This window comes from Hyaena hyaena, unplaced genomic scaffold (genome assembly GCF_003009895.1).
Source record: "Hyaena hyaena isolate Hyena2069 unplaced genomic scaffold, ASM300989v1 scaffold_81, whole genome shotgun sequence".
NCBI classification, from domain to species: domain Eukaryota; kingdom Metazoa; phylum Chordata; class Mammalia; order Carnivora; family Hyaenidae; genus Hyaena; species Hyaena hyaena.
The window spans coordinates 3785838-3930016 of record NW_024080714.1 but is presented as its reverse complement, the minus strand read 5'-3'; the positions used below and the strand labels follow the sequence as shown (position 1 = coordinate 3930016).

The window sequence follows — 144179 nt, the reverse complement described above, 5'->3', positions numbered from 1 at the left end:
GCAGCGGCAGGAGCTGGAGGGGGGCCGTGGAGAGCAGCGGCAGGGGCGCTGGCTCATGCCAGTGAAAGTGGGGGTGGGGGGCTCTGCCTCAGGTGAGGGAACAGCTGCCACACTAGAAGATCCGGCCGTCCGCTTCACGGAGCTGTATCTCCTAAAAGGCGCCAGCTGGTACTTTTAAAATCTTTGAATTTGGTGCCCAAATCCGTACGGCCCAATGGGGTGCGTAGCTCGCACGCGCGCTCCAATAGGAAGGCAGTAGGAGGGGGCGTCCTCACCCACGCCCAATTAGAGGCGGTGGAGGCGGGGCCGAGCTGCGAGGCCCAACCTCCCTTCTTCTAGCCGGCTCCGCGCGTCCGGAAAGATGCTGCGGCAGGGGAAGGGCCTGGAGGCGGGGCCTCTGAGCGCGGGGAGGCCACGGCCCAGCCGCACGTGGAGGTAGCCCAGCACGCATGCGCGCACCCGCCAACCTTCCCTCCGACTTGCGAGCCCGTCTTCTCCAAGTCCTAACTTCATCCTGAAGGCAGCTCCGGCTTCTGTCTGAAGATTGCCAGTGGTTATAAAGCGTAGCCGACTTTCTTCGATCAGCACACAAGCGGGTGTTTGGTGAGCGGCGACTCCGGTCGTCCGGGAATCCAGCCTTTCCGGAAGACAAGCCCTGCCCCCAGCGCTCCGTAGCCACTTAGCCCGCCTCTCTCTGATTTGGGCGCGCTCCGCTCTCCCTCTCAGTTTCGCCCCTCCCTCTGCCCTCGGCGTGTGCGCAGGCGCCTTTGGCAGGCGGTGGCTGCGGACTTGGCGGGTCGGCGCGTGCGCGCTGGGGGTCCCAGCCTTTCTCTCAGGCGCTGGTGTGCGTCTGGCTGGGTGGTTGCGTGTGCTTCCGGGCGCCCGCCGCCGGTCTCGCAGCTGCCCTGGCTGAAGACCTGGGGCTGCGCGTCCCGGCGGCCTTCCCGCGGTGGGACAGTCACTTCTTGTAAGCGTATTTATTTGTATTTTCAACCACAGTTCTCCAGCCACCGCTGCTTTGTACGGAGGTTAAGTTTATTAGACTTGTATGTGTGCTTTCCCGGGTTTATTTCCCTCAGGGGCCAAACGCGAGAGACAGCAGTCCTGCCCCCAAATAAATACGTTTATAAAACGTCCTGCCGTGGGAGCTCCAGTTCCCACACTCTATAGGGCTGGGGTCCTCAGGCCAAGGGACTGATTTTCCAGTGATGTCAGGAATGGGTCGAAGTATTTATTAAGCCTTCGTTTACCACCGGCACCATAGTATTAGCCCTGCTGAACTTTTCAGCCCGAGTGTGAGCTTAACTGGTGACCGTGCACTCCTTGCAGTCAGCCTTCTGGCCACCGCGCAGGGAAGCTACCGGGTGTGAACTCCAAAAAGTCGGATCCCTTGTCTCCTGGTTCTTTTGGGTTCTCCCTGTCTCCCTTTTGCTGCCGCCTTGGGGGAGAGTTAACGCCTGACTTCCGGTAATTGCGCAATTATGTTGGTGGCGAGTCCTAGTGAGGGCGGGGATGGGGAGGAGTTGTGCACGTGCCGGGTGGGTCCCGTCGTTCTGCATGATTTTGATAGTTGATCGCGGTGTTTTGCATTACCTTTCCTCTTTGAGAATGTTACTTTCATTTCAGATTTTTCTGGATTACTGAAATTTGGGCGTCCCCTTAGCTTTTGCATCTGGGTGATGTGTCCCGCTTAGCCCGGTCTTCGAGCTAGGTCTTGGAGATACAGGGTTGAAAAGACAAAAACCCCGTCTTTCGAGGAGTTTTCATACCAGTGGGACAGAAACTGACAGTAAACGATTTTAGTTCAGGGAAGAGCAATATAAAACTAGGTTTTTGGGTAGAGAGTGGGCGGTAGGCGCATTGGTTACTGACTTTGGGTGGTCCAGAGGGTGTGGGAGGCTTTGGACCAAGATCTGCCTGTTGAGTGCAAAGGTACCTGGCTTAGTAAACGGAGGGCGGAGACCGGAAGTGCTTGGCTTGTTCCAGGGCTATAAAGACGTCTAGAGCGCTCTGAGCGAGTGCTACAGATTAGGTCGGAGAGGTGGCAGCCACATCCTGTTTGATTTTGTAGGTTTACATGTTGGGTTTGGAGTTTCTTTCTACTGCAGTGGTAGTTATTGGAGGGATTTCAGCGAGGGAGTGATTTGTTGAATGGATGTTAAAACTATAGTAGTTTTTTGTCTTATAGGCATTTTGTAACTATTAGCCTTTAATTCTCACAATAACCTTGGCATTAAATTTCTTCTTATTGTGTGTGAAAGTTAATTCTCACAGAACTACACATCTCATAAGCAAAAGTTCCCAATCCTGTTCTTTTTTTTTTTTTATCCTTATTTTTGAGAGAGCACAAGTGGAGTAGGGGTAAGGAGAGGAAGGCAGTGGATCAGAAGGGGGCTCTTGGCTGACAACAGCTAGCCCGATGTGGAGCTTGAACTCACAACCTGAGATCATGAATGGAGCCGAAGTTGGACCCTCAACCAACTGAGCCACCCAGATGCCCTTTCAAATCCCATTCGGCTGGATAAGTCCTTGTACTTTACTCCTTTGCTGTAGGCCTGATTGTTTGTAGTTCATTTTCACATTACTTCCCCATTTGACCGTCAAGATCTTTATTCCTCTTTTATTTTCAGATGTAGACAAATATATGAAATTTGAGGGTAGGAAGGGTTTCATTAAATTGAGCACCTGGACTGTATTGGATCTTAACCACTGTTTAAAAGGTGTTCTCCAGCGATTATTTCTTTTTTCAGGAAAAGGCTAAGATCTATTATTGGAAAAGTTAAAATTACTGCAGCAATATAAGGCAATATACATAGCTGAGCATATTTTATTGCACACTGGAATAGTTTATCAAAGTTTCAGTCTCTTATTTAATGTTGATTTTAAATGTTAGATTACTGAAATATTATTTTGAAATACTTTTCACTGACAAATAACTTGTTTAGCAGACTCATGAGCACCTGTTAATTTCACTTTGAGTCAGAAACTTAGGAAGGGCCATTTTGAATTTTACTAGATATCAACAGGTGTTATGTACCTCTTCCTGTTGAGTTTTTAGGTGCAAAACGAAGCAAGAGTTGCCCTCTTCTAGCAAATCCTTTTTAATTCATTAATTATTTAGAGAGAAAGAGAGAGTGAACAGGTACACACATGGGGGAGGGGCAGAGAGAATCCCAAGAGGCTACTACACACTGCCAGCACAGAGCCCAATGTGGGGCTGGAACTCAAGAACTATGAGATCATGACCTGAGCTGAAGTTGGATGCTTAACCAACTGGCCACCCAGCTGTCCCTCAGCAAATTCCGACTGCAAACCTACAGCATGCAAGACATAGGGAGTATGTGGAAATAACTGGGACATGGTACTTGCCCTGTGCTTCCTAACTGGGCCTGCCACCTAGTAGACATAACAGATGCTCAGTAAATGATCTTTGAATAAAAGCATCGTGAGTATAGATAGAGAGAAGGAGACAAAGTGTATAAGACGTAGCTATAATGCAACACTGGGTAAATCAAATACATCTGGTCACACTGGGAATTTTTAGAGAACAGAGGAGTTACTTTTATATGGCAGGATAAGGGAATAATTTGTTAGATAAGATTTCTCATCCTCAACACTTTACATTTTGGGCCAGATAATTAGTTGTTGTGGGGGGCTGTCCTGTGCACTGTACGGAGTTTAACAGCATCCTTAACCTCCAACTCTTGCTGTCACCAAACTGCCAAATGTCCCGTATGGGCAGGCAGGCTACCTCTAGATGAAAACTACTTGCTGCTGGGAATGTCTTGAAGGACTGGGGAGGACGGTGGCATGGCATAAAGAACATGGGGAGAAAGCTGAAGTGCAAGTGCAATTATCAGAAAAAAAAAATGAATTTTATGTGACATAAGGGTGGCAGTGAATAAAATGGGCCGTAAGGGTGGTAGTGAATAAAATGAAATGATGCTGGATATGGATATAGATGTACTATATGCTTCCTTGGTTTGAAGAATGAAATTCAATATTCAAGATCCTTCACAATCTCACTCCAACTTTTCTAATTATGACCTATTAGAACAGGTAAAGAGAAATTAAGTAACAATACGTTGTAATATTCAGTAACATAAATATATCCCTTTGATTCAAAAAGGAAACCTAAAAGACCTGAAAGAAACAAACGAGGAGACAAAAGCTTACGTGGGCCTTACGCATGAACTGCGTATAGTCTAATTAACAAGTCTTGGCATATTCTTGAATTGCATAGGTCACTGCAAGCTGTTTTCATCAAATGTTCTTGTGAAGATAGAGTGTCCTTCATGAACAGATCGTTACAAGAGAAACTGAAATTCTCTCATGATCGTATTTGATAACTTTTGGCCAGTTTTATTTATTTTAAATATTTTTATTTATTTCTAGGAGAGAGAGAGAGAGAGAGACAGCGTGAGCAGGGGAGGGTCAGAGAGAGAGGGAGATACAGACTCCGAAATAGGCTCCAGGCTCTGAGCAGGCAGTCAGCACAGAGCCTGACACGGGGCTCGAACCCATGAACCGCGAGATCATGACCTAAGCGAAAGTCGGACGCTTAACCGACTAAGCCACCCAGGCGCCCCACTTTTGGCCAGTTTTAAAATTCTAACCTCTTTACTGAGTTTTCTCAGTAAATAGTAAACCTGCTATTTCTTAAAATAATAAGGTGAGATAATAAATTACTCTGAGGTTACTGCAAGTTAGGGCTCCAAAGGAAGTCTGGCTAATTAATACAGGTTGACTTAAGAAGGAGGAGACACATTACCTCACAATAATATACTTTTAAATTTATGTAAATATAGGGAATTAATGGAATGTCTTCTAATTCTTTAACCGTTTAGTGATATAACCTTAATAAGTCATTTTATTTCTCTGGGAATCCTACCTTGTTGTAACTACTATAAATTTAACATTTATTATCTACTACATAGAGCTCTTCTCATAGTTGTAGTCCTTAGTTTATGTTTTCAAAAACTAGAGTCAGCATTTCCAGCTTTTTTCTCTTCTTTATGGGGTCACTGACCTTTCCTGTAGTTCTTTCCTCCCCCCTCCCCTCCCTTCCTCTCCTTGTAGTTAAACGTTTATTTACTACTCTTCCTTACAGTAAGGAGCACATGCACCATGGAAGAACCATGGGGATGTCTCCTGTTGTTTCTTTAAATGTTTATTTCCTTTTCATAGAGAGCACAAGAGGGGGAGGGGGAGAGAGAGAGGGAGACACACAATATGAAGCAGGCTCCAGGCTCTGCACTGTTAGCTCATAGTCCGACACAGGGCTTGAACCCACAAACTGCAAGATCATAACCTGAACTGAAGTTGGATGCTCAACTGACTGAGCCACTCAGGTACCCCTCTTGTTTGTTTGTTTTTTTTTAATTAACATTGATTTATATTTGAGAGACCAAGAGAGACAGAGCATGAACAGATAAAGATACAGAATCTGAAGCGGATTCCAGGCTCTGAGCTGTCAGCACAGAGCCTGATGTGGGGCTGGAACCCACAAATGGGAGAACATGACCTGAGCTGAAGTCAGACTGCCTCTCCTGTTTCTTTATCAAAAACAGTAAGCACTTTTTATTCGCTGTTGTCCTCAACACCAAGCTGTGTTTTACAGCTGTGTAGCCTCAAGCAGACATTCCCAAGTTTCCTTCCCTTTTAGGCCCCAATTCTCTGGAGTCCATCTTCTCAAAAAAGAGCTAATCATAACCAGGCATCCTGTGGAAAATAAGAGCCACTGAACTTCTTTTAAATCTTATGATGAAAAAAATACTGATAAAGATTCTACTGATTTAGGGGCACCTGGGTGGCTCACTTGGTTGAGCACTGGACTCTTGATTTCGGCTTAGGTCATGATCTTGTGGTTCTTGAGATTGAGCCCCGAGACTCAGGCTGACAGCGCACAGGCTACTTGGGATTGTTTCTCTTTCCCTATTTCTCTGCCGCTGCCCTGCTTATACACATGTGCTCATTAAAAAGAAACGATTATACTGAGTTAGCTTTAAGCTCACTTTCAACAATAAATTCTCTCACAAGAGTGAAGTCCTTTTTCTCATCTGTCAATGTATTTCAGAGAATCAAATACATCTCAGAACATCAGAGCATTCAAACTTGGCTTATTTAGTACACATTTTAATGACAAAAATGCTAAGTCAGAGGAAAGGGAGGGAGAATGCAAAACTAGCTGAGTCTTAAGCTCCAACTTCCAGTTTGTAGGAAAGTTGACTGATTTGAGGAACAAGTTAAATGACACTGTAGTAGCTTGATTTCTCAAATGAAAATTCATTGCAGTGTCATGGAAAAAAGGGGCAGCAGTTGGCAGGGCTATTCTAGACTTAAGCAGTGTAACCACCAGATTCCATATGGGATCCTTACTTGGATCCTGGTCTGAAGAAGCCAATTTAAGGCATTTGGGGGAGAAATGGGAGAATTTAAATTGGGTATCTGAAGATATTAGGAAGTTACTGTGAATTTTGTTACATGTGATAATAAATTATTAAGTAGAATAATGTCCTTATTTTTAACAGTGCAAGTGGAAATATGTAAGGGTGAAATGTAACAATATTTGTAACTTTTAACACCAAGAATATATGAAAACATAGCAGTTACTAGAACTAGGTAATGCATACCGGTGTTTGTGCCAGTTACCAAATAGTTGCGTCTCAGCAACAAATTTACCCTTCATCGCCCCCTCCGTGATACTGCAGCCAGAACTGTTTGGTACCATGTTATGCTTTATCAGGAGGGGACGGTGGAGGGACAGGCTTCTCTTTTTTCTCATCTAGGGCACAGCTGCCGGGGGTGCTCTTGGACCATGTGTCAACAGGGTGCCAAGATACTTAATCCATATTACCCTGCATGTTTCTGTAAAGTGTTTTTGGATGAAATTAACATTTAAATCAGTGAACTCTGAGGAAAGCAAAATGTCCTTCCATTACTTCCAACTGTTGTTAACTCATGTTTTTTAAGAAAACACCAATATTTACATATATGATTTGCTATGGTGGAATTTTCATAAGCTGTAAAAATCTTTAATAATAAATCAATTTAAGTTTTGGAAATAATTTCTATTAAAGATTCATAATCCGCATAGTCCTTCAATGACTGTACAAGTTCATCCAGTAGATACTCCCCTTGCATAAAAGTTTCCAGATCGTGAAGTGACGTGTTTATTCTGTGATCTGTGACCCGGTTCTGTGGAAAATTATATGTTCTTATTTTCTCTGACCTTCCTTTCGTTCCAACCTATACATAAAGACATGAGATAGTTAGATTCAAGGCAACTAAACATACAAATTTAAATTACCTGGAGATTAAGCTCTTGACTTATAACTTGAAACACAATATAAGAACCAAATTTTAAACACTTTGAATCCTCCAATAATATGGGAACATAATAGAAAAAAAATACAGGCTTTAATAAAGTCAGACAGATTTGTAGCATTTGATCTTCTTTGCCGTTTCAATGCTCTATGACTTCAGACATTTATTTCAACTTTAAACTTTAGTTTCCCCATCCGTAAAATACAGACAAATAATACCTACTACACAGTGATGATATATACACACAGACTAGCACAGAGTTAGTATTCAAATGGTAGATAAATTTTATATATATATATACACACACATATATATAATAATTTTTATATATATATATAAAATCTCTGTGAATTAATCTGGTCATTTTCAGTGATGACAGTGATGAATTCCCAGAAGGAGGAATTAATAAAGGGCAAGGTGGTTGTAAAATTAAATACCAAACAGGAAAAAAGGAAGTTCAATTTGCTTTCCAACTTCCATGATTTTCATAGGACTCAAAATGGGGACTCCTTTTTTTAGTAACTTTGGTTAAAAATCTGAGAAAAACAGGGGCATCTGAGTAGATGACTCAGTCTTTTAAGCATGTGAGTTCAGCTCAGTTCATAATCTTGAGGTTCATGAATTCAAGAGGCACGTCCAGCCCTGCCTGGATCCTGCTTCAGATTCTCTTTGCCCCTCCCCCATTCTCTCTCTCTCAAAATAAACAGTAAGACATTTTTTAAAATCTGAGAAAAACAAGCCCTTGAATATAGAAACCAGGGCAGAGGTTTAAGATTACTATAAAACAAATATAACTCTCTGTTGAACTACTTGAATTGTTTATTTTAACAAATACACTGAAACAATTTTAACATTTAAAAACTGGGATATCTAAGAATATTTTATCCTTCACGGCATTTTTTTAAGTATTCTTTTATTAATTTTTTTATTTTTTTTTTGAGAGAGAAGGAGAGGCAGAGCATTAGTGGGGGAGGAGCAGAGAGAGAGGGAGACACAGAATCCAAAGCAGGCTCCACGTTCTGAGCTACCAGCACAGAGCCTGATGCAGGGCCTGAACTCACGAACTGTGAGATCATGACTTGAGCTGAAGTCAGACACTTAACTGACTGAGCAACCCAGGTGCCTCTCTTCACAGCATTTTAAAAACTATTTTTATTTTAGAGAGAGAGCAAGTGAGAGCGCACAAGTGGGGAAGGGACAGAGGGAGAGAGAATCCCCGGCAGGCTCCATGCTCAGGGTGGAGCCCGACACGGGGCTCAATCCCAAAACCCTGGAATCATGACCCGAGCCTAAATCAAGAGTGAGACGTTCAACAGACTGAGCCACCCAGGCACCCCTCAGAGCATGTTTTAAATTCAGTTTTACCTGAATCTTTCTAGCACTGTATCTTTTATTTGTTTCTTCTTCTAGATGCATGCTGTACAGTTTTGCACGTAGCTTTTTCATAGCCATCTCTCTATTTTTCAGTTGAGATCTTTCTTGTTGGCATTCAGACACAACACCTGAATAGTGTTATGAGAATTAAAGAGTTTTAATAGAAAAATCTTCTTCATTTTATCAAGGAATACTTTTTCCTTCTTTTTCTTCTTCCTTTATGTGGAGAAAAAATAGAACTCTAATAAAAAAGAAGACTGAACAAAACATAACTCTTATAGAGTTCTCAGAAAACTGAAAATTGAAGCTTGAGCTACAGTGCAAATTCATATTGAAGGCATACATACTAAACAAAAAGCATTACTCATTTAATAAGGATTGTTTCCCCATACCCTTAGCAAGTCACCATAATTTTTTTAAAGTAATAATTTCTCATAACAGAAACAAAAATAAAAAAGTTGGTCCGACTACCTGAGATAGGCGCTATTAATACTTTTGTAAGGATTTTCATCCATTTTTTCCCTATTCCTGTTTACATAATATGTATTACATAAGACATCATCTTAAAGTTTAACTTAAGGCCTTCCTCAAATTTTAAAAAACAGAAACCTATCAATCCATCACCCTGTTAAACATTACTGATCCATACGAATTATGCCTATTTGAGATCAGTCACAGTTAAACGATTCTTGTATTCTTCCTAGATAACTGAAGCTTGCTATCCATCTGCTCTTTATCATAGGTAAATCAACTGCAGTAATAACTGTACAGCGCATTCAGTTCCACCTAATAGTATATCGAAAACTTAAGAAATATTTAGAGATAGCTCCGCTGCCTATCTACAGAACTGCTGGAGGTCTGAGGATGGACTCAATGGAGAAGCCGCCCTGGAAGTTATGGGCAGAACTCTGCATGTGAGCACGTTTCGGAGAAGGCAAGTCCAAGCTTTCATTTCTCAAAGTCCATGTCCTTCTCACTTCAAGAAAGCTAGGAACTAGTGATTTTGAGCATTATCTGGTAAAGAAGAACCCATGATAATGACTTCATTTTTCATTCTGAGGATTTTAGTTAAAATAGTTAAATTTTAAAAATAAAAATTTAAAAATAGGCTCCACACCTATTTAACATGGTGTGTTAAATACAAAAGTATTTAACAACATGGGGCTTGAACACACAACCCTGAAATCAAGAGTCGTGTGCGCTACTGATTGAGCCAGCCAGACACCTTGGATTTTCTTTTAATAGTGATGTTTACCAAGTATAAAGTTGAAGAAGCTACCTGCAAGACTGTCCACACCTTTTCATCATCACCAGTACGGAAATTCTCTGGGCTTTGATCCCTCTGTCTTCCTGGCTTTTGCAATTATCCTGCAGTTTCATCTAAGGATTCTAATCTAAAGAAAGTATTTCTATTATAGTGGAAAATTAGTCAGGTTATTCAGAATTTGATTTCTTTCTTCAAAGTTTTATGTTGAAGAAATAAGGGCATACCTGTTGGAAGATGAACTATCCGGACAGCACTGTCTGTGGTATTTACATGCTGTCCTCCAGCTCCACTGGCTCGTTTAGTATCGATTCTCAAATCTTTGGGGTTAATCACCAGATTGATCTATACAGAAGAGACAAAGTTGGGATTTAAAAATATCACATGTATGTGAACTGTCCAAAGGCAAGAACTATCCATTTATAAATATAATTACATGTCACAGAATTATAAGATTGAGAAGTTTTAATTTTAAGAATAGAAAAGTTGGAAGGATGCTTTTTTAAAAATGTTTTATTTATTTTTATTTATTTCTGAGAGAGAGAGAGAGAGAGAGAGAGACAGCGAGAACAGGGGAGGGGCAGAGAGAGAAGGAGACACAGAATCCGAAGACAGGCTCCAGGCTCTGAGCTGGCTGTCAGCACAGAGCCTGACGTGGGGCTTGAACCCACGAACCGTGAGATCATGACCTGAGCCGAAGTCAGACGCTCAACCGACTAAGCCACCCAGGTGCCCGGGAAGGATGCTTTTTTAAAAAGTTATCTTTTTTTGGAAAAGTAGCAGATCAAAATATAATACAAAACAAAAACCCTCCCTAATCCTCAAAAACTGGACTTCTCTGTTAATTACCCTTTTCCTTAATATATGAACAAAAGAACTTAGCTAACGCTAGAAATGTGAATATAGGAACTAAAGTGAGCTTTTGTGGGTTATTTCTGAATTTAAAAAGACTAACACAGGGAAAAAAAAACCAATGCTAGCTTAAGAATTATGAGAAAGCTTATTTTGTTTAATTTTAAATAAAGGGGGACTTCATCATATTTGGAGGTAGAGGACAGGCAGATGGAAACAGCACAAGGCAAAAAAGCCAGATAGTCCTACATAGCTGGGATCTGGCATCAGCATAATGCTCTGTCCTGGAAGTCACCATCAGAAGCACCAGACTGAAAGAATTCTGCTTCGTGAACTACTATGGACCTCTCTGCAGCGCGTCCACACCCTGATAGCAGGCTTCCTGCCATTCACAGGCCCTGTGTCTCCCCGTGTGCTCCCCTGTATGGCTGCTAGGAGCATCACATAGGGACTTCAGTCCATCTTTTCCTGAGCTACTATTTCTGTCTCCAAGATGCTTAAACCAAAGCAACTAGTATCAGACCCTTCCTTAACTGTTCTGTGCCTCATCTAGGCTTCACACAAATATTAGATCTAAAGAAAGGAACTCATTAGAGAGTCAACTAGCACCTTTCCCCAAAGTTAAAAGAAACCCTCAATTAAACTTTCTATCAAATCATACTTCATCCTAAAAAACAAGTCATAAATTTCCTATCACTTTCAGCAGAAGGGATATAAGCAAAACAACTAATTTATTTTACAAATATCATACAGACTGAGAATTTGCTTGTGAGAATAAAGTATACTCATTATGAGCACTGTAACAATATATTTCCATCTTTTTAAAGTTTGTGTATTTATTTTGAGAGAGAGCAGAGAGGAGGGGCAGAGAAAAAAGGAGAGAGAATCCCAAGCAAGCTCTGCACTGTTAGCGCAGAGCCCGACGCAGGGCTCGAACCCACGAACCATGAGATCATGATCTGAGCCGAAACCCAGAGTTGGATGCTTACTGCACCACTCAGGCACCCAATATATTTGCATTTTAATGTGACTGGGTTATGAAGTAGCAATTCTGTTAACCTTTGTTAAAATAGGATTCTTGCTATTAAATTCTGGGAAAGTCAGAGCAAAAATCATTGTGAAGGGTAATTAGTATTAAATCCTACTTAAAGTAGGGTAATATTGTTTCTCTTACTGAGATGGTCTTTTTTTCTAAAGTTTTAAGTTTTTTAACATTTATTTTTGAGAGACAGAGCATGAATGGGGGAGGAACAGAGAGAGAGGGAGACACAATCTGAAGTAGGCTCCAGGCTCTGAGGTAGCTGTCAGCATAGAGCCTGACGTGGGGTTCAAACCAACGAACCGTCAGATGATGACCTGAGCCGAAGTCGGACGCCCAAATGACTGAGCAAGCCAGGCAGCCCAAGACGGTCTTAAGATAACTAAACTTAGTTGGTGGACAAAAATAAATAGTGCAACATTAGATCATTTATACATCTTTAACTGCTACCATCTATTGTAAAATCACATTTTTTTGGACTAAGATAAGAGATTCTCAAAAAACCCTCAAAATACATGATAAAGGCCAAATGATAAAAGGAGATATTCAGTTCAGTGAAGTGAGTTGTGACTCTGGGGGCAAGGCACTGTGCTGGGCCCAGGAATCCAAGGAGAAGAGACTGATGCCTTACTTCAGTTGGTTGGGGTAAGATTGCCACAGTCATGGTGCTGGTATGGATGCGACCCTGTTTCTCTGTTTTTGGCACTCTTTGTACTCTGTGCACGCCTCCTTCAAATTTCATGTGCTTATAAGCTCCTGAACCCCCAATGCTGGCAGATGCATGTCTAAGGCCACCTTTAAAATATTGAGAAACCATTATTCTTGGCACTTATAAACAATTGATCATCATTTCCACCATCTTGAAATAAACTTAAAAGAGCTACAAAACAATGTAAGCATACAGAATGTAAAAACACTGAAATACTTTAGCAAGTCTATGATACGCAGTGTTTTAATACTTAACACCTTTATTGCTAATAACTACTAAACATAAAGCATTTATGATATTAGTGACTTGATTCAATAACATGTCTAAAAGACCACTTTTAAAAGACCATCAATCATTCAATGGTGAGTAATGAATGAATGACTAATATTTTATAGGCCTCCTCAAAACAGGTATATTTGCATTCAAAATTATTAGGTGAATGATGAACATAAAATCAGGTAAGCTTCCTTACCGATAAATTCTAAAGCTTAGTCATGGTCTCTCCGCATGTCATTCTAGGACACATGTGGATAAAGCAAACCTGTTCTTTCCCCAAAACAAATTAAACAGTGTACTTACCTATTTCACTTGGAAAATATTCCAGGGTTTCAAAATGCCATCTTTTAAATGCAGCATATTGCTGATACATATCGAACATCTCTGATGTAAACAACATTGCCTCCTGACCCCCAACTCCTGCAGTTACCTCCAGGATCAAATCATTTTCATCTGTTTCTTCTGAGGGAACCAAAAGTAAGATAATCTGTAAATACAAAAATATCACCCCTCCTGTAATTAGGAATTATTTAAAACTTAAAAAAAGCCCACTAAATGATTAGATGCAGGATTTTAAATAGTTAATTATTTAAAGTTTCTCTAAGCAAACAATATTGCTGATTACCCTTCAACCATCTTGCCAATTAGAACCATATACAGTAATGCATAACTTCTAAAAATATTAATGTTACAACTATATTATAAATGCAATAAGGTCCAGGTAAAATTTATGGGTCTATTTTGTTTCTTTTTGGTGTTCCTGTAAAACTTTATGTCAGTTCTCTATTTGGTTAATAACTCAGAGCTTGTTGTGAGTAGGACACTATATTGTGTGGAGAATGCAAAAGAAGATTCTAAGTCTTACCCCTTTGAATTCGATTTTCTAGTATGGCAGGAAAGAAAAAAAGCAAACTCAAATCGTGTGTTTATATTTTTTAAGCTTCTTTAATTTGGAAGAGAAATCTGTAATTTTGGAACTGAAAAGGCCCTTAGAGATGATGTATGATCTGGTCCTTTTACATGTAAAGGAAAATGAGGCTGCTAGAGACTAAATGACTTGCTAAAGGGAAAAAGGTTAGCTACTGGCAGAGCAGGCATGAGAACTCAGGAATCTCGGTGCCCAGATCAGTCCTCTTTCTGTTACAATATACCTTTCACACTTCAGTATGTACTAATTAAGAGGATACAGAATTAAAGCTTCTTTGGTTAGGTGAATTAAATAAGAAAAGCTACCAACATTTACTGGTCCCTTAGGATATGATAAGCACTCTGTTAAGCACTTTATATACTTTAATTCTTAAATCAATCTTGGGAAGATAGTATTACAGCTCTAATTAAAATGTAGAAACTAAGTTTAACTGAGCTTAGTTTAGTTGAACAATCTAATTGCCTAAGAACATACAACTAGAAAGGGGAAGAACTAGAGTTTGAACCCAGATCTGCCTGCACTTTGAAGTATCACACTTTATGCTGTTTGGGAGCGATAGTTACTACTTTTCCATCTCTCTAGCCTCTGCCAGTACAACATGATCTTTCAAATCTTGAGTAAATGATTGAATTTATGTGCTTGTTAACTACTAATCAATGAACAGAAACCTTTAATACCTATGTCTTTCTATTTCACAACAATATCAGAAAATGGGAAGAAGGCAAGTTACATGAGACTTCACTTCACAGTGGAACTTGCCCTCTGGAATGGGTGGTAAGGACATAACTTTTGACGTGTTCCACTTCTGACTAGAGAAGAGATGGAATCTTTAAGTTAAGCACTCCCTTTTCCTGGGCTCCTTCCTCACCACAGCATGTTCTTTTACTTACACCCTCAGAGATAACTACTATAAATCTTTAAGCTCTGCTTTACAGAATCTATAGCAGAGTGGGTCTAATTTAAAGTAATGATTAGTCTTCATCTAATGCCTATATATTCTCCAGATGTAAAACCAGAGCAGTACAATTCCGTTCTAAAAGCCCTAGGGCCCACGTTATGTCGGACACTCTCATAGCTCCAGAGACACAAAGATAAAATATTTCTGCTGCCAGGGAGCTCACAATCTACCACTGCCCTGTAACCATTTCTACTCACCGTCTATCCCTCACCTCTTTTAAAAAAACCAAAAGAGGGGAAATATAATAACATATTTATCTCACTGCTTTTCAGAAAATTCAGAAAGGCAGTTGCCTTTCCACAACTCTCTGATCCTTTTATCATGATAAAAATAGCACCACATGGAGTATGCTTTTTCCTGCTTTAGAAAAGTTTATTATTCTAAATACTAACAAGCTAGTTAGTTCTTGAGTTGTTTTCATCAACTTACAATAAAATTCACTAGAAGTAATAGCACAAATGCTTTATTCTTTGCAGATACCATACCTGATGCTTCAACTGAGTTATTTGTTTTTGACATGAAGTTATTTCATTCTCTGCAAGTTTTCTTAAGTCTTCATTTTCATCTATGGAAATAAGGCAGTAGGTTAAGTTTTCCTTAATTAATATTAAACAGAATTCAAGGTTTTCATTTTATTATTGTAGCCGAAGGGAAAAATGTCTTTCTTGTCCTTTTAATAACTGCCATTAATTAAAAGTAGCACTGTATGCATTTGTTTTCATTAGCATGTAGCTTAAAAGAAAAAACAACAAACTTTTTCCCTGATGACAGAAGCATAAGTAAGATTAAAAAGAATCTACAGAAAAATATAAAGAAGCTATAAACTATTCTATAATTCTGCCCCCATGAAATACTCATATTAGCAAATATGGTTTTAGTTTTCAACTTAGACTGCACAACAAGGGATTCACTGAGTAGTCAGACCAGAAGGGAATAGAAGTTTCCATCAGTTAAACCACAACAGAATTAAAAAATAGAGGGGCGCCTGGGTGGCTCAGTCACTTAAGCATCTGACTTTGGCTCGAGTCATGATCTCACAGTTCTTGGGTTCAAGCCCCACGTCAGGCTCTGTGCTGACAGCTCAGAGCCTAGAGCCTACTTCAGATTCTGTGTCTCCCTCTCTCTCTGACCCTCCCCCGCTCATGCTCTGTCTCTCTCTCTCTCTCTAAAATAAACAAACATTTAAAAATTGTATGAAAAATAGAATGTTACTTAGTATCTCTTTAGCAAATATTTCATTAATATAAAATATCCACCAAACATTTAGATCCTCCCTAATGTTTAAAGAAGGTTTATATGAAGTACTTCCCCATCTAACTCGCTTTATTACTCCTATTTCGTCTGAGTTTTCATTTTTACCTTACAAAATATAATTTCTCATTTCTCTGTCCTATGGACAACATACAACCTATAGAAAGGAGAGAAGGGAACTTGTTTTAGCTATTACAAATAGTTTTCTTTGTTAAAAGATCAAGGCTCTTCCACGGTATCAGTTTGTAGGTTTGTTTATTCAAGTACCAGGTATACTAGGAATTGGAGATAATATGGACGACCTACTCTCAAGGCAGGGTTTTAGATAATTTTAGTTTCTTTATATTTTCCTAGGGAAGAAAACTCACAAAATTACAACCTAAAATACGTTGTGATTAAATATTAAAATGGTAGCACACTAGGGGCGCCTGGGTGGCTTAGTCGGTTGGGCGTCCGACTTTCGCTTAGGTCATGATCTCGCGGTTCGTGGGTTCGAGCCCCGCGTCGGGCTCTGTGCTGACTGCCAGCTCAGAGCCTGGAGCCTGTTTCAGTCTGTGACTCCCTCTCTCTCTGACCCTCCCCTGCTCACGCTGTCTCTCTCTCTCTCTCTCTCTCTCTGTCTCTCTCTCTCCTAGAAATAAATAAAACATTTAAAAAAAAATAAAATGGTAGCACACTGAAAGATTGGTTTTGCACTTGTTTTTGAGATGGGCAGAAAAAGGAAAGAAGCATTAATTCAAGGAAAGAAAATGGCAACAGCAGCAGTAAGATAAGCAACTATGCAGAGTGTTGTAGGAAAGGCAGGAAATTATTCTGGCAGGAATTTTGCATGGAAAAAACTTGGTGAAATGACAGATGCGCTGAATTAGAAGAAGGAAAAATGAATTTTAGTCCAAGTTTAACCACTAAGATTCTCTCAGGACAACATATCCAACTTCTGAGTCTGCATTATCTCGAGAACAATGAAGGAGTGAGGCTAGATGACCTCTAAGGTGACTTTCGGTTCTGAAATGCAGTCTTCTTTAAGGCGAAGAGGATGAGAAATAAAGTCCTGAGGTAATACTACATTTGATTTAACCCAGTATGTGCAAAACATTATCATTTCAACATGTGCTTTAAAATATCAAAAATTATTTTTGATATTAGGTGTTTGAAATGTGTTATGTTACAGCACATCTCAGTTTGCACTAACTACATTACCAGGGCTCAATAGCCACGGGTGGCCACTGGCGACTGTTATCAGACAGCACAGCTCTGGAGGGTTAGAATGAGGAGTTGTTGCAGGGCACTGGAAAGACACACGTTCTTTCTCATTTACTATTATTAACCAACATGTTTACTGGGCACCTATCACATGCCTGTCTGCCTTCTCCTCTGCCTACCAATATGCTTGTGTTTTCCCCATTGTAAAGGTTCTTGTTCTCTTAACCCTTCAAGTGAACAAACATCTGTTGTCACCCCCTCTTTTCTGTCCCAAACTCCTGGAGATTAAATGCAAGGTTTATTATTTCTCTCGTTAATTCTCATTTACTTCTCTAGTTGTCACACTGGATTTCATGATGTTAATGACATCATTTTTATTAAAATCACCCATGATAAAATTGCCAGATCTAAAGTCTTATTTCAGTGTGAGCTGAAAAGGTGAGCCCTTTCTAAGACTGGTATTGACAATCCTTACTTGACATTTTAATTGGTGTTTCCAGCTTCATTTATCTTGTTCAAGGTTCCAAAGCTCTGCCTTTTGTTTCTTGATCTTTTATAGCTTCATCCTGCCTGCTCCCCCAATACTGTGTATTTCTGCCTTTGTGAATGTCTTGTTTCTGTCTCTACCAATTCTTCCTCAGTATTCTCATCGGCTTCCAAGCTTTACTTTGTCAAGTATATGCTAAGAGTTCTCATACGATTATTCAGGCTCAGTTTTTCTCCTATGCCAGTAGTATTTTCTCTAGACCATTGTCTTTATCTGAATTTTAACAGAATGTCCTTACAGGTACTCCCGACTTAAAATGGCTGCCTATTCAGCACAAAACATCTTTTTTCCTAAAATTTTCCAACGTTTATATTCTCATGTTAGTTAGCAGAACCATTCATGTTCTCAAGCCAGAAGCCTAAGACTTTTGTTAGAATTCTTTCTCATCTTCACCCTTCTCAGGACATAAGCCGCCAAATCCTGACTACTGTTAGAACGTCTTGTGAGTGCGGCCCACAGTTTCATCAACCTTTTCACTGGCCTTTTAGCCATCAGGGTCCCTGGGGAATACTCCATCTCATCCTCAAACACTGACACAGCAACATTAATCTTTAAGAAGATGTCAATTCTCGGGGTGCCTGAGTAGCTCAGTTGGATAAGTGTCTAACTTCAGCTCGGGTCATAATCTCATAGTTCGTGGGCTCGAGTCCCACATCAGGCTCTGTGCTGACAGCTCAGAGCCTGGAGCCTGCTCAGATCCTGTGTCTCCCTTTCTCTTTACCCCTCTCCCACTCATGCTCTCTCTCAAAAATAAAACATGAAAAAATATTTTAAATGTCACTTCTTTGCTTAAAAACATGTGCTAACCTCTCACAGTCTGTAGGCGCTAATACAGTTTCTTTGTCATGCAGGTACTGAACTGTGTTTCTGGTTGCATGTTTCTGTTACATTGTCACCTCCCATACCTACTCTATGCTCCTGCTACATTTTATCTTCGCATTTGGTACTTTGTTCTCCTTGCTGGTCCCCTCTGCCTTCAGTCCCCTTCTCGTGTACAGTCTGGCAACCTCCTGCATTCTCTTCAGAATCCACTTAAATGCCACTTTTCACTTTATAACAATGCTCTTTATTGCAGAAATTAAAACAAGCACTTGTCCACATATATTTTTACTTCTTCACTAGGCTACAAGCTCCTAAAAACTAGTTCCATACTTTCTGGGTAATTTGTAGTACCTGACGTAAAAGAAAAACTCAGATATTGTATATCTTTAAGCTGAGTTGTGTTCTGCCAGTAACAATTTTCTAACATTTTTCTCCCAAAGTATTTTTCCCAGGATAAGGAAAAGTTAACTAATCATTCCCCTCCACCCCCACTCCGGGCATCTACCTTTTCTCTTAAATCACTTAATTCATACTGTCCTTAAGCCTCACGTAGACTGTTACATCAGTCTTCTGTTTTCCATGGCATCTTCGATCTCATTTCAGGCTGACTTCCAAACTACCAGACAGCAAGCTTTCTAAGCAAGAAAGCCATTCTGTCATTCACTCCCCAATCTAAAAGGTTCAGCTGGCTCCCTTCTGCTAACAGGATAAAAATCAACCTTTTTAGTGTTTCAGACCCTTACCAAATGTTTCAACTTGCCACTCCCATAACTTCTCTTCTTCCTTGGTTAACAGAGTACAGGGATTAAAAGCATGAGATTTGGAGTGTCCAGTCCAACCTCCATTCCTTAAAAGCTGTTTAGCCAGAGCCGTTATTTTACCTCTATGTCTCGTGTTCCTCTTGTGTGGCATGGGGCTCACAGTACCTCCTTTACAGTTTCATATGTGAATTGGGTGAGTTAATACATAATAGTTAAGCAAAGCCTAAGTATGGTCAAGAAACAATAAAGGTTAAACTATTATTAATATCCTCTAAGCGTGGACCTTTATCATTGCAAGGCCTTCCCAACAAGTTCTCCTTGCTTTCCCTAGGTGTTCATTCAGTTATCTGTTCTCACTTCAGCTGTAGAATTTTCTCTCCTTGAATACATCCTCTCCAGAGTCAAGCTTACCAAAGTGTGGTCCATGGGGGGGGGGGGGGGGGGGGGGGGGGGGGGGGGGGGGTGTCCGCAGAAATGCAGAAACTTAGGACTCATCGAGATTCGAATGCACACTATTCACTTGGGAAACCTGTTAAAAACACGTATTTCTAGGTCTCAGGTTCTGAGTCCAAAGTCTAGTTTTAGAACGCAACTCTCGACACTATCGCAGGTGGTCCTTCTGAAAAACCCTACTGTCAAGCACGTAACAGGGATAGTCCCTTATTTGTCCCTGGTGAGCTAAAGATCTTCTGCAAGTAGGCAATCTATAAACTCAAATTTGGTAAAAAGAGGGCGGGGCATTCTGTCAAGGAAGCACAGGGGCTCAAAGAGAATGAGGTCAGAACGCACACAATGATGCCTTGACCTCCGACCCAAGCCCAAAAGGGTTGCAACCCAGTAAACAACTTCTAACTCGGGGACATGTGGACACCCGACCAGCGGCGTAGGGGACGAGACAAACGAAGAGTCAAGAATCGACTTTGAATCCCGTTCCCCTGGGCCCGGCCCTCACCGTGTAGCAAAGGCTCGGTCTCCTGCAGCTCCTGCTCCTTCTCGCTCAGCCGTTTGGCCACCGCCAGCAGCTCAGAACCCCCGACCTGCGACTGGGCTCCAGACCCTGCCCGGCGCTCCAGGAAGGTCCGCAGGGGCCCGCCGCGGGCGAACAGCTCCTCCAGCGGCAGGCTGCCGCAGTTTAGGTGCCGGCGGGCCGGGCCAAGAGCCGGGCGCGTCCACAGGCAGCGAGCAGCCCTGAACAGAAGCTGGGACCGCATAGCTGAGCGGCAACCCCAGAGGCGGAGCAGCAGCACCGGAAGTTTCGGACTGCGAATCTCGCGACACCTCACGGAGTTTGGAAGCCCGGCGAGAACTGACCGTACCCGCCCGGCGCACGCGCCGGTTTTAAAGGGCCTTCCGAAGGCGTCGGCGGGAACTTCCCGGCAGGCATTTGAACGCCGCCTCGCGCGCAGAGGCCGGAAGGGGGCGTGGCGTGATCGGAGGGAGTCCCGGAGACCTCCCTTAGAAGCGCCGTCGGAAGTGACTCGGATGCACCAGGGCGGTGTGTTGGGCAGAAAGGGGATGACGCAGGTTGCCACCCGGTTTTCTGACGTCGAGGATTTCGAGTACCGCAGCGGAGGGCAGTGTAGTCCGCTATCGGGGTTGAGGGCACAGCCACGAAGTCCTCTCCGGTACCAGCCTGGCCTTTCGTCTCCAAGAGTGAACTGTAGGATGCGTGTGGGGGTGTGTGTGTGTGTGTAGGATGCGTATGGGGGGGGGGGGTGTGCTTCTCTTGTTTTTTTTAAATTTCTGCTCATGTTTCTCTTTTCGGCAGTGGGTAAGGGCTCGTAGTAATGAGAACAGGACTAGTGTGCTCACAGGCAACCAGTGAGAGTGATTTCTCCAAACGTGCTTTCCTGTCCCCTGCCATGTAACTGACTTGCTTTCGAACGACTTCCTTCCTCACCCGAGCCGAGCCTCCTGCGGGTCCATTCTCACTCCTAGTTATCTCTAGCTACTTTTAAAAGAGATTGAGCGATTCTATGAACCTATAAACGACAGCGCAGCAAAGCCTTCTTGGTCCCACCTCTCTTCAAAAACCTTAAGATAGCGGATTGGATTGGTGCCAGGGATACTGAGGTTTATTGATGTATAATGCTTTGCGTTTCTCCTAAGACCTTTTCACAACCCACCAGAGGGATGCATATGAGGGAATAAATATAATCAAGGCAGCCCTAAGGAATACTAGGGCTGACTCACTCTGGGAACTCCCATACCTAACTTGCTTTGTGCAGGATCTACTAAACTTTTTCACTGTTGAGAGAGCTGAAATACTGGAAAAGCTTGCAATTGATTAAAAAAAAATTAAATGGTAAATACAGGAGCCCTTGACAAGGTTAAGCCATTCTTAAGTCGTCTACTGAACACTACTGAGGTTAAATCTGAAATTCTTGCAGAATGAGGCCGCATTGCCTCTGTTCATTCCGGAGAGAAGTGGAGGGATGAGAGGTCTTTGCAAAGAATACAGACCAGAAATAGGTTTTGCTACTTAAAAACTCCGACTAATTATCTCAATTATACGTTTCACTTGGTGTATTCAAGCCACACTACTTTATAAAAGTGTTCTTTAAGATAGTGGTTGGAACCCATTTTATTTTAATTCTGATCTGAGTATGGAACAGGACTGATCAGGTCGTTTTTTAGATCTTTATTAGAAATAGTTATTTCCCAAATCTAAACTCAACTTTTAATTTTTTAAAAAAAACACAAATCATGATAGTCATTTGGACTCAATGTGTTAAATCCCTCCGCCAAATTCTCGAAACAAGTCACTTCAAGAATATACTTTATTATTTATAAAAGGTGAAAAAAATGTAAGCGATAATCTTAGGGAACACTATAAAGAATCCAGCCAGAAATAATTATATTCCCTCACAAGCATAAGCAATTTAGGTAATATAAATAAATGTACCTTTTACTCCTATAGTGTTACACCAATGAGCAAACAGTAACTTGTCTAAGGATACATTGGTGAATTCTTTATTAATTCAAAACATTTTTAAAAAGTGTAATGCATATGTATTTTACAATAATATCCATAGGTTTCCACAATAAAAGTCAAATGAAAACAGCTGTAGTTTGATTTACTTTGAAAACTCAAAAAGAAAAGGTTGAAACTTTTGAATTTTCTTACATATTTGTCATGCTCAAATTCTATTATTACATGTTGAAGAGTCTAGCATTTTCAGGAACTCTATTATTTGTACATAGGTAAAATGATAAAATAGATTCAAAGACGGGGAAATAAAAACCCAAAACAACTTAAATTGGAGGAAAATAATCTGGATCACCTATTCAATTTATGAGTTCCTACAGTTATTCTGACATTGCAGAATAACCAAGCATGGCATCTCAAGTGGCATTCACGCAGTCAAAACTTTTTCATGGTCCACAAATATTAGTGGAGTACAAAATGTGGATATAAATTATTAAGTACAATGAACATGGTAGTAAAAAATTGCACATAATTGATATGATAAATTTTACAGAGCCAAACACATTGAAATTTTTTTTATATTTACCAAGCATCCTAAAATTGTATATGAGAAACTGTATGCCAAATCAGTTAAAGCAAAGGAGGAAAAAAATCAAGTCTTTCAATAATCAGTGTTCATTATTCAATTGAGGGCAATACAGGAAAACACTCAGCAAAATGATTATTAATTTAAATTACCTCTTATGAAGATTCAACTAAAATCTTTACTACCCAAAGATGTAGAGGATAAGGTAAAGGTAGTTCAAGGGAAAAAAGTCACGTTCACCTCCATTAAGTGAATGTTCAAGCTAACAGTTTTGGAGTTTCATTTTCCCATTTCACTCTCCAGTTTATTATATTTTGTTCATAGTATTTGTTAGCAGTCATTTTATGGAACCTAATAGCAGTGCTGAGGAATCTGCTCAGAACTTTTTTTGAGCTCAGTGTTAATGTCCAGTGAATTTACCTCTAATATAACCTATTAAATATTGTTTCATGGCAGTGAAACCTAATGCACATTACCTCAACTGGATGATCAAGGTCAATATTAACAGTGATAAATCATAATGATGGTAATATGGCATTTTACTTTTGTGGTCTTGCAAAAACTAACACCTATCTAATCATGGGAAAAACATCAGACAGATTCCAGTTAAGGGACATTTTACAAACTACTAGACCAGTACTCTTCAGTACTGTCAAGGTCAACAACGAAAAATGTTTGAGCTTAGAGGAACTTAAGGAGACATGATAAGTAAATGGGTATCTTGAATGAGAACCTGGACAGAAAATGTTAGGTAAAAGCTAAGGAAATCTGAATAAGCATGACTTAATGCATCAATATTTCATGAGTTGTGACAAATGTCTCAATGAATGTGCAGTATATGGAACTTCTCTGTACTATCTTTGCAATTTTTTGGTGAATCTAAAACTATTCTAAAATAAAGGTTTAATGAAAAATTTTATAAACATACAACCATTTTTTAATTTTCATATTTTCATGGTAAAAGTAGTTTAAAAATCATACTAGAATGCTTTCTATTCCATGACAGTACCCATGTTTTCTAATGGCCCATCTATCATAATTTAGTTTTAGCTTTACTTCCACATACTTACTTGGCAAGTTATATGATGTTTATATTCTTCCTGTCCTTGGGAGTACTGTTTTTCCCTTTAGAAATAAAATTTTCAAATGATTTATCTTATTTAAAATTTATTTTTAACCTACAATATTACACACATACACACTTCTATATACATACATCTATGTTTGTGTGTGTCATTGAAAGAAATGACTTTTTGATGGTAGATTCAGTGTGATGTTCATGAACTGAAAACAGTGAATGTGAATCATGTTATTGAACAGAGCAGTAACAGATTCATATAGTCCTCCATCTTAAGATAAGCTTGGTTGTATTTTTTCTTCTTTTTTTAACAATTTTTTTAATGTCTATTTATTTTTGAGAGAGAGAGAGCGCGCAAGCAGAGAAGGGACAGAGAGAGGAGACACAGAATCTGAAGCAGGCTCCAGGCTCTAGCCGTCAGCATAGAGCCCAACGCGGGGTTCAAACTCCTGAACCGTGAGATCATGACCTGAGCCATAGTTGGACACAACCGCCTGAGCCACTCAGGCTCCCAGTTTGTATTTTTAATTTTTTGGATGAATAATGAAGTCAGATTTTAAAGAATACAGGAGGCATCTAATTCATACATTCTTGAAGTGGGAATAGTTATTGAGCTGGAGAACACTGATAAGATAATAATGTTACATGTAACACTTAATTCTTTCCATGTTTATTTCATTTAATTCTCATGCCCATCCTGTAAATAAAGTCTTTTATTCCTTATTTGAAGATGAGGGAACAGGCTCAGAGAGGTTCCATATAATATTTGCCCAAAGTCACATGACACAGACATGTAACTTGAAATCAAATTTATGATTAAAGCTTGGCATTTGGGAACAATAATATCAATCTATAGACACCTCATGTGTTGCAAGGATACTATTAAAGATGTTACAGGGCAGATGGGAAGCCAAGTTTTTGGTTATAAGTTTTATTGATAAATATTTGCAGTTGTAGCAAGGGAGGAATAACTAAAGTTTGTACAGATTAAATACTGTTTTCTTAGAAGAATGATCATTTTATATTGGTCAGAAATTTAAAAAGAATTGAAAAGAGCATGCAAATATAAATGCTCACTATTATTTTGAAATTTAGGGTCCTAAGCTGTCAGTACAAATATACAGGCAAGAAAATATCTTTACCACATTTCAAAATATTGGCCAATGTATCCAGTGCAAAACTTTTAAAATTAATATTTATGGGGTTCTATCTATAGGCATTTTAAGATCTAAGAAATTGTAGGTGGCTTTTGAAAGAGTTCTTATTTTCCTATTTTCTGATTGTATTTAAAATGTCTTTCTTGTATGTGTATTCCTGGAAGCATCTGATATGTTGTATTTTTTGCAAATGTAATTTGTCAGTTAAGATACTACATTTTTTTTCCAGTATGTTAAAAGTGTATAGATACAAAGTGGGTTAAGTTCAAAGTCAAGAATCAGGTTTTATTTTAAATCAGCGTAATGGGGTGGAAATGCACTTTTGCCCCTAATCTGTAAATATTATTTACCTATTTCTATAGTCCTTTTGCAAAACTGAACTATCAGGTAAATACAGGATATACATTTCATTCTGTAAGTAAGAGCCTAGGCAGCATTAAAGGATACTAATAAACACCCCATGCACCATGACCAAATATCAGAACTGGTCATCCTATGTACATATTTTAAGATTTAAAAAAAAAGACGACCATACTATGGTCTTGATTTTTGCACTCCGTAACATTGATATCAAAATTGTGTTTTGCTATTGTTCATATGCCAGTTGCACCCGTTGTGCTTAGAGCTGCCCTACTGACAGTGTCGGGACATCTATATTACCTTTGGGTGAAATAGTAACAATTATCCGGAGTTAAGAAGAAGCAGCGTCATCCAGCCATTATTAGTGTGATCTATGTTACAAGGTCCATCTCTGAAGTCTGGCCCTCCAATTTAGTTATATGTATTTATACATAATCTATATCCTCTACTTTTCTTTCCATTATAGACACATCTCAATTTAGGCACTATAGAAAGAGCATGAAGCTCTTTCTGTGTGCATTAGCAGATTTTAACAGTGCACAAAGATATCCTGACAATCTAATACACAGAGTGTACCTTCTAAAGTGCTAATTTTCCCCCTGGGAGGAATATATTCACTAGGAAAAATCAAATTCTACCATAACAAATATTGTGCTTTTGGAATGGTAGCATAGACACCAGTTGAGGGCTTTTTGCTTATTATAGCTCTGTAATTAAAACAGAAGGAGTTATACCATATTTTAAAAATTGGTAGAGTTGCAAATATACATACTCTTAGATAGAAACTTTGAACATTTGGAAATTAAATGAGAAACCCTCCCTCTCCATAGGAATTTAGCCCAGAAATGCTCACATAACATGGTTACCAACATCTGATATGTACATCTGCTCTAGGATCATTCGCAATGCAACTTCCTAATCAGGTTTCAAAAGCATACACTAACTTCAAAGTCCGTATTCTACAAATGCCCAGGTTAGAGATTAGGACTCTTTATAAGGGCCCTTATCTTTTACATTTGGTAAAATATTAAAGGTATTGTCAAACAGACAATTCATCTAGTAGTCCAAAGTATCTTATAAAGATAACTTATGACTAGCAGGTCACCATCATATATAGTAACAACAAGAATATAAAGTCTACATTTAAAAAGATTGACGCATGCTGTGTATCATAGTATATTACATATTTTCTAGTCATGTGCACCAATTTATTGTGCCTCAAACATAGCAACAAGTATGATATTACAACATATATGTGTATACATCTTAGAAGCATAATAAACTCAATTCTAATCAAGAAAAAATTAAATAATTTAGGAACAATAGAACTTCACAAAAGAAGTGATGATTCTTCTAGGTTTTTCTTCACTCTTTCGGAAAAAATAGGACTTTTTGTAAACATCTTCATAGCTATCTTTCTTTGACGTATTACTGAAAACTATTCAAATAGTAAATATCTACTGACATTGATAAAGTATGTCTTAACACACTAACACTTTCAGATAAAAACAGGCATTTGTTAAAAGAAATGATTATTATAAATATTTTCTATCTTGTATTTTAACTACATTTTCATAAATAATGTATTTAAAAGTGCTGAATATGATAGGATAGTCAGCAACGCCAGTGTAAACAGAACATTTTGTTTTCTACTCTGCAAACTTTTTTTAAATCCCATTTTGTCAAACACTGCAACAGTTAAAATATTTGCATAGGGAATAGATAATAGCCCTTTTAACCATATCTCCTGATTTCTATATAAATTAGAAAATCAAATTCACTTAAAAAAACAATTCTTGAAATGTTTTAAGCTTATGGAAAAAGAAACTTACGGTGCCAACTTTTCAAGTAAAATAAAATTTAAAAAGAAAACCCCAAACTTGTTTATTTTAAAAATGTTTAATAAATTAAAAAATGAGAGGTAGTTAAAAAATGACAAAGAAAACCTATAATTTTAATATCATCCTTAATATAAGGCCCAGTATTCTCAGTGGATATAAATATTTTTAAAACTTTCATGTTAGGTTACTCAATATTATATTTATTAAGTTTAAGATTAAAAAAATAGCTTCCAGGGGATATTAATATTCAAATGTAATACCTTGATATAAATATGACACTGACTTCTCTGTGTGTGTGCGTGATAGGATACTGTTTTCTTGAATGTCAAAAGTATATGCCAATGTCAGGCAAGTATTTTGTCTTAAAGATTTAGTGGTACTTATAAAAAATAATATGGCAGCTGGAAGATTTGAGCACTGCACTGCCTTTCAGTTATGGATGAGTATTAATAGTTTGGTTTTAACATTTTTAAAATAAGTCATTCTGAAGATACTATGAAAACAGTTAAGGTCTGAAGTAGAGAATTATCTTCTTCGTAACCCTTATAAAACTTTTCTCAGTTAAAAACTTAGCTTTTCATTGGACTTTGCTTTCAAGGAAAATATGCCATAGGACAGATGCTACTCATCAAAATGTTTTATGATGCTACATGTAGGCATTCCTTTATTAAATCTTTTTTTCTTTAATATTCCAAAACTAAGTTATCAAGCTTAGTATTTTTTTTCTTGCTGAAGTACATACTTTACACAACCATTTTAGAACTGGAGAGCCAGTCTTTAATAAATTAATTACAGTATTGGACAGCTGATATATACATAGATTAACTGTCTTCTATTACAATTAAAAACAATGATCACTCTGATTTGTCATTAAGAGAGAATATCTTCAAATTGTTTTGTGCTTTTTTCTCTTTTCTTCTTCTTATTTGTTGTTTGTTGGGTTTTTACATTTTTTTTTGTTTTGTTTGTGTGTGTGTGTGTGTATGTGTTTTTTACATTGCAAACTATTCTGTAAAGAAAATGCCACAGTTTTGGCAGTGAACATCCGGGGGAATCCCTCATCAGGATTTCCCAACAAACAGAGATAAATAGCTCTTTTTCCATGTACAGAAATATCGGCTTCAAAATGAGTATACTGAACACAGTATAGAGCATGTTGAATACCATTGTTACAACTAAAAAAATTGGCTTTTTCTGTCTTAGATTATATTTAAAAAATGCAAACCACAGCCAATTTTTTTGGCAATTATTTCTATAAGACCATATTGCACAAAAGTCCTTAAATACAGATATAAGTTATGCCATTGGATTAAATATTACAACAGCTACGTGGCCAATGAAGCAGTTTTACTGTGTACATGCAGCCTCGGGGGGTTACACGAGGAGACTGTTCATAGGACTACAAATACAGTTCGCTTGCAAGTAGAAGGAGTGTTGAATAAAACAAACTTAATTTGGCAATTCATTGTTTTATGTGGTATTTTCTCCAAACTTAACCATGGATAACCTTGATAAAAATGGAGACAAAGACCATATGGTTGTATTTTCACAGTAGCCTGAGGAATGCTAAAGTGTAGTTCTCCAGGAACTCAGCTTCTGGTGTTGGTGAACTACTTTTATTTCCCATCCCAGCCCTCCAAAAATGATTTTTTTTAATGAAAATTAAGATTCAGAAGTAGAACTGGCAGTACTTTCCACAAATGACTTATAAATTTGAGAGTTCAAAAACCTTGGAAAAGAATCTCTGTGCATTAAGGTATATATCTGGAGTTGGGCATCTTCATACATGTGAGGATTAGGATCCAACAGATTTCTGTTGATCACCTCTCTAACTCGAGAATCGAGACTGACCTAAAAAGAAATAAGAGCAGATACATTAAATAAAATTCTCTTTCAAGAGATCTCAATTAAGTAAATACAGGTGGGTGACACTTCAGAGAAACTTCAAAGAGTTAAATCCAAAACTACCTAAAATCTTGAGGTTACCTTTTCAAAGCCTACATCACCTTGCATACTTTTCTTCAAAAATTGAACTAAAATAAACAAAAAACAACTTGTCTTAAACCAGAAATTTAGTTCAGAGATAACTTGGCTTACTTGGATTTATCTTTTCTATGCATTTCATTTAGGGTTTTTTTGTTTGTTTCTTTTTGTTTGTTTGTTTCTGACAATTTCTATTCATTGTTGAGGCCCCGGAGAATTCCCTAGCCAGAACACGGAGTTCTCTCCTACTGTGTGACTGCTGGGGTAACTCTCTTGATGGGACAAGGTAAAAAATCTGGCAGAGAGTAGGTCTCTGGCCAATATTAGCATGTATATCGAGTGCTGATTCCTGATCGTTTTACATCCCAACAAGTCCCACTTGTGTCAAAGTAAGAAACCAGGAATGTGGAAGGGTATATAGTCCAGCAAAACCACAGCAGGAGCTCTCCGTGTCTCGGTGTACCTGGCAAGACACACGGAACTATTTAGTCCTTAGCAAAATACATCTGAAGATCTCTATACTAAAGATTAAATACAACAAGTGCTTGAAGCAGAATCTTTTAAAGGAGAAACAGAAGTAGGAATTCTGAATACCCATACAAGTAATCAGTACAGTGTTATTTTTAAAGTGTAAATAAATTCTGCAAATGCTAGTTATTATTTTTTTCCTCGTTATATGCTGATCCTGTCTGCTGGAGCTGGTAGAATGTGCTGAAAAGGGAACTGAGGACACAAACCTAGCAGTAAGGGCAGGCTTTTGGAATAGAAGTAAGCTCCGCTCTCAAATGACATGGTAGCAAAAATCTGAGAGGCAAACCATCACAGACTTGTCCCAACTCGTTTCCTCAGTCCTCACTGTTGAACACGGACTAGAGCATTGTGATCCATATTATTTGTCTCGCAATGTACTCAAGTCTATACAGACCTTTCATACTGATATTTAAGTGTTTTCTCCCAAGCATTTTGCAAAAGACTTTTTGGTCCTGGCTTCTTTCCCCACCCACTCTTTGGATAAAGTCTCGGGTCTGAGACACTTCTGATGACTTAAGTAACTCATATTCTATCTGGTGTCCCTAGATTCCTGAGCTCTATGGCCCATCTGGATTGATACACCCCAAATATGTTTGCCATGGGAGGATTTGTTAGGAAATGGTGATCCAGAATAATTTCTGTGTCATTACAGAAAAAAAAAATTAAAGCTCTCTTGGCTGAACTATATTTATTGTCTTTAAAGAATTCTTAAAAAGAAATCTGGAAATGGATCATTGAGGTTTTATTCTGTGTGTTATTGCCATCTAAGGTTATCATCAAGTGCAAAGTAATAAAAAATACAGATTTTTTTCTAAGCTTTTTATTTAAAAATATTGTTTGCCTTTCTACTCAATAGTAGTATGTTGACACTATTTAAATTGATCTTATACTGCAAAGTGGTGTTATGGGAAGGTGAAATCTTACCAAATACACTCAACTGTTTTTGTAAATGTTTTTGCTCTTCCTTTCAAACTTGAGAACTTTTTGTTTCCATGGAGAAGGAAATATTAGATATAGTGATAATGAAAGAAGATCATTTATTTCTTAAGTAACAGCATAATTAAATATAATTTAGTTGTAGTTGGAAACATATTACTTAAGACAGAGAAATAAAATACCTTGAGTTATGAAATATTAAAGGTCTTGAGTTTTCACTGCATAATTTTATCTTTTTGCAAGTTGAAAACAGTAGTGAAAGGTCATAGAGAAAGTAGTACCATGCATTCCACATTTAGTAACCTGTAACAAAAACTCATTTGCTATTGCTATTTAAAAAATAAAAGGTTTACCTTGATATCTGCTTGTTTGGAAAGGCTGTCAGTCAAAAGAGACGTAGAGAGGTCATATAACATGGATAGACCCCATGGGTATAACAATCTATAGTTTCATCTGGTGGCATCTTTGTGCTTCAGATTGTGGAACATCTATAACACAAGTTAGTGGGGGTAGATCCCAGCATGGGCCCGAGCCGGAGTCACCCTAGGATTCAGGCACAACTGGATGGCTGGTAATCCCATCTAATCTGGGGTCCAAAGTCTAAGGGATAGAGGAGCTTCCTGTAAAGAACTCATTCTAAGGGAAGAGAAAGTTGAGCAGCACAAGACAAGAGCCACCGGAAAGCAATGGGAATTCTTTTGTCACTCGGTCCTCACAGACTCCCGTGTGGGTAGGGGAAGGAAGGGCGCAGTGCAGCAGTAACCGAGTTGAAAAGAACTACTGTGGGCCGGGGCACAAGACAGCACCGATGGGCTTGGCGACATTCAACCAGCACTTTTAGCTGGAAACACTGGCAGTGTTGAGACGAGGCAAGTGCAGTTACAAAGGTTTCCGTCACTTTGTGAGAGGCCTGGAGGAACTCAGATGCATTCGCTCACACCGGGAGCAGGAGAAGACCGACCGGAAGAGGAAAAGCAAGTGGCTTGCAAACAGACAAATATCCGCTGGCGACTCCACAAACCAGTTGGGAGGAAAATGCCATGAGAGCTACAGGGTCAACAGGAGGCTGGAGGCAAAGTGGAGAGAGTGACGGCAGAAACCTTGCTCGTGTGGTCTGGGAAAGCCTGGACCAAACTTAGCCATATACCTGTGTAATCTTGCCAGATTTCCTACCCAAGGGAGGAGGACATTGAGGTGGGTGAATATTGCCAGAAGGTTGCATACTAAGTTTTGACCCTGCCTTTCCGTTCCAGCCATCAAGGTGCATGGGAAATTTCGACTCTGGATATTTTGGATAGAATTATACAGAAAATGATGAATTGTCACTGAAGCCTTCTTTCCTGTGGACACCCTCCTTCAATCAATCAGGTTATTCCTTGAACAGTTTTTTTAGATGACATGATTAAGTTTTTTCCCCATTTTATTTTTAATTTTACCGAAGTAGCTTTATTTAGGATTCTTTTCTAAGTAAAATTCAGATTTTTTTTCCTTTTTCCTTTGTAAGTTCCTATTAAATTTTACCAGTCGTAGCTTCTGGTACTGGAGATGTTCTTTTTAATTTTAACTAAATTTGGTTTTCTCATATTAAATTTTATAAAGAATATCTGATTCTACCATCAGTTTTAATAAATGTCTGTCATTAATGTACTTGTACTTTTAGTCATATTATTTTGTGTTGCCTGTTTCTACTGACAATGGTTATAAGTTGCAAATAAGAGTACTGGAATTTAGTTCTTGGGACAAAGACCATTGGCAGGATGAAGTGCAATAACCATATTCCTGGCAGGGCCCAAATGATGGGGAAGTTATGTTGCTTGTCTTGGGGGGTAGTTCAGGCATGGGGTAACGGCTGCTGTTTCTCATTTTGTCTCAAATTTGGAAGCTCGGTTTATAGAAATCTACAGTAGTGTCATGAAGAAAATACAAGGCAATGGAACTACTAGTCAGAATATTACAGTTGAAAGGGCATCACCTTTGGAATCAGAAGACCTTGGGCTTGTAATCGCACAGTTATTTACCTCTTTGAGAATCCATTTCTTTTGCTATAAGATGGTGCCCTCTGCCCTCGTGGCTAACAGATTGTTGTGAGACTCCTATTTTAATCATGTGTGTGAGACCATTTTGTCAATAACAAAAGGTAAGCCCAATGTAAAGTGACATTAATAATAATAATAATAATAATAATTGACCATATCATGAAGCCTTTTTGATGTCTTCAGACTTTGTATTAACTTGAATTTTTACCTACTCAGAGTGACCTTACCAGGTGACCCCTATTCTAAACTATACTATTGACCTCCACCCCCATCAAAATGTTTATTACAGATTTTAGTTGCTTGATTTTGACATGATTTGTCTGTCTTCCTAAAATGTAAGTTCCATAAAGGATAGGCCAATGTTTTCCTCATTCACTTAACATGTTCCCAACATCCAGCCCAGTACCTGGCTCAGAGGAAATAGTTAAATATATTCTGAATGATAATATGCATGCCCAAAGAAATGAATCTGGGAAAATACAGCCAAATGAGTCCTGTTTAGAAAAACTAATTCACTGAAAAGTTCTAAATTCACATAATTTTGCTTGAAGAGGCATATACTTGCACACACAGAATCCACATGTCTATCACATATGCATTATTTTTAGATAATTTGGGAATTTAAATAGGTTTACTGCTTTTTTTTCTCCCAGAGAGCAAATGGAAATTCAGGATGAAATCAGAAGCAAATAACCCCTACTACTATTCAAATCCCCGTGGGAGAGAGCCTGAAAGTCAGAGATTTAGCCAGTTTGGGAACTTTTTCTATGCTATTATTCTACAAAATGAGGAAGCTGAGGTCAGAGAGCACTGAAGCGAGTTGCTTAGTGTCATAAGGATGCTAAGTAGTAGCAGGCCTGGATTACAGCCCAGTGTAAGGATAATGCCGTCACTAAACAGATTTGTAAAAAACTGAAGGCACATAGTTTTCTTCAATTCAGATGTCTTACATTTGTTGAAGATTCATACTTAGGTATTCATTCAATAGCTCAATGCTGTTTATAGTAGGTGATAGCTTTTAAATACTTTTTAAAAAAGATTTTACTTTTTGAGTAACCTCTACACCCAACATAGGCTCAAACTTACAACCTTGAGATCAAGAATTGCATGTGTATCTACCAACTGAGCCAGCCAGGTGCCCCAAATAGACATAAAAAAATTTTTTTTTAATGTTTATTTATTTTTGAGAGACAGAGACAGAGCATGAGGGGGGAGGGGCAGCAAGAGAGGGAGACGCAGAATCTGAAGCAGCCTCCTGGCTCAAGCTGTCAGTCAGCATAGAGACCGATGCAGGGCTTGAACCCATGAACTGCGTAAGATCATGACTTGAGTCTAAGTCGGAAGCTCAACTGACTGAGCCAGCCAGGCACCCCCCAAATAGACTTTTTATTAAAGTTGTTTATCTTGCTGGGTTTGTCTTTTTGATATTTAGTAAATATAAGTTGCTATGAGTATCTGCAATCTGCAGCAAGGTTAATATTAATCTTAAATTCTTCATTACTACCCCCATTTATTTTCTCTTTGAGAACATCACATAAAGAATTTACTTTTGAAAAACGCTATTTATTCTTTGTGTGTTTGTTTGTTTTTTAAATTTAAAATATAGCCCTTTCCCCTCTTGAAATATATGCTATACCAAGAAATGGGAGTTAAATTGTCTCCTGATCACAAACATCTATTTAAAACATAATACTCAAATCATTTAAAATGCATAAAACATGCTCTTCAAATAAATGTAATTTTGAGCACACTGGCTTCATGAAGAAAAAAGTTATATATATAGTTTCAAGAACATAGGTTTTTCTACATTTAACAGAGGAGCATGATAACTCAATCAAATTAAGATTACATGAGAGTCTAGTGAAGAAAAATGAGGTTCTAGTTAAGAATGGAATCCTAACAATTTTTAGTTATTTGTCATTAGTTTATAAATGTTTCAAATATTCATGTTATTTAAGAATATTTTAAGGGGTGCTTGGGTAGCTCAGTCAGTTAAGCATCCGACTTGATTTCAGCTCAGGTCACAATCTCTTGTGCGGTTCGTGAGATCAAGCCCAGCATTGGGCTCTGCGCTGACAGCATAGAGTCTGCTTGGGTTTGGTCTCCTCTCTCTGCCCCTTCCCCCCTGACGTGTGCTGTCTCTTTCTCAAAATAAATAAACATTTAAAAAATATTTTGAATAAGTACAAACAGAGAATTTCAGAGGTGGAAAGGCCAGGTTATCTAGCCTGGGAATTGGGATCTATTTCCCAGCTGTCATTCTGGATTTGGTTTACTATTCTCTGTGTCCCTTTTTACCTTTATTTTTGTAAACAAATCAGCTGAATCATGGTTCTCTGAAGTGAACTAATTTATCCCAGGCCACACAATTAGGTTGAAGCAGAGCCAGAAGCAGAATCCCATACACTTGAAGGAGGAGTTCGCTGTCACTACTATATAGTCAGGGCTCCCTTGATGTGATACATTGTTCTCTCCAGTGTTGGAAAACAAAACTTGGAGGGTGGTAACTCAGTATCATCAGTTATTAATGTATTGTGACTGATTAGAGACTGAGAAGTTTTGGTACAGAAAGGTCAGTGAGACATAACAGTTTAGAAAGGGCTCTGCAGTAGCTGGAAAGTGCATGTCATATTCTAAGTGTGTCAGTGAGTCAGGTCATGGTTCAAGAATAAATATGTCTATACCTTGGCTTGAAGGATAACCTTTACACAATTATCTTTTATAACTGCAAATACCTACTTTTGGTTTGTTTTTGTTGCTCAACAATGTCAAATGTAATTATTATGTTGAGAGAGGAACAGTCTGTTGGCTAGACAAGGCACTGCACACACTCCAATAATTTAGATCCTATGTCAGGAGTCACTTACAAGTCAGCACATGAGTACCAGAATTATAAAGATTTGAATTTTGCTTCTGCCCTTTTGTGTAGAATTTTGGGAATATTAAAGAGTGGGTAATGGCCCAAATATAGATAAAGGAGAAAAATATATATGGCTATTATACTAAATATTAGTCCATTTAATTTATGGAAATTATCTTGATCAGGAAATAATAGTTTAATGACTTTTTGGTGAAACTCATATTTAAAATAAATAAATTAGGCTAAAACAAAACTCCATTATCTTTGAAAAAAGAATGAAAACTCAATAGTTTATATGCCAGTAATCAACAACTAAGATAGCTTTAAACTACAGCCCAAAGAAGAAGTAATTTTGTGTGAAAACTGTGTATTTTACAAAGCTCCATTAATCAGTGGCATCTGAAAATCAGAAGTGTGAAGACAGTGGGAAAGTGTTTCTTAAAAAAACTAGCAAATAGAGACTGCAAAAGAATTACATGTACTTAATAATGGAGAATATTTTTTCTACCAACATTATTTTAAAATAGAACACCATTATAGATAGTGTAAAGAATGGACCAGATAATCAAGACATAGCATTTTCAGATGAGAGAAAGGGGCTAGATCATCTTCCCAAACACTAATTATGGGCAAGAGAAGAAACATCTTTTCAGGCACTTTTGGATCCTTTGAGATATTTGCCATGTAATGCAATATTAAAATAAAAATGAGAGTGAAATTAATATGCTAATAAAATCCAGGTAGAAATGGTTAGATGCTGAGGTTCTAGATAGACTAGAAACCTGAAGAATGTATTTCTCGGATATAGTATAATGGTGTTAGAACCACAAATGTGGCATCAGTAATAAATGTATTGAGGCTACAGAAAAAATTCTCGCCACCTTGTTTCTATGAATACTTTTTCTATGTCAATGCGGGAAATAAAGAAAAAATAGGACAATCTTTGTGTATCCAATTCCAGGTTTCTCATTTTGCAGAGACAATACTATTTGGAGTACTCTGGGATACCAATGGCAATTATAAGCTAACAAATTTTTAAAAACTTAGTTATCTACCTCATTAGAAGTGAAACAGCAAATGCATTTTTACAAAGTTAATGGAAAAGTGTTCATTTGGTTCATATAGCATTCCAAACATAGAGGTTATAAAGTAGACACCGATTCATTTTATAGATTTCAAGGTGAGGAGTGGAAGGCAGGTGGGGGCCACATCCCAGGTTGGATGAGGCATCGATGAGCACAATCAGTTTTTAGGGGACTTTATAAATGTCTGCGTGCACTGGAGAGGGGTGTGCAGCAGAAGGTACCAGGTCAGGACAGAGCCAGAGAAGAGACAGAAAAGACAGAAGGTGGTGTGGAGAACAGACGGCCTTCTAAGAACCTGTCCATTCAAATGAGCACCTCGGAACTCTGTCACTCCGCACTCCTGAGGCCTGGCTACACTACTAATCCCTCCCTCATTAATCCCTCCCTGCTTTTAACTCTGGAAGCTGGAGCATTTCTCAGGAGCAAATTGATTTTTACAGAGTTAACAGAAAAGTGTTCATTTGGTTGCTTGCAATGTTCCCTATTATTAGGTACATTTTGGCAGTGGCAAAAATAGGGTAACTAGAATAAGTAAAAGAACTGCCATTACCCATCTCTCCCCTAAGAATATTAAAGGGTCACAAAGGCCCAGTCATCAATTCTGCAACAATGCTATCATAAGCATCAACAAACATGGCAGCTTTGTTTTGTTTTGTTTTGAAAGCTCCTATTACAGAAGTCTTCAAACTAGTAGGTATGTGGAAAGTGCGTTGAAAGTCGAGATTCCTGGGCCCTATTTCCAAAAATTTGGATTCAGAGGCCCTGGGTAGGCCTCAAGAATCTGCCTTTCAAACGAATGCTCCAGGTCATTCTCATACACAAGATCTGGGGACCACACTTTGAGAAACACTTCCCCACAGTAAATTCTTCTTTTCCACTTTAGCGTAAGCTCACTGTACTAAGCAAATTGTGTTTAACAGGCTTCCTGATGTTAGTTCTGGAAAAGCAAGTAGCCTCCCACATGATTCAGCCAGAGATAAATGATCAAAGCATAGAGGGGAAAACCTAGTCTGTAAGCCTATGTTTAGGTAGATTCTCAGAGTGGAATCTGAATTATCTCTTCAGGGAAAACTTGGAGCCTGTCCACACCCCATGCATTACCCAATTTGGACAGAAGTCCCCTCGGGTTCAGCCTTGGTTTTAGGAAACCCACATCCATATTTTCCAGATTTTTACCTCTTTTGGTGATAGTATAGAAATGTAATCTTCATATATCATTCTGGCCTTTTCTTCAATTACTTTTTTGTTCTGCTCTTTCTTTAAGTCTTCACAGGCAAGCCAGAAAAGTAGGTTCTCTTCACTGTACTCTGTTCGGAGAAACTCTCTGAAAAGGTTTCTTCCTGCTGGGGCCTTCATCATCTTATCAAAATTTTGAGACCAGGACAAGACTTCATCTGAAGTGGGGTTTTGGCTGCAAAGACAGAATTGGGCCATTATTAAAGGCAACTTTGACCTAAGAACGCTGAGCTTAGAAAGGGGAGAAAGATAGAAATTACTATTCACTTGATGCCATCTAGTGGTCATTGCCAATCAGTTCGGCCTGATCTGGCAATTACCTGCCAGGACCAGGCTAGTTATTTCTGGGTATTAAGAAAAATTCATTTAGGTACCCCTGTGTGTGTTAGAGAGCTAAGCACTCAAATAGCAAGGGGCTATACACACTATGCACATGATCATCATAAATTCCTAATGAAGCCTGGAAATGTTCAAATCTTAACAATGTATTACAAATTGATAAAGACAGCCTATGCGTTACTTTGAAGGGCAAATTGAATTTTTTGCTTGCATCTGATGTAGCTTTTAATTTTAAAGCCATAAGGTGCAGTTTTGCTTTTCCTCTCTGGTAGCTACTATTCCATTTTGTCACTAAAGTAAGAATATGTTGTGTGCACCTGTCACACATTTTCCTAAGCTTTAATAATTACTCTATTAAATATTATGAATGAATTATTACCCATGAATGGAGTTATTAGAGTTAAAAAGCATCGGGCATTTATAATGATACTGAGGGCTTTCTAGATATTTATATTCAAGTTTTCAGTAACTGTGTTCATGTAGAAACTACCAGTTATTACTCCTTTGGTATACATCAAAGAAATAGAAGAAGCTTGGAGATTCTTATGGTTAAATTGATCCTGATCTTGCTTTCCTATCCATTGGTTTATTTAAGAAATGTCTAACCTCCTCAAAAAGTTGAAAATAGAACTACACTAAGATCCAGCAACTGCACTCTGAGGTATTTACCCACAGAATACAAAAACACTAATTCACAGGGATACATGCACCCCGATGTTTATAGCGGGATTATCTACAATAGGCAAATTATGGAAACAACCCAACTGTCCATCGCCTGATGAATGGATACGGAAGATGTGGTATACATATACATGGAATATTACTCAGCCATAAAAAGAATGAAATCTTGCCATTTGCAATGACATGGATGGAGTTAGAGAGTATTATGCTACATGTGATAAGTCAGAGAAAGATAAAAACCATATAATTTAACTCATAATATGGGATTTAAGAAACAAAACAAATAAGCAAAGGGGAGAAAAAAGAGATAGAGGCAAACCAAGACACAGACTCTGAACTATGGAGAACAAACTGATGGTTACCAGAGGGAAGGTGGGTGGGGGAAGGGTAAAATAGGTGATGGGGATTAAGGAATGCACTAATCATGATGAGTTGAGTTAATAATCACTGGGTTGATCACTATATTGTACACCTGAAATTAATATTACACTGTATGTTAATCAACTGGAATTTAAATAAAATCTTTAAAAAAAGAAAAGAAAAAGAATTTCCCAAACTAACATAATTTGGTCAGAGAAGTACTTATATTATATTTTATATTTTTTCTTATACTTTTGACCAAGTATTTTAGATTGATTTGCTACTACTCCAAAATGCCTGAACTTCATCATTCGCTTAAAAAAAATTAAAGGTGTTCAAATTACTATGAACCATCAAAACATTAAAATCTTCTCCTAAGAAGCAGAAAAAGAGAGCACCTATAATTATACAACGAATCTATTTGCATTTTAATTTTTTCCTGTAGATACTGCCATGAAAAGTTGATTCTCAATTTGGAGAAAATACCTGGTTAGAGTCTGTTCTGATGGAAGTGGGGCCAGGGACCAGCTAGGTGCCCTTTCTGACCAACTTAGGTAACTTCGTATCTTTTTTGTGTGTCTATTTTAGACTCTTCCATGTTAAAGAGAAAAAGCTTAGAAAAAAATATTCACAGAAAAGGGAAAAGAATTAGGGCCAATGGGGGCTGATTCACGTTAATAATCATTACTTTTTGAAAGAGAGAAACTGAGGCAGCATGTTCACTGATAACCTAACACTGCTAATTGAAACACCTGATGAAGAGCAATGACCGTCAGAAAACAACATCTTCCAGGCAGAGACAGTCTTCATTCCACAAAACCATTTGGAGGAGTACCAGGACTCAGGAGATCACACCTAAACACTGAGTAGACGTGAACGGTGCACAAATACAAGACACAATCACCAGGTGAACTGCACTCACCTTTCCTCTAGGACCTGGATGCTCTCCATTTTTGTGGTGTGTGTGGGCCTTCCTCCATTTTCTCCTCTTTCTTCATTCCTAACAGTGAGGCTGCAAGGTAGCATAACACTTTATTGTGTCTAGAGAAAACCAATCATTTAAAGACAAGAAAAAAATGGCAGGAAAGTATCTCGCAGAAGAATTTTATTGTCAACGATGTGAGAACATATAAAGTACAAGAGTGACACCATTTTGAAATGATGGGTGAGCCTATGTCGACGAAAGGAATGAAAACGACTTAATAAAATAATGAAGTCAATAAGAATCTTAAAAATGGTTACTGTTCTACATTCTGACTTCATCCTTACATAATTTGAATTACGTAACGTCTCTAAGGTACTCACATGATTATATGCTTTAATATTTGATATATATCATGACGTTACTCTTTTGGAGTAACGTCATTTTGACTTTTGCTTAGTTCTATTCCTAGTTTGTTTTCCATTTATTTCCCCCACTGATAGATAAAAGGATAAAATGTTTCAGAATCTAAAACAAAATTTGCTGAAATCACATCATCATTTTCTGCCTCCCAGGTTTTCTGTCCCTGACACCGTGAATCCTCCATCCGCTCAAGTTTCAACTACTGGATTTATATTTGACTTTGTCTTTGCCCTTTCCTCCCATTTAGTCAATCTTCAATGTCTTGGGAGGGACAGGGGAGTCTGAGGGTTTGGGCTGGAGAGCACTGGGCTGGGGAGGGGGAGCTCTGGGTCTCTGGGGTGTCAATTTGAAAATATTGCAGGGGTGCTGGTTCTAGGATAATCCCATGGGCTGCAGTACAGAACCCGAGAACGTGAGGATTCAGATAAACTGCAGCTAAGCAGCACTATAGGGTAGAAGGAACACTCAAAGTTCTTGGTGTAGGCTGGACATCACCAGGGAGGTTATGGGTGATACTAAGAGACAGGATGGTTGAGATGACTCCGTGTCCTCAGAAAGTCAAGCTACTGAATTAACAAACTGACCCCTCTTGTCTAGAACCCAAGAAGCTTCATGGGAGCCCGTCAGAGAGTAAAAGTTCAGATAACATGTCTCTCATTTCTTCCTACATTTATTTTACAAGGTGTAATGGTTAGTATTTCCTAGCATCTATTATGTGCCAGGCACTGTCCTTTTCTCTTTAGTTTTACCATCCCCATTTTATAGATGAGCAAAGTGAGCCACAGAGCTGTCTACGAGGTTGGCCCCAACGTCAGACACTAAATATGTTGTATGGTTGGAATTTGAATCCAATTCCCACACACAACTCTATAGTCTTTATTGAGTACTTATTAAAAACTATGCTTGAGGTGACTGAGTGGCTCGGTCAGTTAAGCATCGGACTCCGACTCAGGTCATGATTAAGTGCCCGATTTTGGCTCAGGTCATGATTTTGTGGTTCATGAGTTCAAGCCCTGTGCCGGGCTCTGTGCTGACAGCTCAGAGTCTGGAGCCTGCTTCGGATTCTGTCTCCCTCTCTCTACTCCTCCCCCACTTGTGCTCGCTCACTCTCTCAAAAATAAACATTTTACGAAACTAAAAGTAAATGCTCTCTGATAGGCACTGAGGCAATATACTACTTGTGTGAATACAAAAAAGGGGCCCTAAATATGGCTGTGGTGGAAAGAAGGGGGTTAGTGGTAGGAAGAGTATAACAAATCCTTACTCTTCATCTGGAAAGTTTGGTAACCGAAGTGGAAACACTGTCTCACTAATTCATACATTCTGACGAGGCAAGGGTAAGGCTAGAGAGAATGTTGCAAAGGGGAGAATCTGTGGCAGAAGGGCCAACCTACAACTGGAAAAGACTAGATGGGAACATCTATTTGGGAAAGCGGACTACCTGGAGAAAAGAGAATGCAGTAGGAATTGCAAAGGATTCTGGGAAGCAGGAACTAGAGCTGATTGCTACTTAAACACCCAGCGAACTGACTAGCACTCTGCAGGAAGGCAGTAATTCCAGGGTTAGAACCCTCAAAGCCTTCAGGGTAGGGCACCCACTTCAATGAGGTAGGATTCCCAGAGAGAGCGCCACAGTCGTTCAGGTCTCTGCCTGTGGGTTCCGTGAATATGTCTGCATCCTGGGGTGGCCTAGAACCCTCAGCCCTTGATGTAGTAACACGTGTAGGTCAGGGATGTGTTTGAGAGGAGTTCCATTGACTTTTCAAAGCATCTTTGAGGAGGGGTGCTTCTATGGAATTTGACATGTTTCCAGTAATTAGGGGAAAGCGGGTGGGAGGAGGAAGGAATACGCTATTGACAATATCCTGTGAAATTTCCCAGGGGAAATTCAGGATGCCCAATATATAAAATATGCTAGATTCTTGTAAATTCTAAAAAGACCATATTTAAACAGGAGATTAATACTCATTCTGCCAAGCTTTACTGAGCCTATATGTGTGTGCATGCACACACCTTAAACAGACCAGAGAATGAGCATGCTTTCACTGATTAAATAATAAACTGCCTGAGAATTTGTTACATTTCCTCAGTGTCCACAGAGTGCCACACAAATGCAGCTATACTTTACACAACATCTTAGAAAAAAAAATTGTTCTCCATGGTCTCTTTGCTGTAAGAGTAACAAATCTGGAATCTGCAAGCATGACTCACAAGTTTCTGAACATGAATTCTGGCTCTTCTATCTGTTTCTGTGATATTTACAAACATCCCAAATGCCACCATATTAGAGTGATCACCATGAAATATTGGGTTGTTTATATCTTTCATTTCTGCAGATGGTAAAATATGGACACACATTTGTACTAAAACTGCTTATAACAGATATTCAATAAGTGCTTCACTGTTCACCGTTTGCACTGTTTCTTGCTGTAATATTGGATACAACATTGCTCTGTAGAAAGAAATTGACATTTAGCAATTGTTAAGTGTCCTTTTAATTGACTTTCCTTTACAACCATTCTTAAAATGTTGGCTTCAAAGTTCCAATTATCAAGAACCACTGATAATGCCACTTTATGATGAAGAGAAATGGATAAAATGATAAAGGCGTTGGTACTAAACTGTTTACCATCTGTCTTAGGAATAACTAACGTCTGTCCTGACTCTCACTTGATCTTGCTCTAAGTAATATGGTAGAGTTTTTTTTTTTTTAAGGTAATAAAGGACAGGAAATATTTGCTCTAGGTCAACATATACATAGTACATGTGCTTAAGAAAAGTTCTAAAAGTAAATCAAGTTTAACAGTTCTGAGGGGTCAGGTGGAGACATGTTTTTTTCACTTTTACAATGTTTGTTAAATTCCTAACTAACATTTCTGCTTTTTAAACAACTAAAGCCTTTTAAAGATAATAGAATGCATGTACAGTGCTCACTGTGGGAGTCTTGATCAAAGTTTAAGTATTTTATAGGATATAGTGCTAATAATCTAGGCTAAGTATACTAAAATTAGCATTGAATTAAAAAAACTTTTTAGTGTTTATTTATTTATTTATTTATTTTTTTAAATGTTTTATTTATTTCTAGGAGAGAGAGAGAGAGACAGCATGAGCAGGGGAGGGTCAGAGAGAGAGGGAGTCACAGACTGAAACAGGCTCCAGGCTCTGAGCTAGCTGTCCGCACAGAGCCCGACGCAGGGCTCGAACCCACGAACCGCGAGATCATGACCTAAGCGAAAGTCGGACGCTCAACCGACTAAGCCACCCAGGCGCCCCTATTTATTTTTGAGAGAGAAAGAGGGAGACACAGAATCTGAAGCAGGCTCCAGGCTCTGAGCCATCAGCACAGAGCCCAGTGCAGGGCTGGAACTCATGAGCTGCAAGACCATGACCTGAGCAGAAGCTGGACACTTAACTGACTGAGCCACCCAGGCTCCCGACTGAAATGAGCATTTAAAATCCCATTAGAAGTTTTCTAGAATGGTGATTTTTGAGAAGCAAGAAATACATTTGGTATATTTCAGAAAATAAGGATGTATATACCTCCTTTGTGTGTGGGTATTTTTGTTTGTTTACAGGGGAGTTGGGCTAGTGTGGGACAGAAAACATTACCAGCTGCCCATTATAGAGCCTCCCTACTGATTCACAGATATGTGTAGAGCCTATTTTGGAAGACAGTCTACTTTTGTAAAACAAAAACAATTGGTTCTTAGGGAGAGCCCTTGAAATGGTTGCAAATAAATGAAAACTTTGCAGTATCCATGGTAACTCCAGGATAGAGGCTGATCACAAAACCACATATATTTACATAAAAACTCAACTGAGGAATCAATATGATGCTTGAATTTGATTCACTATGACATCAAGGCTCAAGAAAATTCCATTGTAATTGGGAACTGCAGATACTACTCAATATTTTAATATTCTCACATTAAATCCGTTTTCTTTTTTTATTTAACAGCTTCTACCTCACATTTTCCAGTGCAAAATGGAAACAACATCCTTCAGGCTCTGAAAAAGAATTGGTAGGTTATTCTTTAAATGTTTCATTTTTCTGCTTAGTAAAAATACCACGGTAAAATAATACTACAGCTTTATTTGGGAATCAACAACGACTTATAAATATGTATGAGACACCTGGTCCCTGTAATGTTGCCTGGGTTGGAAATTCAAGATGAATAAGACAGGGTCTCCAAAACTGAAAAGCTCTGACAGGTAAATAAGCATGAGAGCTAAAAGAGTGGTATTCATCCACCATTCTTAGGTAGTTACAGTAGCTACACTCTTGCAAGAGAGAATTGAGAGAGGCTTTGCAGAAGAGGTAATGATCAGACTGAGCGGAAGAAAGAGCAGGTGTTTCAGATGGAGATCTGGACAAAGGGAAATCCAAGCAGAGGGGGAGTGTCACACCTGAGAGGCTGAGAGTTGTAAAAAGTCATGATATAAATATAGGCTAAAATGGGCAGATCAGAGGTTTTGGGTGGGGGGCGGGGGGAGCAGTACATCAGAAGCAGGCAGTGACGTGTGCTTATGGAATGGGCCAGGCAGACAAGGAGGTGCTCTCCAAATGTAGAATATGCCTCCTTTATGATGAGTTTGGTTTTCCATGCTTTATTGTCCTTCAGTCGTAATGGGGATAATGTTAAAACCCCACCATACAAGGTTGTAAAGCAAAGACTAAAAACTTGAGACAAAAAGGCAAATTATCAAACATGCTTAATTAAATGGAAGGGCAAATTAGGTGCATATTAAAATGACACATCCAAGTTTACCAAAGAGCTTTTCATTTCAACTTGTGAGGAAATAAAGCCTTACACTTTGCCATTATTATAAAACACTTCCTCATACTTTACCTTAGTACTTACTTCTTCCTCACAACAGTCCTGTAAGGTAAGCAGGGGACTGGTTATTAATCATTCCCATTTTATTTAAGAGCAAACAGTACCCAGGGTTGATTTACACCATCCCCACAAGTAAACCATATCAGGGCTGGCGGTGAACTCACGTCTTTTGACTTCTGGTCTCATGTCCATCTTCACTATTCAATGCCACTTCTCTTTATATAAAAGACTTAATTGTGGGTATTTTTTACCTTTTTAGTTATTTACAAAGATCAATTGCTCTGCCCGTGTTTGGAAAAGGGAAAACCCTTATCACAAACCAGTTGATTGAGTTCACATGTGTCCTCTATAAGCACTGTTCCCGGTTATCAGGCTGTAGGGGTTATTGCCCAGAGGGCTACTGTATGGTAGATACCGGCAGGAAGCCTGGAGTTTGAGATTCCCAGGAAGGAGTTGTTACAGAGCATTTTCACAGCATAGCCTGGACGAGGAAGAGAAGAGAAGATTCCACTCATGACTGTGGACCATGTGTTGCTATTGCAAAGAGCCTCCTGGAGGGTACGACTTGCTCACACAGGCAGAGTAACTTTGAGAAGGGAGTGTGAAAAGGAGAAGAGCAGTGATGCATTGCTTGGGAAAGACAAGAAACGGAAGAAAAAAATGGCACCAAGAGGGGGGCAGCAACCATATGCCACCTATAATTTCTCACATATAAAAACCTAGTTGGAGTCAAACCCTTGACTTCAACCTTATCACCTTCATGTATACATTTTCGTATAACAACTTCGTTTTGAAGGAGTATGTGGGGATGGCAATGGTGGTTGGAAATTTGTGTCTGGAAATGTTATACAACACTTGTCTAAAAAAAACCACCACTGCCCCATTAATATCCCCCATACTTTTTATAATCATATCTAATAATCATATGACACATGGGAAATACAATCATGTGTCATAAAACAGCTATTTTATTTGGCTTTGGTTTTTCTTTCACAAACTTAAACCTCTCAAAAGTAAAATAATCAGCTGTAAAAATCTGTCCACTAGATGGCTGTGTTGCCTTTAGAAAATAAAATTTTTAATCAAATCTGAATAAAAGAAAACCGGAAGTTTCTGGGAGTAATTACCTTTACTTGGAAAAAAAAAATCTCTTCTTATATGGGTTTTGATAATTATATCTTTCTAAGGAACTGGAGAAGAGTCATTCAGGTTTTCAGGGAGTGAAATAATCAAACTTGAAGGGGATAAATTTAATCTTGGGAGGTGTGCATAATTGCACCCATTTTTCCTTTTTGGTATTTAGAAAATGTTCTCAATATTCCCCAGCTTTAAGTCATTTGACTTAGGAACACTTTAGTCTTAAAAAAAAAAAGGGGGGGGGCATGCATAATCCTATTAACATTATAGATCTCCATTCCAGTAATAAGTTGAATTAGAGAAATTCTAATGTCTCTTACTGTGGTAATATGGTACTTAGGTCATACATTCTCGGAACAAATTAATTTGACAAGGTTTCTAACTAGCAACAGGCAGGAAAATTTTTTTTTATTTAAAATTCTTTAAAAGAGCCATTATGAGAGAAGATTCTCCAAACTATTTTTTTTCTAGTTTGGGTTATATGTAACTGAAGAGAAATCTCTTTATCTACCCATCCCCTCTCTCTTTGCTACAATTTCTCACTATACATGCTTCTGTTTGAAAAAAAAAATGGGTTTCAAAGATCCCCTTTTTCCTTTGGTATAAAATTTTTATTTCAAACTCCAAGCCATGTATTTTAGGTTCATCGGCACATTAATTTGATTAAGTAGGCCAACTGCTGACAAGCTATAACACAGTTAAAATCTGGATCCATTATGTAAAGTTTATGTTTAGCTTAAAAAACTGATGTTTCTTATTTGGTGTAAACAAGTCTCTTCCCCCCTCCCCCCAAAGCCCCTTAAAATTAAAAGAAGTACAGGACTGGGGCACCTGGGTAGGTCAGTTGGTTAAGCATCCAACTCTTGGTTTTGGCTCAGGTCATGATCTCACAGTCCGTGAGATCAAGCCCCACATCATGCACTGTACTGGCAGCGTGGAGCCTGGTTGGGACTTCTATTTTCCTCTCTCTCTGTCCTGCCCCACTCACTCTGTCTCTGTCTCTCATAAATTAATAAACATGGGGCGCCTGGGTGGTTTAGTCGGTTAAGCATCCAACTTTGGCTCAGGTCATGATCTCGCAGTTTGTGGGTTCCAGCCCTGCATCGGGCTCTGTGCTGACAGCCCAGAACCTGGAGCGTGCTTCAGATTCTGTGTCTCCCTCTTTCTCTGCCCCTCCTCTGCTCATGCTCTGTCTCTCAAAAATGAATGAATGTTAAAAAATAAAAAATTTAAAAGAAAATATATAAATAAACTAAAAAAAAAAAGCACTTTGCTTTATAAGAAAATGAGAAGTACAGGACTGAATATTTATATATTCTTTATATAATATCTATCTTCCATTTCAGTTCTCAGGTTGATTAAAATCCTATTTTAAGCTCTTCCTTCAACCCACTGTAATTTTTCCTGTAAGCCATAATTAAGTTAGTTGATGCTTTTGTGGGAAAGCAAATAGTCTTGAATGTGAAAAGGCTGCATGGACCTCTATTTAGTTAGTAGACACTGTTATTAAAATGGCATGTGGTCATCTAAGTCTTTGAAAGCATCAGCTGAGTTGGAGCTCAAGCTTCCGGTTTTAGTTAATTTGTGTGCCTAGCATCCAAAGCAGAGTGAGGGAGTCAGAACTCTAGCAGCTGATACTCAGAAAGACATCTGATAGCTGAGAGGGTCACTTATCCATCCCCCATCCATCCCTTCCCTGGTATGTTCCAGTTACTGTGTGTGTGAATATGTACAGGATGAGGTGGGAAGCATCCTTGTGAATGATTACGACTGAAAGCAATAATCTTGATCTGTGGGGAAATTTAGCTGAGTTGTACCTGTGCTGGTGAATGTGACATTTAGGGGAAAAGGGTCAGGGATACAGAATGCAGGAAATGGTTCTCTTACGTTCGCTGACAATGTGACTGGAACTCGCTAAGCATACAGTGGTCAAATCCTACAAAGTCTGTTCATTTCCTTTCAGCCTGAGACTTGCAAGGGGGACAGAAGTAAAACCTATCAATAAAGGATTATTCAGGAGGCCCCTAGAATGAACTGAAACCTAAACTCACTGATGTATGTGTGTTATTAATTACATCTCACAGATGAAGAAACTGACGCTCAGACAATCACTCGCCCAAGGTTTCAGAGTTGTAGGTCATGAGATCAGGACACAGGCAGGTCTAATTCCAGTGTTGCTGGCTTCTTCCCTCCCCAACGTGGTCCCTTGTTAGTAGGCTTTGTATGAGGTAGACACGTGAGAATCTGTGTAATCTTTAAGTACGACAAGACACACCTATTTAGAATAAAACACATGGAATTATCTGTCCACTCTTACAGAATTAGCCGATTAAAATGGCCCTATACTTTTAAATAATCTATGTTGCTTTATAGAAAAAAATAGTAATGGCAGACATTTGCTTTCTAGTTAGGAATCCATGCTCCCAGGCAGGAGGTGAATATTGATACATAATATACTGACATCTGACACAGAGACATGGATTTTACAGCATTGGAACTTACAATATTTATACACCCCAATTAAGCAGACTTATGATACAATAAATTTCATGTTCATAGGAAGTGGATTTCATTGTTGCATCTGACAAGGAACAAGTAATCCCTGAGTGACATCCTAAAACAGCGGGCGTATTTTAATAGGTCTACCATGCTTAGACCATGAAAAAGTGAACCAGGTCTACAAGAAATAACAAAGAGTTTTAATGAGAGGAACAAAAATAAAGAGTGAATACTTATTTCCATCAGATGTAACAACCACTACATTTTGCAGATAGGGTAGGGGTAGCAAAAATGTCATAAGCTTATGTTTTGTACTATTGCTGCATTGGGGAGGTTGGAGGGGAAGTTCTTAAATACTGCCCGGAGAGTTAATAAACTTGGCCTGGATTTGAAAGGGCTGAATTTCCTAATGTTTCAGAAATTGAATAATTGTGCTTTGAGTGAGGCAAGAAGGGAATCTCAGCTTCCCTCAAATTGAAGCTTCACCTTGAAAGAGGTGAGTCTGATCCTAAAATGACTTGAAGTCAACTGGGGTATCTGGGCCAGCGTACCCCACTTGTGTCCATGCAGGGCCCTGTCCCTGTCCCAGAAAGCACTCCCAACCTCTGTACCTATAGTATCATTCCTCCGGTCAGCCCCTGGGCCTCTTCACCAGAGTGAGCTTCTCTCTCCCACTCGGAGGATACTTGTTTTCCTCGGAACTTCCTTTCCATGTCCTACACACTCTCCTGTGTTCTCTTTCTGTAGCCCATGTTCCCGCTCTGGCTGTACCTGGCACCCAGCTCTCTGATGGCCATGCCTCTCTCAGAGCTCCTCCCACGCTCCCCACAGGGCAAACGGGTGGGTGTTGGGGTACTGGCATTCCTCTCCTGCATTCTCTGAGGCTTCTGCCACCTGACTTCCCCTTCTCTGCCTCTCTGTATCCTCACAGCTCTGTGATTCCTTACCAGGCTCCTCACACCAGACTCTCCTTCTTACTCACCCTCCACTTCAGGGAAATCGTGCCACAGGGGTCCTCACTGGGTGTCTCCAGCTCTCGGGAGGACACTTCCTTGGTTCCTCACGGATTCAGCTAGCTGTGAGCTGTCTTTCCTTTTAAGCTGGCTCTTGCCTCCTCTGACTTGAATTAACATAACCTCCTTTCTCCAGCCTTTTTCTGGCTCATTCTTTCTATTCTTCTAAGTGAGACTGGGCATAACGTTTTCAACTATGATTTTGTCTTCTACACATCCATCTTTCCACTGACGATCTAAACACTGCGAGGTGATACTCAAAAAATACACCTTTATTGTAAACACAGAGTCAGAAAGAGAAGCAATGGTATGCCTTCAATGGAAATGGATGGAGGTATTCTAATTCTGGCAGTTTTCCAATATGTAGCATTCTGGTCATACGTGACACAGACCTGCCGGAGGCAGTTTGAGTACCGAGCTTTCTAGAGGGTGACCTTCCTAGATTCAACTGCTTCTTGAGAATTTATTCTCTGTTGATGCAGAGGCATGGAGAATGTGGTAAAAACTAAAGAAGTACAACTGTACAAGGCAAGAATAGGCATTCAATAAATTGTAAATGAGAGAATTCACAAATGTGTGACGTATAGAAAGAAGGGCCATGGTCCTAATAACCACTTTGTGGTTTTTTGTGGTTATAGATGGGGAACCTGGGTTCATTTTAGTAGATGTCTTTGGACCGTGTAGTTTAAGGTTTACGTAAGTCCTGGAAACTACTGAGGAAATTCACTTATGCCATGCGGAGATTGGAGTTTCAAAACGGTAGAAGTGTTTGTAAGTGATACTTATGAGGACTGGTTACAAGTACTTGGAAATCCTAGGCACACAACCCCCATTCCCCCACGCACCACAAATCAGGTCTCCTAGTGTGACAGGTAAAGTGTTTATTCACTGGTACCTCGGATGAAATGATTCACCTTGTGTTTGCAGATTTATTTCCAGGGGGCGGTTTCTTCACCAAGGAGCAGATGTGGATTTTGTTTTTCCTTTTGAAAAATAATCTTTGGCTTTTAAAGTATGTATCGTAGTATCTTCATTGGCAGAGAGCTAGTGTGAGACAGCATCGGAGAATAAAACGGGACATTATTCTTGCACTGTTTTGAATTACAGAAACTGTGGTACTCGTTAAAAATGGAGGGAGGGGCAACTGAAAACATGTTTATGAAGTGCTTCACATTACTTAGATCTATCCTATGGTCTGGGAACGCTGGGAAGTCATGTGTCCAAAAGAGAGACAATTTTAGCCTTCACAGGGCTAGCTCATTTCAGTCTGAGGGACAGTTTCTCTGAGAAGAATAAAGACTATCTGAGGCAGTGCACCAAACCTTGGAGGCAATACACACTAGTGCACAAGACTATGAATCTGACCTGGAAAGCAGTGCATGAGATTGTGAATTCGACTTGGAAACTAAAAAGCTTTGGGAATGGTTCATATCAAACCCGGAAATGAAGAGTTTGGAAGTGGCATCTTCAAGTGGACAAAACAATAGACTGGATATGAAGAGACTTGAATGTTAGCCTTTAGTCACTAATGAGCTTTGTGAGAGTAGGCAAGCCTTCCGTTTCCTTATCTGGAACCTTAGAACTAGCATTTTCCGGACATTAGTTTTTTTTAATGAGGCCATTTTGTTTTCTTTCAAACCAAAGCTTATACCTAAGTCTAATTAAGTAAAACAGTTCAAGACAGAATCATCTCCTTGGAAGCTGCCAAGAGGGAAGCCCAGGACTGTGGCCAGAAATACTGTGGCCCCCAACTCCCCTGGAGGTATCACCTTACTTCCACCAAGCGGCATGAGAAGTCAATAGGAACGTTCTGGAGAGATGGGAGCTGAAGTCTCTTGAGTTCTGATTTGTTACCACTGAACGTGGAACTCTGCCGTGCTTGACAGGACCACCCACCAGGAGCAACCAGGAATTACAACAAGGATGGATCTGCGCCTAAAGACCACAGTCTCGGTTATCTTAACATAACGTCTGATGTTAGGAGAGGGTTTGTGGGACAATTTAGAAATCAGCTGTAAGCTCAAAATACATTTTGAAAGCTCTAGCTTTGCATCTCCTTCTTGAGGCACCTTGCTTTCGTGAGCCCACAGCAGTTTCTACTTTGCAATGCACCTTCATAGGTGTTGTCTTCAGTGCGTGGGGTGGGGGTGGGGGGTGTTGGAAAGGGTGTGGGGCGGGGGAAGCCCTCACTGCCCCCTACTGTCCTGGAGAAGGCGGCTCTGTGGGGAGGAGCGCACATCTTTCAAAGGGTTCTTTCCCATCAAGAAAAGCGAAGAGAGTAAACTACTTCTGTCTGAATCTTGATATAAATTAAGTTTTCACAGTGGTAACCTTGAACCTTTAGACAGAAAGTCTTGACAAAACTCTCTCTCCTCCTGGTCAGGAACAGCTTAGTCCCACGTATGGAAGGACTTGCAAATTTATACACTGTTCATTTTATAGCCCAGACTAGGCATCCATGATTCAGTTATGTAACACAGCTTACATGCTCTAAGCCACCTTCCCTTGTTTTCTCCTCCTGCAACAGAAGGCCGTGGGGAGAGAAGGGAAACAGGCTGATTTGGGGACAGAAGTGGTTTCTTGAAAGGGACAGAGAGCAGATCAGCTTAATAAGTCATTATGAATTAAGCCCCAATTTTTTAAGTTTGGGAAGGAAACTGTGGAAATATTCAGCAATTTCATACTTGATCTCTGTATCATCCCCCAACATAAGGCACAGTCATAATTTTATGAAGACAGGAAAAAGTTTAAAAATGGGAGAGGAGCTGAAGCTGACATATGAAAGAGAAATGGAAACTGGAGGGAAATACTATGTTGCTTAAAAACTCATAACATGAGTGGCTCAGTCAGTTAAGCATCTGACTTCAGCTCAGGTCATGATCTCACGGTTTGTGGGTTCGAGCCCCGCATCGGGCTCTGTGCTGACAGCTAGCTCAGAGCCTGGAGCCTGTTTCAGATTCTGTGTGTGTGTCTCTCTCTGACCCTCCCTCTGCTCACGTGTCTCTCTCTCTCTCAGAAATAAATAAAAACATTTTAAAAAATAAAAAAAAAAAACCCATAACATGTAAGGCTAGGGTGAGGTATTTGTACTTATTACTAGATGCAGGAATTTATTTTCCCAGCATTCTATTTCCTTAAAGGGAGGCGAAATCAGCTACCTGCCAACGGCTCCTATTTACAAATGACAGTTACTTCATATTTTGATTTCTAACTTTATTTTGGTCCCTAAATTCACATTTTTTTAGTGTTTCTTTCTGTTCTGCTCCTCTGACCTAGCCTGGAAAATTTGAAGAACATTTCTTTCTTTTGTTTTGCCACACTAATAAGGCTTTAACATTCTTTTCCTCAAACTCCAAATATAAAAATAATGATATTTTCAAAAGGCATGTATTAAGGAAATTCTCATTTGCAATGAGATAACACTGTCACAATTAAAATTCAAAAATCAAAGCAATTTAAGTTTTCAATTTTTTTCAAGTTGTTTACTTTAGAAATTATTTAGTGTTTATCACATATGGAAAACTTATAAGTGCAGACTGTGTTTTATGGCTTAGAAGAGGCATCCATGACTTACTGCTAACAAATACAGTTCTTGATAATGACACTTCAGTCTAGAACTCATACTGCCTTACAGAACACTCATCCAACGCACCAAGTGCTTGAGCTCAAATACGCATCAACTTAGAGGTGTGAAGAGTTAAGGCAGCTTCCAAAAGCTGTTTTGTTTTCCATCCATAGTCTGTGTTCTGTTACAATTTGATGCTCGCGAGCTCATGTTGAATGTTTTGTGATTCGATGCGCACTTTAAGAAGAAAAGCAAGTCTCACTAAATATATGTAAGCCAGATAGAAGCAAAGATCACCAAATATGTTTGACAGCAAACAAATATAGCACAACAAAACTTCAGTACTCTTATCTGTTTTGGTGTTTTAATCCCAAAGCAATTCAGAAATGTTTTAGCAGTTAAATAAAATCATCTAGTGATTTCTAGAACACAGCATAGTACAAATAAATAGAAATATAATCGTCAACATGATGTAACAATATATTTGCGATGTCTTATGTAGAATCTATAATAAAATTCCTTTCCTTTCCAAGATTATTCTTAGCTGATCTTTTAAAAATATACATACATTATTTCAAATATTAGTTTTCCAATATGAAGTGTTCTGTAACCTAGCAAGCTAATTCTTAAATGCATACTCATGTGTTAGGCACTGTTTTTGGCTTGTATGTGTTTTATTTCATTCAGTGTTTACAACAACCTTATGAAGTAGGGATTCTTATTACTGTAATCTGACATATGAGGAATTTGAGGACATTATGTAACTTGTTGAAGATCAAACAAACAGTGATGATGAGGACAAGATTTGAACTCAGACAGTCTGACTTCCAAACCACCATATTCAATCATTACACTTTACTTCATGGATTCAGACCAGAGCTAGATGATTTCTGTAGGAGGTATAAGGGAAAAAAATATATATATACAATTTTATTGAAATAGTTCCCTCCTCTAGAACTCTATTTCCTCCATCGGAAATAGTTAAGGCTTAAAAATGAAAGAAAAGGAGTCAGATATGACTTTCTCTAACAAAGAATCATCATCTGAGAAGCAATTTTGGTATTTATAAGAACTACTTTAAAACCTTCCAAATTACTGAAATGTCTCATGGTTTTCTGGAAATGCAGTTCAGTAGAGGGGACAGAGCTCGTTCAACACCATGGCTACCACTGAAGTTTAATACGTTTCATCTTCTATTTTGGCCATAATGACAGAATATTATGCCACCGTATGGTAACAATAACCTCAATGGATGTCAGGAAACTGTAGCAATCATATATAAGAAGATGATTCAAGCATTTGGGCATTTCTTCAGAGTTTTGAATTAAGCCAGGGAGACCCAGAAGATCCACTTGTGAACTGGATCTTAAAGGACCCCCAAACTTACAGTTCTATGGAAAGTTCCATTAAGTCTAGTATCCCCCCTTGGAGGATATATCGTAGGATTCGGGGTCTTACTGATTTTCTTGTTTGAAGGCACTTTGGGAATTTGGAACCGGAGCAGGTTTTCTGAGGTGCCTGAATCACAGAAATTAAGCACTAGACAGGACCTTGGGAATCACCTTGTCTAACTCTTCATAATTTTGCCAATGAAGACACCAAAGAGCAGAGACGAAAGGTGTGTCTGGGGTTACAGACCCTGTCAGTGATAAAATCACAACGGAAAGCAGGTTCTCTGGCTCAAAGTTCAGATATTTTAGTTGACTTAGACCTCATACTCATCACAGCCTCTGTCCTTTTATATCTGTGGGCATGGGTCTGCGGTACTTCCTTCTCTGTCCCGTACCAGGAGTCTGTAGCTGAGAGTGCCACCCTGGCTCACAGTGTTGTGGCTCTGTGACTGAACAATCAAGCCCCTCTGACATACCACATAACTAAAACACAACGTCAAATATGATGCACAGTACAACTAGACATTGTCTTAACGTTGTTGCACCTCCTGGAACATTGGCGAATATTCGTTATTGTGACTGGTTAAATAAATATATAACCATCATCTTATTTTTACCATATCTTGAAGAAGCATGGATGGCGAAAAACAGGATATAAAATAAGTTTTCATTCTTTACTATCAACTTAAGTGTAGACTGTGGGGAAATATTCTATTTCCAGTGATGGTCTCCAATAATCCCTACTTGTAAAAGCAGAAAAGGAGACTGACTGAGAAGTTTCTATGACCATAAGAATGAACAGGCATTATCCATTCTATTGAGGACCCAGCTCAGGGCTGTGTCATACAGAGAAGTGCCACATACCAGGAGCAGCTGCAGCAACAGCACCAGCAAAAGCAACATGTGTTGTTGGGCCTCTGGTTTCCAGGTGCTTGAGACACAGCAGGTGCTCCTTCATTTTGTGACTGCTGTCTTTTTCGCATTTCAGCTGCTTCAGTACCCAACTGGATGAAAGAAGAGAGAAGACATTAAGGTATGAAGAACTCAAGGGAAAAGATAAATAGCTCATGCGGAAGGGGACATACTTTAATTAGGGGGAGCAGATAAATTAAGAAAAGGTAGAAACGGGGAGCCTGGGTGGCTCAGCCGGTGAAGTGACTGACTCTTGGTTTCCGCTCAGGTCATGATCTTTCAGTTTGTGAGTTCGAGCCCCGCCTCAGGCTCTACGATGATGGCGTGAAGCCTGCTTGAGATTCTCTCTCTCCTCCTCTCCCTCTGCCTGTCCCCTGCTCATGCTCTATCTCTCTGTCTCAAAATAAATAAATAAATAAACTTTAAAAAATAAAGAAAAGGTAAAAATGAATAAGCTTTAGCAGTCAAAAATTCTCAAGAATACATTTTTAAGAGAATATCTTAAACGCTTTTGGACAAACTTCTACGCACTATTATCTGCTACATAAAACTATTATAACGATGGTGCAACAGAGTCAAAATCAGTTGGTAAGGTAAATATGATAAAGTTTAAAAATTTAACTTCTTTCTTTACTAAAGAATGATTTCATCTGCTTTCCTTTCTGAACACCTTTAAATGATTGTGGCAGGTGTACATTAGCTTGTTTCTCCACTGATGTTTACGGTCGGGTTAGCTGAGCTTTACAAATCAGGTTGCAGGGTTTCCAACTATGTAACATTGTGAGGCAGATCAAGTTTGTTTCTGGTGTTCGCTCAGCTTCTTTTAAATTTTTTTTAATGTTTTATTTATTTTTGAGAGAGAAACAGACAGTGTGATCAGGGGAAGGTCAGAGAGAGAGGGAGATACAGAATCTGAAGCAGGCTCCAAGCTCTGAGCTGTCAGCACAGAGCCCGATGCGGGGCTGGAACCCATGAACCGTGAGATCATGACCTGAGCCGAAGTCGGACGCTTAATGGCCTGAGTCACCCAGGCGCCCCTCTGAGCCTCTTTTTAAACACTGCATCTTGGGGTGGGCATCTGGGTGGCTCAGTTGGTTAAGTGGTTAAGCATCCGACTTCAGCTCAGGTCATGACCTCACAGTTCATGAGTTGGAGCCTCGCACTGGGATCTGTGCTAACAGCACAGAGCCAGTGTCAGATCCTCTGTCCCTCCCTCTCTATGCCCCTCCCCTGCTTGCTCTCTCTCTCTCTCTCTCTCTCTGTCTCTCTCAAAATAAATACATAAACTTCAAACAACAAAAACACCGCATCTCCTTTTTGATACATCTGCCTCGCCCTGTGGGGCCCTAATCTTGGTAATACTGGCAAAGCGCCCTTTTCTGTTAGGAGTCCATGTTGCAAAGGCACCACCACCTTTCCACCACCACCTGGATTTGTGTTCATTCAGTACAGAATGGTGGAAAGATGAGAAGTCCTAAAATCCAGGGAAATTACTTTGGTGGAATGTATATAACATGTCAAATGAGAAAAACATCAGGGTACAGGACACACACTACCTGTGACCTTACGGAGCAGGCCACATGAGCTGTCTTATTGGTTATAAGACCAATCCTGATCTAGCACTTGGTTGAGTATAAAAAATAAAAAAATAAAGCTTTGTTTTAGTAGAATAATATCAAGTATAGCATGACCTCATAGAAAAAGAAATGATGCATGATGTTCTTCATAATATGCAATGTATGTATATCATATACATACAACATCATGTGTGACAGCAATACTTATTAAAACCATAATGTACTTTGTTTTAGTATTGTGAGGTCATGCATTCAAAATTATGCTTTCATGCATTGATTTTTTAAAAATGTTTTTTAAATTTATTTCTGAGAGACAGTGTGAGCAGAGGAGGGTCAGAGAGAGAGGGAGACACAGAATCTGAAGCAGGCTCCAGGCTCTGAGCTAGCTGTCAGCACAGAGCCCGACTTTGGGCTCGAACCCACGAACTGTGAGATCATGACCTGAGCCGAAGTCAGACGCTCAACCAACTGAGCCACCCAGGCACCCCTGGTTTTTTTAAATTGGAGAATAAAATACATCTTAAGGTTTTTTTCTATGTTCATGTAAGGGATAGAGTTAAAATTTTCATGGGTCAATGCTTATGTATTCTTATAGCATTTCCAGTTAAAAGGTTAACAATATATACTCCACTTCAGTCAGAAGAGAACAAAGAGGGAAGGAGTGAAATATTAGAATCAAGTAAGTATTGAATGATAAACTCTGATTTTGAACTTAATGACTGTCTCAAGTAAAACCCCATGTTTCTCTGTTTAGAATAGTCTAGAACTAAATTCAAGACTGCATAAATTAAGGAAATGGAAGGGTTGCTCTTCCTTCCACTAACAATGTTTTTATATGCATCATAATGTCCCCACATTGTTCAATCTAAGAGTCCTTTTATCATCATCTCTGGGCCTATCCCCACCTGTGACACAGCGACCACCCTATCCTCTCTGGAATGCTTTCTTCTCGTGCCTTCCTGGGTACCACACTCATCTGTTTGCATTCTATCTTACTAGTTACTGTCTATTTTGTTATTTCCTTTCCATCTCTCTCACCTCCAAATTTTGGCTGGCCACCGTATTTGGTCCCTAGAATTCTTCTCTGTCATTTTTTATGATGAACTTTTATAGGACCTACCTGCTTACTGGTGAGAATTCTCAAATTGATAAGGCAGTAAAGATGACTTTCCTGAATTCAGGACTCAGATATCCAACTACCTACCTGATGTCTCCACTTGGCTTTCTCATCTCACCATCTCAGTCACAACATGTTCCAATCTGATGCCTTCCTTCTTCACTAATTTGTTCCTCCCACAATTCTCCCACTTTTAGTAAATGAAAAGATTTATCTTTCTAATCATTCAGACCAAATGGGGGGAAAACCCTGTGGAATCATCCTGACTCCTCTCTGTCATTCAGACCCCCCACATCAGCACATCAGCAAATGCAAGCCCTCCTAACTGCTCCCTTCCACCCCTCTTCTGTTTTTACTACTCCTCATCTTTTCTCTTCCTATTCCAGTCCATTCTAGTCTCAACAGAGCAGCCAAAGTGAGTTTTTTATTTTTTTAATTTATTTTTAATTTATTTTTTATTTATTTTCAAAGTGAGTTTTTTAAACCCAAGGAGATGACTTCAGCAAGGGCTCTTCCACCTAAATCCACTCTAAATATTCCAGTGGCTTCCCATTTTACTCAGAGTAAAAGCCAGCAGTTCTGCAATCTGGTCCTTCATCACTTCTCAGAGTGCATGTCCTTTTCTCTCCTCCTCAGTCACTCTTTTTAACAACAATGGCCTCCTCAACCATGCCTGGGATAATCATGTGTCAGGGCCTTTGCACTGGCTGTTCTGCACTCAGTGCTTAACTTCATCCTTACTCATACGTTACATTTTCAGTGGAACTTTCCTGCTCTTTATTGAAAATCACACCTCCCTTACTCCACCCCCAGCATGACCTATCCACCCTTGTTTGTTTAACTAACTAGAAAATAACTTCCATGAAGGTATTTTGTCTGTTTTGTTCATTGTTGTAACAATGCCTGGCACACAGTAGGTAACAGAAAACTGTTTGTTGAGTGGTGAATTTTACAAGCCATTTCATTAATGACAAGAAAAACAAGCTCTATCACATTCAACACTGAAAAGTATTAATTTCCTAGCCAATGCAATACAATAAGAAAAAGTAAATAAGGACTGGAAAGGAAATCACATATGTTAATATTTACAAGTGATATGGTTGTCTACAAAGAAATTCCCAGAGATTCAACAAAGTTATTAGAGACAGTTCAAGAAGGATACCAGGTTGAGCTTTAAAAATCAATATATTTTGAATATACTACCAATAACTAATTATAATATATCAAAAGGAAGAAAGGCATCACACAAATGAGTTAAAAATTTCTCAAAACGCAACTGGTAGTATTTCTAACAAAAGGTGTGTAAGAGCTTTATGAAAATGTTACAAAACTTTACCAAAAAACATAAAATAAACCTGGATACAGAATTAGGTTGTTTTCTCAAGCAGGAAAATGGAATATCTTCAAAATGTTAATTGTCCCAAATTATTCTATAAATTCAATGATTGTAATAGAAATTCTAATTTAATCATTCATGGGATGCAACAAAGGGATTCTGAAATTTGGGTGGAAGAATAAAGAGCTGAAAGTAACCAAGCTATTTCTGAAAACAAGAACAAGTGGGGGTATCATGTCAATAATATAAATCAATAATAGTTATGACAGTATGTCATTGGCATGGGGATACATAAGCAGATCAGGAGAATGGAATCTGTATAGAGCTGAGACACAGACTCAAGCATATTTGCCATCATGACTTCCATGATTAGAGGATGCTTCCATTACCATTCAGCAAAAAATTCAATACGTGGTGTTGAGACACTTAGATTATATATGCAAAACAATCACATTTCTAAGTTAGAACACACACACAAATAAACTTCAGATGAATCAGGCATAGGTGTTATACACATGATAAAAATATGACAAGAAAATATCGAAAAAAGCTTTTGTAGTTTCTAAGCAGGAAAACGATTTCTTAGAAGACCAAGCAAAAAGGAAAACATTATTTTTGATATAGTCTAACTTATCAAAAACCTTTGAACAAATAAGATAACATAAATAGAATTAAAAATGAGAACCAGACCAGAAGATACAAAGCATTATTGTCTGTAATATATAAGTAACACATCACAATTGAAAAATACAAATAACCTAATAGAAAAGTGGGCAAAGGAGACGTTATTAATCTAACCCTGAATTAGATTAATAAATGCTCAAAACTAGTAATCAATTCAAATAAAACAATTATTCCATAATCAATTTTCCCGCAGTGAAAAAGTCACAGGGTACCAATTTTGAGAGAGTACGTGGTAAATGAAAGCTCTCATACAATCATGTTGAAGAATAATACTGGCTACACGGCAATGTAGCTAACAAATTCCAGTCCCACATGAATCCTCTGGAGAAACTTTCACATATGCATATAAAGACATTAATTATAGTATTTTTGATACCTTAAATGGGACACATTCCATATTTTCATCTTTTCAGGAATGAATAAAAATGGCGATCTCCTTATACTGATGATATACAACACAACACTTAAAGTGAGTAACTTAGATCTATAGGATTCAACATGGAAATTGTAAAATAACACTGAATGGAAAAATAGCTGCAAAATATTAACATGATTATTATGATGTGTTATTAATGTAATTATTATTAACATACTAGCAACATATTGGTAACATATTTATTATTATAACACAATTTCCATAAGTATATAAAACAATACCTTTTATTTTTCTCTGGATAATATACATAGTAAAGTAATAAAAGTATGAAACTAGATCCATGACTTTGGATGGGAATGTGACTGGAAAAGAAGGGGTTTTTAATTTTATCTGATCATTTATTTTACAAAGACATGAAGCAATAACAAAATAATATTTGTTTAATTGGAGTATTGTACACAGGAGTATTTGTTTTATTATGTCTTGCCCTTATCTATACTTCATTGTTTCCCTCAGAAATCGTCCCCCCCCCACACATACACACATAAATATAATACAGCTTTATACCAGACAGAGGTCCTTATATATATCTTATCCCAAGTTTGCAGGGAGATTCACCTTCTTGAGAACTGAACACCTTAATTTTCTCACCGTTAAATATTTAATTTTGGAAAATTTGTAGAGAAATGCCATGTTGGGTGCACTGTTGTGGTTTAAAACCACTGAGAAGGAGTTCAAATATTATGTTAGATTTGCACTGCCTTTCGCTGTCTCCTAAGTCCTTTGGCTCATTAGAAAAAGAAAAACCCACAGGTGAATGGCTTCTTTGTGCTTTTCTGAGGTAATCGGGTATGTTGTGTCATAAACATTTTCCTTCCGGCAAAAATAAATTTACTACTCACAGATTTCTCTTGTGTACGTACCCCCACCATTTGAAGCAGGTTGCTTCTATTTATCTGACTGGTCTGTATGTGTCCCTGAATACTGGCAGTTCGGTATTTATATTCGGTAATATATCAGCTGTGTTTAGAGTCTGAACTTCTCCTGGGCAGCCTGGCATACAGCTATATATAAGGAAAACAGTCTGTTGACATATTTTGCTACATAGCTGCACTGTCCAAAGAATTACACGCACAGAGAGGGGGAAGAAAAGGGATCTAGAGAGCTCCTAGGTGACAGTGCTCTCTCTGGGCGAACAGGCACGGCAAATAGTGGCTACTCCCATCCTGGAACCCTCGCGTCTACTTCCCGTGTGCCCTTCTAAACCCCAGTGCTTAACAGAATTCACTGGGGTTTATTTGTACATACAGAAGGCATGATCTGCATAACTGTTATATTTTAACTTTTCTAGAGTTTGCTGATTCTAGTTTTTTTTTTATGCTTATTTATTTTTGAGAGAGAGACAGAGAGAGAGAGAAAGAGAGAGACAGAGCATGAGCAGGGGAGGGGCAGAGAGAGAGGGAGACACAGAATCCCAAGCAGGCTCCAGGCTTTGAGCTGTCAGCACAGAGCCCGACGCGGGGCTCGAACTCCGAAATGGTAAGACCATGACCTGAGCTGAAGTTGGAGGCTTAACCGGGAGAGCCACCCAGGCCCCCTCACCCCCACCCCCCTGACTGATTCTAGTTTTAACCAAAACTAATTTTCTCAATAACATTAAGGAAAAAAGAGAAGAAAATGTTTTGCAAAAGGGTGCAAAACCAAGGATGAAAACTCTCCAACACTTTTGAATATCTGAAGGCCAATTCTTTTTCCCTTCGCTCAACCTCCCTAGGGAGAACGGTCAAGAAACTATTTAATTTCACCGTGTAGAGGAGAATGAGGTAGGGGAAACTGGTTTCTCTTTTGTAGAGAGGGACATACCTGTGCATGAAATGGGACTTGAGACTCTGAGCTGTGAGGCCCTGGAACGTGGGAGCATGGGCCGTGCCATCCCACGCTGCTCCTCTCACACTGGCCACCTTGGAAAACACTTCATTCAGCTCTTACAGTGAGGTGCTGGGAAAGCTGTTATGGAATAAAGATTAGTCCTGGAGCGTCACCATGTCCCCCTCAAAACTTAGGCAAATTTGCTAGCAAGGAAAAACCCATAAATCTGAGGTAGTGATGAGGGAAGGCTTTTTGGGGTTGTTGTTGGGCATTACTTGTATCCTCTAAAAACAAGGAAGACGGGGCGCCTAGGTGGCTCACTCGGTTAAGCGGCCAACTTGTCCAACTTTGGCTCAGGTCATGATCTCTCAGTTTGAAGTTTTGAGCCCCGTGTCAGGCTCTGTGCTGACAGCTCAGAGCCTGGGGCCTGCTTCAGATTCTGTGTCTTCCTCTCTCTCTGCTCCTCCCCAGCTCACACTCTGTCTCTCTCTCAAAAATAAACAAACATTAAAACATGTATTAAAAATTTTTTTAAACTAAAAAATAAATAAAACCAAGGAGGAAAATTCTGATCTCATTTCCTCCTGATCAGTTTTATTCTATGTTGCTTTTTCCCTTTTCCAGGATCGCATGCAGTGATGAAAACCATCTTTACACAACAAAAGTAAGTATCAGTAAGTGGGACTACATCCGACTATTAAAGCTTCTGCACAACAACAGAAATAATCACCAAAATGAAAAGACAACCTATAGGATGGGAGAAAATCTTTGCAAACCATATATCTGATAAGGAGTTAATTTCTAAAATATATACAGATCTCATATAACTGAATAACAAAAAATAACAACCCAATAAAAAAATGGGCAGAGGAACTGAATAGGCATTTTTCCAAAGAAGAGATTTATTTGAATGCCAGCAGGTACATGAAAAGACACTCAACATCACTAATTATCAGGGAAATGCAAATCTAAACCACAACGCGGTATCAACTCACACCTGTTAGATTGTCTATTAACAAAAGGACAAGAAATGACAAGTATTGTTGAAGATGCGGAGAAAAGGGAACACTCATGTGCTGTAGGTGGGAATGTAACTTGGTTTAGCCACTACAGAAAACAGTGTGGAGGTTCCTCAAAAAATTAAAAATAGAATTACTGTATGATCCAGCAATCTCCCTTCTGGGTATATGTCCAAACAAATAAAAAAGAGGTATAGAAAAGATATCTGAACTCCCATGTTCTCTGTAGTTGCATTATTCACACTAGCCAAGAGATGGAAACAACCTTTATCAACAGATGAATGGATAAAGGAGATGTAGTTTATATATAACATGGAATATTATAGAGAAAGAAGGAAATCCTGCCATTTGCAACAGCATGGATGGACCCCAAGGGCAAGGTAAGCAAGATAAAGCAGACAGAGAAAGACAAATATTGTATGCTATCCCTTATGTGTGGAATCTAAAAAAGCTGAACTTGAAAAAAAAAAAGCTGAACTTGTAGAAAGAGAGTAGAGTGGTGGTTTAGGGGCTGAGTGTGGAGGAACAGGGGAGATGCTAGTCAAAGGTACAAACTTACAGTTAGAAGATGAATAAAATTTGGAGTCTATAGCATTGTGCTCATAGTTAACACAGGAGCACAATGCCATAGTGTTATATATATTATATACTTCAAGATTGCTAAGACACTAGACCTTAAATATTCTCACCATATAAAAGAAATGATAATTATGTGACATGATGGAGGTGTTAGCTAATGCCATGGTGCTAATCGTATTGCAATATATAGATGTATCAAACTAACACTTGTACACTTTAATGTACACATCAAATACAGCTCCATGCAGAAAAAAAAATCCTTACGGTTTGAGCAATGAACAAAATAAAACAAGATGAAATGTGAAAGGTAAATATAAGGATATGAACTTGGATCTAAAAAGTCTTCATAAGACTAGAAGGGGAGAAACATGGCTTAGAAGGAGTTTATGAAAAATTCCAGGTGATTTACTGGACAATAAATTCGGTATTAATCAACAGTACTATGTAAACAAAATAGTTAATGAAAACAGAATGCATTAATAGAAACATGTTTTCTAAAACAAGCTGGTGACAAGTCTTCTCTGGACTGGTTAAATGGTTATGTTTAATTCTAGCCACAAATTAAGAAAGAAATTGAAATATGATCAGAAGACCAGAAAGAAGACAGCGCAAAAACAAACAAACAAACAAACAAACAAACAAAACAAAACTCTCAAAAATGTCTCGTATGAATACTATTTTTAAAACAAAGGTGTTTGGTCTAATAAAGAAAAGTCAGACAATCAGAATCATACTTTTCTAACATTTGAAGTGACATCAGGTAGGAGAGAGTATAGATCTGCTTTGTAAGCTCCCAAATGTTAGAAGATGGATTGACGAACAGAAGCAATTAAGACTCTTGCTTCCACATATGGAAAGTCTGTCTGATGGTCAGACGAGATTTTCATTTATCTGTGAGGTTAGTTATCAAGCCAAGTATTCTTGAGCATTCAAATGGAGGGGCACCTGGATAGCTCAGTCGGTTAAGCAGCCGACTTCGGCTCAGGTCATGATCTCACCGTTCGTGGGTTTGAGCCCCGCGTTGGGCTCTGTGCTGACAGCTAGCTCAGAGCCTGGAGACTGTTTCAGATTCTGTATCTCCCTCTCTCTCTGACTCTCCCCTGCTCATGCTCGCTCTCTCTCTCTCTCTCTCTCTCTCTCAGAAAAAAAAAAACAACAAAAAACATCTAATGGAGGCTGGACAACCCTTTGAAAGGGGTTGCTTTACAGAGGCCTCAATTTTACTTGGATGGTTACAGACAAAAGATATCTTAATTCTGAGATTATTGTTCTTGAAAAGGGCTGCCCAGGCTAACTACTCTCTTCAAAATACATTGGGGAAACAGAGGGAAGTCCTTGTTATCAATTTCTACACTCTTATAGATTACACTGTCAGTTCTTAAGCATTGATTAATATTATATTAATATTATTCTTCATCTTTTTAATTCATACAGTTTCCCAAAAGAATTGTAGAACTCTTAAGAGGAAATATATATGATATATGATATCAATATCATATATATATTGGTTTCCCTGGAATCTAGTGGTAATTTCTATGCACAGTACATGCAAAATATATACTGAATATTTTGATGGTGAACTCAGGAGACTCCTCATATTAAAAAATATATATATCTTTTTCCCAAGGCAGAGATTTCAAATTTTTACATACAATTCTTATAGCTCTAAGACATATTGTCAAGTTTGAACAGTGCTCTTTATCCTTTCCAAAAGTATCCCTTTGGGATCAACAATAATAGAATAGTACATCATTATTACTGTAAAGGTCAAACAGATTGACTACGTAAAGTAACTTGGAACAAATTTTTATAAATATAGCAAGCATCTAATAAGTGACAGCTCCTCCTAAGATAATACTGGAGAGGGCTGGTTCAATGTTACCAGGGAGGTGGTGTGGTACGCGGTTTTCAGGCTACAGATGTTGAAGATTTCCATCGCAATCTTCTTGCTGAGAGATCATTTCTTATAGGGTGGGTGGTAAAGCTTTTGTATCCATTGGGTAGAATCTTCCTATCTCAGGGATCTGCACAAAGGCTTACTCAGTGAAGAAAGAAGACTAATAGTCTGGTTTTCCATTTCACCATTAACACTGTAATTTTTATCACATGTAAATGAACGGAGTCTCAAGTGACTCAGAGTCCCCACAATCAACTCCTTATCCAACAATCAAACTTCATTATAATTGCAGCCATCTTCTCATGTTTAGTGAAAGCACTGAGATTTGCCATATAGTTGTTGATTCAGTGTTTAGCCCCAAAAAGGTATTTGCTAAATAAGCCAAATTTATCAGGGCTTCTTTAGCACCAGGGTGGACAAGGAAGCAATTCAACATGGACAGACATTTATTCCTGGTTGCAATGTATTTTCCCTGGGAAGGAAAACAACTCACTCTTCAATTTAAAATTTCTGATAACCACTCTGCTTCAGCTAAGCCTGCATTTATTTGTGTAACGGAGCAAGCTTTCAAAGTCATTTCTTGCCATGACATGTTTATCTAAAAAGAACTGTATCCAAACTAGTTTTTGCTTTTTTTTTGGGGGGGGGGAGGCTATTTTTTAGCATGCTGTTTTCAAAAACACCATTTTTGTGACTCCATTAAAACTACAAGGAACTCAAGAAATAATCTCTGTGCACTCAAAATGAATACTCCTAAGAATGTGGTTCCGGTCCATACTTTGAGTGGTTAAGTCTGACTCCATCAGTGAATGTGTCCATGTGTTTCTTCTCCTAGGTGATATATAAAGCTTGCTAAAATGTCACTGTGTTGAGGCTGCAATTCTCTCTTCACGTTGGTAATATTTTCATACATATTTATAAGTATATAAATATATAAGACTAAAATATAATTGCTGCTGTGTCTTCCTCTACCTTTAAAGTATAGAAGCAGATCAGAGTCAGCACTCTTCTTCCTCTGGCTCATGTGCATCCATTGGACCCATGTGAAAGCATTATTTAACAGGGCTGTTTGATAAGGGCACCTTGGACAGCTTTGCTGCTCGTTTCTGTCCTCAGAACGTTCTGCCATTTTTATTCCACAGAACATCACAATGTCTCTTATGATTCTGCTCTTCTCTCAACTTTCCATTTTCTTCTTTGGACTGTGCTTTTTAGAGTGCATTGGCTTGGAGGAGAAGTGTGGTCAGGAGTCACAAAGGTCTGCTTTGTCCTGGCCAGGTGGCCATGAGTAAGTGACTTCACCTCTGCTTTTGTGGGTCAAATAGGGAGATGACATTTACCTCAGTCAGTAGTCACACGGAGGAGAATACATAGTTATTGCTGTTATGACTACTAACCTTAGCAGTGCTTCAGGTGAACGGAGCTTAGTACTGTGTAATCACAATCACAATCCTTGTTCTTGTTCATGTTACTCCTAGACATCTTCTGTCTTCATGAAGATTTTTCTTCAAAATTTTAAGATGGGTTTTTAAATATAACTGCAAGGTGAGAGACTGACTCGGTAATTACTGAAGTTCTCACATTAAGAGTTAAAACTCAGGGGGCGCCTGGGTGGCTCAGTGGGTTAAGCGTCCGACTTCAGCTCAGGTCATGGTCTTGCGGTCCGTGAGTTCGAGCCTTGTGTCGGGCTCTGGGCTGACAGCTTACAGCCTAGAGCCTGCTTGGGATTCTGTGTCTCCCTCTCTCTCTGCCCCTCCCCCCTCGCACACACTCTCTGTCTCTCTCTCTCAAATATAAATAAACATTAAAAAAATTAAGAGTGAAAACTCAGGACTTTGCCATTCACAGTGTGGTCCATGGACCAGCAGAATCACTTCACTGGGAGGTCTTCAGAAATGAAGGTCTTGGGCTCCATCTCAGATTTCAAATGATTCTCCATTTTAACAGGGTTCCTTGATGATCTGCATACCAGCAAAGCCTGAGAAGCACTGATTCAGGCCAAGCTAAGTTGTGAACCTGGGGCGTTGTGATTGGTGTGTAGAGGAGCTATGTGCGTGAGTCAGAAAGACGTAGTAGGTTCTAGTTAACTACAATGCAGGAGGGAAAAAAATCACAAAGAGCTTGTTGAAATGCTATCCCTTTAGTGCTCGTCTCACTTATTCCCTCTGTCTTCTACCCCTTTGGGCAGAAATAACCACTTCCCTCTCGGCTCTGACACAGTTCTGTGTTCCTACCCATCTGATTGTAATTTGTATCCAAGCCTGTTATATCACTGGACCCTTTCTGGTATCACTGGCCCCTCGCAGAGGCGCTTCCTAAACCTGACCACTTTGCCAGACCAGCCTACTGGGAAGAACCTAGTGTTGCTCAGATTTCATGCTGTTTCATAGTTTTGCCCTTTGTGAGTTTTTCCTATGGGAGTATGAGCTCTTTGAGGGCCAAGGCCAGGCCATTCATCTTAGTAATTTCTGAACACATGAAAGAGTAATTATGTGTCTCAGTTAAGCTCCCACCAAGAACTGAAATTTCACGAACTGGGGAAAGTTCTTCCATCCACAGAGAACCATCTCTCTATTTTGGTCAGAGGAAAAAAGTTGAGGAGAAATGTCTCTCATAAAGTCTATCTCATTTTTCTTCTTAAACTGCTGGTGTCTACTAACGTTTGTGTCTTTTGGAATCTAATATAAGGCCGTATTCAACTTTATGTATAAATTTAAAAATCAATTACTTCAACGTTAACATCATCAGGATGATTATGTGGTGAAAAGCACTGTAGTTTCCAGGAACTTTCTCACGTGGGAATAAGCTTGAGAACCAGCAAGCCGAGGCAGTGTGTGTCAAATAAGCGACACGAGACAAGTAAAAGTCGACCTTCCAGCGTAGGTGAGCAGACAGGTTCCCCAACAGAAAAGGTCTGCTCTGTTAAGATGAAGAGGAAGGTCACTCAATGACCTAGCAACATCAGAAATCTAAAATACCGTACAGTAAAGTAGAGCTTTAAAAAAAAAAAAAAAAAAAAAACACCTCCACTTTTCACCAGACTTATTCAAGATTGGCTTTAGTTTGGAACAGTAGCATCAGGTTAGGGTGAATGTTTTAGAAATGGAACCAAATCTTTGCTATAAACACTGCATGGTGACAAGGAGAATCCTTAGCATATTCCTATCACTTTCACGGTGTCATTCTAGAAAATTCCATTGATTAGTATAGAATCATCATGTGTTGACTGAGGGAAGTAAAGACAGAACTTTAATGTATGTGACATACTCATTTTGAGAATCACTCAACTGCTTTTCAGAGAGTAGATATACTTATTGTTTCAATTCACACAAAAAAAGATAAAGTTATCACAAGGAAAGAAAAAAAAGACAAACTGTAAATGGGGAAAAAAGATCAGTAGAGGAAACAAAACCACAACATTTGAAAACAGGTATGCCAGAGACTGTTTCTCCTAATCAATTATTCATATGATTATTTAAGATAGTTCCACAAAGAGGGATAATTTCTATAGAAATTCAATACAGAGCAATATCTATATAAACACATTAAATGGGAATAAAGGGATTAATACTGTGTGGAAGCATCTCGAGAAGACAGCTACAACACAAAATATACCCCATTTACATTTGTGTTTAATGTAATATCCCTATATGCTACTCAAGTCTTTTTCCTACAACTAAGCCAACGTAGGTTACCTCTGATTCTCTCTTGCACTTCCCAATATTTTCTATATTGAAGAACAGCTTAACTTTGCCACCTCCTCAGATATATTCAGCATATGAGGTAATATACCATCTATTCTTTCCAAAGCTACATTCTGTATATATTGTCTCACATTAATAGACATCTAAAAAAGAACACTTTTTTTTTTTTTTAAGTTTATTTATTTATTTTGAGAGAGAGAGAGACAGACAGACAGACAGCAAGCACACAAGCAGCGCAGGGGCAGAAAGAACGAGAAACAGAATCCCAAGCAGGATCCAACGCCATCAGTGCAGAACCCGATGTGGGGCTCAAGCCCACAAACCTAGGGATCATGACTCGAGCCGAGATCAAGAGTCAGATGGTTAACGAACTGTGCCACCCAGGCACCCCTAAAAAAGAGCACTTAAAGACATAGTCCAGGGGCGCCTTAGTGGCTCAGCGGGTTAAGTGTCTGACTCCTGGTTTCCACTCAGGTCATGATCTCATGGCTCATGAGTCTGAGTCTCACCTTGGGCTGCCACTGACAGCGCGGAGCCTACTTAGGAATCTCAATCTCAATCTCTCTCTCTCTCTCTCTCCTCCCTCCCTCCCTCTTTCTGTGCTTCTCCCCAATTCATGCTCTCTCTCAAAATAAATAAATAAAACTTAAAAAAAAAAAACACAATCCAGTAACCAGGAAACTTTCTAAAGTCTGTGTGTTTTCTACTCAAAGTAAAAATTCCTTGAAGAGGATTTATGGTCACCTGTCCTATAGCACATTATTAGGTCTGTTTAATCAAGACAATGACTTCTCTTCACTCTGCCTTTAACATAACTATTTTCAGCAAACTGGTTCTATTATAAAGTTCATACCACCTCAATATTCTTGTTCTGTTTTTTTATAAAGATTTTTTTAATGTTTATTTATTTTTGAGAGAGAGTCAGAGCATGAGCAGGGGAGGGGCAGAGAGAGAGGGAGACACAGAATCTGAAGCAGACTCCAATCTCTGAGCTGTCAGCACAGAGCCTGATGCGGGGCTGGAACTCATGAGCTATGAGATCATGACCTGAGCTGAAGTCAGACACTCAGCCAACTGAGCCACCCAGGCATCCCAGTTTTGTTGTTGTTGTTGTTTTAACAAATACACTAAACTCCAGGGAGTACAGAAGTGATGGAATCAATTCAGTCAGCACCGTTTGCTCACATAGCAGAACATTCTTACTCATTCCAGGAAGAGTGGGCAGCAGGTGCTAGAAAAGCGAAGCATGGTGAAGGAATAAAGGCTCTCCCGAAGGCCCTGACATAGCTCTTTCCAGGCCCCCACTAAGTAGCCTCTGAAATATAGAAAAGAGATAAGAAGTGACAGGTTTTACTCTTGGGGGGCGAGGAGGTGGGGAAGCATAATTATTCTCCATCCTCATGTATTCACAGGAGAGCACTGGTAATGAAAGGAATGCCATTCATTTGGTTTTTAGCAAAGAATAACTCTGGCAGGAGAAGTAGATATTAGCAGTAATATCCAGAACATAATCAGGTAAAACGGGCATGATAGAGATCTACTTCCAAGTTTTAGGGTTGTTATGAAGGTATTAAATGAGGACTCTCTGTATACAAAGAGATGTATGTATGTACACATATATGGTACTGTCTGTGCATACTTATACATACATGTGTGTATATACGTATACATAGGTATACATCACATGTGCATAGTATACATGGGGTTTATACGGTTTATGTGTATGTACATGTGGAAAGAGAGAGAAACTAAGCACAATCTTGGGCACATAATAAGTACTCAATTATCACAAGCTGTTCTCACTGTTATCATAATTCCTACTTCATGTCTGGTCCTTTTCCATCCTACTAACCCTCTAGATTAGAAGAGTTTAGAAGAGTGACTCACACTCTTGGTAGTGAAGAACTAGGGTGTTGTTGCTGTTTTGTTTTTTAAATTGCCAATCAGCCATGGACCAATACTTCGGTCAAATACAGTAAAAACAAATAATAAGAAGGGGAAAAGATCCAATATAAAGCAAAAATTAGTTTTTACTATTAGATTTAATAGACATAAAATCACTCTGCCAAATTTGCTGTAAACATTTCTAAAAGCTTGTTCTCGATTTCGTTATTTACTTGTTATGGACCAGTAACAACGGTTTTGCAAACCAGCACAGGAATCACACGTGATCACAGGTTGAGTAACAATGTTCTAACACTTCACTGTCTGTACCCGATGTCAGAATTGGCATTCTTAGGGAGAATGTACTCTACAGCAGTGGTTGAAAATTCAAATTATAGCTGTATCTCTTACTCTGTGAGCAAGCTACCTGTTTTGAATTCTAGGTCATACAACTATGAAATCAATAACATTACCTAATAATTCACCAACATGTGTGAGATTAAATGAAAAGATCTTTGTAATAAGCACACTGCCGGGCACACCATGAGCTTTCAATTTATGGCAACTGCACTGATTTGTATGTTTTTGTCCTTTCCATATGAACGTTTTGAAGATAAGGGAACTGCTGAATTACTGAATGTGCCTTCAGCATGGAAGGCAGTGCCCAGCAGGGCTAGCTGCTCAGGTAATACTGATGATAATGATTCGTCATGTAGGAACAGAAAGTATTAGTATACTTAGGAGTGTGAAAAGTACAAGCAATTCATGTATTGTTGGAAAAAAATGCTCCTCCACTGGTCTATTCCATATAATTCATGAGCCATTAAAATACTAAAAAAAAAACCCAACCACATTTCAGTTATTATAGGTCTCAGCATAAGTCAGCCTCATGAAACAGGGCTTCTGACATTGTGTTATGGAGTTAGGCAGAAATGGATCATATAATTAAATAGAAGTGGGATGGAGAGAAGTGGTTTTTTTTTTTTTTTTAATTTGCTAGAAGACCATTTTTTTGCAAGCAGTTTTAGGTTTACAGCAGAATCGAGAGGGAGGTACAGAGATTTCCCAAATACCACCACCCCCATACACATGCATATCTTCCTCACCAATATCATTTACCAGAATGATTAGCTTACGCTGACACAAAATAGTTACTCAAAGTCCATCATTTACCTTTAGCGTTCATTCTTTGTGTTGCACATTCTATGGATTTGAACAAATGTGTAATGACATATATCCATCATTGTAATATCATAAGAGAATTTTCATTACTTGAAAAATCCTCTGTGCTTTGCCTATCCATCTCTCCCCTCACTCCCCACCTCTGTCAATACTACTCTTTTCCTGGTCTCCATAATTTTGCCTCTTGCAGAACGTTATATAGTGCAAATCATACAGTATGTAGCCTTTTCAGATTGGCTACTTTGACTTCATGATATGCATTGAAGGTTCCTCCATGTCTTTTTAAGGCTTGATAGCTCATTTCTTTTTAGAGCTGAATAACCGTCCATTGTCTAGATGTATCACAGTTTGTTTATCCGTTCACCTACCGAAGGACATCTCAGGTGCTTCCAAGTTTTGGCAATTATGAATAAAGCTACTCTAAACATCGTGCGCAGGTTTTTACATCTATGTAAGTTTTCAACTCCTTTGGGTAAATACCAGGGAGTGTGATTGCAGAATCATGTGGTAAGAATATGTTTAGTTTATGTAGAAGCTGCCAAAGTGTCTTCCAAAATGGCTATGCCACTATACACTCAATCAGATCTTTTTTTTTGAGTTTTTACATACATTCTCATGCAACCCTCGCAATAAACCTATGATGTAGATACTGCCATTTTATATATAGGGAAACTGAACCCAGAGAGATTTGCCATTGGAATCTATCTAATACTCAGTACAGGTTTAAACTTAAGAGGGCCTATCTCCAGATTCTATGATCCTTCTTTCTCTGTTAATAATTCCTGGCAATGTGCTCTAGCACAGACTGCTAGGGCAAACCTCTGAGAGGACCCAAGAAGTGATCAAAACCTGAAGTATATCCCTCATGCCAATCTCACCACCAGGATGGGCATACCCCCAGATGCTCCAGAAAGGCTGGATAGCTCGGTCTACCCATGATGCATGATTTTGTCAATCTCTTGTCATCATGTTGACTTCCATTTTTACCCCCACTCTCTTGAAATAATCAGTTTTATTCAGTGAGGAAGCCTATAAAAGTCAGCATTTATTTTAAATACCAATTGGCAATATGTTCATTATACAAATACATTTATAATACTTGGTCTCCACTTCATGTGAGCTGTGAAATATTTGATCCAAACTTAAAAATGTAAAGATTGTTGGGGCACCTGGGTGGCTCAGTCAGTTAAGCCTCCAACTCTTGATTTCAGCTCTGGTCAGGATCTCACAGTTTGTGAGATAGAGCCCCTTGTCGGGCTCAGTGCTAACAGCATGGAGCCTGCTTAGGTCTCTTTCTGTCTCTCTCTCTCTCTGCCTCTCCCACACTTGCATGCATGCTCTTTTTCTCTCTTTCCCTCCCTCTCTCTCAAATAAATAAACACTTAAAAATATATAAACATTGTGATTTGCAATTGAAGGTTTATACATCCAGAAAAATCAATGAATATATATCCCTTATATTCCTATTATGTATTAGTCCAAAGATAGTGCCTCGTTTTTTCATCTTAATGGCCCATCAGTTTTCATTAAATTGGTCTGCAGTGGAAGTCTGCAGGTTGGTTTGCAATAAAAGGGCATCCCCTTCACTGCAAATACATCACCCAAGGGGCTTCTAAAATATGTCAGCAAACCACATAAATGTTATTTCACTAGAACTGCTGTAAGGAAAGGTATCGCTCATCCTCTGTGTGAGCATCTTCTGCTCCGGACCTTTCTTCCAGTTCCTCCTCCAGCCCTGCCCAGAAGAGGCAGTGACTTGCTTTTATCCAGACAGGCTTGCTCCTCTTAAGAAAGTCTTATTAGCATCTGCTACTTTTCCAGACTTAGCTTGCGGTGCCCCAGGCATGTCTGTGACAGTCTGAGGCTATTCTGTGAAATTTCCAAAGAGGCTTTAGAAGTCAGGGTCCCAGGAGGTAACCTAATGGCACAGTCAGGTTTGAAGAGTGTTTAAATAGGTTGTTTAAAAAGGGGGCGGGCTGGGGGCGCCTGGGTGGCTTAGTCGGTTAAGCGTCCGACTTTCGCTTGGGTCATGATCTCGCGGTTCATGGGTTCGAGCCCTGCGTCGGGCTCTGTGCTGACTGCCAGCTCAGAGCCTGGAGCCTGTTTCAGTCTGTGACTCCCTCTCTCTCTGACCCTCCCCTGCTCACGCTGTCTCTCTCTCTCTCCTAGAAATAAATTAAAAAAAAAAAAAAAACATTTAAAAAGGGGGCGGGCTGCCTGGGTGGCTCAGTCGGTTAAGAGTCCGACTTAGGCTCAGGTCACGATCTCACGGTTCATGTGTTCAAGCCCCGCGTCGGGCTCTGTGCTGACAGCTAGCTCAGAGCCTGGATCCTGCTTTGGATTTTGTGTCTCCTTCTCTCTCTGACCCTCCCCTGCTCACGCTGCCTCTCTCTCTCTCTCAGAAATAAATAAAACATTAAAAATCTTTTAAAACTGGGGGGACAGGGGGAAGTGGGGAAACCCCAAGGGGTGAGAGAGCACGCAGGTACAAGGAGAGAACATGCATCAGGACACAGGGACAGAGGGGGGTTTGTGGGGAGAGGTCTTCTGAGCAAAGCTGTGATCTGAGGTAGACGCAGAGAGGCAGGCAGCTCATATGACTGCAGGAAGTGAATATCCCAACCACCCCCTCTGCCTTCCTTCTGCCCTCCTGCCATACTTCATATTGGCCAAACTCATCAATGTAAGCCAAACAGATTGGTTTCCTGCGACATGAGAGGCTAAAGAAGAGAGGAGAATACTCTAGAGGGACAAGCGGTGGCCATCCGGCATCCAGGGCTGTTCTGTTGCTCCATGTTCATGTGTGTTGTGTGGACTCACTGATTGAGGATAACATGTACTAAAAGGGTCTCTGTTCAATGATCCTTACTGAACGTTGCTAAGGATGACATCTAGACCTAAACTAAGAAAGAGATGAAACTCAGGCCTACCTCAAGAGGAGAGTTAGAATTGAGATCTATTAAAATATATCTTAAAAAGATTATGAAATGAGTATTTCTTGTCACTCTTGAAATATAAAAAGGAGGATTTTTTTTTCAACACTTAAAAGGATTCTTAAGGAGGAGATGAACCTCATTATCCGTAAAAAAAAAAAAAAAAAAGAGCTGTCCCTATTTGTAATACAAATTTACATACTCTCTTCCATTTCCAAAGCTGGTTGTGTTTTCTCCGAGCTGGATGGATAATAACTAACTTTTGGCTGTTCATTCACACAGAAGTCAGCACAACCAGAAGTTGTGCAACTAAGTTTTTTTGATCCCAAGTCAGTGCTTCCAAGTTTTAACCAGCAGACAAAACTGATTCCCCAGGAGTAGCATTTCTCCTGGTAACCCATCCCCTTCATTGTGTTTGCTTCTACATCCCTTGTTGTATCTAGTCACATAAATTAGGTTATTTAGAACACCATTCATTTTCAACAGCTTCCTCATTACAGAAGGCCCTGTCAAAGCAGAATGGATTACAGAACTATTTGGGACTCTCTAGTTACCATCTTGAAATGACTGTGAAGTAGAATAGTAAAAAAAAAAATAACAACAACCAATGTTTCCTTAATTCTGTAAATAGCAGGAAAAAAGCTGCCTTCCCAGTTGCCAGGTGTATAGATGTTACAAACAGGATACAATTTATTAGAACTTCCTCCTTAGCCTTATTAAATTGGACGTTGTCAGCAAATTGTAGTCTCATTAATTGGGTTGGTGGTATTTTAAAAAGGATTTTTGTATACCCAGAAACCCATGGTTGGTATCAAAGACAGATTGTTTATTGGTTGATAGACTGCCTTTCAGAAGGAAACCTCAGTTTGGGAAAAGAAGTAAAATCCATTCTTTGCGCTTTACTTCTGAAGTACAGTATTAAGAGACAAGAAGCATGGCGAAGCAGGGGCTATCATTTGACCCCAAGTTAGTACAATTGAGCATGAAACCATGTCCTGTCCTGACCTGGGTGCTGAACAGAATAGAGAGCAAAACTGAGCTGATTATTTCAACAACATGAACTTACAAAATGATGAATAAGTAACAATATAAATACATGAGTTAATATATTTTATTGTGCTGCATTGAAAAGTATTTATGTAGTTCAAAGAAAAACCCCCAAAATGATTTACATAGTTCAAAAAAAACCCCAAAAAGTTATTTACATACTTCAAATTAGGTAACCCTGCTTTAAATACACTGAAAATAGGGGCGCCTGGGTGGCTTAGTCGGTTAAGCGTCCGACTTTCGCTTAGGTCATGATCTCGCGGTTCGTGGGTTCGAGCCCCGCGTCGGGCTCTGTGCTAACTGCCAGCTCAGAGCCTGGAGCCTGTTTCAGAGTCTGTGACTCCCTCTCTCTCTGACCCTCTCCTGCTCACGCTGTCTCTCTCTCTCTCTCCTAGAAATAAATAAAACATTAAAAAAAAAATTAAATACACTGAAAATAATTTGATTCCTTATTCTGCAAAATTCCATTCTTCTTTGTCATTCACAGATGAACCTATTCGATACTGGTACTATTTACAGAAGAGAAAACTGGAAATTTAGTACAGAATAAAAGGATTCTTTTAGGTAGTGATATAAGAAATGAATAGCTATTTAGAAAGGGATAACATTCCTTGAATCTTCCAATTATATATCAGAATATACTCTAAACATAGTCCAGACATATAAGCAAATGCTGAAAATATGTAAGTATTACAGGACGATGTGGGCGAATTTCTTTATAATCTGGGAGAAGGGTAAATCTTGCGAGCCATGATCAAATTTAGAAAAAAAATAAAAAAGACGTTGCATGGCAAGAAATAGAACAAACCAAATAATAACCATAATCAAGAAGCATAAGCAGAGTCAACAAATATTTAGGCTAATGCTAAACTTTGGAGGGTTAATTTCCATTGGAAGGATCAGCTGTACCAAGTAGACATGTAGGGTCCACATACAGAGTTGTGAGGATGAGCAGAGAGTATTCAGTCTGGGCAGGGCTACAGTCTGCTGATCTAAAGAGCTCTTTTAAACAGAAAACCAAAAACCTAGTAAAAAATGGACAAAAATGTATATAGATTCACTGAAAAGAAACATGTAAGTGCACTTTAAGAAAGCATTGAAGCTTATGCATAAATAAATCCAAATTACATTATATTGATATACCACCATTCAAGTATCCAATTCATGAATCAAAAGCTTGATGCCATATCCTGTCAGGAAAGCTGTGGGAAAGAGCTACTTTCCATTTACTGTTGGAGAGAAAACAAAATTGTTCAATCACGATGCCAGGGTATCTGGCAATATCTAACGAAAGTACATAGGTATTTTGGGATCTAGCCAATTTCACTTCCAATAATCTATCATGAAGATTCACCTCTGCAAATATGAAACAGCATGTGCAAGGGGCTATATATAATTTATAGTAATAAAAAATTGGGCATGGCCAAAACATCCATAAATGTGGGGGATGGTTAACTGAAACAATTCAAGCCAAGGAAGAAAGAGAAGACAAATTACCAAAATCAAGAATGAAAAATAGGGATACCATGGCAGATCCTACAGATATTTTAAGAATAAGAGAATGCTAGCAATAACGTTATGCCAATGATGGACAGCTTAGGTTAAATGGACTAATTCCTCGAAAGAACAAGAAATCTAAATGTTCCCATAATTATGAAAGCATGGAATTCATAACTTTATTTTTTACTTTTGTTAAGTTTCTTTATTTATTTTGAGAGAGAAAGAGGAGAGGCAGGGGCAGAGAGTAGGAACAGAGAATCCCAAGCAGGCTCCAAGCTGTCAGCACAGAGCCTGATTTCGGGCCCGATCTCATGAACCCTGAAAACGTGACCTGAGCCAAAATCAAGAGTAGGGCGCTTAACTGACTGAGCTACCTAGGTGCCTCTGAATTTATAACTTTAAAACTTCCCTCAAATAAAGCTCAAATAGCTGCTTAATCCACTCACATATTTCAGTAAGAAATTTTGTTTTTCTTCTCTTGATGGTCGTTGGACTTTGTTCCAGCAGGCCACCGAGCTACCTGCAGATTGGCACAATCCATTTAAGGCCCTTTTCAAGCTTTACTAGTGTGGGTCTAGAGGAGCCATCATTCCAAACGCAGCTCAGCTCTCTTACTAGGGCCTGACCCCACCAAGATCCCCACTGGATGCACCAGGATGATGACTATGGACTATGCCTCTACTCTGGCTGGTTGGAGCTTGAATGGCTCTTGCCTACCTAGAAGCCCTGGGAACTGTTTCGTAGACTACTCTTGCCTTTTTCTTTGCTTGACCCTGTGGAATTCTACCTTCTGAATTCATGGCCTAGCATCTAGCAAAAATTCAGGAAGATCCTGTGCAGATGTCCACAGCTCTTTATCTGAAAACTTACCTCCTCCCTAGACTCTCCCCCACAAATTCCGTCTTCATCTCCTTTTAGCTGAGGACTGTATCTCTAATTAAATGTTTATCTGAATTCTGGTGGTGAGGTGTAAATTGTCTCATTTACAGTGAGTATTTCATGAAACTAAGAAAGCTCGTTTTCGTCATCAGTGTTTAGAGCAGATTAAAACATAGTCATTATAGCTTTCATTACAGATTTTTACAAAATTTCTCTTTTGAGAAAATACTGCAACAGATTAAGACCTAGGTCACAGTCAGATTTATGGGAGATAAACATTTTCTAGTTTCTTTTCAATTGTTAACTAATGGATCATTTCCTACAGGCAAGCTTGCAGAAGAAAAAGCTGGCAGAGTGGTGAGTCTGTTTTTATGGAAATAAGATCATTAGTACTAATCTTTGATGGACACGATTCATTAATTCTTGGACAATACTGATAGGGGAGGAGAGAAGGAGAAACAAACAAGGAACAGAACCAGTAAATATTACTCTAGGGCTAGATCTTGGAATTGAAATGTAAGAACTGCTACAATGTAAATTGAATTTAAGCCCAAAGAGCCGCATTTCAACAATAACCTCAAGATTTTTTTAAAAAAATGTTTTATTTATTTCTAGGAGAGAGAGAGAGAGAGAGACAGCTTGAGCAGGGGAGGGTCAGAGAGAGAGGGAGACATAGACTCTGAAATAGGCTCCAGGCTCTGAGCTGGCAGTCAGCACAGAGCCCGACGCGGGGCTCGAACCCACGAACCGCGAGATCATGACCTAAGCAAAAGTCAGACGCTTAACCGACTAAGCCACCCAGGCGTCCCAATAACCTCAAGATTTTTAAGCTAACCTTGGAAGATCGTAAGTTATAATTGCTTGAATTTGTTAATGCTACAAACTATAAAATGGCATGCTTTTTTTGAGGAGACAATGTTACCTTTCCCATAATGAAAAACTATAATATAGCTTTCTGGATTAAGGGGGGTTATTTTTAAAGACACATACGCACACATGCAAATACTGAAAATAGCATTGTAAACCTCATTATCATGAAATAGGAGTGTGGATAGTACTGATGTATAACATTCAGTTTTGACGTATGATCTTAGGTTGTGAGGATGCAATGATGAATAACTCCTTGGAATTTAGATGAATGACAGGTTTATTTATTTATAAGAGGGAAAAAGGGGCCACATTGCAAAGAGGACGTTTTCTGCATGTAGGGTGGGAGAAGGGTTTGGCTATTCGTGGATGAGGGTAGCAGGGGTTCTCACATCCTCACTCACTCATGGAGTCTTATCAAGGCTGAACAGAAGTAGCAATGGTATTTTGGCTCCTGCCGCCCCAGGTGAGCCTTGCTCACATTTAGCCTTCCAGCCTGTCTCACTGGCACTCCTGGAGTTCTGGGACCTACTTAAGGGCTCTTAACACATTTGCTTTCTGTTTTACTGTAGAGTAGATTCTGTATCTGACTGACACAGAAATCAAGATAATTTATTGGGTTTAAATACATGGCGGTCAAGGACCATCAGAAAACGGTCATATATAGAGTCTAGGACATGAGACTGACTGGAAGGGGTGAGGTACAAAGGAAAGGAAAGGCAAGGCAAGGAGGCCGCCTCGCTTCAACAACTCTTTCAAAAGTTTGGTCGTGAAAGGGAGAGGAATGGTAGAGAAGAGCTGGGAAAGAGTGTAGAATCAAGGGAGGAAATTTTTATTGTTAAGGATGGAAGTGATTTAAGGTTCCTGAGAAGATTGGAAGGTAATAGAAAGGGCAGGTGGAGAATGCTTTAGTTAGAAGCTATGCCTCCTTTAATGTAATAGAAGGTTACACAGGTACGGTCCAATGAACAGCTTCTTTGACTCTAGACTGGCCGGAAGTATGCAAATATTTACTCTGGAAGAGCCTTGCCTGGTGCCAGAAGAAGGAACTGAGAAAAGCCACAGGATGGACATCTCAAATGGTGGAAACAGAGCGGTTATGTTCATTAAGGAATATAGAAAAAGCCTCAAAGTTGTAGGTGTATTATGTTTAACTGAATACATTTGTATTCTATTTCTTCACTTCTGTTTGTGAAGGATATAACCATGTTATGAAAAATTAGGTAACAGAGAAAGATAAAAGTCAATACATAGGCTTCAGAGTTTCCCGATGCTTTAAAAATTATGTTTCTTTTTTTAAATAATGCTCAGCCTTTTTTGTATATGTTTTTTTACATTATTGAAACAGAGTATATATGCAAATAGTAGAGGGCATACTGCTTGTTTCACTTACCATAATCATGTTATCTTATGCAGCATTCCCAGACACCATTTTGAAAGTATAATTTTTAATTGCCATAATTTACCTAGTCTTTTCTCTATACTCAAACTCAGTCATTACATAAATTTGAATTACATCTCTGACAAGGAGCTCAGGGATTATCGGCACCAGATCCTTCACCCAGAGGGGAAAACCAAGAGGCAGAACAGCTAAGTGGATCCCATCAGGATCATAGAGCGGATGAGCAGCAGAGTCCACACCACACGCCTAGCCCATGACATGTGGCAGAACTGATGGGAACTATAATACTCTAGCTGAGTGCTTCTCAAAACTCTAGTCTAAAATGTTTATTACAGGTCCATACTGAGATAAGGGCTTTTGCAAAAGAAAAAGACAAACAGTGTGCTGATTTATGTTCTGTGACTGATCAGTAGCTATCAGCTCACCCATTGGCATCAGTCCATCAGATTATGTTTGGAGTAGCACAGCTCTAATTGAAGAAAAACCACTTAAGACATTTATGAATGTCTGCTTCTCTCTCTACCTATCAATGGCATTACTACATTGACTATGTTATTAGTATGTTGGAGTTTCACTGCCACATTTACTTCATTACTCTTACATTTTCTTCTTTAGCAAAATCAAATAAGTGCCCAAGAGACTGGCCTTCTGAAAAAAGGCACTCATGCGGAATCTTCAAGCGTGAGCATGATACGCTTACTGTGAAGGTTTATGACTTTATTTAGAGGGATTCACATATGAAAATGGAGAGTAAAGGAGGTGGGCTGTCCTTTTCACCTGGTCAATTGTACTGTTTGATAATTCAGTAGAGCTCCTGGGATTCATGTTCTCCTGTATTAGTCTAAGATATTCAACCCCTGAAGGATAATTATCTCTCTGCCTACTCACAGCCTTTAGTTTTTCCTGACCACCACACCAAAGTAATTGTTTCAAGAATTCTTTTATGGATTTCATCACTAAATGTACCATGGCAATAGTATTCTGTTGCTCCCCCACCCCCACTTCCAAGAAGGAGGAGATGACTATACACACACACACACACACACACACACACACACACACAAATATATGACACCATGATGCCATGATTCATCATAGTCAGTGTGAATTGATTTTCAGAACTAATGACAAATTTGGAGATAGTGCTTTAAAAAAAATACAGTATAATTCACAAGCTATCTGAAAGTTAATTCTAAGCATGAGAAAAATGGTCATTGGATCACCAGGGTAAAACAGAACACTAGCAGTCACTGATTTTATTTTGTACTTTGCAAAAGTCAGTCTGCACATCAATTATGCCAAAATTAAGAATCCTGTTTTGAAGGATCTCTAAAAGAAGCAATGCCGCATTCACTGTGATGGATAACACACTTATAGCTGCCCTGAAGGAAACGTGAGCTCCTACTGTGCCCCTTCCAGGATAAGTTAGAATGCTTAAGCAGCATGATTACCACAGCTAATGCCTGCAGGCAATTTTCTAAACACACTAAGTATGTGAAATCATTTCATTGAGAGGCAGGCACTATTATTTAGGCGGTCGGTAGTTTTCTAGAAGAAGAAAAGGCGACCGATGTTGAAGTGACTAAATCTTCAAAAACTAGGAAGTGCACTTAAAATATTATTAGTCGGTACATGAAAGTAATAAAGAAGTAACTCAGAACTCTGAGAGTCAAATCAGCAAGAGGTCGGGGCGCCTGGGTGGCTTAGTCGGTTAAGCGTCCGACTTTCGCTTAGGTCATGATCTCGTGGTTCGTGGGTTCAAGCCCCGCGTCGGGCTCTGTGCTGACTGCCAGCTCAGAGCCTGGAGCCTGTTTCTGAGTCTGTGTCTCCCTCTCTCTCTGACCCTCCCCTGCTCACGCTGTCTCTCTCTCTCTCCTAAAAATAAAAATAAAACATTAAAAAAAAAAATCAGCAAGAGGTCAAATATAAAGGAGTTCATCATTTGCAAGAATGAGCCCCCCATTTTTGTTTTTTATAAATACGGAGATAGGGGCGCCTGGGTGGCTCAGTCGGCTGAGCGTCAGACTTCGGCTCAGGTCATGATCTCACAGTTCATGAGTTCGAGCCCCGCGTCGGGCTCTGTGCTGACAGCTAGCACAGAGCCTGGAGCCTCCTTCAGATTCTGTGTCTCCCTCTCTCTCTGACCCTCCCCTGCTCCTGCCGTCTCTCTCTCAGAAATAAATAAAAATACTTTAAAATTAAATAAATAAATAAATAAATATGGAGATAAAGTCGTTTGGGAGACATAATACCAATGCAATTGTATTTTAAAAGACTAAATCTAAGCTACTGAATTGTATTCTGTGAGGAAACCCGTGGCAACAGAAGAGCGATGATCTTTTCACAACACAGAAGCGGATCTGCAAGGCAAAACCTGCTCGGTTCAAGTCCATGTATCGCTTGACAGACTGACTCAGTGTCACCGTCTGTACCACAGTGGACACACCGATGAACACATAGCGTATGGAGATGGTTATTCATTTTATCTTTTGCTCCGATTCAGTGATCACCAAGGAGCCTCCCCATTCTGATGTAGTTTTCACATATTAATATTATAGGAAAGAATGCTAGCCGTGCTATTTCTTAATATGAATTAATCAACTGCCAATGTGATTTATTCATTTTGTGTCTTGTGATCTGGTGGTAAAAGTGGGTTCATTAGATTACCTTTGGGTATTAAATTAAGTGTATTTTCCTCCATGCTTAAAAAAGTTTTATAGTGTGTATGTCTGTTACAAAAGTTGGAGATGTTTTATTGGAGAAAACTTAGGAAACAAGATAGTCACAATTGCGAAAAATATTCCATAACCTAGAAACAACTCTTAACCATAGGTGTGTGTGTGTGTGTGTGTGTGTGTGTGTCCACGCATATGCATATCCTCGAGGCTTTCATAATGTAAACATTTACACATACTAGTCAGCAGCAGACACGTGTTACTTTTCAAAGAAAAGGAAAGTTGACCCAGATTCAGAGCTGAGAGGCACGGGGAATTAGTCCTAGCCCTTGAGATCTAATCAGGAACTACCAACACCTTCCCAGCTTTTCTGGGAAATTCCCAGAATTTCTATGGAGCAGTGACTTTTTTGAGTTTCCCATCCCCCCATCCCCCACCCCAGCTTTTGAAGAGAAATGTCTACAGTGGTTATCCTTTGCCTGTCCCATCACTGGATGCTGAATGTACGGGAGATAGGCAACCTGTCTCTTCCGCTTACAGATGGAGTACTCAGCGAGCTCTAATTAAGGAACGATGCAGAAGCAGCACCACACCTGGATTTGATTTAGAGAAGGAGATTCTTCGTGATGTAATGGGAGGACACTTTCGAGAACCCTGAGATGGCCGCCAGTGAGCTCTGCCTCCCTAAGGTCGCACAAACATGTAATTCTCCCTTCCGGAATATGGGTTGGACTTACTGACTCACCATTAAGGAAGAGAATAAGGCAAAAGTGATGAGATGTCACTTCTGAGATCAGGTTATAAAAAGACGAGCTTGTCTTGCCCCTATCTCTCATCCCTCACTCTACCATTTTGTGGCACGGCCCATGTGGTGAGGAACTGATGTGTCCAGCCAACAGCCAGAGAACACTAAAAGCCAACACCCACGTGACTCAGCTTGGAGGCAGATTTTTCCTGAGCTGAGCCTTGAGATGACTAAAGCCCCAGGCGGCCCCCTTCTTGCAGCCTTGTGAGAGAATTTATGCCAGAAACAATCAGATAACCTCTGTCCAGATTCCTGACCCACAGAAACTGAGATAATACATGCTGGTTTCAGTACTTACTACCTTCTGGGGAGGTAAGTTTTATGTAACCATAACTAACTAGTACGGATGCTGAGTACAATATGAAACTAAACCCATGTTCTATTGCTTTCATGAAACATTTCATATGTATTAAACCTGATCTATCATCCTCGTTAAGTTTGCAAATAAATGTTATTTTTTATTTTCAGTGTCTGTTTCCTTTTTATTAATTTGTTATTTTGTGAATGTTTCATGTCATATATGAACTCTGAGGACATCATTATTCTTACTGTAAAGTTTTTATTTTGTTTTCTCAGGTGTTAGGCCTTCAGTTTTGGCATGACTGAATTTCTTTCATGGCATTTATCTTTCTTGGTCTTCCTTGGCTGCCTGCTCACCTGGGTGGGTACGACTCCCATCTGTAGATGCTTCTGCTGACTGGGGGGTGCAGAGTGTGCTATGCTGGAGGCGCCTGCAGTAGCTTATCTTTGGAGTATGTGCCTTACACAGGTATATTTCAGATTACAAGCCATCTGGGATAGTACCATGTCTCTTTAAGCCATATTTGCTACTCTGGCCTGGGGTAAACACTGCCGCTGCCCACAGATTACTGTAAGGGGGAAAAGAATGAGTAATAATTCAACTGTTCCACACATAGTTCCAATTGCTCATCTAATGATTTTCCCAGAGCCACATCCTACCCTATGTATTCTGACCAAGTGTTTAACAGAATCTCTAGAACTATCCCCACCAATAAAAGAGTTTTAATTTTTTAACGTGCATTTATTTTTGAAGGGGAGAGAGAGAGAGTGGAAGAGAGAGAGAGAGAGGAAGGGAGGGAGAGAGAGGAGGAGGGGCAGGGGGAGGGGCAGAGAGAGAGAGGGAGACACAGAATCTGAAGCAGGCTCCAGGCTCTGAGCAGTCAGCACAGAGCCTCACATGGGGCTTGAACTCACGAACCGTGAGATCAGGACCTGAGCTGAAGTCAGGCGTCCAACTGACTGAGCCACCTAGGCAGCCCATAAAAGAATTTTCTCGAACAGTTTTTGGACTGTGACTTCCTCTTGTTTCCTTCAGGAATGTCTCACAATCAGAGGTTTGGTCTCACAATCAATGGTCTCCTTTTTTTCCCTCCCTCATTATTGTTAAGGATGTATATATATAATAAAACACATATTTATATTTAAATATACATACATCTATTTCTTAAGAGATTTGGGTAGGCAGAAATAGATTTATGTGTTCATCTTTCCAACTGAATCCAATTAGTAAAAACATTTATATTCTTGAAATTAGAATTCTAAATGAGGTTTCATCTAGAAACAGAAAGCCCATTTTTAATAAAACTGAAAACAATGTATCTAAACTAACTATAACGTTGGTGATTAAGTGGTTGAAAGGAACAGTTTGGAAATGGTCCAGTCATTTGGTAAATGTTGTTTCTGCCATTAACACATTAAAGAGGTATGGCACTTTTGTGTAAAAAAGTGGTTTTAAGCACATCTGGATAGATGCACACAAAAAGGTGTGATTTTGAAATTGATACAGATAATTACACTATCTTTTTTTCAAGGCAATTACCCACACTAATGATCTGTTTAAACTTTTTTTTTTGCTATCCACTCACATTATAGTCTGCTAAAGAAAAAAAAAACTCCTAGTATTAATATATATGTATAGATGTATATATATATATATAATTCAAGCATTCATTTTATAATTTTTATATCATTCTGATTCATAGATCTAGGCTGTCTATTAAATGTGTGATGAAACCCTTTTTCCAGGTAAAAGATAAAGTCTTAATAAATCTTTTCCAGATATAGTCCACACAATCTCTTTTTTTTTTTTTACTGTGTATTTATTTTGAGAGTGAGAGTGAGAGAAAGAGAGAGAGAGAGGGAGGGAGAAAGAGTGTGCATGAGGGGCAGAGAGAGAGAGAGACAGAGAGAGAGACAGAGAGAGAGAATCCCAACCAGATTCTGTGCTATCAGCACAGAGCCCAAGGCAGGGCTCGATCTCACAAGCCTCAAGATGATGATCCAAGCCAAAATCAAAAGTCCAACACTTAACAGACCGAGTCACCCAGGCGCCCCCACATAATCTTCAGCAGAGGGTTTGCTTGGCGGTTGCACCTTACCGCTGACCTACTTTTCTTTGATTGACTTAAGGGTCGAAAAGTATATGAAGTGTTCAGAATAATCATTTGTTATTTCTAGTTTGAATTTTCCTTTTCACAAATATTATTTGTCCTATAGTGCTAGAGAAATCAATTTTGGTAAAAGAAAAATTATTATCAATTTATGAAAATGGAAAAACTGGGATGCTGAAAACTTCATTATTAAGGGTATATACTTCTACAATGAACAGACATCAAAATATAGGTTTCACCTTCAAGTTCTAATGCCTACAATGACACCATTTAACAATTAATACAATAATAAGTACAGGATTTAAACAAGGATAAAAGAATTTATGACGACTAAATGTAAACTTTTTTTAATATTTTAAAGATATTTCAATATTTATAATTATCTAATTCTATAGGTCAGAAAGTTGTAAGGAAAAAGGAGTTTGGTTTAGAAACAGCATGAAAATTAATTAATCTGATAAATCTCACTAGAAAATTATATTCACATGTTGAGGCTGTCTCAGAATACAATTGTCTAAAAGCACAACTGATTGTAACATGTCTCCCACTGGTGTATCAAGATACTGAATTTACCTCTTGAACATGAAAAATGTGGCTATTCTGGAGAACTGTCTCATATAAATTTGTCAAGTGTAAACCCTTGAGTATTTTACAGGAAATATGTTCATTAATGGTTGCTGAGCTAATGTTCCCATAGGCATGTACTCTGCAAAGATACAACACTTAAAATCCATAATTTAAGTATAAAGTTTTAGTACAAATACTTGAGTCCAAAATGCTATTTCCATTGAATAATACTCTGTAAATTTGGGGGAATTAAAAAACTGAATATCACTTTTCAATAGGTATTTGGCAAAACACATATTTAGATCAAACCATGAGCTTCTTATAGGAAAAAAGTGCACTAGGGAAACTGATGGAAATATGACGTCCAAGTTCAGCTGGGAATATCCTAAGACTGATATTTACCACTCCATGAAATCCTAATTTAAGCCAATCATTAGAAACTTTTCAAAAGATGACTGAGTTTACCTTTTTGTATTCTTCTCTTTTAAAAAAATGTAGGCCTAATTCATCTTTTAACCCATCGAGATAAGCTCTATGTTAGAATTTCACAAGGTCTAGGACTGTCCACTTTGGAGAAGTCTTCGTTGCCTGAAGAAAGTGCTGCTTTGTTGATGTGTCTAAATACTGAGGTGCAATTTTAACCTCATGATGTCCATGGCAGCCAGCTGAAGACGTAGGGAGCATTTCATTAGGACAGTCAGAAGCATTCTTGCGGTTTGGTTTTTGACACTAAAGCTTTTATCCTTATCTGCTTTATTAAGATCTCTCTAGGAAACCAGAATATTTTGGTATCGATATTCTAGCAATTAATAGCCATTAATTGGTGGTTCTGTCATGGAGCATTTCTTGTCTTCACCTACCTCCGACTCTCCATCTTTAGTCACTCTGCCTTTGGAATAAAGAATGTACAATGATACATAGCTTGGAGCAGAATGGACTTGGGAATCACAAAATTAAAGTAACACAGCCTGATTAAAAAAAAAAAAAAAAAAAAAAACAACCTCTAAGCTACAAAGTCAAGTGGGACTTGGAAATGCTAGAGGTCAGAACATTGCTCACAAATTATCCCAGTATAATTTAGCTTATGAACGTTTTGGAATTATACAAACAGCATCTGATGACTCATAGAACTTGTACCTTAACTGTGTTTTGCTGTTGTGCACTCCTTGTAGTCCAAGTACCCCCTGAGGAACACAGTGTTGCAGAAGCACTTATGGTTTCAATTTCCTTCTATGATTTGCTTTCATTTGAAAACCAGTAAAAGGGGGGACATGGACTGACTAATTCCTGACATTATCAGGGCTTCAGAATACTAAATGTTCATTCTCCTATAGTAGGGAGAGAGTCCTACCAACGACTACAGATAATTTGAGGAAACTAAGAAATATGAAGATGTTACTCAGGAAATGTCATCAGCAGTAATTAATTAGTTTCACAGCCAGGTACTGTGTACTTGAAACGCTTTTTTTAATTTAAGAAAAATATTGCACATGTGGTGTCTTATTTGATTCCAGATTTCATGTTATTTAAAAATATTTTTTAAACATCTATTTATTTTTAAGAGAAAGAGAGAGACAGAGTGCAAGCAGGGAAGGGGCAGAGAGAGAGACATACACAGAATCCAAAGCAGCCTCCAGGCTCTGAGCTGTCAGGACAGAACCTGATGTGGGGCTTGAACTCAAGAACTGTGAGATGATGACCTGAGCTGAAGTTGGGAGACTTAACCGATTGAGCCACCCAGGCACCCCTTGATTCCAGATTTTAGCTTGATGTTGTTCACAGATATTTTTAATGGTACATTCATACTGCTACATGCGGATGAATGGCATTTTAGCTCATTGGGGTAATCTGACCTGATTCTTTCTTTGTCTCTGAAACTCACTGTTCTCCAGAGATCTCTTTTCAATGGTACCTCATCTTGTGATCATTTCTCTAAGTCAATGAAGCATGTGTGACTTTAGTACTGGTTTGGTTCATCTTTCATTTTTTCCACAAGAAGAAAGCTCACTTTATCTTCCACAAGCCCCTTAACTACCATGAAAGGAAACTAACCCTTCATTAATCATGACCATTCCTCGCCTTTCTTCAAGGAGGAGGAGTAGACAAGGGGACGAGTGATGGGGTTACCGCAACACATCTGGGTAAGACAGTTAAAGGATAGGATAAAAGCTACATATTCGTTAGAGTCCACAGAGATGGGGAGCACAGAGAGAGGCCCAAAAGGGCACCTACTTGGGGCGCCTGGGTGGCACAGTCAGTTGGGCGTCCGACTTCAGCTCAGTCATGATCTCACAGTTTGTGAGTTGGAGCCCCGTATCAGGCTCTGTGCTGACAGTTCTGAGTCTAGAGCTTACTTGAGATTTTGTGTCTCTCTTTCCCTATGCCCCTCCCCCACTCACACTCAGTCTCTCTCTGTCTCAGAAACAAACATTAAAGGGCACATACTCAACACAATCTTGGTTTAATAGATAAGAAGATAAATACACAACATAGTTCCATTTAGTCTTCTGGAGAGAAACTCAGAGTGTTCTAGCAAAAAGATCAGTGGTCTTGGGATGCCTGGGTGGCTCCGTTGGTTGAGAGTCTTGACTCTTGATTTCAGCTCAGGTCATAATCTCACAGTTTATAATTTCAATCCCTGCATCAGGCTCTGCGCTGACAGCAAGGAGCCTGCTTAGGATTCTCTCTCTCTCTCCCTCTCTCTCTCTCTCTCAAAATAAATAAATAAACTTAAAAAATGACTGATTAACATCAAGATTAAAAAATAAAATATATAAAATTTAGAGTACTGAACAACTTTAGGAATCCAGTTCTGTGTCAGTAGGTAATATATGAGCTTCAACTTAATTTTAATTCTTTCTCAGATTGTTTTTCTTGCAGTTTTTTTGAGATGCTTTCTGTATATCGATAAATTGAAAACTGCACAAGCAAACAAATGGAAGAAGGGCAAAAGTCTCAAATTAATTTTCCACCCCATTTTCTTTCTTTTCCTCTCCTCATCCATCCCCAAACATATTTTCAGTGGAGAAGTTTTATACCTTCTTCCAAATGGAATATTCAGTTTTGCTATCAGTTAAATCTCCATAAAACATTTATGAATTAGAATGTTCAGTTTAAAAAAATTAATCGTTTTTATAATTACCATATTCAACAGGTAATTTTTACAGTTACTACATTCATGTATAATTCTGTAGCTAACATAAGCTTCATAAACTAAATAAGATGAACACTTACATCCCAAAAAACAAGTTTAATAATAATGCAAAATCTCAGATGTGTCTGTTAAGAGTTTAATATTTGTTTGGTCAGTCTTTGTGAATATTTCTGAAAGAGTCATTATATTTTTCTAGAATATGCCTATCATTTTTATTCATCATAGATATGCTATTTCTTGTGTATGGATTACTACATTCACATTAATATGCCTGTCTTGAGTGTGAAAATAATGAGGTAAATAGCATGATTTTTTATTGCGGTATCACTAAAGATCTAAGCAGAAAGCTGGATCAGTTACTCAATAAATATATTGAGTTAATGATGCCAGTGTTGAAATTAGAATACCATGCCCTTGAATTGTCGTCCATGGAGTTCCAACAAAATTTTGGTAAAATTTCATCAAACTCTTATTTCATTCACAGTCATACTTTTTTCCAGGATAAAAAGACTCTGAGGGGACTATTGTAACTTTTTTTGTCTAATATTTTATTTTGATAAAATATACACCATAAAAATTTACCACTCTAAATCATTTTTTTTAATGCTTATTTATTTTTGAAAGAGGGTAAGTGATAGAAGGGCAGAGAGAGAGAGAAACAGAATCCCAAGCTGGCTTTGTGCTGTCAGCACAGAGCCCAAAGTGGGGCTTGAACTCATACAAACTGTGAGATCATGACCTGAGCTGAAATTGAGAGCTGGTTGCCTGGGGCGCCTGGGCGGCTCAGTCAGTTAAGTGTCCAACTCTTGGTTTTAACTCAGTTCATGATCTCACAGTTCGTGAGTTCAAGCCCCGCACTGGGCTCCACGCTGACGGAATGGAGCCTGCTGGGGACTCTCTCTCTGCCCCTCCCCTCTTACTCTCTCTGGAAATGAATAAATAAACAAAACAAAACAAAACAAAACAAAACATAATGAAATAAAATAGTTGGATGCTTAACCGGCTGAAGCACCCAGGCACCCCTAAACCATTGTTTCAAGCGTACAGTTCAGTGGTATGAAATAAATGCAGGATGTGTTACTCTCACCACCATCCATCTCTAGAACCATTTCAAATCGTAAACCTGCAACTCTGTACCCATTAAACAACAATTCCCCATTCTACTTTTCTTCCCAGGCCCTGTCAACCACCATCCTACTTTCTGCCTCTGTGATTCTGGCTACTAGTAATCCTCATATTTTTTTCTTCTGGGGAAAAATTAAAATAATTTCGGGAAGGGGCACCTGGGTGGCTCAGTCGGTTAAGCATCTGACTCTGGCACAGGTCATGACCTCATAGTTTGTGAGGTCGAGCCCCGCGTTGGGCTCTGTGCCAACAACTCAAGAGCCTGGAGCCTGTTTCAGACTCTGTGTCTCCTTCTCTCTCTGCCCCTCCCCTGCTTACATTCTTTCTTTCTCTGTCTCTCAAAAATGAATAAATGTTAACAAATTTTTTAAAAATAGCAGTATGGGGAAAATACAAATTTAAGTGACTTACTCTCTGAGGGTACATACACAATATTTTCAAAATTCAGTTTTGTTCAATTGCTGGCAAATCACTCAAAGATTCTGAGTAGCAGAGAGAGAAAATCATTATGTTTCATAATGAAATATACTTTGATATTAAAGTATATTTAATGGTGTATATCTTGGCCACCATGTGACAGATATAAAAAAAAAATCAGTAGCAAACAGAATACATGAATAAAACAGGAGAAACATTTCTGAAGTAGTAATGCTCTGTTCACAATTTTAAATGTTTTACTTTAATCAGCTGCATTTTTATACATCAATAATGAAGCAATAGAAAGAGAAATCAAGAAATTGATCCCATTCACAACTGCACAAAAAAATCATAAAATACCTAGGAATAAGCCTAACCAAAGATATAAGAGGTCTGTAAGATGAAAACTATAGAAAACTTATGAAGGAAATTGAAGAAGACACAAAGAAATGGAAAAACATCCCATGCTCATGGATCAGAAGAATAAATATTGTTAAAATGTCATTACTACCCAAAGCAATCTACACATTCAATGTAACCCAATCAAAATTGCACCAGCATTCTTTCAAAACTAGAACAAACTATCCTAAAATTTGTATGGAACCACAAAAGACCCCAAATAGCCACAGTAATATTGAAGAAGAAAACCAAAATGGGAGGCATCACCATCCCAGACTTTAGCCTCTACTACAAAGCTGTAATCATCAAGACAGTATGGTATCGGCACAAAAACAGACACACAGACCAATGGAATAGAATAGAGAACTCAGAATTGGGCCTGCAAATGTATGGCCAACTCATCTTTAACACAGCGGGAAAGAGTATCCAATGGAAAAAAGACAGCCTCTTTAACAGATGGTGCTGGGAGAACTGGACAGCAACATGCAGAAGACTGAAACTAGATCATTTTCTCACATCATACACAAAAATAAACTCAAAATGGATAAAGGACCTGAATATGAAACAGGAAACCATCAAAACCCTAGAGGAGAAAGCAGGAAACAACCTCCTTAACCTCAACCACAGCAATTTCTTACTTGACACACCCCCAAATTCAAGGGAATCAAGAGCAAAAATGAACTATTGGGACCTCAACAAGATAAAAACTTCTGCACGGCAATGGAAACCGTCAATAAAACTAATAGGCAACCGACAGAATGGGAAAAGATAGTTGCAAATGACATATCAGATAAAGGGCTAGTATCCAAAATCTATAAGGAACTCACCAAACTCCACGCCCAAAAAACAAATAATCCAGTGAAGAAATGGCAGATGACATGAACAGACACCTTTCAAAGAGGACATGCAGATGGCCAACAGACACAGGAAACGATGCTCTGCGTCCCTCCTCATCAGGGAAATACAAATCAAAACCACACTGAGATACCACCTCACGCCAGTCAGAGTGGCTAAAATGAACAAATCAGGAGACTATAGATGCTGGTGAGGATGCGGAGAAAAGGGCACCTTCCTACACTGTTGATGGGAATGTAAGCTGGTGCAGCCCTTCTGGAAAACAGTGTGGAGGTTCCTCAAAAAATTAACACTAGAACTCCCCTATGACCCAGCAATAGCACTGCTAGGAATTTACCCAAGGGATACAGAAATGCTGATGCACAGGAGCACATGGACCCCAATGTTCATAGCAGCACTCTCAACAATAGCCAAAACGTGGAAAGAGCCTAAGTGTCCATCAATGGACAAATGGATCAAGAAGATGTGGTTTATCTATACGATGGAATACTACATGGCAATGAGAAAGAATGAAATCTGGCCATGTGTAGCAACCTGGATGGACCTTGAGGGTGTTATGCTGAGCAAAATAAGTCAGGCAGAGGACAGATACCATATGCTTTCACTTTTCGGTGGATTAGGAGGAACTTAATGGGGGACCATGGGGGAGAAGAAGGGGATAAGTAGTTGGGGAGAGGGAGGGAGGCAAACCATGAAAGAGCAAATGCTGAGAACAAACTGAGGACTGATGGGTGTTGGGGAGAGGGGGGGTGATGGGCATGGAGGAGGGCCCTTGTGGGGATGAGCACTGAGTGTTATACGGAAACCAACTTGACAATAAACTACTTTAAAAAATAATAAATATTTCTACTTTGTGTTTTGGTAAAATGCTGCAATTTAATAAATTATTGCAAAATTGAATGCCAGTTGTATTTACTCTAGGAAAATCTAACCATTTAATAATTGAGTCTGTAGTACAACAGGGTCTTGAATTATATATGCTATTCTATAGATATACAGATTTCTATTTCCAAACGTACTTCACAAATAATTCTCAAATATTTTAAGAGGAAGGCATTTACCAGAATGCCATTTCTCCAATCTTTGGCAAAAAATGATCTAATTCTATATTATTCATATTGGCTGAACTGTAAAAGGGATGCATAACTCTCCACATGGGAAGGCACTTGACTATTTAGAGTCTATAAGAAATAGCTGTAGCTTGGTTTGCAAATAACCACAAATAAAACTTATGTGCCACACTGTTTCCAGCTCTGAAAATTTGAATATATCAGTTTCAGCTCTCTAAAACACAGAGTCTCTCTTATAATATAGTCACCCACCTAACACTCTGTAGTGTCTCTGTGTCCTGGATAAATGCAAAGTCCAAGAAATATAAAGGAAAAATAACACAGAGTCTGATTCAGGGAAGTAACATCTCATGGGAAGGAGGACAGGAATAGATCTTGCATAATGCGACAATATAAGGGCTTCGATAGAGGAACGAACAAGGTGTTACTGGGACCCAGAAGACAGGGCTGGAGCGGTTCCCAAAGTAGCGGCATTTCCGTTGTGTGTTCAGAATGAGGGAAGAGGGCCGAGAGGTAGGGGAGACGTCATATGCCAAGGCACAGGGTCGGAAAGGCCATGAAAGATGCGTTCAGTGAGGCTGAAGATGGGCTCTGGCTCTTACTTGCTGTGTGATGTAGTAATGTTACTTAGCCTCTCTGGGCAGTTTCCTCATCTGACCAAAAGAAAAAAAAAAAAAGAAAAAAAGGAATGATGATAAGACTTACCTCACTACCTTATCGTGAGGATCTGTGATGCACGTAAAAGCCCTGGCAATGTGTCTGCTCCACCCTGACATGCTCAGTACGCCAGAGCTGCTGCGAAACAGAGATCTTGGGTGTCAAGCTGGGCTCGTTTCCTTATCACAGTGAGGCAGCCGTTTCATTGGGTTTGCTCCCCCTTTTCCATGATAGGAGGAGGATCAAGCTAGACAGTGATCTCAAATCTCCTGCAGCTTACAGATTATTATATTATAGCTCTATGGCCACTGCCACATAAATGATAGTTCATATTCACCTCTAACACGCAGGGTATTTTTCTCCATAGGGAAAAGGCCCCATTACAGAACTTGAGCTGTCAAAGTTGATGAACAAAGGGGTCACAGAACTGGCCTTCGTGTCTTCAGGTTGAATGCTTCACTTACACCTCAAAATATCAGGGCGGCTGCATGGCTCAGGCAGTCAGGCGTCTGACTCTTGGTTTCAGCTCAGGTCATGATCCCAGTGCTGTGGGATGGAGCCCCTGCTTGGTGTGGTGCCTGCTTGGGATTCTCTCTCTCCCTCTGCTCCTCTCCCCTGCTTATGCTCCCTCAATCTCTCCCTCTCTCTCTCTAAAATTAAAAATTAAATTAAAAAATAAACTGAAAATCTCTTTCATATTTATTTCAGATAAATTAACTTTTCTTGAAGGTTGTCAGAAAGATGGTAGAAAGCATCTAAAAAACATGGCCAAAGGTAGAGGCTGCCCCTTCTTTAATGTTTATTTTTGAGAGAGAGACAGAGACAGAGCGCAAGTGGGGGAAGGGTAGAGAGAGAGGGAGACAGAAAATCTGAAAGAGGCTCCAGGTGTCAGCACAGAGCCCGACATGGGGCTCGAACTCCACAACTTTGAGATCATGATCTAGGCCAAAGTCGGACACTTAACCGACTGAGCCACCCAGCCGCCCCAAAAGGCTGCCCCTTTTGTATAACAGGGCCTCTTCGTATAAAAATAATACTGGTAATAGCAGAACCACCTAGAACCTATTTGTTTCATGGCTATTTCAACTCAGTGTCTCGTTGGCTTGGAACTTAAGAATGAAGTGTAACAGCTTAGCGGGCACTTTGACTTATTTGTTCCTTGACAAATAATGGAAAAAACAGTGGACAGGTCAGCTGTTACTTGTGGCTCTTGATAAAATATGGATTGTGACTGCATGAGAAAATGGGCAAACATTTCTTAAGAATAAAAGTGAGGAAAAATGACCTATGGGTTTAAACATTCATTACATACATTTCTTCTTTAATCCAACAAATGTTTATTGACTATTATGTGCCTAGAAAGGTGCAGACACTAGCGATCCGGAAATAAACTTTTAAAAAGTTTTCACATCCAGGAGTAAGAGGACATCAGGGATGAGGGATGGTTAATTAATGGAGTTTAAGTCCCTGTGTGGTCAAAAGATTTCTGAAGTCTGGGAACAACAGTTTAAGTGTTAATATATATACTAGAAATTACTGCTTATATTCTAAGTGCTGCAATTCATATTTGAGCCTAATCAGATAGATGTCAAAGTTCATACTCATTCTACTATTCCATATTCTACTAGTGATGATATCATATGCTACTGATTTAAAACTATGATAGATATCTTTTCTGTTTAAAGCAGAATTTCTGGGGCGCCTGGGTGGCTCAGTCGGTTAAGCGTCCGACTTCGGCTCAGGTCATGATCTCACAGTCTGTGCGTTCGAGCCCCATGTCGAGCTCTGTGCTGACAGCCCAGAGCCTGGAGCCTGCTTTAGATTCTTTGTCTCCCTCTCTCTCTGCCCCTCTTCCACTCGCTCTCTGTTTCTGTCTCAAAATAAAGGCATAAAATAAAATTTTTTTTAAAAAAAGCATAATTCCTTCATAAAATGAAAATAGATGCTGGCAAAACTAACCTGGGCAGTTAAGAGTATATGCCACCTTTGGTGACTATTTATGTTAGTGGTTATGAAGTGGTACCTACTACCAAGATATCAGACCCATTGCCCCGCATTCCATCAGATGTAGTGACCGGTCTTTGTACTTCAAAGGCATTTTTGCTCCTTCACAGCCTTCTGTTAAAAAAAAGTGATAAGCCTTATCAGGTTGCTCCATCCAGAAGTCCTAACAGCAGACACCAGGTGATGCTGTGACAATCAGATCGGACCCCAGTAGGGAGAATAGGAAATGTAGCCTGCCAGAGACACACCATGTCTCTGGTTTTCTCTGGGGGGGGGGGGGGGGGGGGGGGGGGGGGGCAACTGGCAAAACTCATACATCTTTCAAGTTAAGTAAAATCACGGATATAACATGTATACGTACACAAACATTTGGGAACATACAGAAAAACTAGTTCTAGAGTCACTATAGTCCCAGAAATGTGATTTGGACTAGAAAGGAATAGCAGAGTTCTCTGTCCTAGAACTTCTTTTTGATATAAATCTTTAGTCTTTAGTCTCAAAGAAAAAAAATGTTTTTAAATTTCTATACTAAAGTCATAGCCGCATCACTCTGTAACCTATTTCCAGTTTTATTTTGGATTGAAGCATACCTAAATGCAGGCTAACATTCTCATTTTTTAATGTTCAGATCAAAAGGAAAAAAGAATCAGAGAATTAGTGGGCATAAGTTCATGAGTTCGAAGAATTTCTTACATGCCAATCTGGTTACTCAATTCTTCAGAGAAGGAAAACAAGAGGGTAGCTGAATGATACAGGCCTTAACATCAAATGAACTGAATCACATGTACTTTCGTCTAAGAAATGCAGATACAGAATGTAATAGATGTATGCTGGAGTCAGACTTTGTCCAGAACCCACTAGGCAGATAATGAAATCTGGAAGGAGAGACTATGATCTGGAGTTTCTTTTTTTTTTTTTATTTTATATTATTTTTGAGAGAGAGACAGAGACAGAGCATGAGCCGGGGAGGAGCAGAGACAGGGAAACACAGAATCTGAAGCCCACTTCAGGCTCTGAGCTGTCAGCATAGAGCCCGATGCAGGGCTAGAACCCACTAACTGTGAGATCATGACCTGGGCCGAAGTCGGTCACTTAACCAACTGAGCCACGCAGGAGCCCCTTGGGTTTCTTAAAATTATCCAGGCATAGTCCACTGACTTTTGTTAGCCTATCTCACCGTGGCCACAACACACTACATAGGCAGCAATGGTCACTCAGAGTTTCTCTGGGCCCCCTGTGCATATGGAGAAATCTAATCACAGCTGCCAACTGAGGGCTGGCCTGTGCGAATAGATCCAAAACTGTTTCTTTTCCTCAATTTTACTTTCTTTCAAATGCTAATAAGGGCTAAGCCCCACACATTTTGGTGCCTTCCTCAAATAAAGGAAAAGCACAATGCAAACATTAGGCATTCTATTTTCATTGCGCACGTGTCTTGCTTTATGCGTTCTATCTTAAAATATTTATTTTTGGCCGCTGCCCTGACACTCGGTGGCTGGCACTGGGGAGAATCTCAGCCACAACTGCTGAATGCATAAAACAACCAGCGGCATGAGCTCCCTCCCCGCAAGCTGTTATGGAAGTAGACACCCATCTCGGAATCCTTACCGTCCAGCGAACAAAGGGCATGGTTGGCGTGTGTAGAGTTTCTTACACTAAATGCACACAGGACTCAGCGGTTATTCTTTTCCAGCTCTGTGAACTGAAAGCCAGGGCCTTACACCAAACCACAAAGCAGACAGGAGGCTACACCATCTGAGGAATGACCTACCGTTGATTAGAACACTGCGTTAGCGGCCTCTTTTTAACAGAAGAATGTTTTAGGAGCAATGGGCTGAAATGTGACATTGCTTTACAACAGCATCTTTAGGGGGAGTAATTTTTTTTATTCCCTTGGGGTTTACATTTTATTTAAACTAGGCCATAAAATATCACTACTCGTTGACGGAAGGCATGCCAGGGCAACCGGACTTCCTTGCCCTCCTGAAGAAGGCAGGGCGAAGGAGGCTACTGCGGCTGGTGGTTTCTGCACAGCCACTGGCTCTTCCAGGCCAGCAGCGCCACGTGTCCTGGCCTCGCAAGTGCAGCTACTACCCTCTTCTCCTAGCAACCGTATTATGTTAAAGTACGGTTGCTGAGGTTGCCAGGATATTCTTCTATTCTTGTTCTCCATGACCGAACCAAAGGGAAGAGAACGTGTAAGCCAAACGAAAGGTGGAAGATACAGCGAGAGGGGCCCAGAAAAACAAACACAAAATGATAAATAAGTAGCTTTATGTTCTTTCGGGTAAAATCAGAAAAAAAAATTAGCAGATTTTAAAGACAACCTGCAAACGAATGGCCATGAAACATTTTAAGAGACAAAATTCACTTCTTTATTATTTTTCACGGAAAACCCACTTCTTCCTGGTAAGGGAAGAGAGACAAATATTTAAAACTGTCAGAGTGACCTGAAAGGTTCTGAACTATAATTACCATCCTGTTTAACATGTAAGAGCTTCCGAGTAAATGCCACATTTCACTGCACCGAAGACATCACTGATTGTAAAATGCATACTGGGTTCTGAAAATGTTAAAATATGGAAAAAAAAAAAAACAACACCTGTATATAGAACTGTTGAAACATTGTGTATTACTTCATTTGGTATTTCAATCAATTCTGAGATAAAATATCTTCCTTATTCACAGAAAAGGAAGTAAAGTTTCTCAGAATCATAGCTAAGAAGCGGTAGAGACAGACATCAGATTTACATCTGTTTGACTATTCATTACCCGTGTTGCCTCTTAAGTTCCTTGCACAGATAATAAATAAAAATAACAACATGCTTTCAGAACTTCATAGCTGTTGAAGTATTTGTCATACTTCTGGTAATCCACTAGGTATCATTAGCCCTGTTTTACAAATAAGAAAAACCAGACCCAGAAAGATGGAATGACTCGCTCAAGGTCACACACACGATTAGTAAGTGGCAGAGCCGAGGGTGAAACCTAAGATAAATGACTCTTAATCCAGAACGTGTTTGACTAAGATCAGACATTAACCAACTACTGGACCTGAAATTAGTTCATGGACATAAAGATTATTCAAAGAGAAACATACAAGAAGAGCTGTCGCACATGGTAGATGGATTCACTGATTTATTCAACAAATATTTATGGAATGGCTACTTTGAGCTAGGCTCTGTTTTAGTACCTGGAATACAGACATGCATAAAAGACATAAAAATCACATAGGACTTTTAAGTGCTATTGAAAAAAACAAGGTGGAGGGTAATCAGGGAGGGAGAGCCTGCAACTTTATATAGTGGTCAAGGAAGGTGCCCTTGAAAAGGTGACATCTGAAGAAAGATAAGGGAGATACAGAAGTGAGCCATATGGATATCTGTGGGAAGACCATTCCGGGCAAGAGGAACAAAGGGCTTCAGTTAGGAGTGTTCTGACCCACTGCACAAACAACTAAAAGGCTGTATGGCTGGAGCATAGTAGCAAGGGCGGGGTGGGGGAGTAGAGGCGATGAGTTCAGGGGTCAGGAGGTGGAGAGGGTGGACTCACCACACAGGTCCCTCAGAGCATTTTAAGGACTTGGCATTTTACTCAGAGCAAAATGATAACCTTCAGCAGAGTAGCCTCATGGAATTTGGAATTTGGTCGGTTTCAATGACTCTGCCTAAGGCATCCCAAGTATGGCTACTTCATCAGTCCAGTTTAAGCTAGGGCTACTTGGCAAACAGATGCCACTCTGACTCTACCTTATATTACAGAGCATTGCCTATCCTACAGAGTGTCGACAGAGAAGATTCCATCTTTATGGACAGCTAATAAATATTTATTAGAGACCTATTATCTGTGCTGGGCATTTAAAAAAAAGCTCTCCTCATCTCCCTCTCTCCAACCCCAACAAAAAACTGGTCCCCACTTTCAGTAAGCTTAGAACTTAGCTGTGAGATGATTAAAGTCTATACCACATTTTCACTTGTGGAAGAGCAAGCATGGAATTATGCCAGGGAGAGCCAGAGACAGTTTTACTGAAAGCAATATGAAAGGCGAGGTTTGCTAAGTGGATCAAGGCAGGTAAAACATTTCATCTAGACGTAACAGCAGGAGAAAAAATAAGGAGGCTTATAAATAGCATGGCTTATTTTTTTAAAGATTCATTCATTCACTCATTCATTCATCCATCTATCCATCTATTCATTCATTCAGTGTAACTGGGGAGTAAGGTACCTGAGAACTAACAGCAATTGGGGAAAGCAGGCTGGAAGGAATCATGGAGAGGGCCATGCATAGTATTTGGATTTTATCCATAGGTGATGGGGAGACAAGGCATGCTTTCTGAGTATGAAGTAGCAACTGAAGTCATATGTTGGTCATCCTGGCACCATGTGCAGGACCGTGGAATGACATGAGAATGCAGACATGAGGCCACTACAATAGTCCAGGCAAGATGATGAGGGTGAATGGGGAGAACAGAAATAGAGAAATGGGGCAGAGGTAAGAAGCATTCGAGGTAAATTAAGCCTAGCTTAGGGACAGATTAGTTATGAGCAGGGTGAGAGTGAGAAAGGGTTCAAGGTCAACTCCCGGTGTTCCAGCATGAGTGATTGTGTAGATGCCACACTCTGATAAGAATACAGGAAGGTGGGGCGCTTGGTGATTATGCATCTGACTCTTGATTTTGACTCAGGTCAGGATCTCACAGATGTGAGATGGAGCCCTGCATCATGCTGGGCATGGAGCCTGCTTAAGATTCTCTCTCTCCCCCTCTCTCTCTGCCCCTCCCATGCTTGCTTCCTCTCTTTCTCAAAAAAAAAAAAAAAAAAAAAAAGAATACGGGAAGGAAAAAGGTTTGCTCATGGAGAAGACAAGAATACAAGTGTCAATGTTACAATGCAGGAAGTTTCACTGGAGGGGCAAGTCACTGCAAGGTGGCCAGACAAAAGATGGTCAGGATTTAGAAACGTGGAGAGAAATGTGTATGGCATTCCAGACAGAAAAAAGCCTAAGCAAAGGCACAGAAGTGGCAGCACAGAGGCCATTTTCGGCAGGGAAGTACCCTGGTCTTTGCAAGTAGAAGAGTGTAAAAGAAAGGGGAGGAAAAGGTGGGTCTTCAAATGACATGGAATCTGCACCTGAAATCTTCCTTTCAGGGAGAGACTGTGGAAGACATACCGGTCCACAGTGGATGAGCAAGCCCAGATGATTCATGGCAGGCGCCGGAAACACCTTGATGATATTGATGGTGATCCCACGTGAACATTACAGTTATCTGTCATGCTAGGATTCGTGAGCTCCCGAGCCCCTTTGTAGCTACAGTTTGAACTTGGCTTTCCTGCATCCTATCTCAAGATTAAATGGACATTTTTAGCAATTTACTGTTCAGAGCCACAGGCGCCATGTTTTCCTCCCAACACCTAACATTATACTTGAAGTGTAATGAACTTGAAGTGTCAAGAGCAGGTTTAAAACTTTAAACTGGTTTCATTTCACGATGAAGCCTTTAATTGTTCTTTGAAGTTAAACTAAGTAAATTCTATAATAAATATCTGGTCCTATTTGCAGAAGACAAATTACAAGTCAAAACAAGCTTCCTAAAGTCTATACTATCAATAATCAAATTTTTGTCCATCCAGACAATGCATAACTTTTAAAACATAATATATTTAAAGTCTCAGCTGTGAAAATATCACTTGCTCAGTTTAGCCTTAAACTATCACAAGTGGTGGTGGGATACTCATAATGTGTCCTCCAGTCCATCACTGAAATACAAATAAAATAGCAATCAGAGCATTAGCTGAACTTACTTATTTTTCCAGGAACACATTCAGATTTCTTTCCTTCATTTCCCCTTTGACAGCAATCAAATCCCTAACAGCTCTTGATAATTCATCATTTCTTGCTTCAGTGCCATCCTTGAAAACCAAGCCGGCTTGTGATTCTGTATATGTCATTATGGACTGAGACAAAACACAGGTAAAAGGGGCACTCAGATTAGACCATTTCTTCCAGGAAATATCACTTCTCCTATAACATAACTGGAAACGTTGAGCACATGTCACTCATTGGGCAACACCTGTCCAACGCAGTGGGGGGTGGGGGGGAGACCACATCCTTCCTTACAATTTTAAGCTGCCTCCGCCTTTTCTCTTTTACAGTTTTATTCACTTTTATTCATTTCACTCCCACACAGGCGCTACGCATTATACAGCTTCCATACTTAATTTTTCCAAGAGCTTAGACACAATAAAACTGTGTTCCTTTCTTATTGCCTAAATATGCATTTCAGGAACGTACTCCTTTTGGTTTTCTACCTCTGTTAAATGTGGTCTAAATGTTCTGATGTACCTCAGAATTCTTCTACTTCAGTTAACTAAGCTCTAAATTCTCTGAAATGTCCCTCAGAGCGTAGAACACTGGGAAGCAAGTTTGGCAGGCAAATGCAAGCAGCAGCTAAGGGAGGAAGATAAGACTGGCAGCTTGTTCCTGGGGAAATCCTGGAGGGAAGTCAGACTTTGTAGCCTAAGAAAAATGAGCTCACTTCTCCCCCTTGTGCCCGGAACCTTGGATGCTATCAGTTCTATCATAGATCTCCTTGGATGAGAGAAGCCAGGAGAATGCAGTCTCCTTCCTCTGACCTCTCCTTCCAGTATTTTCTGACCTGCGATGACTACATTTGTGGTAGCATAATATACTACCACATTTGAAATGAATTGATATCAAGTCATGTCAATTTTCAGAATTAAGGTCTAGAAAATTCACATTATATTTCAATCTTTGGTACACTCCCATGTAGCTTCACATATCTGCACCTAATAGAGGAATAAAGAATCAGCTCAGGTCATGATCTCAGGGTCCTGAGACCAAGCCCTGTGTAAGATTCTCTCTCTTCCTCTGCCCCTCCCCCACATGCACGTGTGCGTGTGTGTGCGCGCACGCACACACACACACTTTAAAATTAAAACAAATTATAAAAAAATAAAAAACAAAAAGCCCAATGCAGTGCAGTGTTACAAACAACAATATAGTTCAGATTCTGAACATAGTTTCTGCTTTGTAGCTGGAAAGGTTTGCAGTTAAACACTGATTTCTTCCTTTCATTTTTATTATCTGAGCTTCAATTTCCTGTTTACTCCATACTTTTGAATGACAGTTCACTGTTCGGCCTTCAAGTAAAAGAATGCACATATAGGAAAATCCACCTTATTTCAGTTAGCATTCCCAATGAGTTTCTGAGGCAATTATTTTTTTTAACACGAATTTCCATTTTTTAAACTTGCATTCTTAGTCAGTTGAAACTATGAGAATTTATTTTTGCTCATGACCCAAAGACAACACTTACTAGACTGGACATCCCCGTGTGGAATGATTTAACAAATAATAATGAGGAAGGTCTCCGTTTATTTGTTTTAACAACCAAACATTTCATTAATTGACTAAGTAATACACTTAATTTTATGACTAAAATTCCTCATTCAGCATACAAGAAAAACTAGGTGGGGGATTTTTTATTCTAAGCTGCAAACATTTTTTTTTGTCATTTTGGATGACTCCAGTAAAGCCATTAGATAAAACCCCATTTGTAAGTGTTGCCCCACGACACCTTTCTTCTAGCTGTGGGTTAAAATATTAGTGACGAGGAGATGAGGGGGAAAAGAACCCATTCTTTCTGTGGACTCAGATAGTTTCAAGGTGCCTTTTGAGCTTATGACGCTCTGTGGTTCTAAAATCCTTTCCCTGCCCATAACCTTGGGGAAATTCCACTACACCTTAGAACTGCTAACTTTACCCTGGAGTCTGGAGGCAAAGCTCAAAATAGGGCTAAATAATCAAAATTTCTTCCAATCACCAAGGTTGACCTTGAATAAATGAATGAATGAATGAATATTATATACTTGTTTTTATTTTGATATAGAAATATTTTAAATGTCTCAAGAATGAATGAAATTAGTGCTCCAGAAAAGTCTATGGCATTTTCCCTGAAACTTCTCCATTGATAATTTTGCTTCTCACCGCCAACAAACACAGTCCTCTCTATAGCCGACATAAACGTTGGCTCTGCTCCCCACCTGAGGCTGCTGTTCTCCCCGACTCAGTCCTCTCCACAGTGTTCTCTGCTCGCCTCCTATCCTGGTCCTGGTCTCCCAAGAGCTGCTTCCAATTTCCTCTCCAGTCCTAAGGGTCTGCTCTCACTGGGCACCTCTGCTTTTCCATTTGTAGGTCAGTGGCTTGATTTTCATGGTAGGCAATTTTGATGCATTCTTTTCTGCCCCGCACACCACGCACTGCTTACGCATAAGCACACACACACATTTAACTTGAGCGCTGTCAGGAGGGATCATGGAAGGAACTGCTCCTAACAGCTAGCTTCTCTTTGAAAGACTCCTGCAACACTCTTTATGCGAAAATAGCACAAGACACTTTTGGAAGACATTCTTCAAAATGTAAACGGGTCATAGTAAATAATATTATCCAAAGAGGGAGAAAAAGGAATTAGCCACAACTTTGTGTTCTTCCCTCTTAGGCTCCACGTCTCAGAAACCTGATCAATCAATATTCATAAACTTACCATTCATCTAAGCGCCCTGGCTCCTCGTGAACAGAAAGAAGAAATGTACAGAGAATCTATACTCTTCTTTCAAACTTCAATGTTCTTAAAACTCACCAGGACAAAATAGGTCTTTATTATAATCATCATTCTCTTCTCAGCTACCATCATATACCATTGCCGGCTCTTCCTCTGTTTAGTGACCACTTCAGTACTGAACGGAGCTCTTCTGCATCCACAACACAGTCATCCCTTCCACATCCCGAGCACCTGTTCTGTTACTGGCACTGTTCAGTGTACTAGTTTAGATTCTGCCTTATGGGATGAAGGAGACTGATAATTTAAGAGAGCAGTAAATGCTATGAATGAAACAAAGCAGACTGCTGATAGATGGACAGGACCAACATTAGGCAGAGTCCAGGAAAGGTCTCTTTGAAGAGGTGACCTGTGAACTGAGACCTGACAGATGGGAAGGATCAGAGGAGAGTCTTCCAGGCAGAGAGAGGGACGGATGCAAAGGACGGGAGGTTGTGAGGCACTTAGTGTCGTCCTGCCCTCGCGTTCCTGGAACGGCTCTGCTTCCTCCCGTCTAGGATGTCCTCCTCTCTAAGTCTGTCCTAAATGCTGATTTTTTCAGACCCGGGAGTATTTAGATGCCCCACTAGTTTTTCACAGACTTAACACTATATATTTGACCTTCAAGGGTTTAAAAGAGAAACAGCAATTCAAAGCAAGCCTCCAAGCAGAAACACTGATGACCTCACAGTCGACTATGTCACTTTTCCATATCTAAGAATCGGGCATCTACTCTTCGTGGAATTTAGTGCCAGGAAATAAAACTGCTCTGAAAACCGGTTTCCTTTCATTAAACAATGAGTTATAGGTAACCTGTCCTGCAACCCTTTCATTTTGGCCACCAGAACCTCAGAGGTAAAACCGAGGGTCCCTGTTACAGTAACAGCCCTGGCCTTATTATGTGGCATGTCCACCCCCTCCCCACCTTCATTCCTCTTTGTGGCCTCTTATCTTTATTTTGTTTCATTTTCACTGCCATGTGTGACAGTGCTTTTATTTAAGCTGCCTCAGACCTTTTGGAAATAGATGATGTATAAATCATTAATCACCAGGGCCTTCTGGACAATCGCGAGCAACTTCCTCATTGCAAAATCTCCCGTGTTGCCTTGGCCCTGGCCCTGCCCTCTCTGCCACATGACAGAACCCAGCTGCCCATCCCTGGTGAACCGGCTCCCTTTCCCGATCTGTTTTTGGGAAGATTACTATAAGTATGAAGAGAGTTGGTTAAAATCAACTCCACTTCCTCAGTTTCAGGGCACACCACAGCATCTTCATTTCCCTTTTAACACATTTCTTTTTCATTCTGACCATCTTATGTATGAATGTGTATGTGTGTCCACGTGTATGTACATGCACGTGTACATGTGTCTATGGGTGTGTACATGTGTGTGCACTTGTGTTTCCTTCTTTTCCCTCCTGCCCATTCAATGCAGATATACTTCAGGATTCTCTTCCAGGCTTTCACTCCTGTCTACACTTCTTTTCCTGGCCATCACCTACCACCGTCGCTTCTAAGTAAAAGATTTTCGAAGTGTACTTCTTCCTCGGCCTCTCTCCTGAGTTCACATTCCAAACTCCCTGGAACCACGTGAACCTCAGAGTCACAAGGAGGCCCTGCAGTTTTTGGCCCTCCCAACCCTGAAATCTCCTCCAAAACATCTTTGCCAGCACTTGCTAGTAAGCTTACCAACTTTCAAAGCAGCCCATCTAACTGATGGTTTTGACCATTTAAAACGTTGTTTCCAAAGGGCGCCTGGGTGGCCTGGTCAGTTGAGCGTCGGATTCTTAGTTTCAGCTCAGGTCATGATCTTACAGTTCCTGAGTTCCAGCCCCGTGTTGGGCTCCACGCTGACAGTGCAGAGCCTGTTTGGGATTTTCTCTCCCTCTCTGTCTGCCCCTCCCCTGCTCACTTGCTCTCTCTCTCTCTCTCTCTCTCAAACTAAATAAATAAACTTTAAAAATTTTTTTAAAAAGTTGTTTCCAATAGGATGGCAAAGTCTATTTCTATGACATGTGCCTGCCAGTTCTAATGCTATTCTTTTTTTTTTTTTTAAGTTTATTTGAGAGAGAGAGAGAAAGAATGCACAAGTGGGAGAGGAACAGAGAAAGACAGGGAGAGAGAAAATCCCAAGTAGACTCTGCACTGTTAGTGCAGAGCCCAGTGAGGGGCTCGAACTCATGAACTGTGCGGTCATGACCTGAGCTGAAACTGAGAGTTGGAAACTCAGCTGACTGAGCCACCCAGGCGCCCCTCTAATGCCATTCTTAAGTGTAACATTAAGAGCTAAGATGGCCTGAATACCAGACGTGTGCCAGGGCCACTGCACATATTATCTCTCTACAACTCTGCCATGTGGCTTTATTATTCCCATTACATCACCGGGGCAATTTTTAATTAATCCAATCATGCCCATGAGTCTCCTCCAAATGATGACATACACATATTCTCTAGGGGAGCTACTCTATCCCAGGTTCAGAAAATACAAATTCCTCCAGTCACTTTTTTTAAGTTTATTCATTTATTTTGAGAGAGAGAGAGAGAGAGAGAGAGAGAGAATTCCAAGTAGGCTCCACAATGTAGAGCCTGATGCAGGGCTCAAATTCATGAACTGTGAGATCATGGCCTGAGCCAAAGTTGGATGCTTAACTGACTAAGCCACCCAGGTGTCCCCCAATCACTTTTTTAAGTGTATTTATTTATTTTGAGAGAGAGAGAGAAGAAAGAGAGAGAGAAAATGAGCAGGGGAGGGGCAGAGAGAAAGAATCACAAGCAACCTCCATACTCTGTGCTGAGCCCAATGTGGGGCTTGATCTCACAACCCTGAGATCAAGACCTAAGCTGAAACCAAGAGTCAGATACTTAATGGATGAGCTAAGCAGGTACCCCTCCAATCAATCACTTTTCACATGAACTACTGGATTTTGTTAATTTTACCGTCTGTATTGCAAACCTTCAACTATGGTGTCCAGGAGGAAAGAAATTCAAAATAACATTCCAGTTGTGGTTTGAACATGCAGGACAGAACTGTCACCCGCTTCACTCTAGACACTATGTATGTGCCTCTGCTGACCTAGCTAGCCTAAGAGCAGACCTGCCTTAGGCTTTTAACCAATAGCCTTCTCGACAGCTCCCAGAACTCCGATGAGTACATCAAACCATTTCTTAATGGCACCTGTATTACCCAGGCATATAGGCTCAAGTCCTCCACATCAGCTTTGAAATTCCTTTTACATCTTCAAAATCTCATTTGTGACCAAGTCGTGAAGGCTCGGAGTTGAACATGTTCTCACAATGTCATCTTCCTACTGCCTTAGGCTGGGCTTTTCTCTGTTTCCCAGTCTAGGTTCAGCTGTTCTCACCTGGACAGCAGCTTCCCTCCAGCCCCACCACCAACCCCCCCCCCCCCACCGCTCAGGCCTGATGAAGACGGCTCTTACCCTGCACTCCTCCCCACGCTGATGTCAGCGCCCACCGGCGTCTGTCTCCTCTCTGGTCTAATCATCCTATGGTTTCCTGCATGTACCATACACTTCTGGGAAACTGTGCCACAAAGTATTTTTCAAATGTTCCTAGTCCTGCACCTTCAAGCACACGGTCTTTGAGCCCGGGAGGCCTTTGTTTGCCTGTCAAAATTCTATCTTTCAGTAACTTGAGAAAATGTCACAACCTCTATGAAACTTGTGCCAGATCCTGGGTCTGGCCGTCAAAAATGGATCTAAAGTTTCTGAGTTCTCATGCACTTTGTTTCTCTCCTAGGATAGAAAAGCGATACCAATATACATACATATTTCTTTTTTCCACTGCTCTTTAGGCTCCTTACATCTTAGCTACGGCTTATTGCATTTTACTCTTCCAGATCCAGAGGAGGGCTCCAATTTAGCTGCATTAATTACAAATAAGGAAGCAGGAAACAAACAAACAGTGAAATTGATGACTGGCTGAACCTGAAGGAAACCTGGCAATCTAATGCAAACACTTGGAAAATCAGCCCCACACCAGCCATACTTAGAGATGACCCAAAAGAGAACTCTCTCCATTATCCCTGCCTGCTTCTGATTTCATTTTTCAGATGGTGGGCTCTACCCTCAAGCACAAGAACTCTTTCTTCTTCCCTGAGAATTAACCAGGCTAGAATTCCCAGGGCTGGTAGTCAAAGGCCAGCACAGTGATCCTACTAAACCATAAATAAATCCACTTTCTCTTAAAAATAATCGCAGTGACAATGAACAGAGAATCTTTTGCAAGCACACCGGTCACTCCCTTAAAATCTTAATAGTGTGGCCATGAAGTCATTGCATTGCCTTACTGCTCAATAAAACAAACCTGAGAACGTGTATTTATTCCTTGCTGATATTTAAATGCGAAGGTCTCTTTATATCATAAAAATAAAATTGAATTTATATAAGATGGACTTAGGAGTAGTTAAATTTAAAAGAAAAATTTGGAGTTTTTTTTTTATAAATGTGAGTGAATTCTGGTATTACCTAGAAGAATTTTTAACTATTCAACATAACCTATTATCAGGTCAAGAAAAGTGCTTCACATTTTTTCCTTCCTGGAATTAACATTTATTTAATGAAATTCTACATCATAAAATACCACTTGTATTACTCAGATGTTCAGTCAATGAAATTACTGAATTAATGAAAAAAAATTACCTTCTTATGATCAGGTCACATGAATTCACAAAACTGGAAGTGGTTACATAATACAGCAGAGTTACATAATAATGTATTGAATGATATTATACTTTAAGATGTAATCAGTTTTTAGCTAATAGTCTTGTTTGCTGAGCTCAGTCTTCCTTTTACTTGACTTTTCTTATCTCTTTGGTTCTTCCCCTGTGTTCTACAGTGCACATCTTTCCTTCCTAAACACTTGGCTAGGATTACACAGGCATCAGGTCTGCTGCTTTCTGGCTATCAACCCACAAACAAAAAGGGGAAACACACACATGTACTCAGACACTGACACAGTAAATTACCTCTCCAAAATATTAAACTATGAAGACAACACCAGTGTATAAGGATTCTCTACCTTTTGGTTATTAGCATTAAAAAATGATATATAAATATATCTTCAACTAAATCCAGGACTTATACAAATATAGGTGGGTCATTAGGCATTGGATTTCCTAAGGATAATCTAGTCTAAAATATTTCTCCATTGGCAAAAACTCAGATTACCGGACAGGAGCGGATTAAGAAAACATGGGCTCTAATGGCTTGAAGCAAAATTGCCTGTATTATTTACTCGTAAGCTAACAGAGATATGAAAATCAGGCTGGTATATTCCTGACTACCAGATGAAAATAAAACAGCAGGGTGGCTTTGTTTTATTTTATTTTCCTGCCAGACTTAATATTTGAGTTCTTGATATGTTTTAAGTTTCAGGCCAAAATTATTTAACTGTCCTAAAATTATATAAAATAACGTGCACACCTATTTTCTATAAAATGTTAGATGTACAAAAAGAATTGCTACTCCTTTCTCTTCAATTTATCTATTTAGAAATACTGCTTATAATACCAATCATACCAATAATAATACAAAGAGAGAAAAAGGTAAGTCAGATGTCATGTTTCACCCACACAGTAAGTAGGGAAAAAATAATATTATTATTTATATTATTCCACGCTGGAATATTTAATACTCTAATTTACATTAGAGTATTTAACACTCCAATTCAAAATACAGCATTCAGTTGGTGATAAGTTTGTAAGTTATATAGGTCATTGTATTGCTTTAAAAGCACTGTCTTAGTACACTCGTTGAAGATATTGGATTTTCCTTTGCTTTTATGTACGTCTTGATCATCTAAACTCATAGGGCACAGGAAAATGCTGTATGGTATGGTAGTGCTGGGTAGAAATAAATTGAGAAAGAAATAGGTCAAATCTCAAATTATCACATATAGTTACTTATCAGCAGCTCAGTTAAAGGTTTAATGACAAGCAAGCTAAATGTAGTGGCTGAAATGAGGATTTAACTTACCTTCAAGATAATTCATTCATAATGTTAATGTCTCTCATTACTATGTGTAGGCAAGTTAACTGTCTTTTCACCTTTTTCTAGGAGGATTTGAAGTCTCTATCCTGATCTTATTAATGATATCAAATCTTCCTAGATCAGGATACATCTAGTTGCTAGATTAAGAGATTACCCTAATAATTTCAATAAGTACGTGTTGAAGATGGTTTTCTTTCTCCAAAATCAAATGTAATTTTTTTAAATCTGAAAATAGCATTCTGGGTTTCTGGTCAATTTACTGTATTACAAAAAGATTATCAAAGAAGGAATGTCAATAGTATCAGGAGAAAATTCTATAATATTTTTATTGCATAGGAAATGTGGATCCTAAGGAAGGTGGGGGTATCACTCTCTCTGACTCCCTTTGCTCACCCCTCCCCCAACATTTTAATATACTTTAATTTATATTTTGATGATGATCCAGGTAATTTTTAAGTGAGGGAGGGAAAGGCACAATACAGATGTATGTATACATTTTTTACGTTAATAAGAGAGAAATGGGAGTTGGTGTGAATTCACAGAAAGCATTAAGCTTCCAGTCTTTTGTTCTTCAGATTGTGGAGGTGGTAGTTAAATCACCCACCAGCCAGAACCACTTCCTGCTTTCCCTTCCTCTCATCTGAGTCTCTACTTAGTCCCCTTTCATTAGGGGTAGCGAAGTCTATACTTTGAGGTCAATTAGCCCAAAACCGCTAAATCCTAAGAAGATCCTTACTCATTACTTCCACCTTGTTTTTAGTTGTGACTTGCAAACACAATGGTCAGTGCTCACTAGATAGAAGCAAAATAATAAGTTGAAGAATTCTGTGTGTAAAGTCCTTTTAGAAAGGGGCCACGTTTAATTAATTTCTGCATCCAAAAATCTTATCAGAGTCTGGCATGTAGTAGGTACTCAACAGTGTTTATGAATGAATATGGGTGTTCATTCAACTGGTTGGTTAAACAAGCTGGTCAGGAAAGGATAACACAGCAAACAGAGAATAACTTCAACACTAGTAAGGACCCCATTAGTTAAGGCAAATAGTGGCAAGAAATTAAAATCCCTTCAAGTATTTATCATCTACATGATGCTTCTTAGATTAGTTTAAATTATCTAACTCTAGTACAACATCTAACATTTGGCTAGTTATTGCCAATATATGAAGCATTTTTACAGACATTATTTCACTTAATGCTTCCACAATTTTGAGGCATATACTGTGGGGATCTTCAATTTTATAGATGATGATACCAAGGCTCAACAAGGTTCAGGCTAAATCTCTCGTTATTTGAATCCCGAATCTGGGGTCATTCTAAAGAATTACATTCTCTGCTTTAAAAAAAAAAAAAAGTCTCTTTCTTTCAAGGGCAAGTTTCCACATGCTTTTTTACATCTTCTAAATTAAATCACACAGATTACCACTTTTCCTACAGCAGACTTGCACATATTTGTTGATGCTGATTAACTGAAGCCTGAAAATGTGGAAGAGGTGAGAGAAACAGGGTAGAGACATGGGTTGGTTTTCCTACAACCAAAACTGACTCCTAAAATCCCTAGATCAGATAGCCTTTCATAATATAGCAAAAACAAGCCCCTGCCTCTCACAGAGACTAGAAAGAGAGATGGTGTTGTCAACTTTAATGGAAGAGTTTTCTCCAGATTTAACTCACTATACCATTGGGGAGACCTGAGATAATTGAAGAAATGAAATAAACACTTACCTGCTCATTTCATTTATGTCATAATTTCCCCTGGGTGGTGTCTGTTTTATTGTAATGTCATGGCTCTTGAATTCTAACCTTTGTAATTCATAAGACAATCAGCCGTACTATGAAAAGCCTGTGACCTAATACAAGGAAGTAAATATTTGCTTTGTGAACCACATTCATTGTCTATAATAAAATTATATTTATTGACACAGATATTAAAAAAATCTCAAACACAAAGTTTAAGAAATTCAGAGAGATTTTAGATGTTTATTATTCATGCTAGAATTTCAAGTCTGAGGCATTTATATACTTTGATGAAAAAGCCTGCACATCTAGTAAAGAGGAGAGCAAGAATTCAAATCCAGTTCTATCTGAAACAAGACTTCCTGTTCTACCACAACCACTTTTCCTATAGGGGCCTCCCATTCTATAAATTCCAAGTTCGTTGATTCTGAATTACTGAGGTTTTACTATATTTGAGGAAGTGGCACCAGCAGTAACATAAAAGTTTACGCTTTCTATGTAGTTTCCTATCTAAGGGACTTCACAGATTTTTCAAGCCAACTACTCAAGCTTTTGAAACCAAATTTGTCAAAAGTCATAGAATTTAAAAAGTCAAAACCAGGAGCTTAGAAGAGCACTGAGTCTTGTGAAACATTCCAGGTAGAGAACTCATTAAGAGACTAGATTAGATTCTCACCTTTTAAATATTTAAATGTTACCTCCAGCTGAAAATCTGAAATAAGATTCCAATCGGAAATGGTTTTATAACTCAACTTAATTGATTTCATTCTGATGAGAAACTTCAATTAATGCTCTGTAGGACTTCCAGCTACTATTTTTTTTTTTTATTTCTAGGAGAGAGAGAGAGACAGCGTGAGCAGGGGAGGGTCAGAGAGAGAGGGAGACACAGACTCTGAAACAGGCTGGCAGTCAGCACAGAGCCTGAGGCGGGGCTGGAACCCACGAACCGCGAGATCATGACCTAAGCGAAAGTCGGCGCTTAAACGACAAACCCACCCAGGCGCCCCAGCTACTCTTATATTACCCTTCCATTTCCTTTATCTTGGGAAAACTCAAAAGTTCTGCAGCATTGGCAACTGACAGAAACAATCCATGAAAACCCAAGAACTCATCTTATAGTAAGGTGTGAGTTTGTGTGTATGTGTGTGTGTGTGTGTGTGTGTGTGTGTGTCTCCAAACAGAAAAACAGCAGACTCTAACTACTAAGGGACTCTGGGCTTCTGAAAGGGACTGTACACTTTGGAAAGCCCAGGTTCTGTGGCAGGTGACAGTATGTTAGGGACGCCACAGCAGCCCAAATCCTGTGGCTGATCCATGTCCAGATTTTGGTGATGTCTGCTCCACTCCTGCTGAGCTGGAGTCTGGTTCAGCCACCACCATCTCAGTAGTCTTTGCCAAAAGTCCTCTCGGTCACTAAGCACTTTCTTTCTTTGTGTGCTTCTGCCATATTTAAAAATTAACATTAGCACTCAAATAAATAAGAAAAATGTACCCGAATGCCAACAGAAAAATGGGCAAAAGACTTGAACAAGCTATCCTTAATGACCACAAAAAAAATTGCTTTCTTTTTGACATGTCAAAAAAGTCATTAGCATAATAATTAGTAACAAATGAAATAAAAGTTTAAAAAGTATCATTTTCATTTATCAAGTTAGCAAAGAGTTTTCAAAAAATGATAGTATGTTGGTAATAGTATGCTGTTACTCTAAGCATCAAGTCTAGAAAATAAAAAAAAAAAAAAATGTTACACATATATGGAAACAAAACCCAGGCCTAAGGATGTACATCAGCTACAACAGTAAAATATGGGAAATAACATAAAAACCTAAAAATAAAACAATGACTAAATAAAGACATCCATAAGTTGAATTATTTCACAGTCACTAAACTGTATTAAAAATACCACTTTGTTAAAAAAAATACCAGTTTTAATTTCCTGGGAAACACCAACAAAGTAAAATTAATTTTTTTTAAAAAGTATGAAGTTCTACAATATGATTCTGAGTCTTTAAAAAATAGTACTTATTGTGCATAGTGGTAAACTACTCTGTATTTTCTTTTTTTTTTTTTAATATTTATTTATATTGGGGAGAGAGAGAGACAGAGACAGAGAGAGAGAGAGAGAGAGAGAGAGAGAAAGCTCTGAAAAGGTGGAAAGGGGGCAGAGAGAGAGACACACACAGAATCCGAAGCAGGCTCCAGGTTCCGAGCTGTCAGCCCAGAACCTGAAGCAGGGCTTGAACTCACAGAGATGAGATCGTGACCTAAGCCGAAGTCAGACACTCAACCAACTGAGCCACCCAGGCACCCCTACTCTGTATTTTCAACAGCAATTCTTTAGCCATTGGGATAATTTTAAGTTCTTAGTACATGCCAGGCACACATTCAGCACCTTATCTACACTGCATTACATTTATGCTTACAAAAATCCCAGGAGGTGGGTTTTATCCCTGGTGTATATCTGAGGAAATCGAACAGGTAAGTAACTTCACCACAATGACAAAGCTCTTAGGTGGAGAAACCAGGACATAAACTAAGATCAGCCTGACCCAAAGCTCCTGCTCATCACGTCTATGTTTGCCCACAGGTAATTTTAATTTTCTTTTTCACATATTTTTATGCGCTCTAGGGGATCTAAAATAAGCATATGCTGCTTTTATAATCTGAAGGCAAATCAATAATATAAATGTTGTAAAAAGATGCAGATTCCCAAAGTGACGATTCTAAAAATTGCTTCCTCCAAAGAGGTGGGACCATGAACAGGATCTTTAGGAACTCAAACTGATATACTTGGTAATGAGCATGAGCACTCCTTTTAATAAAGGTAATCCCAATGACTTTTGTGAGCCATCTCAATTCTGCAAAATTTATTCATTTAAGAAATACTTGTCTAAGATCTACCTTTTGCCAGGTATTGTGCTAGATGTTGGCACATAATCAGGAAGCCCAGACTAAAGGGCTTTCTTTGGATATTGGGAACGTCTTTGGGGGATAAGTAGAGATGGGAAGGGATAGGGAAGGTGGCGAGACTGTCAATTTAAAACCGAAAATCCTGGCTATGTACATCTAAGGTATGTTTTTTTTAAATCTTTCCATAAAAACTGCTAGGATTTCTGAGGCTCTATGACACCCCCCTGTAAACGTCACACAATGAGAAGGCTCTACAATGCATCCATACTTTTACTCTAATTATACTAGTCAGATGAACTAAAATGCTTTTACCATCACCTAGTATTATTCTCATCCACAGGCTATACACTGGTCCTTACAGTTGCCCTTCTGGGTGGCACAGTATTTTCTTTGTTAAGGAAGCAGAGATAGACCATCAGAAAAAGGATTCTTAGCACAAATGCAGTTGGATGGATTTCCATCCTTCTTGGCTCCATACCTCTTTGTCCATGCCCACCTTCCATTTTTCCAGAAAAGCCCATGTCTTTCAGCAAATAGACTTCTAATGTGAAGGCCACTGTCTCTACAGCTGTAGATTAACCAGTAAATGCTTTCCTACCTTTTAATTTATGAGTCAATCAGAATTATTATTGACATACTTAGATCATTTCCTTTTATTTGGCTGTTATAATAAGATCAAACAAGTAAGAATACATATACTTAAGTATATATATTTATTTATTATATACTTATTTATTTAAATATATATTTATATTTGTTTATTTACATATATAAATATATTTTATCTATATCTATATCTAATCTCCTAGTCTACAAAGCCCCAGGCCCTAGTGGTAGGAAATGTTAAGGAATGTTATTAAGCAAAAGCATAAGGGGGAAGTCCATAGGAATGACAGTAACTTAGACTTTGAACACTGAGTTCAAATAAATTTGGACCCCATAGGAAGATCCCTAAAAGCAAAGAGATACCTCTTTGAGAAGGAAGGCTAGGATGCCTTAGAATTGAACACAGAAAGCAAATTAAATCTCCTTGTTAATTCTCTTCCATGGGGATTAAACACCAAGGAATCACCAAGAAACCAGAGCAAAAAAGGTCTAAACTGGTACAATAGATTCCTTATGCTGTTCATAAATTAGATGATTCTCTTAAGCTTTCAGACTACAAATTTAGGAGGAAGGATGAGTGCCCATAGTTCTGAGATCAGGTGTCACTGCCATGGAGATTCACTTTATTTAATATAGGATACCATCCAATCTTTTCACAATAATAAGCACTTGTTTTATCATCTCCACAAATCGTAAACTACCTTCCCATGGTTTCTCTAACTACAGTTTTTCAAGATGATAAAAACAATGAGTAAATCTACTCTCCAGTAATTACTGTTTTAGTTCATGCTAACAGAAGAAATGGCTTAATAACAGCAACTTAACTGACGGAAGTCAAACTGCTCATTCATTTAAGCGGAGTACAAATCATCTTTGTGTTAGATATCAGTGCTATAATGTATATTTCATGGATACCTGCTATTATTACTTAAAGAGACTTTAGAAACAAACACAATTTGTACAGTATCAGTTTTCGAAATTATTTAATACCCATAATGTCTAGGAGCCATGAGACCAGGAGGAAAGCATTATTTTCCACTTCAACTGTAAAAATTGTTTCTCATTTCTCCAATTAAATGATTTCGGAAGGATGCATTCCCCGGAAAACCGGCATGTATGAACGCCGGAAATGCAGATGATATTCAGTCTCAGAAGTGTTTATTCTAAACGGGAACCAAACTATTATATTTTTCTCTATTATTTATAATAGCCTTCCCATGATAGAAATAATCTCCCTGTAAAACAATCCAAAAAGAAATTTAAAAAAACAAAAACAAACAAACTATGGGAAGGTTGCAAAGTTCTCTAGACAAACCTTCCTAGAGACTTTTAAAGAAGGAGGCATTTTTCGAAGGGTCGGGGAGGTTTAGGAAAACTCTGCCAGGAGCCAGGGTGAGTCCCCCCGGAGCGGCTAAGATTGTCCCAGGCGAGCAGCGCCCCGGGGTCCGGACGTTGGCCGAGGACGCAGGGCGGGTCCCCGCACCTCGGGCACCTTTTGGGCCAGGCGACCCGGCTCAGTCTCCAGGAGCCCGGCGACTCCCGAGGCTGGCGCGGGCTGCCCGGGACGCGCTGCCCACAGCCTCCCGCTCCCGAGGGGCATCTCCCTTCCTCGGCTTCCGAGGTCGGCTCTGTCCCTCCGCCATCCCCCAGCCCTCCGACATTTTTCCCGGAGACCCGCAGGCTGGGAGAAGGGGAAACGGCCGCGCGTCTGCATGCAGTCTCTGCCGCAGCACCAGAAAGCAGAGGAGGACCGAGGCTGGCGAGGAGGGAGCTACGAAACTGTGATTCCATCGATAACACAGTCACCATCACCCCCAGCAGGGGAGGCTCGGATACACCCACCCGGACGGAGGCTAAGGGGGCGGGTGGGCGTTCCTCCTCCCGGTGCCCTCGGTGCCTGTGAAATCTACCTTAAACCATGCACACAAGAACTCCCTTTGCTACGACTAACGGGAGGGGAGGAACAAAAGAGACCCCCACGCCCTACACACACACACACACACACACACACCCCACTCGGACACCTCACCCATGCTCAAGGTATAGCATTTTTGCAATCCCTTAGGCTGACACCTTCTCCACCTGGTTAGTGCATTTGCCCAAAGGTAAAGAAAGAAAGAAAGAAAAAAAAAAACCACCACCCCGAGGTGATCGGGCGAACGGGCACTGGTAATTTCACATTCGGTTTTCTGACAAACAGCCACAAAATTCCCGCAGGACCCCGCGCCCCCGCGGGGTCTCCGTCGCCCCCGGCCTCCCCGCGAGCTCCCCCAGGCGCGCAGCTCCCCGCGGCGGACCCGACCGAGGCTCCCCGGGCGGCAGCACACCCGCCGGCCCCCCGGCCGCAGCTGGAGGCGGCGGGCGGACCGCGCGGCGCCGGCGACGCGGGCTTGAACTTCCCAAACCCGCGGCGCGGGCCCCGCTCGCCCTGCCGGGGCTCGGGCGGCCGCACTCACCGCCCCCTCTCCCCTTCACCTCCCCCAGCCACCACCTTCCACAAAATTCATCCCTCGGTGCAAAGCAGACATGTTGATGTCATTTACTCAGCACCGCTCGGTTCCAGAGGCAACATCTTACCCCGTCGCCTGGAGGTGTGGGCAGCGCACCGGTGCGTCCGGGGGCGCGAGGCTGGGCTGCGCGGTCCTCTAGCGGAGCGGCTGGGCTGCCATCCGCCCAACTTCAGCACCCAGCGGCCGAGGAGAGAGCGAGAGCCGCGAGGATGGAGGGGAGAGGGGAAGGGGAGGGGGGAGGGTGGGCGGGGAGGCCGCGGGCGCCGCGCGGCAGCGCGCATGCGCCCCGCGGGCGGGCGCAGCCCCTCGCCCGGCTCGGCGCGCGGCGCCTCTGCTGCCCCCGGCTCGCGGCCGCGTGAGTCACGGCCCCGCCCCTCCCGGCGGCGCGGCCCCCCCGCGCGCGCGCGCGCGCCCCGGCGGCGCGCCCCCGATGCGGGGTGGGGGGTTCTGCGCGGAGCTCCGCGGGAGCCTCGCGGACCTGGGCTCGGAGAGGCTCAGCCTCCCGGGCTCCTTCAACTTCACGTCCGCCCGCAGGCCGCGTTGTTTCTCGTGCGCCCTGGGAGACCGCTGGAAACCAGAAGCGTGTCTTTAATGGGGGGTTGGGGGGGGGGAAGCTCTGCAGCGGTAGGGTCCCAGGGGAAGCAGTCCCTGCGGGAAGGTTCGAGAAAGTGTGGGGTTAAGCAAGTTTTGCTCACCAAAGCACTGGACTGTATGAAGACTTCTTTATTGCCATCGGCACCCAGAAATCTGACCCTTCTGTCTTTAAGAATGATTTCAGATCTGGTCTGGGGCATAGAGTCTGTGTCAGGCGCCTGGACCACTGAGGCCGGAGTCTTGAATGAGAAAAGGCGGTGGCAAGGCAAGAGTCGTGAATTACTAACAGCAGTGTGGATGCTAGGGGCTTGGAGCATCCTTTGGGGACAGTTAGGTACTATCAGGTCTGATCACTGTTCCTTCGCAAGCGGAGCCCAGCTTGGTAGTGAAGACGCTTTGGATGCTTCATGCATCATGAACGCTAGATTGCATCTCTGATGATTAAACTGAAGTGTTTGTGAGGGTGAATTAGGGAAGCGGGTGTCTCTCTTGAGATGTCACATCTGTGGGAAGAGGAGTGAGTTCCTGGCTGGAATGATTAGGCTTTTTTCGTATACCTACTTAAAACTGATTACTTGTAAATATATATGATTTCCCATTGCTTGTGTGCTCCTACATTCTAACAGTGTTGTGGTTGTTTCAAGCTCCCACACTGCACACCCTCCTGACCTCCTCCCTCCTCCCTCCTCCTTCCTCCCTCCTCACCTCTACTGAGTTAAATGGGTCTCAGGGTTGGTTTGCTCCAGGGCCTCCTTTCTCTAGCTACATCACGGCTTTGAGTATGAGTGCTTTGAGTATGAGTGCTCTTCAAAGTGTGTACCCTGGCCGGGTGATGGTCCCAAATTGTTCCTTACCGGTCTGTAGTGAGAGAGAAGCACAGATATAAAGAGGAACATTTAGAAACTTGCACAACAATTTGACATTGCCTTGGCATCCAAGCATGTTAGTCCGTTGTACTTTTGTGTTTGCTTATATTTGCAAAGCAATTCGTTTTTGTTGAGTTTTACAAAAGTATTGGTCCACGATGGAAAAAAAAAGTTTTTTCAAAACAAAAGTTAAAAAAAAACACTGTCATGCTTTGAGCAGCCCCAAGTCCCATGTCACTCCCAGATTTGTATCTTCAGTCCTGATTTTGTGGAACTCTTTTATGTTCTTAACTACCTTCATGGCTCCATTTGAAGAACAATTACACTAGTTAATAGTTATTGAGCCATTACTGTGTGTTAAGTTCTGATCTAAATGTTTTACATATGTTTCTTATTTTCTCTACAAGGTAGATGCTATTATTATGTTTAACAGACATTCTAGAAGCAGAACTCCAGCATCCACCCCCTCCAAACCTGTTCCTCTCCAAATTGTTTCACCTAGTTACTCTAGTCAAAAAGTAAGAAGTTATCTTTGTTTTGTCTCTTTTACCCCACATCTAATTAATTAGCGAGTCACCTTGTCATGACCTCCAAAATATATCTCTAATTCATCCACATCTCTCTCTCTCTCTTTATTGCCTTAACCATGGTCCAAGCTTCTCTCATCCCTCCCAGGAGCTACCCCAAAAGCCACCAATTAGTTTCTCCTCCACAACCCCAAGACAACACATTCTCTAAACAACAGACGAGCAATCTTTTAAAAACATAATCCCATTGGGGCACCTGGGTGGCTTAGTCGGTTAAGCGTCCGACTTTCGCTTAGGTCATGATCTCGTGGCTCGTGGGTTCGAGGCCCGCGTCGGGCTCTGTACTGATTGCCAGCTCGGAGCCTGGAGCCTATTTCAGAGTCTGTGTCTCCCTCTCTCTGACCCTTCCCTGCTCATGCTGTCTCTCTCTCTCTCTCTCTCTCCTAGAAATAAATAAAAATATTAAAAAAAACCATAATCCCATCATGCCATGCTTCTGCTTAAAACTCTCCAATGAGTTTTCATTGTGCTTTAAATACAATGTCTAATCCTTACCACTTCCGAGGTTTTATGTAACCTTGTCCCAGCCTAGTTCTCCCAGACTGTGCTCCCATACATCACAGCTATGTGTGGTGTAGCCACATCAGCCTATTTCTTTTACTTTCTTGAGTAAGTTTCACTTATAGTACTTGCTGTTCTTTCTGCCTGAAGTCCTCTGCCCCCAATTCTTTAGAGTAGGCTCCTTAATATCCTATAGGTCTCTGTTCAGGTGTCACCTACTCGGGCTCTCCCTAGCCACCCAATGTAATCTTCCCCACTGTTCTTCTCTCTTGCATCTTCTTGCTTTATTTTTTTCCAAATACTTTTCATTATCTGAGTCAGCTTGCATTTGTTTACTTGTTTATTATCTCCTTCTCCCCCCTCTACAATAATGTATCTCAAGAGCTTTGCCTACACTTTTTACTGTTTTATCTCTAATGCCCAGGACAAGATTTGGCACATTGCATATGGTCCGGATTTAGCGGATGGATTAATGATTGAATGAATAAATAACACACTTAGAAGAAAACATTCTTTATTTTTTCTGATGCTCCTTCTTCTTGGATCCTCACTGCTGCGTATGAGAATCTGTTGTTTTCCCAGAAGTGCACAGAAATTCTACCTCATTTCCTCTGCCCACTCTACCAAAGATCGCTCCTTGTCGCACATTTAAACTAGATGCCAGAGTAGTGTTCCCAGAACCAACTTTATAACAAGCTCAGTCAGAGAGAGAGAGATCTTTTACTTCCATGAACTAAAATGTAATAATGGCTGTTTGGGCATTTTTTACATCTGCGACAAGCTGGCTATTCTGTCAGTAATTGACTTCCTGAAGTCAAATGTAACTTCTTGGTGACTTTCTTTCACAGTTGCAATTTGTTGTGTAATCCTTTATGCACTAGCCAGAATCTTCAATGACGGTGATTTAGAAACTGGATATGTTGCCTACGCTCTGAGTGTTGAAGAGACGGTGGAAGTGACCACAGCTTTAGTGACCTTCACCTCATAGAGTCTGACCGCTTGCAATCTATGTGTGTATCTGGGTCTCAGGAAATACCTGCAACACCAATGCATCAAATAATGACTAGGAGAAGAATTCAATTCAATAAACTTTGCTAATGTCTACTATATGCCTGGTCTTATGTCTTCAAGTCTTTTTGCAAAAAATGTAAATGTTACATAAAATTATTATACATGAGTCAGAAATTGATTTCAGTTTATTTTAGCCATGGGGATGCCTTCTCTTTGTGCAGAATCTCAGAGCTCCTTGAGCTTATCATTATCAAGCAGCTGTGTGGTAACTATGAAAAGCACTGTTTGATCATGATCATTTCCATACCATTAGGAATGCATTTTTCAAGTAGAATCTGGATACAGCAGCAGATTTGGAGACAGGAGATTTGCAAGCAAGATATTTGCAGACAGAAGATATTGGAAAAGGACAGAGCATCAAAATGTTTACAGCACATTTATTCATAATTAGGGGTATTTGTCATCATTAGGAGAGTTGAAATATACCTCAGTGAGTTTGATAACCTTAGAAGGTTATTTCAGGATGAAATTATGTAGCATCTTTACATTTCATCCTCTCTTTTCCAACATGCTCATTTATTTAAAATCAACTGTTATACCTTTGAAAAACAGATGGATAAGGAAGAAATTTGCTTGGATCTAGGAAACTCTGACTGGTCCATCTAGGCAAACTTCTCCAGAGTAGAGCCAGAAAGATAGGTAAAATATGACTGCTTAAACACATTTTTTTTCTTTTTGGTATACAGAACTTATCATCTTTCTCCAACTGGTTCTCATGAAACCTCATGAGATAAGTTCTCAGGGAACTTATTTAGTTGAAAACAGGCTGATTCCCAAATATATAAGATGAGATATATTTACAGTTTTACATTTCATATGTACTTTATATAAATCATGAGTTATGAAAGTTTCTTCAATTGTTTAACTTACCAGAATTAAACTTTTTAAAAATGTTTTATTTATTTCTGAGAGAGAGAGAGAGAGAGAGAGGGACAGCATGAGCAGGGGAGGGTCAGAGAGAGAGAGGGCGACACAGAATCTGAAACAGGCTCCAGGCTCTGAGCTGTCAGCACAGAGCCCGAAGTGGGGCTCGAACCCATGAACCAAGAGATCATGACCTGAGCCAAAGTCGGATGCTTAACTGACTGAGCCACCCAGGTGCCCTGTTACCAGAATTAAACTTAAAAGGCTCAATATTATTCTGTTAGGATGACATTAGTGCATTTATACCTCAATCTAATTGGATGGGTTCATGCAAGCAGCTATAAAGACCACCATGTGATTTTGTTATCAGTTATGCTCAGTTTTGTATATCATAAATTCTCTCAACATAGAGTCGAGTGTCAGTCACCCAAAGTACTTTACAAAGTGCTCATTTGATGGGCCCTGCATATTCACATTGTTTGATTCAACAGATCTCTCATATAATATTGGACAATACTACTCTGCTCCTACATGGAAAAATAACAAAATGTTTATTTCACCAGAGAACACGACAATGTTCGATTATTACAATCAGATTCTTTGTGGATGGAGAAAAATTGCAGAATTTAGTGGTCTATGTTATATTATCTTGAGACTTTTGAAGGTTTCTAAGTGATCGTAGCTGGTTTGTGGAACAGAGTTTTGCTTTGTCAGATCTACCTGCAGGGTTTGATGAAGTAAGGGGGGGAGGGGCAGTAGTCTGATTTCACAGTAGTTTCTCACATCTTTACTATGTTCTGGTTTATGTCAGAGCAAGTTCAGAGATGCATAAAGTTAATGAAGATCCTTGTGTATATGCATATTGCGTATATGATCTAGAAGGGCCCAGGTGACTAACTTTTGAGATCCATATTGCAAGATACTTAAGTTGTAAATCAGAAATCTACACTCACATTGTCAAAGTTTTGCTAAAAGCTCTGTGGTTTCTTGATTTCCTGTGAACTAGTTTCACAATGTGACTATGTTAAAGCAATATACACACGTCTTTCATAGCCTCACCTAAGTCTTCACGTTTGAATTTAAGCAGAATTTACCTAAAACTGTGCATGATTGCCCATTTAGTCCCATCCATCTATTAATTCATTCACCCACTCACTCAAAAGGCTCTTAGGAAATGTCTATCCTGGCATTGTGGGAAATAGAAATACAGTGAAAAATAATATTCGTACCCTTGACATGAATTTATAATCCAAGTGAGGTAGGCTTTACATACATGAAGGAACCAGAAGAAATCAACGAGGACACTTGAGATAATGTGGTATTATTTTTTTTTTTTTCTTTCCAGGAGGTAGGGCAGAGAATGATGAAAGAGGAAATTGTTTGTTTTATAATCAGAACTCTCAACTGCACAGCGCAGAAACTGCAAATGATCAAAGTGGCCCATTGAAGTACACACCGAGAACTTTCTTTTGTATTACATGGAACTAATTTTGAATGGCTTTGCAGATTTGAAATAGGAATTCAAGGAAGGAGGGATTTAAATATAATATTCAAATAGGAAGTTACTTGTTAAACTTTCAGTTGAAAGCCACTTAGAAAATACTAAGCACCTTCAAGGCATTGCGCAGGGCTCTTGGAAGATTGTAAAATGAGTCAGATCATAAGGAATAAAGTAGTGAGTTGTGTAGAGTCCAGAGTGATCATGCTCAGCTCAGTGGTTATAGCTGACTACGCCTCTCAGGAGATCTGTAAAAAATGAGAGCCATTTGTGTATATATATGCTGAGATGTGTGGAAAGAAATTTGGGTTAGAAATCACAATATGGCAGCATGATTGTGTGTTGTTTCAGAATAACAGGATATGTATGGGAAAACTTGATTAGCATGACTTACTTACATAAACGTATTAAGTTTTAAATATAGATTGAGGCTACATTGTGGTGGCGGAGGGGTAGAATCTTGGGTATGGTAGACTGGTTTCATCTCCAACTTAATCACTTGCTACTAGTGTGTTGCACAGATTCCGAGGCCAAATCTGAGATTAAGCAAGAAAGGTGATTGTGATTTTCAACACTGTCTGCTATGCTGTTGTTAGATTTGTCTAGTATTTGAAACCTCTATTCTAGTTAATATGGAGTCAAATGATTTTGAAAAAGGGGAGTTGTAGATAGTCAGGATAATAGTTCTTGAAGAACCCTCAAACCATTACTTTTTCTCCAAAATTGGTATTCTGAGAACAATGAATTCACTTGGTCAATAAGCTGGGATAATGGAAATTGATCTGTAAATTTCTTCCTTGGGATTCGATAAACACACTGGCATGTTAAAGGCTCTGAAAAGCTCCTTGATTACCAAAGGCCAGAATGGTTTACTAAACACATGAGAATGTTCTCTTTCTTTTTCACACACACGCCCCCACACACGTTATTTCCATACATCCACACATACATGTGGTATCAAGAGTCTCAGTTTTATTGATTCTGTGATCTAAAATTTAAACAAAGTTAACTTTAATTTAGTTTTATTTCTAGTTAGTCATAAAGTCTTAATCAGAATCTTTTCCACACATAAATGTACCTAACTTCTTCTTTTTTTTTTTAATCATTTGGCCAATATATACTGGGCATCTATGATGTGGCTGTGTGGTAGGCTCTGTTCCAGGCACTGCAGATACAGCAAGAGACAAAATGAACAAAAATCGCTACCCATTTGGGGCCTCTCTTCTAGCGATGGAGACAAACATCGAAGTAAATAAGTAAAATATATAGTAAATTAGATCATTATAGGGGCTAAGGGGAAAAACTAAGTTAGGAAAAGAGGATAGTGCGTGTGCTTGTGAGCTGGAGGGGGTTTGGAAATTACATAGGGGGTAGGAAAGAAGGCCTCACTGAGGTGAGTCAACCTGTAAAGGAAGCAAGAGATTGAGTTAGTGGCTTTCTGGAGAAAGAACATTCCAGCAGAGGAAACAGCTAGTGCAAAGGCCCTTAGGTGAGAACATGCCATGTGAACAAATGGACAGAGATGAACAAATGGAGGAGGTAAGGGAGAGAAGATGTTGTAAGAGATGATGTAAGGGAGAGAAGAGAAGGTACTTATGCGCTGCCTTGTAGCTGAGGACATTGGTGTATCCCCTGGGTGAGCTGGAGAGCCACTGGAAGGCTTTGCACAGACTGCCGTGGAAAATAAACTACGGTCTTTGAGAAGATTATTTGCAATGATTGTAAAGAACTGCTGAAGATCGATAAGAAAAAGACAACAACCACATAGGACCACTGTGATGACGAACCTGAGGATACACTGAGTGGGGGCGAAACAGAAGCCAGGAGTGGGGGTTAGGAGGTTAATGCAGTTAGCCCGGAGGAAGGATGACGAGGGTCCAGAGCAGAGTCGCAGTAGTGAGAGTATGAACGAGTAGGAAGATGCTTGATACATTTTCAAAGTAGAGTTTACAGGATTTGCTGACTGTTTGGATGTGTGGTATAAAGGAATTTGAGAAGTCTAGGATGACTCCACTGGTTTTGGCCTGATCGCAGAAACTTTCCTTTAATATGATGTGCTTGACTTCCTGCTTCCAGAGCCATCATAGCCCCACAGCTGAGACTAATAAATTACTATAAACAGACTTAACCAATAGTTTGCGCAGGGCCTCTTGGTCCAAAAAAACAAGAGGGATTCCAGAAAGGGGCAGTGCAGAGAGATCTACCAGCCTCTTACCCTAGTGCAGCTCTGACCTTGAATCCTGACCCCAGGCTTCAAATCTCCTCTTTTGGTTTTGTTCCCTTTGTCTCTGGATGGGCCCTTTTGTCATCATTCAAGTACTTGCTACCTGATACCTACTTCCCAAATCTTTGATGCTACATACCTGTCTGGTTTTCCATCTATTTCCTGCCGAATCCATTGACAACAGAAATCTGACCTTGGCCGTGGGTTGGACCTCTCTAATGCTAACAACTCGCCATCTTGGCCTGGCCCTTTGCTTGTTACCTGCTGTCATCATCCTCTAGAGCTTTGTGGCTTTTCCCACATGTTCGATTCTTTCCAGCTCCTAAGATAATTCATTCATTTAAAGACTCCTTCATTCCTATCTGCATTAATGCATTCAAATGAACACTTCCTGAGTGCTAATTTTGAGTCATCTATCTGAGACTGTAGATAAAAGGTGAATAATATGTAGACTGTATTCTCTGTGTCCTAGAGAAGCTCCTAGAATCTTGAAGGACATGGGCTAATGAGGGAGACAGACATGGAAACAGTATTTACAGTGAATTGTGATAATTGCTCTCAATCTCTAATCATCTCTTCAAAATGGAGGCATTTTCCGGCTCTACAAAAAGCATGGTGCAGTGTGTTACAGGCTGGAAGTGGAATGAATCTGATCGAGGTTGGAGTTACTGTTCTCCCACTCACTAGCTGAGTGACATTGGCAAGTGAATTTACCTTTGATACTTCAGTTTCTTCATCTTTGAAATGGGAATAATAACTCGATGTCTTATAAGGTTGTTGTGAGGATTACATAAGATATTCATCTAAAGTGCTTTATCATTGCTGCTGACACATACCAAGGCATAATGTTTTAGCACGTCTTCATTTTCTTCTCTTCCTCCCCCTTCCTCCCTGGCAGTCTAAGTGGGTGCACAGGAGGAGAATCCTTGGCATGAGGGGGAAACTTTTCTGATCCCAGGGGCCAGGGTTAGAGTCCAGGGCTCTCAGAGCACCCTGCATTGATTTGAGTCAGATCATTGCTTACTAACTGCTTATGTATTGGATCATCGCTCCCAAAAGGATTGCGTCTTGTGGGCAGGGACTTTGTCTGCTCACCCCGCAGCCCTAGTATCTGACACAGTGCTGTGTAGGAAGAAGTGCCCAATAAATATTAAAAAAATTTTTAAAATGACAAGGCTTCCCAGTGGTGGTGCCTCTTAAATGAAACTTGAAAGGAGGAATTCGTTACATGAAGGAGGAATAAGATGGTTTCCAGTATTCAGGAAAGTGTGAGCCGTGTGCTGAGGTGGAAGACCTTTAATGTAGTCAGGAAGCCTCAGGTGTGCTAGAGTCATCTGTCTGCTTATCTCTGCACCTCATGAGCTCTTGAATTCTGAAAGGTAGGCAGGAAATAGATTAAAAAGGCACCTATGTGTATAACTGAAGAGTTCAAACCTTTCTCTGGGATGCAGAGCACAGAGCGCTATGAGATAGGGCACTTGAGGCTTTTCAGAATCTGGTCCTTACGTCTCTCCCCTCGCCCCCCCTTTTCAGACTTCCCTCCTTGACTAACAGTTTATGCTTCAGCAGCCCCAAAATGTTTGCCCCCACCGCTCCCTCACCCCTCCAACATCACATGCTTCTGTTTCTTACTTTCTTTGCTTAAGCTGTGTCCCTGCCTAGAATGTTCCCATCCCCTCTTATTACCAAAACCCTCACTGGGCCCCGGTCTCCTAACTATTATTCATGCTGTAGCCCCAGAGTCACCATCTCCAGAGAGTCTTCTGGATTGCAGGATTCTTACCCAGTCATTAAAGTTCACATGCAACGAGTTCACATCCAATGGGTGTGAAGCACTCTGTTCACTTTGTATCTATAATTTGATTTAATCCTTACAAGAACCCTATAAAATAGGTACTGTTATCCTTTTTTTAAGTTGAGCAAATGGATATACTTTCTTATTTGGGGCTTATTTTACATTTTGTAGATGAGCACACTAAGGCTTAAATGATCTAGGGTTAAAGACTGGCTGAGATACGACACCTAATGTAAGGGTTACAATCCCCCCACTCTGAACTTGAACATTACACTTCATTGCTTAGACATGGCCCTGTGACCCTTCCTTGTCTATTTAGCCCTTTTTGTTTTTCAGGGTTTTTTTTAGTAGTATCAATCTGATAGAATATTGTTACACAGTTTTCATTTTTTAGTTACAGTGTGAAACCTTTCTGTGTCAAATCTCTTTTTCCCATTCCTTGATGATATCTTGGGCAGATTCCATAATTATTTGGTCCCTTTCCATGATTAAACTCACTCCAGCCCACTTAAAAATTTTAATTTATTTTTTTCAAAAGTCTTTTTCTTTCCATTGCAGGACAGGCTCTTGGCACAAGGGGCTTGGAATGAAGATTGGGCACACTCCTTTACTCCCTCCCCCACCTCCTCTAGCCAGGCCCCAGCTCCACTGGGTCAGAGGGAGCCAGGGAGGAGAGATGTAGAGAAAAGGGCAAATCTCTCTTTATTTAACTGGTTTTGGCCACAGTTCTCTCCTCGTTGGCTGTTTGTGCTTTGGAAACAGACACTAATAGACTGGCGTTTTCATTTGTATGGCGCGTGTCCAGATGCTGGCTGTCGGTGAGCGCACGCATGCACGGGTTCTTAGCGGGGCTGTGCAGGGACTCCCACTGATCACCCATTACACCTGAGGTCCAGCTGCCACCCCAGCACTGTGGTCACACTGCTTTCTGTCACTGGCGGTATTGCCACAGACTCTTGTTGCTAAAGTCTTCTCACTAAGTGGGCAGCCCTCTTGGCTGGGACTTCAGCAAGTTGGCTCGAACACAGGTCAGATTTCATAATATCCATACAAGTATGAGAAAGTCACACAACCTTGCTATCCCAGAGGGTAGAAAGTGCAGGAGACTATCCTGACACCCATATCTCTCTGTCCTGCCATGCATTCATCCTTCATCCATCCATCCATCCATGACACTGATGAGTAAATCCACAACCCAAATGGATGTCTATTCAGGGTACTGAAGGAGATGCTCCTTTTATAGCAAGCATCCCTGGTCTATTGCTTTTGTCTTAAAAATATTTTATATATAAAATGTATCTTTCATAATGAAGAATGTATGTACAATTTAATAAACACTAATAAAAAGTAACAACCAGGTATTTATCATTTTGAGAATGAAAACATTTCCCAGTACCTAAGAAGTCCCTGAGTATACTCTGACTCTGGATTTTGTATGAATGTATTCTTATACATTAAAAAACAGAATTTTAGTACATGCATATTGGATTCATTTTCCATTACTGACAATAAATTACCACGATCTTGTGGCTTAAAACAATACAAATGAATTATTCTTACAGTTCTGTGGGTTTGGAGTCTAATGTGGGTCTCATTGGGTTATAAAATCAAGGTGTTGACAGGGCTGCATTCCTTTCTAGATGCTCTCAGGGAGAACACATTTCTTGTGTTCTCTCGTTTTCAGAGGCCACTCACATTCCTTGGCTCATGGTCTTCCATTTTTAAAGCCAGCAATGCTGCATCTCTTTGACCCTTCTTTTTTATTTTCTTTAAATCTTTATTTACTTATTCTGATAGAGTGAGCAAAGGAGGGGCAGAGAGGGAGGGAAAGACAGGATCCCATGCAGGCTTTGCACTATAAGCCCAGAGCCCAACATGGGGCTTGAACCCACTAACAGAGAGATCATGACCTGAGCTAAAATCAAGAGTCAGATGCTTAACTTAATGAGCCACCCAGCACTTCGGCCCACCTATCCCCCCCCCCCATCTCTGACCCTTCTTTTTTAGTCACACTTTGTCTTCTAAGTGACTTTGTCAGTTTCCCTCTGGTCATAGCTGGAAGAGATTCTACCTTTAAGGATCCTTGTAATTACATTGGACCTACCTGGATAATCTTTCCATCTCAAGGTCCATAATAACATTCTCAAAGTTGTGTGTGTTTGCCCTGTGAGGTAACATATTCACAGGGGCTGAGGATTACAATGTGGACATCTTTGGAGGGGCATTATTCTACCTAACATATATATGTATTGCTAAAAATATTTTCTATACTTTTGCTTGCTTTCACATTTTACATAAACAGAATTAAATAGTATGTATTCATTTTGGTATGTATTCTTTTTGTGACTTGCTTTCTTCACTTACTATTAGACTTGGGCTTTATCCATATTGATGCATGAGCTCTATTTATTTTTATCACTACCACATAATCTATTGTATGAATATACTATACCATGATATAATGAATATATGTACCATTTATATAACTGTTCACAATTAATAGACGTTTCAGTCATTGGAAGTTTTGGGTTATTAAGAATACTGGGGCGTCTGGGTGGCTTAGTCGGTTAAGCATCCAACTTTCACTTAGGTCATGATCTCGCGGTTTGTGGGTTTGAGCCCTGCGTTGGGCTCTGTGCTGACTGCCAGCTCAGAGCCTGGAGCCTGTTTCAGTCTGTGACTCCCTCTCTCTCTGACCCTCCCCTGCTCACGCTGTCTCTCTCTCTCTCCTAGAAATAAAAATATTTTAAAAAAAAAGAATATTGCTCATATGAATATTGTTATCAGTGATGCCCCTGATTATTATGTTACCCATCTTTTCTCTTTGAGTTCTTCTAAGCCCTTCTTGTTTTTGTTTTCCTGCAGTTTCACTACAATGTTGGTATTGATTTCTTTTTATTTACATGCTTGGAATTTGTTGGATTCATGAAGCTGAGAAAGGCTGAGAACAGTTATCTGAATTATTTCCTCCAAAAAGTTAGGGAAAGAAAACCCAACAAGATAATCTGAAGTTAAGCAGGGGAAGAAATTACTAAAGGTGTAAGCAGAATGAATTTGAACCAGAATAAATAAAACGGTAAAACAGATCAATTAAAAGTTGATAAAACCAACGAAACATCAGTAAAATTAATAAATAAATATAAATAAAGTGCAAATGTTCAAAATAAGGAGTAACAAGGAGAAAATAACTATCAAAACAGAAGGAAATTGTAAAATCACAAAAGATTAACTTCTGTTATTCTTTCTTTAACCTTTCCTCCCTTCATTTTTTCTCAAGTCTCTTGGAATTTCAATTTCCTGTATGTAAAATTAGTGAACATTGTTTACATTTTCTATTTAGTTTCTTTGATTCTTTTGTTTCCTCTATCATTATTCTGGATAATTTATGTCAGTTAACCTGTCTGTAAATTCACTGCTATTTTTTCTGCAGTGTTCATTAGGCTATTAAGCCTATATAATGCACTTTTGATTTCAAATAGTGTATTTGAAATCAGCTCCAGAATTTTCATTTGTATCTTTTCTTGTAGTTTCCATTTATTTGCTGAGATTTACCATATGTTTACCCATTCTTTACCTTTTACTATAATTTATTACGTATTAGCATTTTCAAGGTCATTGCCTGCTAGATACAGTATCTTGATATTGGGTTATTTTTCTTCACTTCCTTGAATCTTTAATATTTAATTTCATATCAGAAGTATTTAAGATAATAGTAGAGATTAAGTTCTACTTTTTTTCTGATACTACTTTTTCGAGACAGTGAGTGTTCTTTCCCATGTCTGGCAGCTAAAGTGAGGGGATAGTCAACTTTAATAATATTGGGATTATCTCCTGTTAGCCCAACTCATACCCTCCACCTAGGGGTGAATCTCGCTGATTTTGTCCTAATTCAGAGTCATTTGGCTCATGCTTTGGTTCTGCACCACTCAAGTTTCCAGGCTTTGTGAGAATGTCCAGAGTTTCATGTGTTCTTTCTGCATTTCAGACCTAGCTTTCCTCCTCTTTGTCATCAGGAAGAATTGTCAGATTAAGAAAATTATTTAGAAAAATTATAATTTAAAATCAGTGAAATAAGCTTCTACCTTAGAAAACTAGAAAAAGAAGAGTAAAATAAACCAAAAGCAAGAGGAAAAAAAATAATAAAGTTTAGAGAGGCAATCTAGGAGAGAGTAAACAAAGAAGACCTACAAAGACAAGTACTTTGAATTCATCAATAATACTGATAAACCTCTACTACCAAGTCTCAATAATGAAAACTGAGAAGAAACACAATAACAAAGATTAAGACGGAGCAGGGATAGCATTTCAGATCCTGCAGAAATTAAAAGGATAATGAAAGAATAATATGAGTGGGGTTTTTTCCCAATAAATTTGATAGCTTAAATGAAATAGACAAAATCATTGAAAGGCACAAAATATCTAATCATGCATAAGAAAAAATAGAAAATCTGAATCTTCCTATATTATATGAAGAAATTTAATTTGTAATTAAAATATTTCCCATAAGAAAATCTCTGCCCAGGTGGCTCACTGGTGAATTTTATGAACATTAAAAAAAATTCCAAACTTGTATTAGTGCTATCAAAAAATAGAGGAAGAGAGTGCACTTCCCAACTAATTTTATGAGGTTAGAATAATGCCGTTTTTCACTCCAAAGGAAAATTATATTAGAGAGATAATTGTATATCAATAGCACTCATTTAAATATAAATAAAATTCTTAAAAATATTATTAATATATCAAACCCATCAATACATAAAAGGATTGCACATATCATAAATATTGGGCTTGGGCACCTGGGTGGCTCAGCCAGTTAAGCATCCGACTTTGCTCAGGTCATGATTTCACAGTTTGCGAGTTCAAGCCCCGCGTGGGCTCCGTGCTGACAGCCCAGAGCCTGGAGCCTGCTTCAGATTCTGTGTCTCCCTCTCTCTCTGCCCCTCCCCTGCTCATGCTCTGTTTCTCAAAAATAAATAAACATTAAAAATTTTTTGAAATAAATACTGGGTATATCTCAGGAATGCAAGTTTGGTTTAGCATTAGAAAAATAAATATATATGCTCCTGGGTGGTGCAGTTGGTTTAGCCCTTGACTCTTGATTTTAGGTTGGGTTAGGATTTCACAGTTTGTGAGATCACACCTCATATTAGGTTCTGCACTGACAGCACGGAACCTGGTTGGGATTCTCTCTCCCTGCCCGTCTCCTATGTTCTCTCTGTCTGTCTGTGTCTCTCAAAAATAAATAAATATTTAAAAAATAAAAATAAATATAATTCATCAGATTATCAGAGTAAAGAGGAATAAAACAAATAATCATTTTAAAAAGTTGGAATGAGGCGCCTGGGCGGCTCAGTCGATTGAGCTCCGACTTCAGCTCAGGTCATGATCTCACAGTATGTGGGTAGGAGCCCAACGTCGGGCTCTGTGCTGACAGTTCAGAGCCTGGAGCCTGTTTCAGATTCTGTGTGTCCCTCTCTCTGCCCCTCCCTGCTCATGATCTGTCTCTCTCTGTCTCTCAAAAATAAATAAATGTTAAAAAAAAAAAAAGTTGGGATAAAGTATTTGGCAAAATATAATACCAGTTCATGATAAAAACTCTTAGCAAAAAAGAAAAATAAAGTATTTCGTCCCCTTGAGAAGGAGACTCTATGACAAACACTGTGAATATTATATGTAATGGTGAAATATTAAATGCTTTCCCCTAAGATCAGGAACAAAATTCACTCCTACCAGTTCTAGTCATTATTACACTAGAGGTTCTACTTAGTGCAATAAATGATTTAAAAAAATTAAAGACAGGAGGATTGGAAAGAAAAAACAATTACTATGTTTATTTGCTGATGACATGATCGTGTAGGTGGTAAATTTAGAGAAAAAAAGAAGTAAAAACGTACTAGAATTAATAAATGTATTTTGCAAGGGCTGATCATACAAAGTCATTTTTGGAAAAGTAACTGCATTGTATTTTCAGTGCCATTTTTAGAAATTTCATATGGAAATACAGAGGACCTAGAATAGACAAAGCAATTTTGAAGAATAAGAGTTAGAAGATTTATAATGCCTGTTTTAAAACTTTCCATAAAGATACAATAATCAAGACACTGTGCTATTTGCTTAAAAATAGTCATCACTCAATGTCACAGAATGAAGAATCCAAAAACTGACTCCCACTTTTATAGTCAAATAATTTTCAACAGAATTGCCAGTGCAATATTTTTTAACATGTGGTGCCAGATATTCATATTGGAAAAAAAAAAAAAAAGTATCTTGACCACCATATCAGTCCATATTGTAAAAAACTATTTGAAATAGATTTAGAATTATATAATTGCTAGAATTTTGTGAATTTTCAAACTTAACAATATTTTGTATGAAAAAAGATTATAAATTGATGGACATCATCAAAACTTCTTTTTATCAAAAGTCACAGTTCAAAAAATGAAAACTCAAGCCACAACTGGGAACAAAATATTTAAATGCATATATCTGGCATAGATTTCTATCTAGAATCTATTAAAAACTCCTATAAATCTATAATAAAATGAATGACTCAATTAAAATGGGTAAATTATTTGAATAGAATCTTCACAAAGAAATATTACAAATGTCAATAAGCAAATGAAAATGTACTCGATATCAGTAGTCATCTGGAAAATGCAAATTGAAACCACAATGGGAGGGTTTATAATACAAACCACAGTGTAAGCCACCATGTAACCACTAGCTAAGGTAAAATTGAAAAGTCGGAAATTATCTACTTTTGAAGAGGATTTTGACTAACAGGGACACTCATACATTGTTGGTGTATAAAATGGTACAGCCAGTTAGGAAAACTGACAGTTCTTCGTAAAGTTAAACAGACTTCTTCACTATGACCGAACAATTCCATATTGGGTATTTACCCAAGGGAAATAAAAATGTGTTCACAGGAAGGTTCGTGAATACCATAGTAGAGTTATTCATAATACTAACAAACTGGAAAAAATATTTCCTCAATGGAAGAGTGGATAAGTGGTATACTCATAGACTAAAACATTAATAAATTAAGTACAAAATATCAATTCCTACACCTACACCATGAATAACTCCAAAAATATTATATTGAATGAAAGAAGCCAGACTCATGTGATCATATTTTTATGAATTTCCAGAACAGTGGTTGTCTCTGAGGCAAATTGGAAAATTTTGAACATTGTATTTTTTGAGTAGATATTAGTGTCATGCCCTTTTCTGAAATGTGGTTTTTTATAATGTCTCTTTACTCTTGTGTTTTTCTAACTATTTTTTATGAAATAGTTTGTTTTCTTTTTTTAATGTTTATTTTTTTGAGAGAGAGAGAGAGGGAGACAGAGCACGAGTAGAGGAGGGGCAGAGAGAGGGAGACAGAATCCAAAGCAGACTCCAGCCTCTGAGCTGTGCACATAGAGCCCGATGCCGGGCTCGAACCCACGAACTGTGAGATCATGACCTGAGCCGAAGTTGGACGTTTAACCAATTGAGCCACCAAGGCACCCCACAATTTGTTTTCTTAATTCTTTACTGATATTTATTCATCACTTCTGAGCTTTTCTTTTCTCATTTGTGCTCTTCTTATCAAAGCATTAATTGTTGTCTACTATTGAAACACTACATTGCAGTTTTTATCTGCTCTGTGACCTCATTTTTCTGGTGAGTTCTCATTGTGTGTCTTAATTTGTTAAGGTCTCATTTATCATTTCATTGTAATGATTTTGTATGGTGTTAGAAAGAGTTTCTGTTGGCGTTGTTCCCCATGTTTGAACGAGGAACAAAATAAGATGAGATTTCCAGAGACATTAGGAGAAGTGCCGGCCAGGTGACTTTCACTGAATCACAGTCTAAGAATTTCTTTCTCTGTTTTTACCAGCAAAGATTAAATATATACTCTCTCTGTTAGCCACTTGTTTGTTTCCCAAAGCTATGTCCAGTTTAGAAAGATTCTGTGCTTCTTGTTCCTGAGGTCCAAAAGTCTTGTTTTCCAAAATATGTCATATCTCTTGGGTTTTCCTTTCTCTGAGTCCCTCAAAAATCCCTCCCTCCCAGTGCCCACCTCCCTCTCTCTTTGATTCACATGATTCTTTCCTTGCTCAGTTTGGTTGTTTCCAGCAAAATGAGGCACTGTCCTTCTGGATGAAAGAAATATTTTCTGGGTATTTGTGGGGTTTTACTGAAGGCTTGGAATCCTCACAGCCATTTTAGTTTCTCCCACCTGTGTGGCTTTGGCACGTGCCTGCAACTCTGAGCCTGTGAAGACTTTTCTTTTTAAAAATTTTTTAATGTTTATTTGTTTCTGAGAGAGAGAGAGAGAGAGAGACAGCACGAGTGGGGGAGGGGCAGAGACAGAGAGGGAGACACCGAATCTGAAACAGGCTCCAGCTGTCAGCACAGAGCCCGACGCAGGGCTTGAACTCAGGAACCTTGAGATCATGCCCTGAGCGGAAGTTGGATGCTTAACCAACTGAGCCACCCAGGTGCCCCAGGACTTTTTAAAATTTCACTTCTTGTTCCCATCTTTCTTATCCCAAATTTCTCCTCAGGATGCATCCTTTCCTTTTGAGGTAGGTATGTTTCCATGACTTTTAAGCTATTTAGTTGTTATGCACTTCTTGCTCCTTTTACATAGCTGTTAACCTATTGCCTGTCCAGCCTCCGCTGTGGGCTGGCTTGTTCCCAGCCTCTGTCCACATTCTGGGTCTCTCATCCCCATTGTCTGTAGCTGTCCTGGTGTTTGTATCTGCTTTCCTGGAGGTGTTTGGGAAGTTTAAAGCAACTACCCTGCTGACACCATGTCATAGAAAATCCGGAGGAGAGCTTCAAGAGAACCACTGTAGTTAGTGTGTCACAAGCAGACTATCCGAGAATGATAAGGAAGCAAGGAGAGTAATTTCCCGACCATTGCAGTAACCCAAGTGGTAGATGAGGGTCACTCGGATGGTGATTGCCAAAGTTCAATTCTGGATGTTTTCTGAAGGCAGTGCCGTGAGATCCACTGACCGGTTGGATGCTGGGTGTTAAAAAGAGGAAGTAGAATATTTTGAAGGATGTAGTTGTCATTAACTGGGATGGAGAAACTGTGGCTACAGCAGACTGAGTGTCATATTAGTCACGTTAGGGTTAGGCTGTGCTGCAGTAATAAGCCCTGAACTCTGTTTCTTCCATAATGAATAATATGGTAGCAAGCGGACTTCCTTCATCCTGCAGCCCTGCCATCAGGAATATTTTCCCGTTACTTCTGTCCGAATCAGGGGGAAGAGAGGACCACACAGGGTGGTGGGGACAGGTGCTGTTGCCGACACTTCTTTTCTTTTCCCCTCTGCCTTTCCCTTTCTTCCACTTCTTCCTCCTCCTTCTCCGTTCCATTTTCTTCTTTCCCCTAGAACCCAAAGTGTCATTCATCACGGCTCTTCACATCCTCTTTGCCAAAACTCAGTTACATGGACCCAACATAAATGCAGATGAGCTGGAAGATTCATTTGCTGCCCACATCATTTTCCTTTCAGTGAATTCCTGTCTGAACACCTCACTGTTTGCTCACTGTTTTATGTACACAAATTCTTTATACACTCCAATAATTTCTGTATGCTGTATATGTTTCAAATATCTCCAGAGTCCATTGCCTGCTTTTTAACTTTGTTTATACTTACTTTTGTCACATGGGGCATGTTAGTTTTGCAGTGTATTTTTCTTTATAATTTGAGCTTCTTACATCCTGTTCAAGAAATTTCTTCTTGGGGGCACCTGCGGTGCTCAATCGATTTCGGCTCAGGTCAGGATCCCAGGTTTGTGGGATCGAGCCCTGCATCAGGCTCCTTGCTGAGCATGGAGCCTGCTTAAGATTTCTTTCTCTCCCTCTGCCCCTTTCTCCCACTCACACACACTCTCTCTTTCTCTAATTTTTTTTTCTTCTTGTCTTGATATCCTAAAGATATTCTCCTATATTTCTTTCAAAGAGTTTTAAACTATTTACTTTGTTTTTTATACTTGTTTATTTAAATTCATTTGGGATCATATTCTATTTATTTTTCTATCTGACCTAATTTGTGATGCCACTCTTGTCATACATCAAGTTTCCCTTTATGTGCGTATTTACTTCTTTGTTTGTTGGTTGGTTTTTATTGTTTCCACAGCTATTTCCACCGATATATTTGTCTATCCCTGTGCAATACAATGTTTAGTTGCCATAGTTTCAAAACAACCTCTCATTCCTCATTTCGTTGTTTATCCTTTAATTTCTTGGTTATTTCCATGTGTTTACTTTTAAATATGCATTCAAATGCAAATTAAATTGCTGGTCAATTTTTAGCAAAAATCTTATTGGTATATTGACTTCAATTACACTGATTTATAGATAAACTTGGGGAGACATGAAATAAATGCTATATTAGATCTTCTCTTTTAGGACATTTATTTATCTTTCTGTTGGTATTTATACATCTTTTAATAGCATTTTCAAATGTTCTCCTTATAAGGGTTATTAATTATTAACTTGGTTATTTCTAGTCTACTTATACATTTATTTCTATTGGGACTAGACTTTTTTTATTTCATAATTTCTTTTTAGGTTCTAATATTTATAGGACCATTATTTTAAATATATTTTTTAGTGTTTATTTTTGAGAGAGAAAGAGACAGAGTGCGAGTGGGGGAGGGACAGAGAGAGAGAGAGAGAGAGAGAGGGAGAGAGAGAGACAGAATCCGAAGCAGGCTCCAGGCTTTGAGCTGTCAGCAGAGCCCAACGCGAGACTCGACCTCACAGACTGAGCTGAAGTCAAAAGCTTAACCGACTGAGCCACCCAGGAACCTCTATAGGACCATTACTTTATTGTGCATGCTGTGTGTGCATGATTCTTACTACTGGCTGAACTGTTAAAGATTGTAATATTTTATCCAAAGTATTTATATTTTTGGTAAAGAATATAATTTTTGCTAATAACTTCTTTAGGAAGTTACTTTTTGTAAATAAATAGCCTAGAAAAAATGCCTGATACAGTAAGGGCTTAATAAGTGTTAGATAGTTTTATAGTTTTTTTGTTACTATTTTTTTGTATACAAATATATTATCTGCAAACAATGACACATTTTTCTGCTTTATTTCATATTTATATTTCATTTATTTTCCTTTTCTTATTGTGTTGGCTTGGAGCATCATAAGTGATCATGGAAATGCAAATTTACTTCAATATGAGGTGACTTTTGCTACCATGCCTGGCAAATTCTTTTATCCGGTTAAGGGAATCAGCCTCCATTTCTTGCTGGTTAAGAGCTTTGAAACAATCATGAATACAAGCTGATTTTTATAGAATGTTACTTTGCATCTATTGAAACAATGTTTCTCTTCCTTTGGTATGTTAATATACAAATTTCACTTCCATACACTGTAGTGCAGGAAGATACCCTCAAGCAGAGGTGCAGCAGGGCTGGAATCTTTGTGTGTTCTCCCCTTTGCCTTTTCAACATTCACCTCTCCCCATCTTTTGACATTTAAAGTTCCAGATAACCTCAAAGTGCTGCCGCCTAACATAATGAATCCATCCCGGCACAAACAGAAACACCCGTCTCTAACTGAAAGCCACAGCACAAAGTCTCATGCATTTCTGCATTAACTCCTGGTTTACGTTCATTCTTCTTTTAGCTCACAACTCAGCAGCTTCTTGATATCCTGTAATCTCTTCACTAAGATATCATTACCCACACATCCTGTATAATATCATTGATGAGAGTGGAGCGTGGAAGGAAAAAACAGAATCATACGCAAATAAAAATATAACAGTATGATGCAAAAATGTGGGTGATCACTATAGTCTTCATTTATAAACCTGTTCACAAGGTCTTATATGATATGTAATGATTTCGTTCTTAATTCCTCATTTCACATGGCCTTTGCTTTTAACCAATACCTCCACTGGACAGTTTCTTTAGCTGACAAGTGACTTGAACTTTGTTCCTGGGAGGGTGAACGCTTGATGATCCTGCTTGTACTAGGTTGCTGAGTGATTTCTTTCTCTTGTACAACCACATGTGGGCACAATAGGAGGGACCCAGCAGGGTTCCCTAAATAAAATGCATACTACTTTTTGTCTATAATCACACGTCAGCACGCTTACCTCCCCCCTGATAGTAAGAATCATACACCTGAGACAACACAACAATGAATATGTTGCTTGAAACTTTTCCCCCTTGGAGGACGAGTTTTCATTCCCATTGTCCTTCAGGACCACCTTTAGTAGAAAATGTAGAGCCATAATAATCCAATTTTGTGTGATGCCAGGATATCACGAGGAATCACCTGTAAGCCAGGCTTAAGTTTTGTCCTTCTCAGTCAACAAGTCAAAAGGAATTCTGAATGAGACCCCGGTGTTTGCTGAGGGCTAAGTGATATGTAGAATAAACAGGCATTCTGGAATGTGAATCCCCCACCGTGTTCCTAGCTGTGTGGTCAGGACCTGCCTAAGCTGATAGACCTCTTCCTCTTGGCATGTCTGCTGGGCATGCCTTTCTTTAGCTGGTGGGTCAGATGATGCTCACTGGATGACCTTCTGCTCAGGTCACTTGATTACTTGGTGTCCCATGTTCCTATGTTCAATCTCTATCAGAACTTAACAGCAAGCCCCAAACTTTCTCAAAAAGAGAACAGTTACTTGTTAGGATGGGCATGGTTTTGTCCACAGCTTCTACTGTGATTTTTACATTTGAGGCCTACCGTAAGATTTGTTCAGTAATTTGTTTAGTCACAGATAATCCAAGCACTGTTGAATCCATGATTGCTGTAGGTTAAAGATGGCTGTATATTTTTTCACCACACTTCCTGAAAAGTGTTCTAATCCTTTACCCTTGAATCTGGAACTTACTTGACCAACAACGTATGACAGAAATAATACACAGCCAACTCTGAGCTTCACCTCTTGAAGGCCTGATAGACTACTTGGAGCCCTGAGCAGGTGTGTATGACATTTGACCACCCTAGGTCTTCCATGCTGTGGGGAAGCTCAAGCTACATGGAATGATCCTGTAAACAGGCCACGTGGAGAGATTACCAGGTGAATCCTCAGTTGTTTTAACCCTCTAGTCATTCCAGGTATCTCAACTTAGGCCTGGACATTGCAGAAGAGAGATGTGTTATCTCTACGGAATTCTGCTTGAATTTTACTTGTGTGAGTTAAATGAACGGTCACTGTGATTTTAACAAATTTGACTTGGGGTGGTTTGTTACGTCATAACAGATTAACGGATAATGGCACAGGAAGACCATTTAGAAGCCTGACCAGAAGCCTGACTCAGCTGAATCCAGTTCTAGGGTTTTCATCTGCACCTGACCTCACTCAAAATGGTCAGGTCTATGGGTTACTTGGTAAACGTAACAGAGAAGGCCACCAAATTGCAGTACACATTTCTTCCAAAGTCCAAAGAGGCCACCAGCGTTTCTGAGTCTCTCAGTGGTAGGAGATATAAGATAAAGCAGCATGTATTGCATTTGGGACCCAAAAGAAATATTGCAAACATTGGATACCTGGAAACCTGCCATGGGCGACCCCTAAATTTTCCTAGACTTTATTGACTTTATCATGCACTCTCTGGCATGCATATTTCTTTCTGAGCTATTAAGAGTATATGCTTTTTCCTTCCATCAGCAATATGTCAAAACTAGGTGATTTTCATAGCCATTGTATTATTACTATTTAATGTTAATTCAGCCTTCACTAAGGACACAGCTCTAGGACAATTCCCTTTTCTTAATTAAATCCAGAGGGAAGCCTGAGGCAGCACAACTTTTAATGT

The 144179-nt window shown here is 39.6% G+C and overlaps 3 protein-coding genes across 11 annotated transcripts in view; all 3 read right to left on the bottom strand.

Annotated features, from left to right (window-relative positions):
- FBXO5 (F-box protein 5) overlaps positions 1-521 on the bottom strand; it is an 11249-nt gene extending 10728 nt beyond the window's left edge. The window contains exon 1 of the mRNA XM_039234093.1: positions 1-521. This exon is cut by the window's left edge and continues 46 nt beyond it. Coding sequence (XP_039090024.1) covers positions 1-57 — 57 coding nt within the window. The 5' untranslated portion in view covers positions 58-521.
- Positions 522-6046: 5525 nt separating this feature from the next.
- MTRF1L (mitochondrial translation release factor 1 like) lies at positions 6047-20532 on the bottom strand. 6 transcript variants are annotated; one of them, XM_039234119.1, is made up of 7 exons: positions 20263-20532; positions 15212-15291; positions 13144-13327; positions 12487-12650; positions 10192-10309; positions 8692-8828; positions 6047-7248 (listed from the first exon to the last, which is right to left on the bottom strand). In XM_039234119.1, exons 1-7 carry the CDS (start codon positions 20519-20521, stop codon positions 7051-7053), a joined length of 1140 nt encoding a protein of 379 aa, XP_039090050.1. In that variant the 5' UTR covers positions 20522-20532; the 3' UTR covers positions 6047-7050. The 6 variants fall into 6 exon arrangements, 4 of the variants coding, with proteins under 4 accessions (XP_039090050.1, XP_039090052.1, XP_039090051.1 ...); XM_039234121.1 differs by having other exon boundaries at positions 13144-13302; positions 20263-20345; XR_005528704.1 differs by lacking the exon at positions 6047-7248 and adding an exon at positions 9980-10094 and having other exon boundaries at positions 8762-8828.
- Positions 20533-27347: 6815 nt separating this feature from the next.
- On the bottom strand, positions 27348-120574 carry RGS17 (regulator of G protein signaling 17). Of its 4 annotated transcripts, none has more exons than XM_039234129.1 (6): positions 120453-120574; positions 103801-103953; positions 55961-56100; positions 40231-40320; positions 37869-38103; positions 27348-29112 (listed from the first exon to the last, which is right to left on the bottom strand). In XM_039234129.1, the coding sequence occupies exons 3-6, from the start codon at positions 56077-56079 to the stop codon at positions 28924-28926; spliced, it is 633 nt and encodes a 210-aa protein (XP_039090060.1). In that variant the 5' UTR covers positions 56080-56100; positions 103801-103953; positions 120453-120574; the 3' UTR covers positions 27348-28923. The 4 variants fall into 4 exon arrangements, with proteins under 4 accessions (XP_039090060.1, XP_039090058.1, XP_039090059.1 ...); XM_039234127.1 differs by lacking the exon at positions 103801-103953 and adding an exon at positions 62962-63105; XM_039234128.1 differs by lacking the exons at positions 103801-103953; positions 120453-120574 and adding exons at positions 62962-63105; positions 63289-63316.
- Between the last annotated feature and the right edge of the window lie 23605 nt (positions 120575-144179).

Bases quoted from the DNA above. Each gene is read 5' to 3' on its own strand.
- MTRF1L (XM_039234119.1), bottom strand. From the start codon at position 20,521: ATGCGGTCCCAGCTTCTGTTCAGGGCTGCTCGCTGCCTGTGGACGCGC. The intron at 13,328-15,211 runs GTATGGTATCTG...TTGTATTTACAG, and splicing joins TAACTCAGTTGAAGCATCAG to ATTATCTTACTTTTGGTTCC. The intron at 12,651-13,143 runs GTAAGTACACTG...AATATTTTAAAG, and splicing joins ATATTTTCCAAGTGAAATAG to GTGGCCTTAGACATGCATCT.
- RGS17 (XM_039234129.1), bottom strand. From the start codon at position 56,079: ATGCGAAAAAGACAGCAGTCACAAAATGAAGGAGCACCTGCTGTGTCT. The intron at 40,321-55,960 runs GTATGTGGCACT...GCTACCTTGCAG, and splicing joins TGTTGCTGCAGCTGCTCCTG to CCTCACTGTTAGGAATGAAG. The intron at 29,113-37,868 runs GTAAAAATCTGG...ATTTCTTTTTAG, and splicing joins CTATACTATCACCAAAAGAG to GTCAGTCTCGATTCTCGAGT.